At 38.5% G+C, this 144,179-nt stretch overlaps 5 protein-coding genes, 3 long non-coding RNA genes and 3 pseudogenes across 17 annotated transcripts; 7 read left to right on the forward strand and 4 right to left on the reverse strand.

Moving 5' to 3' along the window:
- Positions 1-12,059: 12,059 nt before the first annotated feature.
- Positions 12,060-13,268, forward strand: LOC148932622 (uncharacterized). Its single transcript, XR_016135479.1, has 2 exons — positions 12,060-12,842; positions 12,941-13,268. It is a non-coding gene; the product is annotated as an uncharacterized LOC148932622 (long non-coding RNA).
- An 8,928-nt stretch (positions 13,269-22,196) lies between these two features.
- Positions 22,197-23,213, forward strand: LOC148932623 (uncharacterized). The gene is made up of 2 exons (XR_016136027.1): positions 22,197-22,787; positions 22,886-23,213. It is a non-coding gene; the product is annotated as an uncharacterized LOC148932623 (long non-coding RNA).
- A 16,904-nt stretch (positions 23,214-40,117) lies between these two features.
- Positions 40,118-40,783, reverse strand: LOC148932624 (secreted RxLR effector protein 161 pseudogene; annotated as a pseudogene).
- Positions 40,784-57,678: 16,895 nt separating this feature from the next.
- Positions 57,679-60,881, forward strand: LOC125222746 (alcohol dehydrogenase class-3-like). Its single transcript, XM_048125534.2, has 9 exons — positions 57,679-57,804; positions 57,902-58,038; positions 58,551-58,597; positions 58,710-59,035; positions 59,258-59,340; positions 59,413-59,488; positions 60,083-60,240; positions 60,329-60,490; positions 60,575-60,881. Exons 1-9 carry the CDS (start codon positions 57,771-57,773, stop codon positions 60,689-60,691), a joined length of 1,140 nt encoding a protein of 379 aa, XP_047981491.1. The 5' UTR covers positions 57,679-57,770; the 3' UTR covers positions 60,692-60,881.
- Positions 58,714-64,412, reverse strand: LOC125222735 (uncharacterized). 6 transcript variants are annotated; one of them, XM_048125512.2, is made up of 4 exons: positions 63,618-64,412; positions 62,888-62,974; positions 61,389-62,802; positions 58,714-61,153 (listed from the first exon to the last, which is right to left on the reverse strand). In XM_048125512.2, the coding sequence occupies exons 1-4, from the start codon at positions 63,993-63,995 to the stop codon at positions 61,146-61,148; spliced, it is 1,887 nt and encodes a 628-aa protein (XP_047981469.1). In that variant the 5' UTR covers positions 63,996-64,412; the 3' UTR covers positions 58,714-61,145. The 6 variants fall into 6 exon arrangements, with proteins under 6 accessions (XP_047981469.1, XP_088920619.1, XP_088920621.1 ...); XM_089064493.1 differs by lacking the exon at positions 58,714-61,153 and having other exon boundaries at positions 61,183-62,802; positions 63,623-63,733; positions 63,807-64,412; XM_089064495.1 differs by lacking the exon at positions 58,714-61,153 and having other exon boundaries at positions 61,183-62,802; positions 63,618-63,733; positions 63,807-63,930.
- Positions 64,413-72,150: 7,738 nt separating this feature from the next.
- On the reverse strand, positions 72,151-76,943 carry LOC125219159 (uncharacterized; annotated as a pseudogene). The gene is made up of 10 exons (XR_016135585.1): positions 76,378-76,943; positions 76,081-76,171; positions 75,874-75,979; positions 75,079-75,363; positions 74,797-74,997; positions 73,833-73,940; positions 73,549-73,684; positions 73,153-73,404; positions 72,585-72,905; positions 72,151-72,505 (listed from the first exon to the last, which is right to left on the reverse strand). The product of XR_016135585.1 is annotated as an uncharacterized LOC125219159 (transcript).
- Positions 76,944-106,291: 29,348 nt separating this feature from the next.
- Positions 106,292-114,511, forward strand: LOC125218667 (ABC transporter C family member 5-like). 4 transcript variants are annotated; one of them, XM_048120388.2, is made up of 13 exons: positions 106,300-106,498; positions 106,707-106,763; positions 106,852-109,006; positions 109,124-109,444; positions 109,531-109,617; positions 109,920-110,606; positions 110,687-110,851; positions 111,227-111,521; positions 111,914-112,128; positions 112,587-112,892; positions 113,037-113,100; positions 113,214-113,453; positions 113,930-114,511. In XM_048120388.2, the coding sequence occupies exons 3-13, from the start codon at positions 106,913-106,915 to the stop codon at positions 114,040-114,042; spliced, it is 4,587 nt and encodes a 1,528-aa protein (XP_047976345.1). In that variant the 5' UTR covers positions 106,300-106,498; positions 106,707-106,763; positions 106,852-106,912; the 3' UTR covers positions 114,043-114,511. The 4 variants fall into 4 exon arrangements, with proteins under 4 accessions (XP_088920232.1, XP_088920233.1, XP_047976345.1 ...); XM_048120396.2 differs by lacking the exon at positions 106,300-106,498 and adding an exon at positions 106,548-106,624; XM_089064106.1 differs by lacking the exons at positions 113,037-113,100; positions 113,214-113,453; positions 113,930-114,511 and having other exon boundaries at positions 106,292-106,498; positions 112,587-112,683; positions 112,790-112,892.
- A 6,865-nt stretch (positions 114,512-121,376) lies between these two features.
- On the forward strand, positions 121,377-135,094 carry LOC125197255 (xyloglucan galactosyltransferase MUR3-like; annotated as a pseudogene).
- Positions 128,796-131,394, reverse strand: LOC148932625 (uncharacterized). The gene is made up of 2 exons (XM_089063749.1): positions 131,023-131,394; positions 128,796-130,867 (listed from the first exon to the last, which is right to left on the reverse strand). The coding sequence occupies exons 1-2, from the start codon at positions 131,159-131,161 to the stop codon at positions 128,796-128,798; spliced, it is 2,211 nt and encodes a 736-aa protein (XP_088919875.1). The 5' UTR covers positions 131,162-131,394.
- On the forward strand, positions 131,921-133,498 carry LOC125201209 (uncharacterized). The gene is made up of 2 exons (XR_007172853.2): positions 131,921-132,027; positions 133,281-133,498. It is a non-coding gene; the product is annotated as an uncharacterized LOC125201209 (long non-coding RNA).
- A 6,363-nt stretch (positions 135,095-141,457) lies between the features above and the next one.
- SDD1 (Subtilase family protein) lies at positions 141,458-143,989 on the forward strand. Its single transcript, XM_048099227.2, has one exon. It carries the CDS (start codon positions 141,492-141,494, stop codon positions 143,796-143,798), a length of 2,307 nt encoding a protein of 768 aa, XP_047955184.1. The 5' UTR covers positions 141,458-141,491; the 3' UTR covers positions 143,799-143,989.
- Positions 143,990-144,179: the final 190 nt, after the last annotated feature.

The following is a 144,179-nucleotide window of genomic DNA, read 5'->3' on the forward strand; positions in this document are numbered from 1 at the left end:
GTGTTGTGACCGTGTGTGTGTGTGCACGCCTCGGTAGGCGTGCACATGTGTGGTGTGTGTGTGTGCGTGTGTTGTGTGTGGAAAACACTCATGCGTGACACGATTTGATGTTAAATCTAGAGTTGTTGTGTGGATAAAAACGATATGATAATCGTACTTTGATTTTGAATGGGAATATTGAAAATAATCGATGGGAAAAGGGAAACGTGAGAACATGCATGATTTTGATCCATGATTGAGACTTATTTGAAATACATGAACTAAAGGTGATAGCTCGCATTCCCGGTGCGATAACAAGAAGAAGCACGTATTTGAAATCGAAGGAAATCGAGGTGGGCTTTATTCTTAAACTCTTCTATGTTGCAAATTTATGATATTGGAGAAATAAGGGTGGATTAAACTGTTATGCCATGCCTATAATTATTTTGGATATTGTGTGTGTCTGATGCCTAGATTGTGAGTGCACTCCATTAGGCTAAAGGGCTATAAAAAATGAGCTCGGGTCTGAGTAGGGCCGCAAACCCTATCAGGCTAGTGTACACGGGAGATCGGGAGCCGTCCTTGCTAGTCGGCCGGTCTCGTGGGCGAAAGTGTGGCCACACTTCGTCGCACCATATGAATTGTTGATCGATGAGAAAATGAGAGGTATTATTTGACTGGCCAGTCCATGAAATATTTTGTGATACTCGATGCTATCTTTTCAATTAAATGCTAAACCTCGAGTTCACTATGGTAAGGGTGGCATAACTATTAACACGTTTTGGCCTGAGTCCACTGAGTATGCTTAAAATACTCAGCCCTGCATGTGTTTTCCCTATGTGCAGGTTGAGTGGCGATGGGCGGTCGGTGGTGTTGAGATGGTTAATTCGAATAAAATGGATGGTTGGGATTTTGAGTGTAGTCGTGTCCTCATACATGGCTTCGTTTTCTCTTGGAATGCTTCCGCTGAATATTTTGAAACTTATTATCTTTGGTTGTTTTGAACTTATTTCTTCGAATTAGAATATGGTGAATTATTGCGTTTTGTTGGAGCTACAATAAACCTTTGACTTTTGAGCTTAGCCTATGTTAGCTATTAAATCTTGTTTTTCGTATTTAAAGCCGTTGACTTATTGCCTTGATCTTCATTAAACACTTGGTCAAATCTCTTTAAATGAAACCCTAGTCTACATTTTTGTCGCCTTAAGTTCGCATAGTTAACAGTCGCCGTATTTATTATACCCTAGAAATGCCGGGCTGTTACATTGCGAGTCCACTCCATTAGGCTATAGGGTTTTATAAACGAATTCGGGTCTGAGTAGGGCCGCAAACCCTATCAGGCTAGTGTACACAGTTGGGATCGGGAAGCGTCCTTGCTAGTCGGCCGGTCTCGTGGGCGAATAGTGTGGCCACACTTTCGTCGCACTATGGAATTGTTGATTGATGAGAAAATGGGAGGAATTGTTTGACTGGCCAGTCTATGAAATTATTTTGTGATACTCGATGATATTCTTTTATAAATGCTAACTCGAGTTCACTAAGGTAAGGGTGGCATCACTATTAAAATGTTTTAGCATGAGTCCACTGGGTATGTTTAAAATACTCAGCCCTGCATGTGTTTTCCCTATGTGCAGGTTGAGCGGCGACGAGCGGTTGGCGGTGTTGAGCTCATAAATTGAATGATAATATGATCGTCTTGAAACATGGAGTGGGGTTGTGTCTTCATACATGACTCCACTTTTCTCTTGGTTGCTTCCGCTGAAACATGAAACTAGTACCGTTGTTTTTGAACTTATTCCTTTTGAAATAGAATATTGAGACATAATGCGTTTTTGTTGGATTTATATTAAACCCTTGACTTTTTGAGCATAGCCTATGAAATTTATTCGTCATTGATTTTCTTGATTAAGCCGTTGACTTATTGCTTTAGTAGTTCATTAAACACCTTGGTCAAATCTCTTTAAATGAAACCCTAGTCGGTGTTCTTATTGCTTTTAATTTCGCCTAGGTGGCAGTCGCCGAAATTATTATACCCTAAAAATGCCGGGCTGTTACAGTTGGTATCAGAGCCTCAGTTCTTTCCGCTCTGGACCCAAGAGTCTTTTTGAATTGAAGTCTAAAAATGTGTAAATTGATTAAGTGATAATCATCGAAGGCTAACACCACGACTCGTCCCCGCTCAACCATGAAGAATGAGGTAAAAATATCTTGATGAATATTGATTTGAATTGTGAGATGTTGGAAATTGCGATGGGAATATTAATCTGGTGAAAATGAAAATATTTCAATGGGAATCGAAGTTGATATGACGCCTTTGAAAATATTGCTTGGGAGTGTGAAATGATGTATATGCATGGATATGAAATTGTTAAATGCGACTATGCCAAGAATGATGAATGATGTTGTGCAAGTGAACTTGTATTTTACTCGATAAAGAAAATCGGCAAATATGTGTTAGACTTCTATGTGCTTGGATGAATGAAATCCTATATGACTATGAAACTGTGAAATGCAAAGCATGATAAACGTGTAGTTGAGAGTTGTGATTGTGAACTGCATGATTTATGAAAAGCGATTCCATGGAAGATTGATTGACTGAGTGTTACTATCCACATGTATTAATGTTTGATGCTTGTTATGCAATGGGACACCAAATGATTTATATGAATAAACATGTTGATTGTGCAATATATGGATGGTGTTTTATGTGGTGAAAATTCATGACCTATGAAGTTCAAGGTATCGTGAAGAACCAGTTTGAAAGGGAAATGTGGCCTTTGAACTTTGTTGCTAACGTAGGAGCCATATGAAGCTTGAGTTAGGTATTGATCGAATATATGTTGAAATATGAGACTTCAAGCTATGCTTGAAATTATAGAGTGCCTAAGAAGTAGGCCAGAAAGAACGTGCTAGAACTTAGTGGTAAGTTGACAACTGCAATATCACTTTCCTGAGTGATAGAACCAACGCAAATAGATATATTTCGAACTTTGGTGTATCCTTACAATGGCGAGATCATCCCTAAGATCTAATAAAACTATGCACTCTTGCATACCATGCCAAAGTGGCGATGCGACACAAATGTGACGACGTTATGACACATTAAGACCACGCGTATAATGACAATCGAAAATGACTATGTGACATGGCAAGAAGAAGACTTTGAAGATGCGACCATAAAAAATAGTTATTAATTTCGATGATACGATGAATCTCAACTTGGAATCCACGGTATCATAGAACGATGTTGTCATGTTCAGGCTCGGGAAAAATGTGCGAGGGAGTACGACCTTCGTAGCTAAAATGAACGATTCTTTTTAGTAAACAGTACTTACTTGGATCCTTAGAAAATTTTTCGGAACCTCTCGATTAACAGTGAGCCCTTGTTTATCTAAGACCTTGTTGGACTCACAATTTGCATGTAATACCCATTATTTCTTTTCTTATATCGAGTCATGAGTCACTTGTCTCGAAAGTTGGTGTTTGACTTGGTAACTTTGGATATCTTGATTGAGTAGTCTCCTTTGATTCATCATAAGGACGATATTTTGATTTTATGAGCTTCCGTCATTGAACTTTGATCCTAAAGTTGTTTGCAGTTATGACCTTCAGTATGATCGCATCTCCAGACCTGTTTTCTTCAAATGGTGGAATATTCTTCTTGGAATTTTTGTTCACCTCTTCTTTTCGCCAGTTCTTTCTTGCAGAAGTGAAATTCTTTTTAGCACAGTGATTTTTTCTTTCGGCAACAACAAGTTGAGGCTATGATGTTCTCTTCTTCGTTAACGGGTTTGATCGTGTTAATTTTCTGAAAAGTTCCAATCACTTTGAGTTGCCCTCAACAAACCCGTGAATCCATTGATGTGATTTCATTTTTCAATAAATGATGTCGTTAAACCATTGTTAGTGGTACTCCATGACATTTGTCTATGTTTCTAAATTCTGTCGCGACTGATTGTTTTAAGCTTTGACATGTTTGAACGATATCATTCATTGCTGTCCAAAATTTTTACAAATCTTAAACTGGCAGTCTGCTATGGAATTTGAGATTTATTGCAGTTTCATCCTATTTCCATGACCTACCTCATGTTCTTTCGAACTCTCGTCAGAAGTAAATTCTCAAGCTCTATGGATTTTACTTGATCCCTCCAAAACCATTTAAATTCTCAGAATGGACGAGTTAAGTTCAATGGAACTTAGTCCTTGCTTTGTTACAAACCAATTGTCAATGATGAGATTTGAAAGTGTCGAGCTAGAAATATTATTTTAGTTTCCTTGAGTAAGTTTGGAGCCTTCCGATGAAAGACATTTTGTGGTGCTTTTTCGAGTTGAAATCAGTTTCTATCCAAGTAAGACTGTTTGATCAATTTTTGAATTATTAACACTAGACTCAAAGAAATGTTAGAGCTGTGCTTTCGGATACACACAAGGAATAAGTTCCTATGGCCAAACACGCGTGGAATTTATACACCAACTAAAAGTGTCGACATAACCAATAAACGAGATCTTAGATGTTTTGCAACAACGAACTACCTGCCACAAGCTGCTAGAAGATTGAACTTAAGCAATAAACTCTTGAGAAAGGAAATATGTGTACGAATAGCTGATGATCAATGCATGAATAACGAAGCGGAAAATTTAGATATTGGTTGTAATCGGATGCTTGGAGAGAAGATGATGAAATAGTTTCTTGTTAGCACCAGACTCGAAATCAAAATCGTTATAAGAGGCGATATGGAAATTTCAGGAAAAAGTGTGAGTTTGAAGAAAATGGTTGTTTTGAAAGTAGGTGCGAAATGTTATTTGTTACTTGCTTATTTTGAAGTATGCATGACTATTAATGTGATAATTGTTTATCGATAAGATGATGGTGTCTTCACCAGTGGGTGAGACGATAGAAATCTCTCGAACATGCTCGAACGTAGAAATTGTATTAGGAGAGCTTAAGTTAGTCGTTCACGAACTGCAAGTTATGGCAATGGGAGATATCAATGTAATACTAGGAATGGATTGGTAGTCTGACAATTTTGCAACGATTCGTTGTAAGGAGAGACAAATATCCCTACAATCTCCAGGAAAAGAACCCATCGTGTATCATGGAATCTCGATGAACCGACGAACCGCGATAATCTCTGCACTGCAAGCTACCGCGATGATGAAAAAGGGGCGACCTGCCTATCTCGTATATCTTCACGGCAATGAGAAGGATGAAAGAAAGGTGGAAGACGTCGCTGTTGTGCGAGATTTTCCAGACGTTTTTCCCGAAGTGTTACCTGGACCGCCGCCAGATCGACAATTGGAGTTCACGATCGATCTCGAGCCGGGAGCCGCACCCATATCCAAAGCACCATATCGAATGACGCCTAAAGAGTTGGAGGAACTCAAGATACAACTCCAAGAGCTCATGGACCTAGGTTTCGTTAGGCCTAGTGTCTCGCCGTGGGGTGCACCAGTACTTTTCGTGAAAAAGAAGGATGGGTCGATGAGAATGTCTATCGACTATAGAAAGTTGAACAAATTGACCCTCAAGAACAAGTATCCACTACCAAGGATAGATGACCTGTTTGATCAACTTCAAGGAGCCGGCGTGTTTTCAAAGATGGACTTGAGGTCCGGATATCATCAACTAAGAGTTCGAAGGGAAGACATACCGAAGACTGCGTTTCGTACGAGATATGGACACTACGAGTTCGTTATGATGTCGTTCGGCCTAACAAATGCCCCTGCAGTATTCATGGATTTGATGAACCGAGTTTTTCACCCGTTCTTGGATAAATTCGTTTTAGTCTTCATAGATGACGTACTAGTCTACTCAAAGAATGAGAAGAAGCACGAGGAGCACCTACGAATCACGGTGCAGACGTTGAGGACCGAGAAGTTGTACGCCAAATTCAGCAAGTGTGAATTCTGGCTGAAGGAAGTGAACTTTCTAGGACACATTGTGTCGGCAGAAGGAATCAGATTGGACCCCGCCAAAGTCGAGGCGGTACAACAATGGAAGTCGCCTTCGACACCGAACGAGATTCGGAGTTTCCTGGGATTGGCAGGATACTACCGAAGGTTCATTGAAGGATTCTCCAAGATAGCGAGACCAATGACCCAACAGATCAAGAAAGGAGTCAAAGTAAATTGGACCGCGAAGTGTGAAGCGAGCTTTCAACTCTTGAAGGAGAAATTGTCCCCCGCACCAGTGTTAGTTATGCAGAGCCTGGAGTGAACTACGTAGTCTACACCGACGCTTTGAAGGTTGGACTAGGATACGTGTTGATGCAAAACAACAAAGTGATCGCCTATGCGTCACGACAACTGAAACCACACGAGTTGAACTACCCAACCCACGATTTGGAGTTAGCAGCAGTAGTACATGCCCTAAAGATTTGGAGGCATCATCTCTACGGAGTTCGATGTGAGATTTTTACGGACCACAAGAGCTTGAAATATTTCTTCGAGCAGAAGGATTTGAACATGCGACAACGAAGATGGCCTGAACTAGTGAAGGACTACGATTGTGGTATCAACTACCACCCCGACAAAGAAAATGTAGTGGCAGATGCTTTGAGCCGGCGGGACCATTCGCATCTAGCTACTTTTCTGACATAAAAGGGAAAGCCTTATACGAGAATTTAGTAAATTGCGATTGGAAGTGGTAAGGGCACTTGAAACAATGGAAGGCCGAATCACCACCTTAGTGGTAAGGCCTAATCTAAGGACGAGAATCGTTACAGCACAACGGATGGATGCAAAATTAGAGGAATTTTGATTGAAGTGAGAACCGGTGAATCCGGAAATTTTAGCGAGGAGTCTGATAATGCCCTCACCTTTGAAGGAAGACTGCGCGTACCGAATGACGAGGAACTCATAAAACGAAATCATGAGTGAAGCACATGAGACTCCATACACCGCTCACCCGGGAAGGACAAAGACGTATCAAGACTTGAAGAAGTCCTTTTGGTGGAATGGCATGAAGAGGGATATCGCGTCTTTTGTGGAGCGTTGCTTAGCCTGCCAACAGGTGAAAGCCTTACATCAACGACCGTATGGAAAGTTACAACCACTGAAGATACCCCAGTGGAAATGAGAGCACATGGCCATGGATTTTGTGACGGCCTTGCCAAAGACCTTAAAGGAAAACACCGCCATTTGGGTGATTATAGATCGACTTACCAAGTGTGCGCACTTCATACCGATTCCTATAATCCATGGATCGGACAAGCTAGCTCGGATCTACATAAAATAAATCGTGCGATTGCATGGAGTCCCAGTGACAATTACGTCTGATCGTGACCCGAAGTTCACTTCAAAATTTTGGATCAGTTTGCAACGCGAGCTTGGAACCCGACTTAATTTTAGCAAAGCTTTTCACCCACAAACCGATGGGCAGTCCGAGAGAACGATACAAACTCTCGAGGATATGCTGAGAGCCGTGGTGCTCGACCGAGGCGGAAGTTGGGAGACCGCCCTACCTCTGATCGAATTCGCTTACAACAACAGCTTCCAAGCTACGATCAACATGGCGCCGTACGAAGCACTATATGGAAGAAAGTGTAGATCACCGCTCTACTGGGATGAAGTTGGAGAGCGAAGGGTACTAGGACCCGATGCAGTCGAAGAGATGGTCGAAATTGTTCGACAAATGCGTGTGAGAATAAAGGAAGCCCAGGGACAGAAAAAAGTCATACGTTGACATCCGACGGACCGACTTACAAATTCAAGCCGGTGATAAAGTGTTTCTCAAAGTATCCCCGTCGAAAGGGATAACGCGTTTTGGTGTTAAAGGAAAATTGAAACCGCGTTTTATCGGGCCTTATGAAATTCTTAAAGAAGTAGGACCCATAGCCTATCGATTGGCACTACTGCCAAGTCTTGGGAACATGCATAACGTCTTTCACGTATCACAGTTGCAAAAATATGTGTTCGATCGAAGCACGTGATTCACTACGAAGAAGTCGCGTTTAATTCCGACTTAAGCTGCGAAGAGAGAGACCCCAGATGATCTTGGACCGGAAAGTTCAGAATTTGAGAAATAAATCCATTGCTAGCGTAAAAGTACTATGGAGAAACCACAAAAACGAAGAAGCCACGTGGGAGCTTGAGGACAAGATGATGGAACTGTACCCGGAAATCTTCCCATGAAGGTACCAAATTTCGGGACGAAATTTCTTTTAAGAGTGGTAGAATGTAACACCCCACTTTTTCGAACCCTAAATTTTGAGACGTGAAATTTTTTGCATTAAATGCTTTTAATGCTCTGAAATATGTGGATTAAATTATGAGTAAATTATTGCATGAGTCCTTGTGACCTAATTGCGATTTGGATTTGAGATGGAGTTGAATAGTCAAACTTGTTGATTTTATGACGTGGCTATTGAATAGTCAATATTGTGGAAAATATGACGTGGTCGTGGAATGGTCAAAGTCGTTGAAAAGGTGATGTGGAGGTGAAATTAGAATGGTGGATTTTGTGATGCGATTATGTGAATATTTTGATGCGGGCCGAAATAATATTGTGTTGAATTATTGTTCTAAGGGTTGAGTGAGATTAAATAGGATCACTATTTATTTAAATGGAATTTTCGACCCCTCCTATTTATTGGAAAGAAATTCTATTTTTCGTGGATTTAATTATTCGCTTGGGACATTTATCAAAATTTAATCCAAAGTCCGATTATTCCTATTTCCTTCATTTTCGACCCCTATGCTTATTTTAAGGATATTTTCGAAAATCTCCTATATTTATGAGAGAAGAGATTATTTTATTATAATATTGATCCCTTATTTATTCTCTTCCATGAATAAATTCAAATATCCTAGCATATCTTGTCATATCTAAGGAGATCTTGTCATATCTTATTTTAATTAATATTTAAAAATTGATTCCTTATGGAGAATCAATATTAATGCCTATTTCATATTATTTGGGGAGGATTATTATTTTTATTCTGCTCCGTGATATTTTATTCTACTCCGTGAAATATCTAAATTAAATCATAGGCTAATTAAATAGCCTTGAATTCGAAACCCCCTTATTTCTCACCCATATTAACGCCAATCTCTCCCACCATATCACTCCAAATCTTTATTTATTTAATTGTGGGATTATATTCTTGAACTCTATAAATAAGAGACAAAACTTAAACCTAGAACACCAAAAACCTCCCCCCACTCCCCCAAAATCACGTCTCCCCTCTCTCCCACTCTCTCTCAATTTTTCTTCTACTATTCTCCAATATTTCTTCATCTTTTGAGAAGAATTGAAGTTGAAACTCAAGAATCTTGAAGAATCAAGGCTATTAATTTGTTTTTACCGTTCGTTCTATCAAGAAAAGGTATTTTTATATTAATCTTTCTTCATCTAACCGATTAATCGGTGTTCTTGAACCTTCATGCATATAGATTGAGTGAAAGGGGAAACAATTAATGAATATGGGATGCATATATGTGTGGGTGTGTGAATCGCGTGTGTGTGTGTTCGTTGGTGCGTGTGTGTTCGTGTGTGTGCGTGTGGGTGTGTTTTAAAACACTCATGCGTGACATGTTTCAATTTGGAGTTGTGATGCGAATAAAAAGTGATATGATAATCATACATTGATTTTGAATGGTGATATTAAAACGAATTGATGGGAAAAGGGAAACGTTGGGAACATGCATGATTTTGAATCAATGCTTGAGACTTACTTGTGATACACATAAATTAAAAGTGTTAACTCGCGCTCTCGGAGTGATAGCAAGAGGAGGAAGATACTTGTGATCTAAGGAATCAAGGTGGGCTTTATTCACTAAACTCTCTCTTATTTCCAAAATGTTGATTATGGTGGTATAAGGGTGGATTGAAATATTATGTCATGCCTGTGATTGTTTTGGATATGATGTGTGCCTGATGCTTAGATTGTGAGTCCGCTCCATTAGGCTATAGGGCTATATAAACGAATTTGGGTCTGAGTAGGGCCGCAAACCCTATCAGGCTAGTGTACACAGTTGGGATCGGGAGCCGTCCTTGCTAGTCGGCCGGTCTCGTGGGCGAATAGTGTGGCCACACTTTCGTCGCACTATGGAATTGTTGATTGATGAGAAAATGGGAGGAATTGTTTGACTGGCCAGTCTATGAAATTATTTTGTGATACTCGATGATATTCTTTTATAAATGCAAACTCGAGTTCACTAATGTAAGGGTGGCATCACTATTAAAATTTTTTGGCATGAGTCCACTGGGTATGTTTAAAATACTCAGCCCTGCATGTGTTTTCCCTATGTGCAGGTTGAGCGGCGGCGAGCGGTTGGCGGTGTTGAGCTCATAAATTGAATGATAATATGATCGTCTCGAAACATGGAGTGGGGTTGTGTCACGACCACAACTCCCTAGTGCTAGTAAGCGTAGCTATTTCGCGACTAAACAAATCTCAATAATCAAGGGACAACATGAAAAGGGTGAAACCACTTAAAGCAATTGTCTCAAAGGCTTATGGGTGCATAGTCAAAATGAATTCAGCGTATCAAGACTAAGTTCATAACTTGCTAGAACATAACTCTAGATTGCAGCGGAAGAGTCCAAGACAAAATAGCACGTATGAAGACATGCTACTTTGGGTTACCTAACTACTTATTTAGAAGTCTTGTCCCAACACCTTCGCCTCCTCGTACACGTTCAACCTGCACATTTGAAAATAACATGCAGGGCTGAGTATTTGATATACTCAGTGGGCACATTGCCAAAAACAGTTCTATTTTAAATTGTCAATGCCACAGTTAAGTGATCACGGGGTTTTACTTAAAAGTCCCGAGTCACTAAATACTTTTCCTTTAGTAAAGATTTTGATTGCGCAATCACATAACATAGATATACCATATCTGAAACTGATGTGAACCGGGAATGTGGCCACATTCCACGACGGTCACTGGACCGGCCAACTCCTTTGTTAGCTCATGGTCCCCTCATGTGTACATTAGTCCGAGTAGGGTTTGCGGCCCTACTGGTACCCGAATTCGATTTAACTTAAATTGGCATAGCCAAGCAGATAGGTAATCATAAAACAAAACATGGCATGACAACATACTTGAGCAAAGAATCACATTTTCATACTGAAATCACGTTTTAAAAGAATGCCCACCTCAAAAGCTAAAGCTCCTTCCGTAATTTCCTTAACTTGGCCTTAGATGCCGTGTGAAGACGTCCCTTTAGGAAATAAAATAACCATATACTTAATTAGATTTTTAGCTATCCATTAAGCTTAAACATGAATGCATCCTAAGTGCGTGCTCATTTTATTCTTTTTCTAACTTTTCTAGAAGAGTTCTAGAATTCTTGAATATTAATTAAATCAGTAGATTTAATTAAATTAGAGAAAATTATTCGCTTAACTAGAGGGTGCTACCTCTCATGCCATCTATAAAAATAAATAAATTAGGCTCGAGGTCTATTCGTCATTAGAGTATCATATCTTCTTAAAATTAATTATTTGAGCGCTCGTACTAGATTCCGGAAATTTTGATTTATCCTCGTGGAAATAATTAGCGGGCTATTACCTAATCCATAACATATAAAGGCCCATGATTTAATTAGGTTCCTACTTTAATTTAATTAGTGGCCCAAGACATTAATCAAATTGTCAAGGCCCAGAACATAAAAAAAAGGTGGCCCAATACTCCCCCACACCCATCGGCCTCTCTCTCTCTCTCATCCAACACAAAACAAAAATCCCCAATTTTCAAAACACCAAACCCTAAATCCATTTCTCTCTTCTCTCTCGGCGTATCGCCGCCATCCGCCGCCGCCTCGCCCTCTTCCTCGGCCGTCCGACGAGCAGGACTGCCGCCTGCTGCGTCGCTCGGCGCCGCTGTGAATGCACAGGCACCGGTTACGCTGCCCTGCTCCTGTCCGGAGGTCGCCTTCGCAGCAGCCCGGCCTTCCCATCACCGGACAGCCGGAGAGCCTTCCGCCACTGCACCCTCTCGCCTCGCCGTTATTCCGTTAGGTAAGGTAGGGCAATTTATTTACAGTATTTAATTATTTATCATCTTTCCCTCTTTTTGTTTAAAGGTTGGTGCTTTTAACTTGTAGCTTGTAATTGCTAGGTTGTAGTGGTGGTTCGGAGTGTGGGGCTGTCCAACGGAGAGCCGATGCTCGCTGCCGGAAGTCCGGCAGATTCACCTCCTCAAGATAAGTTTTCCAGTTAGCTTAGTCATTAAAGTGTCTACTTACTTCTGCTGCTTCATGAATTCAGTGATTTTGGAGCATTTGTCTTACTGTTATGGCTGGCTTAGTGGTGGAAAAAGATGTTAAACTTGTTGTGTATTTGTTGATGTTACTTGGGCAGATTCTACTATCAATTATTTGTGCATATGCTTGTAAAAATGAAAGAAAAGGAAGGTTTGGGGGTCTACTGATCTTACTTAAGACTTAACGTGTTGATTGAGACTTCTAAGTTATAGAGCTTCTATATGATGACATGAGAATTGATTGGAAGAAAAAGATGGAGGTGTAATACATCTGGAAAATCGAAAGGATGGCTGCCTTTGCTGCCGTTTACCTTGTTCCACCCTTTACTCTCGGTTTATGCTGAAATTTGAAGTGTGTGTGAAAGGGAGTTGAATGTGGTGTGGAGGGAATTTTATAGGCTGATTGTGGTGTACTCTTGAGCCTTAAATGGTTGCTGTACCATTTGTTGCTATGTGGCAGAAAATCTCACCTTTAGTGATCCTTATGCAGCACTCTTTAACTGAGAATTGGTGGTATTCTAAGGACATAAGGACTATGCATTCATGTTATTTGTTGTCTTTCTTTTCTTTTTGCAGGGGCTTGTTGGGGGATCAATAGCTGCAGCTGCCCTTGCCTCTTTTGGCAAGGTATTTTGGTCTATATTTGAAAGGTTGTTGCTCCCTTTTCTTTACTTAGGAGACAGTTAGCCTCAGCACTTGCAAGGTCATTATCTTTTTTCTTTATTTGTTCTTGGTCTTCATGTTACAGGTGCTCAACAGAGGTGATGGCTCGTACTTGGCTCGTATTAAACCAGAAGGGCCGAGAAAGGGTTTGGGTCTGAGGAGGAAGTCGAAGTCCAAGGGTGGAAACTGCACAAAAAAAAAAGTCCTTCTTCCAAGCTCTAGGCCCATACTTGTATAATTTGTACTTAGCATTCAAATTTCCTTTTCCTTAAACTCACATGTATTTAATTAAGTAAGCTAAAGTGTAACTTGGAAAGTAGTTGCACTTTCTTAGCTAGAAAATGAACTCTTCATATTCTTCCTCGTTAGATATGTATCGTAACAGAAATGGAAAAACTTTGGTTCACTCCAAATCTCACTATTTTTATTTTGCATCTAATCGGCACTTAAGTAACACAAGTTAACGAGTTCTTATTTATTTCATCATAAGAAGAGAGTGACGAAAATTTCCAAGTTGGTGAACCTTTACAACTTAACTCAAAAGAAAACAAGCGGGTATTACATTCCACCCTCCTTAACGAAAATTTCGCCCCGAAATTTGCTTATGTCACTCAAACAGCCCTGGGTACTTCTCCTTCATCTTGTCTTCCAATTCCCACGTAGCTTCCTCGTGAGCATGATGCTTCCATAAAACTTTCACCGTTACAATAGATTTATTTCTTAATTCCTTGACCTTCCTATCCAAGATTGCCTTTGGTTTCTCTTCATAGCTTAAGTCTGGTTCCAAAACCATTTCTTCTTGGTGGACTATGTGTTTCGGGTCGAACACGTATTTCCTCAATTGTGACACGTGAAAAACATTGTGCACGTTCCCGAAACTTGGTGGGAGTGCCAATCTGTACGCCACAGGACCCACTTCTTCTAGAATCTCGTAGGGTCCGATGAAACGTGGTCTCAGCTTGCCTTTGACGCCGAATCTCGTAATCCCTTTAGACGGAGATACTTTTAGAAAATCTTTGTCTCCCGCCTTGAACTGCAGGTCGGTTCGGCGAGCATCAGCGTAAGACTTCTGCCTGTCTTGAGCTTCCTTGATTCTCTCACGGATCTGGCGGACGATCTCTATCATTTCATCTACAGAATCCGGTCCAAGCGTCTTTCTCTCACCGACCTCATCCCAGTAAAGCGGTGATCTACATTCCCTCCATACAGTGCTTCATATGGGGCCATGTTTATGGTTGCCTGGTAACTGTTGTTGTAAGCAAACTCTATAAGTGGTAGTACTGGCTCCCATTTTCCTCCGCGGTCGAGCACTACGGTCCGTAGCATATCTTCCAAGGTCTGAATTGTCCTCTCAGACTGCCCTTCAGTCTGTGGATGGAATGCCGTACTGAAATTCAACCTGGTGCCTAGCTCTTGCTGCAGGCTTGTCCAAAACCTAGAAGTAAATTTCGGATCACGGTCTGATGTGATCGTCACCGGTATTCCATGTAACCGTATGATCTCTTGCACATAGATCTGAGCTAACTTGTCCGATCCGTAAGTGATACGAACTGGTACAAAGTGGGCGCTCTTGGTGAGGCGATCTATAATCACCCAAATAGCAGTATTCCCTCGTTGTGACTTTGGCAATCCTGTCACGAAGTCCATCGCAATGTGCTCCCATTTCCACTCGGGAATTTCTAGGGGTTGCAATTTCCCATAGGGTCGTTGATGTAGAGCCTTCACTTGTTGGCATGCTAAGCACCTTTCTACAAACGACGCTATGCTCCTCTTCATGCCATCCCACCAAAACTGTTTCTTCATATCTTGATACATTTTCGTACTTCCTGGGTGGGCAGTATAGGGTGTTTCGTGAGCTTCGCTCATGATTTCATTTCTGAGAGCCTCGTCATTGGGCACGCATAATCTCCCTTCAAACGTGAGGGCGTTATCCGCTTCTTCGCGGTAACTCACCTCTTTTCCCGTCCTCACTTTAAGTCGAATTTTCTCTAATGCTTCATCACTCCTCTGAGCCTCAACAATTCTGGCTCTTAAGTCTGGCTCAATCACTAGAGTGGCGATTCTACTTTCCACCGTCTCTGGTGCTCTTACTACCTCCAATCGCATCTTAGCGAATTCCCGTATAAGTGTGGCCACTTGGGGTATAGTTTTCCTGCTCAAGGCATCTGCCACTACATTCGCCTTGCCTGGGTGGTAATTTATACCACAGTCATAATCCTTGACTAATTCGAGCCATCTACGTTGTCGCATATTCAAATCCTTCTGCTCGAAAAAGTACTTAAGGCTCTTGTGGTCCGTGAAGATCTCACATCGAACTCCGTAGAGGTGATGTCTCCAAATCTTCAAGGCATGTACCACTGCTGCTAATTCCAGATCATGAGTGGGGTAATTCAGCTCGTGTGGCCTGAGTTGGCGTGACGCGTATGCGATCACCTTGCCATTCTGCATCAATACGCATCCAAGTCCGACTTTTGAAGCATCGGTGTACACTACATAGCCTGCTTCTGGTGCTGGCACGGCTAGGACTGGTGCGGTGGTCAACTTTTCTTTTAATAGTAGGAAGCTTGCTTCGCACTCCGGCGTCCAATTGACCTTAGCCCCTTTCTTGAGCTGTTGAGTTAATGGTCTGGCTATTTTAGAAAATCCTTCAATGAACCTCCGATAATATCCAGCCAAACCTAAGAAACTTCGAATTTCACTAGGTGTTGTCGGTGACTGCCAACGTTGTACTGCTTCCACCTTTGTAGGGTCTACTCGGATCCCTTCTGCCGTTACTATATGTCCAAGGAAATTCACCTCGTTAAGCCAAAACTCACACTTGTTAAACTTAGCATAGAGCTTTTCGGCTCTCAACGTCTCTAAGGTGGTTCTCAGATGTTCCTCGTGTTCTTTCTCGTTCTTCGAATAGATAAGTACATCATCTATAAAGACTAGGACGAATTTGTCCAAGTATGGGTGGAACACGCGGTTCATTAAGTCCATGAACACCGCCGGGGCATTTGTAAGCACGAAAGGCATTACAGTGAATTCGTAATGGCCGTATCTGGTGCGGAACGCCGTCTTGGGTACATCGTCATGTCGGACTTTCAGTTGGTGATAGCCTGATCTCAAGTCCATTTTCGAGAATACACCAGCCCCTCGAAGTTGGTCAAAAAGGTCATCAATCCTTGGTAGAGGATACTTGTTCTTGAGCGTCAGCTTGTTCAACTCTCGGTAGTCGATACACATTCTAAATGTTCCGTCCTTCTTCTTCACGAAGAGCACTGGTGCGCCCCATGGTGATACACTAGGTCGGATGAAACCAAGGTCTAATAATTCCTGTAGCTGTATTTTGAGTTCTTCTAACTCCTTAGGCGCCATTCTGTATGGTGCCTTCGATACTGGGGCCGATCCTGGTTCGAGATCGATTGTGAATTCTAATTGCCTGTCTGGCGGCAATCCAGGTAGTGCGTCTGGGAAGACATCTGGAAATTCTCGTACCACTGCTACACCTTAAATCTTACGGTCCTCTTTCTCTTCCCCATTCAGGTAAACGAGGTATGCAGGGTATCCTTTCCTTATCATAGTGGTTGCTTGTAGTGCAGAAATTATGGACTTTCGTCGCCTCATGGAGATTCCGTGGAAGATTGTGGGTTCCTTCCCTGGGTATTGCAGCGAGATCTGCCTTTCCTTACAAAGAATGGTAGCGTAGTTTTCGGCTAACCAATCCATTCCCAATATGATGTCGACGCTCCACATCAACATCACATGCAAATTATGAGCCACTAACTTAAGGTTTCCCATAGTGAATTCTACGTTTGAGCAAGTTCGTGAGATATCTATAAGGCCTCCTACGGGTGAGGACACCCTCATTTCATGTTCGATTGCATCAGTAGGTAGTTCTAAAGTATCCACGCAAGGTGCTGATATGAACGAGTGTGATGCACCAGTATCAAACAAAATGGCAATAGGTATGTTGAGGAGAGTTCCCATACCTGCCAGATTGCCCTGCTCCTGGTTCCCTTGCTCCATCTTAGGCTGCTTCTGTCTCAGTGCAAAAGCTCTGGCCTGAGTGGGAAGCCTCTGCCGTAACTGCCGCTGGTGTTGTGGAACTTGGGGTAGGGCCGCTTTTCCTTTCGGCTCAGCTTGAAGTGACCGCAGTTGCGGACGCTGCCCCTGATAGTTCTGTCTCCCTCTTACTCCAGCATTCTTATCCGGGCATTCTCTAGAGAAATGTCCACCCTTGCCACAGTATTCTTGTTCAAGCATCCCCTGGAAAAAAATGTGCTTCTGCCATGATTAAAGCACCTATATGTCCTAACTCTGTACTCCCCGTGGTGGTTTATTGACCACTTAGCACAGGGAGCGGCCTTAGGTCGGTACTCAACCCTCTTATTGAGATCGGTTTGTCTACCCCATTCTGCGGTGGTTTTGGGGCAAGCTATTGCTTCTTACTCTCATTTGAAGTTCGTTTTCCATTTTCTCGATCGTTCCTTCCTTTCGTTGATTTTATTTCGCCACACTTCGGACGATTTTCCTCTTGTCGAAGACATCCGTTCACTAAAATGTAATCTATGACAGTGCTCATATTTTGACTAGATTTCGTTTCCTAACGATGATCTTGATCTCCATTTCTTGTGTCTCTCTTAGTTCACTTCGTTATTTGCCCGCCAATCACTGAATTGCTTAGTTAAATAAGTCTTGCGCGACGAAGAGTCATTAGGTCTATACGTATATAAGCTCATTTACAGTTCTCTTTTTGTGTCCTATTACCTGCGTAAATAGCGTAACATTCCATCCCTTAGTAGCTCGTTACAGGTGGCACACAGGTGCGAATAGTCAACTTTTGATGTTGTTATCTATACCGTCGCTTCTGGTTGGCGTATTGCTTCTGCATGTATGTCGGTCATCTGTATCTATATGGAATTAAGGTTATGCCTTCCATGAGAGTTTTGTATTAAGAACTCGACGATTTATCGATCAGTCTTAACTTGGATAGGATCTGAAATTGCGTAGAAGAAGCATGGTTGAAAATTTCTTTAATCAAGTTGCGACAATTTATTTTGAAGGCAAACACTGAGGTCAATTGAACTTATCATTACCAATCAGAGAACTACGTGGTTCGAATGGTCTTAGGTAAACCCATGAGATTGTGAACTCACTTCTGATGGAAGCTTGGAATAACATGAGATGGATCATGAAAATAGGATGAAGTTGAATTATCTCTCAATTTCAATAGTGGGCTACCATATAGGATATTTCAATTGTCGGCTCAAATTGAAAAGATCTGAACATTAAGGATAATGGTTTCAACGTGTCAAAGCCCGAGTTTATCAGTCATGGAAGAGTTTAGAAATACAGGCAATTGCCACGAATCAATGTTTATCATGGTTTAACGACATCATAATGTGATATTGTGGAATCAAGTCAATGGGTTCGCAAGTTTGGTTAGAGGCAACCAAGGTGAAAGAAACTTTTTGGAACGATCAAATAGGTCCAATACATCAAGGGATATGCAATACACTAGCCTTAACTCAGTGTTTCAGAAAGAAATCATGAGCTAGAAACAATGCATGTAGTGGAACTGGGCAAAACAAATTCACCCATATAAGAACGAAATAGTCACAATATGGTTGCCAAATAAGGAGGTAAACAAAAGTTCCACTTTTTGTGCCATTCTCTGAGGAGAAATGTCTGAACAATAAGCAACTTAAGGATGAAGTTATATCGTGAGAGTTAAAGAAACCAAGATATTGATCTTATAAATGATGGGGCGTAGGAGACAACAACCAACAAAGATAATTGAGAACATATGAGTTCTTCTGAATTTAGGATTTGAAAGTGAGTCACCACTTTCGTTGAAGAAAAATGATAGCGACTTATTACTTGTAAAAACATGAGTCAATCAAAAGTCTTAAGTAGACGGCAATACACCCTTGTTAAGGATGTTCAAAATGAGATTATTTTGAAGGGAATGGTCGTAAGCAACTTTGGAATCGAAGGTTTATGACTGGAGCTTAAGAAGTCATTTTCTGAATAATGAGCTCAACTACAATAACCAACAAACTAGAAGAGAGTCACAACTTTCATAGGAGAGGAAAAAGTGAGGCATTACTTGCATAAATGCGAGTCAATCTGGAGTCTAAAGTAGACGAGGGCATTTTCATTAAGGAGGTTCATAGAAAGAAATCGATTGGAATCCAAGTAAGTACTGTTGATCATAATCATCTGTTCCAGTTATGTGACACTCCCTTGTTTGCTCTTTCGGAGCTCGGACATGATCAGGGCGTTATAGGAAACCATACATTCCAAGCTAGGATTCCTGGTGTTACTACTAATAACTGTCGTTGAAGGTCATATTTTCATAATGTTCTCGATAAGTCAGGACGGTCATTCTCGTAAAACATTGCACTCTCCATCGTGCTTCACAGCGTGCTATAAGCATTGCTTCTAGATCGCGTAGCCTCCTTGACTTGCTACGCAAGACTGGATCACTTAATTAGATCGTAGGTACGATATATTTTCGTGTAAGGATACACCTCCTTTACTGGATCGAGGGTACGCTCATTTCGGTTATGATTGAGTTCATGAAGACAAAAGGAACTTCATGTTGTTCTCATCATTTAAAACGTTCAACAGACGCCCATGTGCCGTAGGTAGTTTCTCGTATCTCGTGTGATCGTTACCATCTAAGAATAGATGGGTTATTTATAAATTGTTAAGTTCATTATTGTACATTTGGAATTGTTCCAATTACAACATCATGGATCGTGGTCTCGTCAAGACATAGGGTAGAGGAAAAGGTGTGGGTTCCCCTTTAAGACCCATTCACCTATATTTCCTCATTTTGAAAACAAAACTAGGGTTTTTCCCTAACTTGCATATACTTGTTCGTTTTATTGCTTAGGAAAGCGGAAAGGAAGTCATCAACTTATATCACTGTTCAAGAGCGTTCAGCCTAAAGTACTTCTTAGGCATACTATGTTCGCATGCATTAGTCATTTCGTAACTTTCTAAAAGTTCTTAATCTATCATCATACTTCACATAATCGAGCATGCGTAATTAATAATACTTTAGCATCTGTCTCAAGACATCCTTATGCCTAACATTTTAAACTTGAAATTCCATAGTTCATAGAAAAATTGAAATTTACATGCTTTTCCTTGAAAACCTTGAATGTTTTCACAACATCTTCAGAAAGAAATCATTTTTCCTCTTATCAAGTTCTTTCATGAATAACTGAAAATTTTCTGGTAAGAACTTCTTTCTTACCTCATTGCTGCAGTTGAACGTGACGAGTCGAGGTGTTGGGTCCTTTTAAGCTTTCCATTTTAGTACTATTCTAGTCTAGTATTATCATTCTAGACTAAGGCTTGAAAAGAAGGTTCTTGGGTCCAGAGCGAAAGAACGTTGCTCTGATACCACTCTGTCACGACCACAACTCCCTAGTGCTAGTGAGCGTAGCTATTTCGCGACTAAACAAATCTCAATAATCAAGGGACAACATGAAAAGGGTGAAACCACTTAAAGCAATTGTCTCAAAGGCTTATGGGTGCATAGTCAAAATGAATTCAGCGTATCAAGACTAAGTTCATAACTTGCTAGAACATAACTCTAGATTGCAGCGGAAGAGTCCAAGACAAAATAGCACGTATGAAGACATGCTACTTTGGGTTACCTAACTACTTATTTAGAAGTCTTGTCCCAACACCTTCGCCTCCTCGTACACGTTCAACCTGCACATTTGAAAATAACATGCAGGGCTGAGTATTTGATATACTCAGTGGGCACATTGCCAAAAACAGTTCTATTTTAAATTGTCAATGCCACAGTTAAGTGATCACGGGGTTTTACTTAAAAGTCCCGAGTCACTAAATACTTTTCCTTTAGTAAAGATTTTGATTGTGCAATCACATAACATAGATATACCATATCTGAAACTGATGTGAACCGGGAATGTGGCCACATTCCACGACGGTCACTGGACCGGCCAACTCCTTTGTTAGCTCACGGTCCCCTCATGTGTACACTAGTCCGAGTAGTGTTTGCGGCCCTACTGGTACCCGAATTCGATTTAACTTAAATTGGCATAGCCAAGCAGATAGGTAATCATAAAACAAAACATGGCATGACAACATACTTGAGCAAAGAATCACATTTTCATACTGAAATCACGTTTTAAAAGAATGCCCACCTCAAAAGCTAAAGCTCCTTCCGTAATTTCCTTAACTTGGCCTTAGATGCCGTGTGAAGACGTCCCTTTAGGAAATAAAATAACCATATACTTAATTAGATTTTTAGCTATCCATTAAGCTTAAACATGAATGCATCCTAAGTGCGTGCTCATTTTATTCTTTTTCTAACTTTTCTAGAAGAGTTCTAGAATTCTTGAATATTAATTAAATCAGTAGATTTAATTAAATTAGAGAAAATTATTCGCTTAACTAGAGGGTGCTACCTCTCATGCCATCTATAAAAATAAATAAATTAGGCTCGAGGTCTATTCGTCATTAGAGTATCATATCTTCTTAAAATTAATTATTTGAGCGCTCGTACTAGATTCCGGAAATTTTGATTTATCCTCGTGGAAATAATTAGCGGGCTATTACCTAATCCATAACATATAAAGGCCCATGATTTAATTAGGTTCCTACTTTAATTTAATTAGTGGCCCAAGACATTAATCAAATTGTCAAGGCCCAGAACATAAAAAAATGGTGGCCCAATACTCCCCCACACCCATCGGCCTCTCTCTCTCTCTCATCCAACACAAAACAAAAATCCCCAATTTTCAAAACACCAAACCCTAAATCCATTTCTCTCTTCTCTCTCGGCGTATCGCCGCCATCCGCCGCCGCCTCGCCCTCTTCCTCGGCCGTCCGACGAGCAGGGCTGCCGCCTGCTGCGTCGCTCGGCGCCGCTGTGAATGCACAGGCACCGGTTACGCTGCCCTGCTCCTGCCCGGAGGTCGCCTTCACAGCAGCCCGGCCTTCCCATCACCGGACAGCCGGAGAGCCTTCCGCCACTGCACCCTCTCGCCTCGCCGTTATTCCGTTAGGTAAGGTAGGGCAATTTATTTACAGTATTTAATTATTTATCATCTTTCCCTCTTTTTGTTTAAAGGTTGGTGCTTTTAACTTGTAGCTTGTAATTGCTAGGTTGTAGTGGTGGTTCGGAGTGTGGGGCTGTCCAACGGAGAGCCGATGCTCGCTGCCGGAAGTCCGGCAGATTCACCTCCTCAAGATAAGTTTTCCAGTTAGCTTAGTCATTAAAGTGTCTACTTACTTCTGCTGCTTTATGAATTCAGTGATTTTGGAGCATTTGTCTTACTGTTATGGCTGGCTTAGTGGTGGAAAAAGATGTTAAACTTGTTGTGTATTTGTTGATGTTACTTGGGCAGATTCTACTATCAATTATTTGTGCATATGCTTGTAAAAATGAAAGAAAAGGAAGGTTTGGGGGTCTACTGATCTTACTTAAGACTTAACGTGTTGATTGAGACTTCTAAGTTATAGAGCTTCTATATGATGACATGAGAATTGATTGGAAGAAAAAGATGGAGGTGTAATACATCTGGAAAATCGAAAGGATGGCTGCCTTTGCTGCCGTTTACCTTGTTCCACCCTTTACTCTCGGTTTATGCTGAAATTTGAAGTGTGTGTGAAAGGGAGTTGAATGTGGTGTGGAGGGAATTTTATAGGCTGATTGTGGTGTACTCTTGAGCCTTAAATGGTTGTTGTACCATTTGTTGCTATGTGGCAGAAAATCTCACCTTTAGTGATCCTTATGCAGCACTCTTTAACTGAGAATTGGTGGTATTCTAAGGACATAAGGACTATGCATTCATGTTATTTGTTGTCTTTCTTTTCTTTTTGCAGGGGCTTGTTGGGGGATCAATAGCTGCAGCTGCCCTTGCCTCTTTTGGCAAGGTATTTTGGTCTATATTTGAAAGGTTGTTGCTCCCTTTTCTTTACTTAGGAGACAGTTAGCCTCAGCACTTGCAAGGTCATTATCTTTTTTCTTTATTTGTTCTTGGTCTTCATGTTACAGGTGCTCAACAGAGGTGATGGCTCGTACTTGGCTCGTATTAAACCAGAAGGGCCGAGAAAGGGTTTGGGTCTGAGGAGGAAGTCGAAGTCCAAGGGTGGAAACTGCACAAAAAAAAAAGTCCTTCTTCCAAGCTCTAGGCCCATACTTGTATAATTTGTACTTAGCATTCAAATTTCCTTTTCCTTAAACTCACATGTATTTAATTAAGTAAGCTAAAGTGTAACTTGGAAAGTAGTTGCACTTTCTTAGCTAGAAAATGAACTCTTCATATTCTTCCTCGTTAGATATGTATCGTAACAGAAATGGAAAAACTTTGGTTCACTCCAAATCTCACTATTTTTATTTTGCATCTAATCGGCACTTAAGTAACACAAGTTAACGAGTTCTTATTTATTTCATCATAAGAAGAGAGTGACGAAAATTTCCAAGTTGGTGAACCTTTACAACTTAACTCAAAAGAAAACGAGCGGGTATTACAGGTTGTGTCTTCATACATGACTCCACTTTTCTCTTGGTTGCTTCCGCTGAAACATGAAACTAGTATCGTTGTTTTTGAACTTATTCCTTTGAATTAGAATATTGAGACATAATGCGTTTTTGTTGGATTTATATTAAACCCTTGACTTTTTGAGTATAGCCTATGAAATTTATTCGTCATTGATTTTCTTGATTAAGCCGTTGACTTATTGCTTTAGTAGTTCATTAAACATCTTGGTCAAATCTCTTTAAATGAAACCCTAGTCGGTGTTCTTATTGCTTTTAAATTCGCCAGGTGGCAGTCGCCGAAATTATTATGCCCTAAAAATGTCGGGCTGTTACAAGAATGGTATAGTTTAGTAAGAGAGGGGAAGAGAATGGTAGTTAACGTAGTATTAGTGGATAGTGAGACCTACCTACATTATTAAATTGATATAACTTTCTAAAAATGGAATGCACATATTTTTGTGGGACGGATGAAAATGGAAAGTGCACATACTTTTATAGAACGGAAGGAGTATTAGTTTTATAATAAAATGTAAATGGAATAATTAGTGGAAAGTGAGATGTACCTACCATATATAGTAAAAGTGAATTGAGACTTCTAGTAGTGGATGGAGGCAGTAATAGTTTTCACCAGCTGAGTTTGTACAATGATAATCCCTGATCATATAACTATTATATCTATTTAAGGAAACTTATGCTGAGGATTTAGGAGTGACCTCGTCTTTTTTTTTCATGCAATAACATATAGTCTATTTAGAGCATTTTCGAGGGGGTAAGGTATATTATTTATTTATCTATTTAAAAAGGAAAATATATCTTTCCAAAAAGTAACATATTTTCTAAAATAGAAGAATAGTATAAGATGCATTCCAAAACATAAAGGTATATTTTTCATTTAAGAATTTATCTTTTCATTTACTAAAACAGAAAGGTATATTTCTCATTTACCTTCTTATAAAAAGTAATTTTACTTTCTTAAAAAGTAATGGACTCTAAAGAAAGAAGGTAACATAAAAAGACAAACAAAAATAATTAACTTTTGACCTTTTGTACCAAGAAGAAGTAAAGATATCTTCTCAATACCTCCTCAAATATCCTTTCTATTGGAATATAAAATTTTATGAAGAAGAGGTAATATGATAGTTATTTTCTCTTTATCTTCTCATTTACCCTTTTCTTTGAAGATGCTCTTAGATCACCATCAATGCAGTTCTAATATTTAGTCACAAACCTATGTTTTCATCTGCCATGTCTGTTTTTTTCATTTTACTCACACTACTAGTCTCATTTTCATCCATAACTCAAATTTTAGTATTTGAAAAATTTATAAATGCATAGCTATTGAAAAATGAGGAATTGCTTCTTATTAGTTAGAAATAAAGACTTACAAACTATAAGTATAAGTAAAAGAAACATAAAACTTTATTTAAAGAACACCACAAATTACAACAAAAAAAATTCACTAGATATAGTGAAGTGTGAGAAAAACGAAGATAGAAAGTGAGTATTTATAAAGAAGATATTTAAATTAATAAAAATAAATAAATAAAGGAAAATATGGTGTTGGCGTAGAGGGGTGTCTCGCGGGCGTCCGAGTTCAGCCGCTAGAGGAGCGTAATGGACAACGACCACATAGTGAAGAGGCCTGCAATGCAGCCGCATTCGGGGTGGCTACATTGCTAAGATTCTTACAAAAAAATCAAAATCAATCCTATCCTCTTAATGCTCCTACTAACATAAGATGACAATCAACAACAGAGAATAAATAGTAATTCCTCCGTCACAGTTTAAGTTGGATGTTTTATTTTTAGGCCTGTTTTAGAAAAATGATATAAATGGATTGTAATATAGGCATAACTAAATTTTTAATGCCGAACCGTCAAACTAAAAAATACTTACTTCATTATAGACGACACGGAGTAGTTTATTTTAAGATCAATTTAGTTCAGTCGTTCTACAATGAAGTAAAACGATCAAATAATGAAGTTCGTATAAAATCTAAAAATGAAGTACATATACCATTTGCTTGTTTTATTTTATCCACGAGATTAGAAAAATGAATGCCTGATATTTGATCTCTAGTTCGGTCTTTAAAATTAGTTCGACATTTAATACAATCCCACCTTATTATTATTCAAATTTATAAATGTAGCCAATACAAGTCACAACTATATAATCTTGATTTGTAAATTATTTATGAGACTACAATGCATGATCTTTCAACTTTAGAGTTGCATACTATGATCTGGAGTTTGGACCGTTAGAAAATGTTAATACTTGGCAAAATAACAGTAACAAAAATATGTCAACATAGTGCCAACACGGCATCAACAGTTGACATTGTGTTGACATTATTTATTATTGTTATTTTGTCATCTATTGATATTTTTTAGGGAAATTGGTCTCTAAAATCATGAACTTTGCCCAAAATTTGGTATTTCCCATGAACTTTGAAATTGGTATATAATATCACGAACTTTGCATTTTGTTTGGTATTTCCCAAACTCACTCAAATAAGATATTTTCATCAAAATCTTATTTAACATAGGCAACCGTGATATGTTTTATAATATTTGAAACCACTTTTTAAGTTTATAACATGTAGCATAAAAAGTCACGTTGAAAACCACGTTGATTTAATTGTGTCAAGTATGATAAAAGTCTCGTAAGTTAGTCAAATATAGTAATAAACATGCCGTGGGAAAGACCAAACAAAATGCAAAGTTCGTGATATTATATACCAATTTCAAAGTTCATGGGAAATACCAAATTTTGGGCAAAGTTCATGATTTTAGAGACCAATTTCCCTATTTTTTAATAGTTCAAATCATAGTTTTGAGTTTGCACAATATTTATAGTTCATATTTCATTATATCCCTATATACTATTTTAATGTTATTTTGTTATTTTTTCCAAATTCTTGTTACTAGCAATAAAATATGCAAAATGATCCATGTTTAGGTTTAGAATGTTACCCTCCCTCCCTTAAATATATACACTTTGGATAACACGAATATTAGTATAAAACTAATAAATTATGATAGATAAAAGAAATAATTGAATAGTGTTAATTGGCAGTGAGACTTGTTGTGCAACATGTGATGAAAATTCAAAACTAAAAAAAATTAATTGGTGGATGGGCTAAAATAAAAAATAATAATAATTTATTTTTAAGGACAACACAATATAAATAATCAATCATTGGCTTTATTCGTATAAAATTAAATAAATATCTGGGCACCAAGTCACTAATGTGATTACGTAATTTATTATACCAATTTCCAACATTTTTAAGCTTCAAAATATTTCGCAGTAATACTAAATCGTTATTCATAAGTCATATGGTAGTTATCGTCTACATTAATTGAAATATATTTAGTCGCCACTTGATTGCGTGATTAAGTAAAATAAATGCTATTCTTTAGGTAGTATACTTAATTACATGTATATAATTAATCATCATTCAAAATTTCAAATTAATACGGAGTATTAAGGTATTAAGCATGGGGTAAAGATAAATTAACAACAATTGTATATACAAAATACATAATTCTATTTTGAGGATAATATTTTATGACTAATTTACCCTTAGTAATTAATATTGGATATTTCTAACTGTACTAGTTTAGGAAAATATCATTGATTTAGGTTTTAAACTATTTATGTTAATATTGATTAACACACTACATAATTAAATTACTATATTTAATTATAAAATAAATACTACTCCGTAGTATATAATTTAATAAAGTACGATACTATTTACTTTTTAAAAGAAATTTATATTTGTTCATTTTATAGTTTGGTATCTAGTGTTTTTTTGTCATTCATATTATTTTTTCATAACTTTTTTGGGTTTTTTTGTTAATATTTCATTTAAATTGTCATGCGATGTAAATCATCAATATTGTTACAATGAAATAATTCAATATATGAAAATAATAAATTCAAATAATAAAATAATTTTTTAAATAACTGAAATGTCAACTACATGTGAACATACTTATAGTCATAATGATTTAATATATTTTGTGTTTTCTTTTTATTTTTGCGCTATTTTTCTTTCATATTTTCCTTAGCTTGTTCGTTTGTTATTAAATATCCAAAAGCATATACATAATTTTTTTTAATTTTAATTACTTTTAGCGATAAGTATTTTAATATTAATAAAATATTAATCATTATTTCTTAACTAATCATTCAGTTATACAATAATATAATTGAATGCGAATGATCATTATCATTCTAATCTATTTTTTACAATTATACACTGTATTATGTTTGTTTTGTAATTTTTGAGTCAAGATGTAGATTTAAAAAAAAACCGACTAATGATCATCAATTAGTTGGACGAGAGTACTAAGAAATTAAGTATATATATAGTATATATATGGTCATTTTTATAATTCTCATTTAAAATTGTTGAATAATAAAATAGTTGGATGTGAATAATAATTAATGCTCCTACTATTGTTTTAATTTATTTTTATTAATTATATATCAAATTTATTTTTATTCATGATTTTGCATCAAGATATTGAATTAATGATTATCAGTTAGTTTAATGTTAGTATTATAAAATTAAGTGTACATATATGTGGTTGTTCATAATTTATAATTTTAAAAATTATTTAATACTATTAAAATAGTTTGATCGAATGATTGTTTGTTTTAATTTATTTTTTATTGTTATATTCATTTCATAATTTTTTGAGTCAAACGTATAGTGAAATCGACGTGATGATATTTAATTAGTTGGATGACAATACTAATTAATTAAGTATATTTACAAGAAGTTATATTTATAATTTATAATTTCGCTACTATTCCATTTAACAAAGAAATAGTTAGTTTTTTGAATAACTATTATTGCTTTAGTTTATTTTTATTATAAATAAATCAAAATAATAATCTTTAATTAGTAAGAATACTGAAAATTGAAATAATAAATTATAATTAGTTGAATGATAATCCTAAATATTTAAATACATTATGTGACGTTCTTTTAGTGACTAAAATTTTATATGTCAATTTATTCAATTAAATTTTATTGTATAATACTGTAGCATTTAAAAGTTGAGTCTAATTACTCACCCCAGATTTTATTAAATGTATGATGAAAAATGTGATGAATCCATCTTTTTAGTTTTGATCTATCTATAATTATGTAGCTTTAAGATAGAACTACTTAATACTTTCCTAAATCTGTAGTTATTTAGTTAACAAACTTAATTTTTCCCTAAATAGTTACGAAAGAGTAAATATGTGATATATAAACTAATTAATCATCATTAATGTAATTATAGATGTAAAATACCTAAAATATCCAATTTTGTATATACAAATTTTGTTAATTTATCACTGCCCGCAAGCATGCAAGCATATAATTTAGGGAATATATTATTAGTTACACTAACACTAACACGGACATGTTATACAAGGTCCAACAGCATGCAAGCACGATAACACGGACATGTTATACAAGGTCCAACAGCATGCAAGCACGTAATATAATGAATATAAAATCGCAATAATTTCATTAATTTTTTTACAAATAAGTTTTGATACAATTGCTTCTCATTATAATTATGATCAGGTACGTATAATTAATAAAATTAATATCCTCGATAAATAGAAGATTGAGTTGTTCGGAAATCTTCATTTATCCTGAAAGCAAATTATGTCAGTTTATAAAAGGAATGTCGAGTAATTCCATTACAATATCAATAATTCAATCTTCTCCTTTATTGTTTTTCCAAGATGATGAAATTCACAATGTTTTTTTTCTTCTATGCTATTTTATCAGGTATGTTTAAATTGATCTTAATTAATTCTATTAAATAAAATCATTTGAAATGGAAGAATTTTCCATATATTTTGACAAACAGGTCTAGGTTCATCATAGTTAATAGGTGCACATAATTAAAGGATATTTATTAATAATTGAAATTTAAATTATGTAATTGAACATTTGGAACAGTATTAATGCATAATTGGTAAAAATAAGAGAGATGGGGAGAAAGGCAGTTAAAATAATGTTAGTGGATATTGAGACTAATATTATTAATGTTTAATGGTGGACCCTAGTGATATAAGTTGTAAATAAATTGATATATATGGGTAATGAGTTTAAGAGAACTTTCAATTAATAGAAATGAAATAATTTTATGAAGCAGATGAAAAAGAAAAGTACCCTTATTTTATGGGACGGATGGAGTATAAAACACTTCCGTCATTCTTATCATAACAACAATACAAAATTTTGTTTATATATGACTCAATTGGTTTAAAAATTAAATTTTGTTTATATATCACTCTATTGGTTAAAAAAACAATCGTCTATTATTTTTATATTTGCAATAATTGTATAAGTTAGCCACTAGTATATAACAAGGTTGTAATATTTTGCAATCACAAGTATTAAAATCAAAGCATATTTATAGAAGACAAGTACACTATTTTTAACAAACTAATTAAGTTAGTCATTTTATTACAATAACCTTGGATCGTATATAGATAGCGACGCGTCATGTCGGACACGTAAATTGGATCTTTTAAAAAAAATGAAAGTTATATTATTGCCTTAGTTACGAGTAAAAATTTAGCGGACTTGGCATATCAAGTTGGCATGATGATGTGATATGATGATGTGATATGTCATTATAATAATTGATATATGGAAGATTCACACCATATTACCTAAGGGAAATTCTATTTTTCATAAAAAAAATTAAATACTTTTAAAAAAATGATATGTTTTAGACTTCCTAACTACTAATATACAACCATATAAGGACTTTTATTTATATTACGCATAGCAGATACTTTATTTTTCAGTATAACATTATTATACTTTATTATATGTTACTAACATATAATAATTCATGTAACTAATGATGAGCAATAATAAATAAAAGCTAAACTATAAAATTATTCATATAATTAATTAATGTACAATAAAAAATGCTAACAAATTTAAGTTAAGATTATGTTTGAGGATTTTCATATTCATAAAATATATACAATAAAAATAAAGGTTACAAATTTAAGTTAAGATCATATTTATTACTTATATCTCATTTTCAAATGTAAGCACTGCCATTAAATTGAAAAGATGATTACATGTGTATAGGAGATCTAATTTTTTGGATACTTTCCGTATTTAAGGATATAATATTTTTCATAAAATAGTGAATTTGTTTAATTTGCATATCTAGTTGGAAATAAGATTCTTTATATTATAGTGTCATTCGTGAATTAATTATTAGTACGACATACTACATCATCATGCCAACTTGGTATGCCTAGTCCATTAAATTTTTACTCATTAGTTACATATAAACTTTGCATGTGATAAAATTCACGCTCTCTCCGTCCATGAAAAATAGCCTTATTTTGCCATTTTGGTATGTCCACGTCTCATTTCTAAAAATGGAAAATTTCTCTCATATTTTACCAATTTTTTCTCCTCTCTTCAATACTTTACCCACATTTTATCTGTATCTCTATTAGTTTACCTATTTCTTTCTCATTCTCTCTTACTTTACCAATTTCTCATTAAAACTCGTATTATCTACAAATGGGACTGTTTTTTGTGGACGGAGGGAGTAATATATCTCAGTTCAAACAAATAATATGTGTTTTAAAATGTTTTGTTTAGCTAACGGTTGGAGTGTTGATGAGAAGATGTGCACTGTTATACCATTTCCGGAGGTGTCGTGCAGTAGAGATACATCGGCTAAGTTTCAACCATGCTTAAGTTTTTGTCATCAAAAATTCGGATCTGCAGCCGTTGCAGAGTGTGTTCATCAGACTATAGAGGCAAATCTTTTCTGTTTGTGTGTTGATTGCAAAGATTCATGAGAAATCTTGTCTTATGATATCTCAAATCATCACATTTTGATTTAGAAATATATGATGCATGCTTTACTTCCTTTTGATTAAATTTTAATTGTATGTGACGAGAATGATTAGTCTATATATGGTCTATGTCAATCTATGAATTTCTCAAGTTTGTTAAGACCAAGGGACCTCTATTAGGACATTTTAAATTTTGAATGTCGTTAGACCAGTACTTGAAAGTTAATTCTAGTAGTTTATGTGTGACACTTTTATGATCGTTCAAAAACATTTTCACCTTATGTGATCTTCTTATAAGTTCCAAATTTCATGAAATTAGTGTTAGTGGATTATAAGGTACATTTTCTAAAATGGTAAGTTTTACTTTTAGAAAGTAACCCAAAAAATGAAAGATTTTTAATTTTAGAAAATAGAGAGAGTACAAAATAAAAAACTGAAAATCTTTCTATGCATATTTTCAATGAGATCTATAGCACTTGCTGCTTGTACAATAGTTCATTGAACCGTCTCAACTCTCAACTCTCTCAAACATGCACCTTGAAGCTGTTATTTCCGTCCCTAGTTCTAGGGATGTCAATGCAACATAGAATTCGTAGATTGCCTCAATAACATGCTAAATTTATAAGATTAGGATTATAAATTCATAACTAAAAAAGAAAACCTCAATTAGTTTATCCCCATTCATTCCGCAATTCGAGCAACGCTAACCCAACTCCATGGATTTGGCTCAATTGGTACACTCCAAATATAACTATTGCATAGTATTTCGTAGGCGTGCTTATTCGGCAGGTTATGGTTCTAACCAGACCGGTTGGCCGGTTAATCGGTTTCAAATTTTTATAATCTTGGAATAGGCTGATTAAAAATCGGTTGATTTCAGTTCCGAACCTGAATCGATGTATAATTTTAGTCCAATTAGATTTATAATTTTAAATAATCCAATACTAAAAAAATAATAAGCGAACATCTAGAAATATAACAAATAAATATACAAAAAATACAAACCAACAATACAATAACATTCATGTATGGGTAAGAGAGATGCCAAGTGTATTTTGTAAAAAATCATCAAACAAGTTAACAAATAGTAGATCGAAGTTAGCAATTCTTTTATAAAAAAAAAACGAGTTATAAAATTTAGCATTTTTTTTATAAAAAAATGAGTTTAAAAATTTAATTTCATTTTCCCATTTTTGGCTAAACAAATATTCAATGAAATTTTCAATACTAATTGATCTTGTTGTGACTTTTTGGTTTATAATGGAATAATTAATAAATTATTCACAAACAAGTTAACATCTTATATTAAATAAATTATTACATCCAATTTGTTATAAAGTTAAATTTTTATCATATGGGATAATATTTTATTTGTATAAACTCTTTTAGATATGAAAAACAAACTTAGATGTCCTACTCATAATAGTTAGTTCATCAAATTGGATAAGGAAAATAATTTTATATTAAAAGCATCACGGTTTAAACATTTTAAATACTTCAGAAAACAAAGCTCGCAAATTTAACACTGTTTCATTTTAAAAATCACTCCATGTTTCAAATTATTTTATTTCAGTTTAGTATTAATTCAGTCAAGTTAGATTTACTAGTATACTCCCTCCGTCCAATAAAAATATGTGAACCTTCATTTTCGTCGTCCTACAAAATATGTGTATTTCATTTTTTGGAAAGTTATATAGATTTAATAATGTAGGTCCCACTATCCACTAACACTATTTTAACTACCATTCTCCTCCTCTCTTACTATACTTTTCTCCTCCTATCTCTTACTTTACCAATTTTGTTTTAATTCTCGTGCCATACTCATTGCTAATAATGTCATGGGGCGGAGGGAGTATTAAATTACAAAAAAAATAAAATTGAATTGTTATCCAATTCCCAGTTAGGAATCTGTCGGTTCCGATTCTAACCGGAACCGGTCTTTTTAAAAAATTCGCACAAGTTTGGCCCTTAGAATGTCACTTCATTCAACCCTTTACTAATTCTTATTTAATCTAATTTTTAATACATAAATGGTATATTTAAATTAATTTGACATTTTTTACCTCCCTCTCCTTAAACATTTGTCGGAAATACACGACATTCTTTCGTGTCATCCACACCTAAATATGAGTAATTTTTCTCATTAATTTATGGAATAGATGATGCCTGGCATTTTTTTAGAGTGAACTGCATGAAATACCCCCTAACTGCGGATGTTGCACCAGTGACCCCTAATAAAAAAAAATACCATCATACGGGTCTAACATTTAATACAATCACAAACAAGGTAATTTTAGCCACTTTTCAGACCAAAATGCCCTAATGGATGAAAGGGCAAATTAGTCTCATAACCCTCCCAAACTTGTCCCCTACTCTGTCAGTTCTACACTACATGCAAGTGACTTGTCAAATCATGCAGATTCTGTTTCCACTTTCGAATGATTAGTAGGCCAAGATATATTATTGTTTCCATTCTACTCTCTATTTTGATTTATTTAATCTCACTTCTTCTCTTCCATTTCTTTTTCTTCTTCTTTCGTCGTTCGTCGTCTTCTCAGCCCCACGCATCCCCATCCCCAACTGGAGTAAGTGTGATGTGCTTCTTTTGAGTTTTTGTATCATGTAACGTATGAGATTCCCCTTTATGCGGTTCAGCTGGCAATGCGAATTAGGGGTTTAGGGTTAATCAATTTTTGGTTTTAGGATTACCGTGTTATTAGAATTTTTAGGGATTTGATTTGAGAGATAAATATGAATTTTTTATTGTTTTTTCTAGCATATAATTTATATTAATTTTGGTAAATCTGGATTGAATTTTGCCAAGTTGGGCAACTCGATTTATTATGGTTCTAGGGTTACTGCCGTATGCAAAATTTTGGGGATTTGAGTTGAGAGAGAAATACGAATTTGATATATTTTTTAAGCTTATGATTTATATGAATTTTGCACTGCGGTTCTAAATTGTGATATTATGGTTCTAGGGTTACCGTCGTATGCAATGTGTTCTTCTTCTTCTCAATCTTTCGGTTCAAGCTTCAATTGGAATTGGCTTCGTCCCGAAATTGTTAACTGTAATCATGACCTTGAGGTCAAGCTTGTGATATCTAGGAAGACTACTAACCCGGGTAGACGTTACTATCGATGTCCAATATGGAATGTTAAAAACATGTATTATGTTATGTTTTTATGTGATTTTTTTTTTGTTGGAATTAGTAATGACAAAGTATTCTGCGGGAAGATGATTGCAAGTTTTTTTGATGGGTTGATGCGGGTCTTTCCCCTAGCCAAGACAGCTACTTTCAAAAAGTGAAACTTGAACGAGACCAATTCGAATCTCAGCTTAGAGCCAAATCGTTGATTGAAGGTGTTCTGAAAGAAAAATTGCGCATGAGAACTGAGGAGTGTGAAGCGTTGAAGTTACAATTGTCCATGAAAACTGATGAGTGTGAAGTGTTGTCGCTCAAGATTGCAAAACTATTTCATTGTCCCGAAATTTTAAATTCGCAATCTTGTTGTTATGCATTGTCATTTTTAAACTATTGCAACAAATGAAAATGTTGATTACATTTTATTAGATTTTCAATTTTTTCAAATTTCAGGTTTCATATGAAAATCAATCGAAGTTATCAGACTATCAATTAACTAAACATTAGTCACAAATGAGTCCCTAAACCCAGAACCAAGCGTAGTTCTAAGATTATACCTTTCCAAACTGTATACATAAATCACGAATGAAGTATTACTTATTGTATCAAATAACACACAATGCACCCACACATAAATTAATCACATTGTGAAAAAACGCACTATGTAAAACGTACTATGTAAACAACTGAAACTTACTCCAAGACATGAAATCTTCATTACACATGGGAGTAAATGACAATCATACATACCACTGCCAATCAAAATATAACATTCATGGTATATACTACTATTGCCACCAAAATAGTACTGTCAAAAGCATACTGTCAAAATATAAGATTGTTTGCGAAACCACCATGCAACAATCCTAAACATACTTACAGCCACCAAATCATAACCCATCATTCAACAAATATTTTGACAAAAACCATTTCACAAACTTCCAAACTACACTTCAGTAAGTAGGTAGTCAATCATGATCACCGCGACGGCCACAACGCTGAGGCTGAGTCCTAGCCCTGGCCCTGCTCCGAGTGCTAGGCCCCGGAGCCGAAACATTAGGCTGCAACTGTGATGGAACCGGCAGCGGAAGCGGTGTTGAACTTGATTATCATAATTTTACAATTATTAATCACACCAATAAATCACATAATAATCAGATCTATTTAGCAGATTATTTAGACAAAATCTATTCGCGTAATTATCACATGTATCATGCTCATAACTTGAATTAATCATGCTTTAAGAATATTGAAACCTAAAACATGCTTTTCTACGGAGCAGAAAAATACCTAATTAATTCTCCAAAGAATTGAAGATGGCTAGCTCCTTCTCCACGTGATGCTTTGAATACTAGACCACAAATCTTCTCTCTGGTTCCCGAACTGTATTCCAATATCAGTGTGGGCTGATCTTACTAGAATACTAGGACTTAAATAAAGAAGACAGAAGAAATCCTTTCGGGAATAGGAGTGGAATTCGAAATCTCCTTCAGCTAGGGGGCCGAAAATTTTTGAAAATTTTATTAAATAAAATTGTGTTATTTTTGTCTCCTTTATTCTCCTATTTATATTAAGTTCCTTTTTGGCCCAGACATGGATCTATGGAAGGTTTTGGATATGGGCTCATCCAATTTACTTTTTACTAATTAAATTGAACCCACAATTTAATATAAGTTATAATTGGAATATTACGAGCAGCCACTGCAGAAGTAATATTGAACTCTCCCCATCCAAATCCGAAATTACAAGTAATTCGGGTTTCCGTTTAACTTTCATTTCCCGCGCTTAAGATAAAAATGTCCATTAATTAATTAATGTCTGTTATTGACTTAATTAATTAACTTCTTATTAATTCCAAGAGTGGACTTAGCATGAAACGCTTATTTATTATTCATAGAGTAATCAAACTCCAACTAGCTAGGTTCCGAATAATAAAACTTTGTTTCGCGCTCCTCTTGAGGACATTATCAAACGAGACTCAGCTCGCGCACGATTTAATATAATAGCAATCCTAGCACCGCTAGATATTGATACCACTGCCCAATATATCAGGATAATTGGGTTACAAAAAACCTGCACCATTTGATAAGTCAAAGTAATGCATAATCAATACCGCATGCTCAATGCTAACCTACATTGATTAAGAAACAAATATTTATCAAGACCTCGCCTTTCAGTAGATAGCCTAAGGACAAGTCTTGCTGTTAGATTCGTTCAGTGCTATACCACACCAATGTCATCTTATTTCAGTAAGGCTTAGAAATATGAGGACTGGCATTGCAACCTTTCTCGATGGATATTCAAATTCCATCTAGGTTGAGAAATTCATCTTTTTCTTTGTTTAGAACTGACCGTGTTACCTTAAAGTGGATGACGCCCACAACCGGTCTACTAAAATAAAGACTTAGACTTTGTTAAGTTAACTTATACATTTAAACATGCATTAGCATCCATTAAATGTAAAACATAACAACATTATGACAAAAATAATCTGTTTTATTCATTGGAAAATAAAATAAGAGTTTTACAGTATTCAATCACTCGAAACGTGATTTCTAGTATACAAACTCTAACAATCTCCCACTTATACTCAAAACACTTTCGAGTATACAAAATGTGCTAACGTCAAATTCTCCCACTTATACTGAAAGCGGATTGAGGTCTTGAATTAGTCGAACTCTCATTCCTTCAACATGGCTTTCAAACGGCTTCACCGCTAATGCCTTCGTGAAAGGATCTGCCAGGTTGTTTTCTGACTCAATCTTGACCACTTTTATGTCTCCTCTCTGCACTATATCTCGAATGATATGATACTTCCTCTCTATGTGCTTGCTCGCCTTATGAGCCCGTGGTTCCCTCGAATTTGCCACAGCACCAGAATTATCACAATAAATGGTGATGCTCTTGGGCATATTCGCAACCACACCTAAGTCCAGAAGGAAGTTCTTAAGCCACACAGCCTCTTTTGCAGCCTCCGAAGCGGCCACATACTCGGCTTACATGGTAGAGTCTGCAATGCATTTCTGTTTTACACTCTTCCAAATTACAGCTCCACCTCCTAAGGTAAACACATATCCGGAAGTTGATTTTCTCGAATCTACATCAGCTTGAAAATCTGAATCTGTATATCCTAAAGGACAGAGCTCGGTTGCATTGTAAACTAGAACATAGTCCTTAGTCCGATTAAGGTACTTGAGTATGTTCTTTACGGCAGTCCAATGTCCTTGGCCGGGACTTGATTGATATCTTGCTACCATGCCAACAACAAAGCAAATATCAGGTCTAGTACAAAGCATAGCATACATGAGACTACCAACTGCCGAGGCATATGGTATTCTTCTCATCTCTGCTATCTCAGATGTTGTCTTAGGACACATCTCTTGAGATAAATGGATGCCATGTCTAAAAGGTAGGAAACCTTTCTTGGCATCTTGCATGCTAAAGAGTCTAAGTACTGTGTCGATGTAAGATTCTTGGGATAAGCACAACATTCTCTTAGCACGGTTCCTAAGAACCTTGATACCGAGAATGTGTCCCGCATCACTCATATCTTTCATCTCGAACTGGCTGGACAACCAAGTTCGCACTGATGACAACATCTTTTTATTGTTTCCAATTAGAAGAATGTCATCTACATATAAAACTAAGAACACAACATTTCCCTTTTCAACCTTCTTATACACACAGCTTTCATTACGTCATTTTTCGAATCCAAACTTTTGAACAGTTTGATCGAAACACTGGTTTCATGATCTAGATGCTTGCTTGAGGCCATAAATGGCCTTCTTAAGCTTCCAAACCATGTGTTCCTTGCCCTTTACCACATAGCCTTCGGGTTGTTCCATGTAGATGGTCTTCTCAAGACTCCCGTTTAAAAACGCAGTCTTAACGTCCATCTGCCATACTTTCCAATCCATGTAGGCTGTTATAGACAAAAGTATACGGATCGATTTGAGCATGGCCACTGGGGAGAAGGTCTCATCGTAATCGATGCCTTCTTTTTGGGTATACCCCTTAGCCACTAGTCTTGCCTTAAAGACTTTAACTCGTCCATCGGGTCCACGTTTACGTTTGTATATCCACTTGCTCCCAATGGCAGTACAACCTTCGGGTAGGACAGACAAATCATAGACGTCTTTGTCTACCATTGATTGTAGTTCCAAATCCATTGCTTTCACCCATTCGCAATGATCGACATCTGCCTGTGCCTCTGCAAAATTCCAGGGATCAAGTACATGTTGGGGATAATCGCAGCGGAAAAAGCAAATTAAATAAATCCACAAAAGAATCTATTTAGGTGATTATGTGGGTCGATTCAATTTCATGCTTGAACATGTAGAAACATATAATTGCGCAATTAATCACATAATTTAAATTAAATTATGTTGTTGAATACTTACAACAATGATTCTCCAAAGAATCGAAGTGGCTTGCTACTTCTCCACGTGTAGATCTTGAAGCTTGATTGTGAATGCAAGACCAAAGATCTTCTAACCTATGACCCTTAACTCTATAGATCTAAATTCCTTGTGGGAGGAATCTCTTAGAAATTATAAGAATCTTGAAGGAGAAGACAAGAAAGCCAAGTGTGGAGGCTAGGGTTTGTGATAACATGTGTGTCTCCTCCTTACATTCTTATTTATAGAGTTTATGATGGGCTAGGTTAGGGATCTATGGGGCTTGGATTGGGCCTCCCCAATTGGACCTTCTTTACTAATTAAATTATAACCCATAATTTAATATAAGGCCAATGGAATATTTCTTGTGCCACTTTAGAAGAAATATTGACCGCCCAACCAATCCGTGATTACAAGCAATCCGGGTTAACCTCTTTAATATATTATTTCCCGTGTCTAAGACTTTCTATATCCATTAATTAATTTGTAGTCTGCTATAGACTTTAAATTAATTAATATCTTTATTTCCAAGAGTTTGTCTAGTACGAGATGTATATTAAAATATACTTTTCCTTTTCTATTTATTCTTGGATTAAATCCAAACCGGCCGGGTTTCCGAATAATAGAACTTCTCTCGAACACCTCTTGGGGATATAGTCAAACCGCGCAGGCACACGATTCAATGTAATAATAAAACTGACACCATTCTAGTTATTAATTACTACTACCTAAGATATCAGGAATATTGGGTTACGAAAAACCCGCACCTATTGATAAGTCAAAGCAGCGTATGATTAAATAACGTGTGTCATATATTATTACAAAGATTAGGAAATATTAAATCTCCAAGACATCGTCTTACAGTAGATAGCAACAAAGACGTGTCTATACTTTAGATCCATTCAATGCTATACCACACCAGTGTCACTAGTCATTCTCAAGGTAAAGACGACTTTCGGATGGACACTGCAACCTTTCACGATAGGTAGCCAAAGCCTATCTAGGTTGTGAAAAAAGTTTTACTTCTACAAGGTACCGGTTGGGCCACCTACTGTGATGACCTGTTCCACGACTCAACCTTCAATGTAGAAGACTTAGACTGATTTTACTTTCCGGCGTTTTAATTATATAATTAAATACGGTCAATAGCCATTAAAGTAAAATACACAGTGTGAAGAAAACATTTATTATTCTCATTAAATGAAGAGTGTTTACAATATACAAGCAATTTATCAAATTCAAAAACTCGAAAAATGCTTTTTAGTATATATGTTCCAACAATCTCCCACTTATACTCAAAACATGCTTTCGAGTATACTACTGTCAATTTCTTCAATTTCTCCCACTTATAGAGAAAGCAGGTCTGAGTCTTTAATGCATCTAACACCTAACCCTTCCATATGACGATCAAACGTCCCACCCGAGAGGGCTTTCGTGAAAGGATCAGCAAGGTTGTTTTCTGTTGCAATCTTGACTACTTGTATGTCACCTCTCTGTACAATCTCCCGAATGATATGGTACTTCCTCTCAATGTGTTTGCTTGCCTTATGGGATCGTGGTTCCTTTGAGTTTGCAACAGCTCCAGAGTTATCACAATATACCGTGATGCTCTTGGGCAAACTCTGAATCACACCCAACACCTTTAGGAAGTTCTTGAGCCATACAGCCTCTTTTGCAGCTTCAGAAGCAGCTACATACTCGGCTTCCATGGTCGAGTCCGCAATGCATTTCTGCTTTGCACTCTTCCATATAACGGCTCCACCTCCCAAGGTGAACACATAACCAGAAGTAGACTTCCTCGAATCACGATCAGATTGAAAATCTGAATCCGTGTACCCCATCGGACATAGATCAGATGCCTTGTAAACTAGAACATACTCTTTAGTCCTCTTCAGGTACTTGAGTATATTCTTTACTGCAGTCCAATGTCCTTGGCCAGGGTTCGACTGATACCTAGCCACCATGCCTACGGCAAAGCATATATCAGGTCGTGTACACAACATAGTATACATGAGACTTCCAACTGCCGAGGCATATGGAACCTTTTTCATGTCTTCTATCTCTATATGTGTCGTAGGACACATCTCCTTTGATAGATGAATTCCATGTCTGAAAGGGACGAAACCTTTCTTGGAATTTTCCATGCTAAAACGTTGTAGTACAGTATCAATGTAGGATTCTTGAGACAAGCACAACATTCTTTTCTTGCGATCTCTGATCACTTTGATTCCTAGAGTGTGTCCCGCATCTCCCAAGTCCTTCATCTCAAACTGGGTAGACAACCAGTTTCTTACGGACGACAACATCTTATTATTGTTTCCAATTAGTAAGATGTCATCCACGTAAAGTACCAAGAACACCACATTTGCACCTTCAACTTTCTTGTACACGCAACTCTCTTCTGGGCACTGATCAAAACCAAATGATTTAACAGTTTTATCGAAGCACATGTTCCATGCTCTGGATGCTTGCTTGAGTCCATAAATGGATCTTTTAAGCTTCCACACCATGTGCTCCTTGCCCTTAATTTCATAGCCCTCGGGTTGTTTCATGTAAATGGTTTCCTCAAGACTACCATGCAAGAAGGCGGTCTTGACATCCATTTGCCAAACTTCCCAGTCCATGTAGGCTGCGATGGATAGGAGAATCCTAATTGATTTAACCATAGCGACGGGTGAGAAGGTCTCATCATAATCGATGCCTTCTCTTTGGGTATAACCCTTTGCCACTAATCTAGCTTTGAACAATTTAACTTTCCCATCCGGACCTCGTTTACGCTTGAATACCCACTTACTCCCAATGGCAATGCAGCCTTCGGGTAGGTTTTCAAGGTCGTAAACGTCCTTATCCTCCATCGATTGTAATTCGGAATCCATTGCCTCAATCCAGTTGAGACTATCCAAATCATTTATTGCTTCTTTGTAGTTCCAGGGGTCAGGTTCTAGATGTCCGGAAGCTGAGTCTGAAGACTCTCCCAGACCAATCCACCTTTCTGGTTCTTTTGAAACCCTCCCACTACGACGAGGCTCTACAATCGTAGGAGTAGAAGAAGTTGTATTACGTGGTGCAATATTTTCTTGTGGAGTTTTCTCTTGTGTAATTGGAACGTCATCATCTCTCATTTCTTCAAGAGTGATTACACTTCTGGGTTTTTGATTCTTAATATACTCCTCTTCCAAGAACTTTGCATTTGTGCTTACAAATACTTTGTTGTCTTGAGGACTATAGAATTCATAGCCTTTTGTTCCTTTGGCATATCCCACAAACAAACATACCTCTGTGCGAGAGTCCAATTTACTTAGATCTTTAACTAGCACATGCGCCGGACAACCCCATATCTTGAGATGTTCTAGGTTGGGCTTACGCCCAGTCCACAACTCATGAGGTGTTTTGGGCGCTGACTTTGTAGGTAAGTTATTGTGGGTGTAACACGTTGTTTCTAGCGCAAACCCCCAAAGGAATTTTGGCAACTGAGCATAACACATCATTGATCGAACCATTTCAAGAAATGTTCGATTTCTCCTTTCCGCAACTCCATTTTGTTGAGGAGTGCCAGGTGCAGTCAGTTGGGATTCAATCCCAGCTTCCGCTAAGTAGCCCAAAAATTCATCACTAAGATACTCGCCTCCTCGATCAGATCGTAAGGCTTTCATAGTCTTACTATGACGCGTTTCTGCAAATGCCTTGAATAGTTTGAATTTTTAAAAAGATTCTGATTTGCGTTGCATCAAATAGACTTGGGCTAGTCTTGAATAATCATCAATAAAGGTGATGAAATATACATAGCCTCCCCTAGTTTGAATTTGGAATGGACCACACACATCCGAGTGAATGAGATCTAGTACTTTCTTGGCTCTATTTCCTTTGATCTTAAAGGATCTTTTGGTCATCTTGTCTTCCAAGCAGGATTCGCAAGTTGGAAAGGGGTCTAAACTTAGTCCCTCAATTGAGCCAAGGCTCGCCAACTTTTGGATCCTTCTCGGATTGGCATGCCCAAGCCTTAGATTCCATAAGTACATATCATTCATATCATGTGGTGAAATCTTTCTCTTGCGAGAAACAGATATGTTATTCGACTCAACAACTTGATGCGTAGAGCGTATAGTATACAAGTTATTATCCATGATACCTTGACAGATAAAATAATCATCTCTCCTTATAATGCAAGCATCATTGAAAGAAATAGAATATCCGTCAAAAACCAGTTTAGAAACAGAAATCAAGTTCCTTCTAAACGAAGGTATCAATAAAACATTGTTTAATACCAAAACTCTACTACTAGAAAAGCGAATTAAACAGCTCCCACTGCAATCGCTCCCACTCTAGTAGCATCCCCCAGATGGACAATGATCTCCCCTTCACTTAGTTTCCTTGAATCCTACAACAAAGCGGGATCGAAACATACATGATCAGTTGCTCCCGTATCTACTACCCATTGATGGGTAGAAACAGTTGCTAAGTAAGTTTCAAGAACATGAGCTTGGTGTTTACCTTGACCATTTGGACCTTTACCCTTCTTGGGGCAATCAGGCTTCCAATGTCCCTTTTCACCACACTTGAAACACTTTCCAGTTTTTCTTGCTTTAACCTTCTTCTTGCCCTTCTTCGCCTTCAATCCCTTGGCAGCCTGCTCCGCCTTGCCATCCTTCCTAGGTCTAGTGACTTTGGAACTGGAGGCGCGGTCAACCAACATTGCTTGCTTGGCTTGGGCATAAATGCCTTCAGCGTTTTGAAGCTCAGTTAGTAGCTCAGCCAAGTTAAGGTCTTGCTTAGTCATCTCATAGTTGACTTTAAACTGTTGAAAGCTTGCCGGAAGACTTTGGAGTATTATGTCCACCTGGGAATCTGGATCAATCGATCCTCCCAAGACCTCAATTTGATTGAGATGGCGCATCATTTCAAGGACATGGTCCCTGACTGGCATGCCCTCCTTCATCGTCTTATTCATGAGACTCCTAATCGCTAGAGATCTAGCAGATCGACTCTGAGTCCCAAAAAGAGATCTAAGGTTCTCCATGATCTCATAAGCGGATTCGTAGGAATGATGCTGATGTTGAAGCACATTTGACATAGAAGCCAAAATATAGCGCTTCGCCATCTCATTTGCCTTAATCCACTTATTGTACACGGCCTTATCTTCCGCAGAAGCATTATCAGCAGGTTTTGCAGGGCAATCGGTTTCAAGCACAAACTTATAATCATCAGCGATAAGGACAATGTCCAAATTACGTTTCCAGTCTACATAGTTAGGCCCCTCGAGTTTGTTTTCTTTCAAGATCACAGATAATGGATTGAGCGACATAATTGATATTGACTGAGAAAAATAAAAGGTATCCATCACACAACCATACATGATAAAGGAATGTAAAAACCATAAAACATTCGAAAATCACATATGCTATTAAAACGCTAAATAAACAAGCACCAAAAGGATGTCATGGATTATTTAGATTTTTAAAAAAAATTCTTGGTCACAATACCGACAGATAGTCCAGAGACCATAAGAATGGCATGGCTGCCTAATATTGCCTAAGCTAGTACCATAATTCTAGTCCTCAAGAATCTTATCTTGCTTTGAATACTCCTCTAAAGAAAGGTCGCACGCCACTCAACAAGATTCTAAGACCATGGTTAACATCTTTTAAATAATGCTCATTTCGTGATAATATCGCTCCCACTGGAATCAATATTCCTTCAGAAACATGCCTTTTATTTAAAAGAACCATTTTAGTTATTCAAATCTTATGAAATCTGTAAATATTACTAATAACATAACTCCTCTAAAGAAAGGTCGAAATGTTATATAATTTACTTCACATTTGAATACCATTTATGGAGACCATATACAACATGACTGTTCGTAATTATCGCTTAGTCATTTTTTAGTTAAAATGGTTTTCATTTGATTATCATGCAAGCAAATAATTATTTAACTCACATAAGATGTAAATCACATAGGCAAATAAATGTGCACACTTTGTCACATCACACATAACCAAATAAATCATTTGATTTTAAACCACTAAGTGTCTAAACCCAAATAATTAAAATAAATCACAATTTATCCTTTCCATGAACCATGGTACTCCGGATAAAAAGGATTAAATAAAATATATACCCCATTTGAATAAAACAAATATCTAGGGTATAAAAATTAGGTCAAGACCACACATTGGGCCTTGCCTATTAATCGGGCCATCTAAAACCCTAATTAGGGTTTTGCCCTAAAATAAAAACATCTAGCCGCCGCCGCCTTCTAGGGATCCGCGCCGCCGTCGTCTTCATCGTCGGGACTGCCCTGCCGCCGCCAAGCTCCGGGAACCGCAGCCGCCGCTGCTGCCGCCAGCCGTCAGCCACCGCGCCGCCGCCTCGATCTGCGCGCGGCTGAAAACCCTAGGGGTTCCAGCCGCCGCCGAAGCTGCCTGCACAGCCGCCGCCCGCCTAGCTACTGCCCGCCGACGCCCGCTCCTGCCCGGCTACCGCCGACGCCGTGCACCGGCGACCGCCACCGCCAGCCGCCCTGCCGCCTCGATCTACGCGCGGCTGAGCTCGCTAGGGTTTCAGCCGCCGCCAAGGCTGCCAGCCGCTGTTCTGCCGCATGCCCAGCCGCCAGCCGCCGCCGCCGCCTAGATCTGCGTGCGGCCGAGCCCGCTAGGGTTTCGGCCGCCGCCTGGGCCTTCTCCTCGTCGGCTTCGTCTTCATCTTGTTTTTCTCCATCGTATTACATTTCTTTGTATTCTAACTATTACATTTGTTTACAAAGGAAATATACAAGGGAAAAACAAAACATAATCTACCACGGTCAACCCCCGTGGGTTTACAATAAAACGAAGAACAACAAGATTCAACAATCACGCAATATTGCAAGCATGAAAACAATCATCCATCACATTTTTCAAACATGTAGATCTACACAAGTAGAATACAATAAACATAGATCAAGAATAAACTATCATAGATCTACAATATTCTTAAGAATATTCTTATAGATCTAGAATATTCCATTTAACAACTATATAAAATAGATCTAGAATATATTCTATAGATCTTGGAGTACTCTTTTGTAGATCAAGACATTCTTCATCAATCTTGAATAAAATTCATAGATCTAGAATGTTCTTTAGCCGATCTAGAGTATTCACTTATAGATCTAAAATATTCTTCATTGATCCATGTAATTTTGAAAAAACAAGATTAAACCCACATAATCAGAGCCTAAAAGCATGGCTCTGATACCAATTGTTGGGGATAATCGCAGCGGAAAAAGCAAATTAAATAAATCCACAAAAGAATCTATTTAGGTGATTATGTGGGTCGATTCAATTTCATGTTTGAACATGTAGAAACATATAATTGCGCAATTAATCACATAATTTAAATTAAATTATGTTGTTGAATACTTACAACAATGATTCTCCAAAGAATCGAAGTGGCTTGCTACTTCTCCACGTGTAGATCTTGAAGCTTGATTGTGAATGCAAGACCAAAGATCTTCTAACCTATGACCCTTAACTCTATAGATCTAAATTCCTTGTGGGAGGAATCTCTTAGAAATTATAAGAATCTTGAAGGAGAAGACAAGAAAGCCAAGTGTGGAGGCTAGGGTTTGTGATAACATGTGTGTCTCCTCCTTACATTCTTATTTATAGAGTTTATGATGGGCTAGGTTAGGGATCTATGGGGCTTGGATTGGGCCTCCCCAATTGGACCTTCTTTACTAATTAAATTATAACCCATAATTTAATATAAGGCCAATGGAATATTTCTTGTGCCACTATAGAAGAAATATTGACCGCCCATCCAATCCGTGATTACAAGCAACCCGGGTTAACCTCTTTAATATATTATTTCCCGTGTCTAAGACTTTCTATATCCATTAATTAATTTGTAGTCTGCTATAGACTTTAAATTAATTAATATCTTTATTTCCAAGAGTTTGTCTAGTACGAGATGTATATTAAAATATACTTTTCCTTTTCTATTTATTCTTGGATTAAATCTAAACCGGCCGGGTTTCCGAATAATAGAACTTCTCTCGAACACCTCTTGGGAATATAGTCAAACCGCGCAGGCACACGATTCAATGTAATAATAAAACTGACATCATTCTAGTTATTAATTACTACTACCCAAGATATCAGGAATATTGGGTTACGAAAAACCCGCACCTATTGATAAGTCAAAGCAGCGTATGATTAAATAACGTGTGTCCTATATTATTACAAAGATTAGGAAATATTAAATCTCCAAGACATCGTCTTACAGTAGATAGCAACAAAGACGTGTCTATACTTTAGATCCATTCAATGCTATACCACACCAGTGTCACTAGTCATTCTCAAGGTAAAGACGACTTTCGGATGAACACTGCAACCTTTCACGATAGGTAGCCAAAGCCTATCTAGGTTGTGAAAAAAGTTTTACTTCTACAAGGTACCGGTTGGGCCACCTACTGTGATGACCTGTTCCACGACCCAACCTTCAATGTAGAAGACTTAGACTGATTTTACTTTCCGGCGTTTTAATTATATAATTTAATATATAATTAAATACGGTCAATACCCATTAAAGTAAAATACACTGTGTGAAGAAAACATTTATTATTCTCATTAAATGAAGAGTGTTTACAATATACAAGCAATTTATCAAATTCAAAAACTCGAAAAATGCTTTTTAGTATATATGTTCCAACAGTACATTGTTGTCCGAGGAGTGATCCATGCACTCACCCAAACCAATGTATCTATCGGGCTCATGAGAGACCCTCCCACTGCGGCACGGCACTACAACATCTGGTGTATTAGTTGAAGTTTCTGGATTTGTTGTTACACTAGGTAATTGTTCTTGGTTAATAGAAGTTGTGACTTGAGTTAGCTCTTCAAGAGCTATCTCACTGCTGGGCTTATGATTCATTATATAGTCTTCCTCTAAGAATGTGGCATGAGTGCTCACAATCACTTTCTGATCTCTGAGACTATAGAATTCATAAGTTTTCGTTCCTCTAGGGTATCCTATAAACACACATACCTCCGTCCTAGATTCCAGCTTAGTTGGATCATTTTCCAATACATGGGCCGGACACCCCCACACTCTGAGATGTTCCAGATTGGGCTTCCGCCCATTCCACAACTCATATGGGGTAGTAGGAACTGATTTGGAAGGTAAGTGGTCTAAGAGATAGGTTGCCGAAAGCAATGCATGCCCCCAAAACGAAATAGGTAACCGTGCATAACTCATCCTCGAGCGGACCATATTTAATAAGGTCATATTCCTTCTTTCAGCTACGCCATTCTGCTGGGGTGTGCCCGGCGCAGTCGTTTGGAATTGAATTCCCGCTACTGATAAGTAGTCCAAAAAGTCGGCGCAAGCGCCGACGAATCGCACATCTCATGCGTTCGAATAATTCAAGTTCTATGATTCGAATGTTCTTGAGTTGATCATGCATAAAATAATAACAAAAACACAAGAACATGCTTCGTAATCAAATAAAACATGCATACATGAATTTCGCGAAATTTAAATCCAAATAATCAGAGCCAAAGAGTGTCTCTGATACCAATTGATGGAACCGGCAGCGGAAGCGGTGTTGAACTTGATTATCATAATTTTACAATTATTAATCACACCAATAAATCACATAATAATCAGATCTATTTAGCAGATTATTTAGACAAAATCTATTCGCGTAATTATCACATGTATCATGCTCATAACTTGAATTAATCATGCTATAAGAATATTGAAACCTAAAACATGCTTTTCTACGGAGCAGAAAAATACCTAATTAATTCTCCAAAGAATTGAAGATGGCTAGCTCCTTCTCCACGTGATGCTTTGAATACTAGACCACAAATCTTCTCTCTGGTTCCCGAACTGTATTCCAATATCAGTGTGGGCTGATCTTACTAGAATACTAGGACTTAAATAAAGAAGACAGAAGAAATCCTTTTGGGAATAGGAGTGGAATTCGAAATCTCCTTCAGCTAGGGGGCCGAAAATTTTCAAAAATTTTATGAAATAAAATTGTGTTATTTCGGTCTCCTTTATTCTCCTATTTATATTAAGTTCCTTTTGGACCCAGACATGGATCTATGGAAGGTTTTGGATATGGGCTCATCCAATTTACTTTTTACTAATTAAATTGAACCCATAATTTAATATAAGTTATAATTGGAATATTACGAGCAGCCACTACAGAAGTAATATTGAACTCTCCCCATCCAAATCCGAAATTATCCGGGTTTCCGTTTAACTTTCATTTCCCGCGCTTAAGATAAAATGTCCATTAATTAATTAATGTCTGCTATTGATTTAATTAATTAACTTCTTATTAATTCCAAGAGTGGACTTAGCATGAAACGCTTATTTATTATTCATAGAGTAATCAAACTCCAACTAGCTAGGTTCCGAATAATAAAACCTTGTTTCGTGCTCCTCTTGAGGACATTATCAAACGAGACTCAGCTCGCGCACGATTCAATATAATAGCAATCCTAGCACCGCTAGATATTGATCAACTACCCAATATATCAGGATAATTGGGTTACGAAAAACCCGCACCATTTGATAAGTGAAAGTAATGCATAATCAATACCGTATGCTCAATGCTAACCTACATTGATTAAGAAACAAATATTTATCAAGACCTCGCCTTTCAGTAGATAGCCTAAGGACAAGTCTTGCTGTTAGATCCGTTCAATGCTATACCACACCAATGTCATCTTATTGCAGTAACGCTTAGAAATATGCGGACTGACATTGCAACCTTTCTCGATGGATAGTCAAATTCCATCTAGGTTGTGAAATTCATCTTTTTCTTTGTTTAGAACTGACCGTGTTACCTTAAAGTGGACGACGCCCACAACCGGTCTACTAAAACAAAGACTTAGACTTTGTTAAGTTAACTTATACATTTAAACATGCATTAACATCCATTAAATGTAAAACATAACAACATTATGACAAAAATAATCTGTTTTATTCATTGGAAAATAAAATAAGAGTTTTACAGTATTCAATCACTCGAAACGTGATTTCTAGTATACAAACTCTAACAAGTTGGGGTTTGGTGCCCCTTACACAGCGGAAGACTTGTACAATACAAATAAATCAGACACAGATCTATTTGACCGATTATGCGATTAATCAATACACATGTTAAACATATAATTGCATGCTAGAACGCAAATAATTCATGCTCATAGAAAGTATAAATCCTAAAACATGAATTCTACGGTTTAGGGTTACCGATTTGATTCTCCAAAGAATCGTCGATTGCTCGCGCCTTCTCCACGTGATGATCTTCGATACTAGACCACGGATCTTCTCTCTGGTTCCCGAACTGTATCTCGATATCAGGGTGGGGTGATCTTATCAAAATACTAGGAATCGAATAAAGAAGACAGAAAATTCCTCACGGAGGAGGAGCTGAAAATTCCGTTCTCCTTCCTAGAGAGAAGGGACGAAAATTTCATGTGAATGAAATAATGATTATTTTGCCTCCTTTATTCTCCTATTTATATTAAGTTCCTTTTGGGCCCAGACAGGGATCTATGGAAGGTTTTGGATATGGGCTCCCCCAATTAGCCTTTTTACTAATTAAGTTGAACCCACAATTTAATACAAGCTTATATTGGAATATTACGAGCAGCCACTACAGAAGTAATATTGAACTCTCCCCATCCAAATCCAAAATTACAAGTAATTCGGGTTTCCGTTATTTATATTATTTATTTCCCGCACTTAAGATATAAATGTCCATTAATTAATTAATGTTTTCTATGGACTTAATTAATATCTTATTAATTCCAAGAGTGGACTTAGCAAGAAACACTTATTTATTATTCATAGAGTAATACAACTCCAACTGGCCAGTTTGCTGAATAATAAAACCTTGTTCAAGCTCCTCTTGAGGACATTATCAAACGAGACTCACCTCGCGCACGATTCAACATAATAGCAATCCTAGCACCGCTAGAAATTAATCACCACTACCCAATATATCAGGATTATTGGGTTGCGAAAAACCCGCACCATTTGATAAGTCAAAGTAGTGCATAATCAATACCGTATGCTCAATACTAACATATGTAGATTAAGAAATAATATTTTATCAAGACCTAGTCTTTCAGTGGATAGCATAAAGACACGTCTTGCTGTTAGATCCGTTTAGTGCTATACCACACCAATGTCATCTTATTTCAGTAAGGCTTAGAAATATGCGGACTGACATTGCAACCTTCCACGATAGGTAGTCTAAGCCTATCTAGGTTGTGAATTTCTTCTTTTTCTTTTGCAAAGCATTGCATAGATCTGACCGTGTTACCTTAAAGTAGACGCCGCCCACAACCGGTCTACTAAGCAAAAGACTTAGACTTTGTTTGCTTCTTATACATTTAAATGTTTATAAAACATCTTATAAATGCACAAGCAAACACAATGTAATAATAATAGTGATTCTATTCGTGCGGAACTGCTCGAATAATACTGAATCGGGTTAAAAGTGGATTGTAGAGTTTTACGTATACAAGCAAGATTCTATTCGCGCGAAACTACTCGAAACATGCTTTTCAGCATATCAAACCTAACAATCTCCCACTTATACTCAAAACATGCTTTCGAGTATACCCACTGCCAAAAACTCTCCCACTTATACTCAAAGTAGGTCTTTGTACTAGATATATCGAACTACCATTCATTTCACTAAGTGAAAGAAAAATCTGCTTGGTTGTTCTCTGATAAAATCTTTTTCACCATAATGTCTATGCTGCGTACTTGATCTTTAATTAATTTCATCCCCATATGTGATTGCTTAGCTTAATAAACTCGTGCGTCCCTTGAGTTAGCCTTCACTAGAGTAATAAAAAATAATACTCATAGGCATACTCAAACTTACGCTTAGTCCTTGGGGGCGCCAGTTCGAATCCAACCTCAGAACTCTTTGGCCAATTGTCCACCCCATTGATCGGGTATAGCACATTCTCGTACAGGATCATCATCGTGGACTTCAAATAATATCGGGAGACGTAACGCGTGACATCCTCGCCATTCTTGTTAATTACAGCGATAGCATGAGTGCACGGGATTCCGGTTAGCTGCCGCTGTCTGCACGAGCATGCAAAATCCCGCATGTTCACAACATATTGGCCAGAGGGCCTGATACTTGGTAAGAAGCTTCTCCGTTCCATGTAGCTCTCCACGAAGAAGCCCCCGCGTACAACTTATCCATAATCTCCTTGATAACAGGAGGGACTACGTGGTCGTAGTTCTTGATCCACTGGCCTCTGATCTGAATCCTTTCCATCTGACTCGCCCGAATGTCCTCCAACATACTGATAATAGCTTTCTCTCGAGCCAATGCAACCTTTGAATTGAATGTCTCGCAAATATTGTTGAGGAGCACATCACAACAAGTATGCGGGGAGAAATAGGCCTTCACCCATTGTTCTTTGTGAGCAACCCCAGTAGGCCAGTGATGTGCTTGGGGATACTCAACCCGCAAAGCATCCATCAATCTCCCACAACCGGTCCTTGAAATTCTCCCCGACGAATCTCTTCTTGAAATTGTTGTAGATTTGCTGCACACAAAAGCGATGTTCGCTCTGTGCGAAATCCTCAGCAATCACTTTTGCAAGACCCTGCCACCAAGTGCAAAATAAATCACAGTTAGAGTTAAAGTATTAAACTTTAATTACAATCGAAGTATATAAGTACTGATGAAATCACATAACACAAACCTTTTGTTGGTCAGACATAAACACATATCTTGGGCCATTCGCATGCAAGTCTAGGTCTTCAGACAAGTATTCTAGAAACCATTTCCACTAGACGTAGCCCTCTGCCTCAGTCACTGCCCAAGAAATCGGCCACCAGCCATTGTTAGGATCAATTCCCATTGCTGTCATGAGTTGTCCTCTATACATTCTTCGCAAGAAACAAAGATAATGGGACGACAAAAATGCATCCACCCCTTCTTCAATGGTCCCAGACAACAATAGAACCTCATGAATCTCGGGGCTAAGGCGCCAGGATCCCTCATATTCTCGTAGTGTACATGCACGCTGGAATTAGGGTGTGTCCGTTCCAATTCAGCCTTATAGTAGAACAAGTTCCTGTATTGGGGTGTCGCAGAGCCGAATATGCCTTCCAGTGCGTGCTCTCTGGCTCGATATGCTTTCATCCTACCGATCATCAAGCCAAAATCTTCGTCGACACACTGCCGTATAGCTGCGAGTGGAATGTGTGGGTTGTCTTTGATCTTCTCCATGTAACGCTCACCTAGCCACTTTGCTGTGAGCCATCTCTGATCCAGAACTTGAGATCATGTGTGAGCGTGATCCCGTTGCATGTTCATCACCACATAATCATGTCTGTTGTGTGTTTCGAGCTTCCTCAAGTACACATACCACTCACAGCCTTGCCCCTTACACACGACACGAAGTTTGTCGCCGTCATTTTTTTTCACATGAACTCGGCGTCTGGTCATGATAGCGTACTGTCGCAACACTTCATAAAAGAAATCTATGTCCTTCAACACATTACCGGGCCTCCACAATGGAAGCTCATTTCGCTAGAGCTTGAACGGGGTATACTTAATACCTTTCCTCTTTAAACCCTCCAAATCCTCAAGATCGTCAAGATCTTCAAGATCTTGTAGCTCCTCTGCATTTTCATCATCGCAAAGTGGGTTATCTGCCTTGTTCATCTTCTCCACGACCGGCGAATACTTCCTCCGCCGTTTCGACCCTGCCTCCGGCCGGTCTTCACCTTCCGCCGGCTCTTCACCTTCAACCGGCACTTGTTCCTACTCTTCATTTACAGCATGCTATTGTTGGAAAATTTATTCATAATAACATGTAAATAACTGCTCATCTCGGCACATGTTTGCCAACAATATAAAATGGTCGATCTCGTCATCTTCATCATCAGTCGGAGGTCCCTCGTTATGGAGATGGCAGCTGTCCGGAACATAGTCAAATGATGGAATGTATATATCATCAGAAGGTACTACTTCGGGCTCCTCAATGACTTCCGGTACCGGTACAGCAGGTGTGCTACTTCAGACGCATCATCAGACACTTATGCCGTTGGAGCTCCATGTTGCACATCACGTTCAACTTCTGACATTAACATTTCATCCGTCATGTCCTCTATGATGGGAACTTCCAACTGCAGTTCCTCTGAAAACTCGATGGTCGGTTGGTACACATCCTCTTCTACACTGGGCTTTTCCACTGAGTCTGTAACTTTGTCACTTGAATTCACGGTTGAAGGAATTGGAACCACGTGTTCATCTGATACTGGCAGCCTTGGAATAACAACCTACAATCAACAAAAGTCCAGAAAACATATATCACAAACCAAGACCAAACATATTTCAAAATCACAAACGAAGACCAAACAACCAAACATTCTATATAATCACAAACGTAGTTGCAAGTAATGTTTTTACTACCTCTGCCATGGAAGCGTGGGCTTCTGTATCCATTGAGTCTATAACTTGGTCATCCACTGCAATAACTTCATCACGTGGATCATCGTTTGGAGGACTTCGCATTGGATGTTCATCTGTCACTGGCGGCCTTTGAATAAAAACCTACAGTGCACAACACATAAATCAGAACCGAATACCAAACATTGAATTTAATATATACATAACAAGCGTAGTTGCAAATTGTGTTGCACCTACGTTGCAAGTTGTGTTGCAACCTCTGATATGCAACCGTCACCATCTCCTTCAACTACACTAACTTCGTCCATGGCTTCAACATCATGTTGTACATCCCTTGGTTCTGATTGATCTCTTGGTATTGGGACATCCTACATTACAATCCACAAAACATAAAAGAATGAATCACAACAACCCTCAATATTTAAGTATGTAATCACAGACATTATTATACCTCTGGCACGCATGCATGGACATCTCCTTGTACAACAACCCCAACTGATACATCATTGTCTTCAACATCAATCATAGCAGATTCGGGTTGGGCTCCTTTTTCACTACTACATGAATCAAAAGCGTGCATCAAATTCTTAGCAGTAGCCTCCTCTTCCATCAATTTCTTAGCAGCAGCAGCCTCATCGTCCTTTTTCCATTGCCGACGGGCGTCTTTTAAACTCTCGGTAAGATATTGTTCGAACTCAATATCCCTTGGGTACCACTCAATCATCAATGGCTTCCCCTTTCCCTGATGCTGCTGCTTCCCCTTTCCCTGATCCTGCTGCTCCCTATTCCTTTTCCGTTTAAGAGGCCTTGGCACAACTAGATCAGGTTCCTCAATCTCTTCAATGACCACTCCGGATTTTTTGCAAACTTTACGATATTTGAGATACTCCTCCGCTTTTTCCTTACGCTGCTTCAGTAAGGCGGCTGCCCGCGTAATCTCGACGACGTAAAGGTGAACTAGCTTTGTGCTAGTAGCCGCCACTTGGAGAAAACCAGTTAGATGTGGTTCCTCAATAAGGGGCATCAACGAGCCTCCTATGTCAATGCCCATACACTTATCACTGTACTTCGGATGGCAGTAATAAAACTCACAAACAGTTTTCATATCGTACTTCAACTTTAGCACCATACTTGAGTGATCCAAGAAGTCAAAGCAGGTTATGTTGCAAAAGTCAAAGAATGTCAAAAGACCCCCACAATACTTCTTCTGTTTATTGATTTCGCAGATCGCACCCCAGTGGTGTAAAGCAACCGAGAACCTCTCGGGATAGTCCTCTGTAAGGGTTTAGGGAGTTTACAACAAAAAAAATTCAAAATTAAACCATGAACCTCTGTTATGGTTTAGGGTTAGGGAGTTAAGATATAAAAAAAATCAAAATTAAACCAATTCACCAAATGCCACGACATCAAAACAAATTCCCAAAATTTTCTATTTCGGAACCCTAAATCACAGCTTGAATCTAGTGAACGAGTTGTGAAATTTTATTGAACGATTTGTGAAATTTTAGAAGAAAACTTACTGTATTCTGTTTCTGGGACAAAGAAATCCAATTCAGGATCGCGGATGTCCCATGTCTCTGGGTCTACGTCGTTCCGGTGCCGGTGCGCGGCTAGATTGCGTTTTCCGCCGTGAGCGACCCCGGGAGGACGACGCTCCAGAGGAACCACCTCGCTTCCGAGAGGACGACGCTCCAGAGGAACCACCTCGGTTCCGTTTCAGCGGCATGATGAAATAGGTTAGATGAAAACGGCGACTCAAATGGAACAAAAATGGGTTGAAAGAAATGGAGAAAATAGAGTGAAATGGAGTGGAGAGAGAAGAGAGCGCAAAAGAAATAGGAAAAGTGATTTGGAGGGAAGATTAATTTTAGAAACATTTCAATGCAAGTCTTGGTATAGGTGGCGTGTAGGAGGCGAAGAGGCGAAACAACTCTGGCATTTTCGAGGGAGAGAGGATGGAAGATATGACATTTTGTGTCATATCATGCCTAGTTTGTCAGCAACTACAGTGCATGTTGCAGTGCCATGCAGAGGCGGCGTCAGAGCAGTGTGTGTAAGTGACGAGAATGCCCTTTAAGGGCCTGAGGGCGTTTTGGTCCGAAAAAACTTGGTATGTGATTGTATTAAATGTTAGACCCGTATAATGGTATTTTTTTTGTTAGGGGGCACTGGTGCAATAACCGCAAATATTAGGGGCATTTCATGCAGTTCACTCTTTTTTATAAATATTTTGTACATTCAAACTTAGGATGTTATATGATTTATATGGTAATAGGTACGAAGAGGAAAAAATACGGAAGTAAAAGAAAGATAGAAAGTGGATAATAAATTGATTTTAGTATTAAGACTAATTTTATTGGTTACACTAAAAAAAATATGAAATTATTTTTTGTTGTGTACTCTCTCTGTCTCATGCAATCTATCTGTCTCATGCAAGTACTTGCACATTTTGTTTTTGAACTGTCTCAAATTATTTGTATTATTTTTATTTTAGGAAAAATTATGATATTTAGTTAAAACATTCACTTAATTAAGTGTCTGTCTTATACTCTTATTGCACTAACAATTCTACACTAATTAATCATGTTAAATTTATACTATTAAAATGAAAAATGCGTGTAGTATTGACTGTTTGAACACACACTCTACGAACCAAAATTAAAAGTAGTATTGACAGATAATTATACTTAGGGATTTCAGTGTAGCCTGCAATCGGTGGGCTGGCCCAAATAGTCCGCCAAATTTATAGGGTTAGGGTCGAAAATTTATCGTCCGATAAAATTAAAACCTGATTAGCCCACACCCGATCAACCCGCAACCCGTTAGGGTCAGACCCAAAAACCCGATAAAATTTCTATTATTCTATTTTTTACTCCTAATTTGACACTTTATTGATTAATTTTATAATATAAATAACTAAAAAAAATAACTTTCAATTTTATATTAAATATACAAATTATATATTTAATTTTTATTAATATAATAATTGATAAATAAATTAAAAACTTCAAATTTACAAAAAAAAAATTATTTAAATTTCTAAAACATTCATTAAAATTTATCGAAATATCTCAAATATTAGTATTTGATCATGTTTATGATTGAGTTTAAACATATATCTCAAATTTATCATAGTTAAATATTTTACATTTTATGAATATAACTATTTTTCATCATTATTCATTGGATTGATCGCATATTAATATTATCGGTACCAACCCGATTAACCCGTTGGGCTAGCCCGAAACCCGACCTTTTAGGGTTAGGGTTGAACTTTTATAACCCGAAAGAAATCACAACCCAACTAGCCCGCACCCGATTGACCCGCAACCCGAATAGGGTCGGCCCGAAACTCGGTGGGCCGACCCGATTGACATCCCTAATTATACTATGCATACAAAATATTTTAAATAAACAGATAATTATACTATACATACAAAATAATTTAAAATAGTGGAGTATAAAATGTTTTGAATTTATAAAAAAAATATACAGCATAATTTCATTGCTATCTGCGCCTGTGAATTTGTCAATCTCATTCTCCTCCAATGGCTACTCTAGGTCAAGTCATTACTTGCAAAGGTATCCATCTCTTCGATTTCCTTGTGTTTCTCTGCTTATCAATTGAGTGTTTTGTTGATTGATTACTTTTCCCCTTTTCTTTTACTAATATTTGTAGCGGCGGTGGCCTGGGAACCCAATAAACCTCTGGTGATCGAAGAGGTGCAGGTGGCGCCGCCGCAAGCCGGAGAAGTCAGGATCAAAATCCTCTTTACCGCTCTCTGTCACACAGATGCCTACACCTGGAGCGGCAAGGTAATCCCTACTGTTCACGCCGATCTGGAGGAAAATGCTACTCAATTACACATTCATTTTACAAGGATTCATAAGGAGTTTATTCAATTTGATCCTAAATGTGAAATTTATGAGTATATTCTGTTCATATGTGTGAATATGTGTTTTCTGTGAAGTAAAGAGGAAGTTGAACTTTTTCAATAGGTATATACTCTAGTGAAGTATCATTTGTGTTCTCTCAATTTGGGTGTATCTAGTCTGATAAGCACGAGACTTAAGAAAATGATATTTAAATAAGTAACAGAGATGATAAAGTAGTAGAGATAAAAGTGAATAAAGAATGAGAAAATAAAGTAAGAGAGACTAGATGTTTTGTTTTTAGCTAAAAAGTGAAATCAATCACTTGCGGTGAGACGGAGGGAGTGCTATTTAAAGGTGATTTGGATCGTTATCAGTGTTGTGTTTGAATACAATAAATTACCAGCACAATCATACCGACAGCAAACCTGATCTTTTTATTATCTTCGTTGCAGGATCCTGAAGGTCTCTTCCCGTGCATCCTTGGTCATGAAGCTGCTGGGTATGTTGTTAAATGCTAGAAGTACTTTTTTAAAGAACTATTAGCTTTTCTGACTTTGCTTATGTCAGCAATATGACATAGCATTGGATACATTTTGCTTTTGGGATCTCAGGATAGTTGAGAGTGTTGGTGAAGGCGTGACTGAAGTTCAAGTGGGCGATCATGTCATTCCCTGTTATCAGGCTGAGTGCAAGGAATGCAAGTTTTGCAAATCTGGTAAGACAAATCTCTGTGGGAAAGTCAGGGTAGCTACTGGAGTTGGTGTTATGCTGAATGACCGCAAGAGCCGCTTTTCAATCAATGGAAAACCTATCTATCATTTCATGGGCACATCAACGTTTAGTCAGTACACTGTTGTTCATGATGTTAGCGTTGCCAAGATTGACCCTGTAGCACCATTGGAGAAAGTGTGTCTGCTTGGTTGTGGTGTTCCAACAGGCAAGCATCTTTCACATAATCTGGTGGTTGAATATCAATAAGTTATCGATGTAAAGGGTCAGACAATCAGTTTGATTGCGTGCGTTACACTCTTGACCCTACCTGATTAATGTAGTATTCACGATTCATGAAGTCTTTCTTCTGGCGAACTTAACAAACTCCTATGTGTAACATACCTCAGCCATCAATATTTAATCTCTGTGCATGATTAATTTCTTATAGGTCTTGGAGCTGTTTGGAATACTGCAAAAGTCGAACAAGGTTCCATAGTTGCTGTATTTGGTCTTGGCACTGTTGGACTTGCTGTGAGTTTTCTTTAGTATGATTGACTTCTTGGCTTGATCATACAAAGAATATGATGAATACTTCTGATTCAGGTAGCAGAGGGTGCAAAAGCTGCTGGAGCTTCCCGTATCATAGGGATCGATATTGACACGAAAAAGTTTGATAGAGGTACTCCACCTTCTTCACCATCCCAATAAATACATATAGTACCATACCACTAATTTCTTATGCAATCAATTAGATTTCCACGGCATGATATTTATTGATGCTAAGAGTGTTTTGCTCTTGTTGTAGACATGTGCTTGGTATGTAAAAAAGTTCATGTAAAACTGAGAATTCAGGTCTTTATTTCTTCTGGCAAAGATAAAGTAAATGTTACTTCAGATTTTTCTCATGCTATAAGCGAAGTTGCATATCAAGAGACATACGGGACAAGAAACTGACCTGTTTTTACTAATCAAAATTTAAAAAATCTTGTGTGCCTTTGTAGCTTTAATATGTTAAGTCATCGTGTGCTTAATGGTGTCCTACAGACTTCTTCTAATGCAAAACTATCTTCCATTAAAAAAAAGATGCAAATATAAATCCTTGTCGTTTGGTCTAGAGTCTCATAACGCTAGCTCTAGTTCTAGAATACAAAAAAAATATTGAGGGGAAATGTTTGTGTCTCAATACTAATATAATTACTAGGAAAAGTAAACCAGTGCTAACAAAAGTTCTAACTTTTTTATTCCTGATCTTGCTGTAAATTGTGATGCACAGCAAAGGACTTTGGTGTGACCGAGTTCCTCAACCCAAAGGATCACGAGAAACCAATCCAGCAGGTCATTGTGGATCTAACAGATGGTGGTGTTGACTATAGTTTTGAATGCATTGGCAATGTTGATGTAATGAGGGCTGCTTTAGAATGCTGCCATAAGGTAGGTAACTAGGTATTATAACGCCACAAAATTATATGTTATCATATAAAGATGCACGAATTACTGATCGTTTGTACAAAACTTTTAGGGTTGGGGAACATCAGTTATTGTGGGCGTTGCAGCTTCTGGTCAAGAGATCTCCACACGTCCTTTTCAGCTGGTGACTGGCCGTGTCTGGAAGGGCACAGCATTTGGTGGTTTCAAGAGTCGCTCACAAGTACCTTTGCTTGTCGACAAGTATCTAAAGAAAGTGAGTGCATTCTCCGCTCTCCTTAATCTGTCAGATAATTTAATCTAGTCAGCCCTTCCCACATTCTGCTTGCTCTTCTTTCAGGAAATCAAGGTTGATGAGTACATCACCCACAATTCTACACTGCCTGAGATCAACAAAGCCTTCGATATGATGCACGAAGGAATGTGCCTTCGTGTTGTGCTTGACATGTTTGTATAATGGTTCCACGTGCTGTAGTTAAAAAATGGCGCCTGCCTTCAGTACGAGCTGTCGTTTATTTGAGTGTCTCCTTTTATTACTGTGGTTGATGCTTTCTGTTTATTACCACCCTACGCTTTCTAAGACACTGTTTTCACCATCAACAACTGAATGCTGGCAATTATGCAATAAAGCTTTGAATTTTCATGCACACATTGTCTATGGCTCTGTAAGATAGAGCATTAAGTAAATTTTCCAACATAAATTTGACAAGCTATAAACCTAGTGGGATAACAAAGAAAAATGCCCAAATATGCTGATAGATAAAGCTCTGATATGTACAAATTATGATCTCAAATGCGATACTATTTCTTTGCAAAAATAAACTTGTAAGGGGCCACAGCAGAACATATATAGCAAGCTCTTGATATCGATGAATTTCCAAGAAACTGCCCAAGTGAATACCCAGTAATCCTTAGCCAACTTCATTTCAAGATTATGCTCTCATCAGAGATAAAAACAGTTGACTACAATTCTATATTAAAATAAAACTAAAGTGGGATGGACAAAATTCCTACTATACAGAAAACCTGGTGCTTAATTTACATGAAGAGAATGCAAAGAATCGAGCAGACTATACTACCATCATCAGAAAAAAATATGGTTCCCATTTTGGTCAGCGATGGATCATGAAAACTTCAAAAATCAAATAGCGTACCGGTATCTGCAAAAGCAGTTTCTGATGAGTATACATTAGGTGAAGCAGCAGCTTCCACAGCCCCTATAACTGATTGATTTCCGAACATCGAATTGCCAAGAAATTGAAGTTGGAACGAGTCAGGTTCTCTACTTTCAGGAAACTGGTAGTCAGCAACATCTATTGTGGAGGAATAAGCAGCTACTTCAGCATTCTGTTGAGGGGGATTGTCCACACCCAAAGGCGTTGTCATGCTTGGCCAATCATGTTGTATAGTTTGTGCTTGTGATGTCCCAGCCAGTGCCCCATTCGCCGCATGACTCTGCATATTGCCATGGCCGACAAAGGAATCACGAAAGAGGACAATATCTGCTGGATTTGAACCAATACCACTTTGAGTATGATACTGATGCTGGACATCATTTTGGACACATGTGAACATGGAAGTAGGATTGTTTTGCTTTTGCAGTTGAGCGGATATTGTGGATCTTGAATGCAATTGATCCGGCAAAGTATTGCCAGCATCCAACTGCCAGTGACCAACAGTCTGATAAGGTGCATGGTTGTCGGGTGCATATGCAATATAGGGTTGAGGGACAGTGGACTTCGTGACATATCCCACACTTGGTTCGGTACATTGGTAGGGTTGCAATGGTGGTGACCCCAAAGAGCTTCCACTCACAGATGGTTGAGAAGGCATTTGAGATTGGTGTGGTATGTAAGTACGATTCCGACGGCTGAGAATTGGCTGGGAGGTTATCTGAGCTTCAGAAGGCAGGTAGCGAGAAGGTAATCCAGCAGCCGGACTTCCATACATAAGCTGATTTGCGTCATGGCGGCCATTTGTGACAGGAGCCTGGAACGCAGGGTGCCTGTTCAGAGGTGGGTCTCTAGATAATTGAGACCCATGCGCGTGATTATTATTTGTGAAAGGCCCACTTAACCCGTTCCGCTTGAAGACTGGATGATAGGAGGACAGAGGATTTTGTACTCCTACATGGTGGTGTTTGTTCATAAGAGTATTCATAAGAGTAACCTTTGGAGAAACAGTGTTAGTACTTCTAGGGTGTGACCGCACTGGGGCTAACATTGATTGAGGGTTATATTCAGGAGCATGATACCGAGGTACTTGGCTTCTTTCTCGATTCATGGCATTTGGCAAACCAAATGCTGAAGAAAGAACACAAGGGCGGATCGCGACACGCTTAACACCCTGATGCTGAGGCAACGAGTTTGGTTGTGATGGATGACACCCCGGCCTAGTACTAGTAGTAGTCGTACTTTGCACAGCCGAAGGCTTATAACTTTTCTTTGCACGCTTCCGCTCTGCTCTCCAATATTCGTCTTTATCACTAGCATGGCAATGTTCAGTGCTGCTAGCGCCAGTGCCCCAATGGAGACACGGAGCCAGTGTGTCACACACATAACAGTGACACTGAAATTAAGGAAATCATAAATCAAAGATGGAAGCTATATAATCCGCAGTAGACAGATCAAAATTTTAAACTAAAAGAAATTACCAGGCCACAATGGACTTCATGCGCCGTAGAAGCAAAGAGATACTTAGCACAAAGATGCCGGGAGTGAGGAAAATCCCTGCACGCCACCTGTAGATGCAACGATAAGAAAACCATTTATTATCTGTACAAATGAACAACATAGTATCTTCTAAGAGTCTAAGACAAGATAAGATTAGTAAACAATATGCCAGAGACCTTGTAATGTACCAAACAAATAGCCATTAATTCATACGTTTATGGTTCCCAAAGCTTTAACTGAGTTTAATGTACACGTTAAGCAGCAGTAGTTACAAAATTTTCAGAATCGTCGCCTGTAGTCGAGGGTATTTCGTGATATACTCAAGAAGTCGATAAATTTGCAATTACTGTGGTTTGCTAGAAACTAAACATGATGTTCAATTATACATAATTCTCCAATAATAAACACCAAATATTCACTAGCATCGGACACAAAGCCCTTTTTTTAATCACCAATTAATATGAACAACAATATCTCAACAAAAAATTCTGCAAATTAAATATGATATCACAAATTTGAAGCAGAGATAAGTTTCATAAGACACAAATAATCCAAAATCACACCACAAAAGAAAATAAATAAATGATATGTGAATTTTAAGAGTAACAATTATCTCACTTACTTTCAGAATTGGAGTAATTATCAGTAGACAGTCAGCAAAAATAAGTAAATTATGCAAAAAAAAAAAAAAAAGAGAGAGAGAAGGCACACCTCACCCTTCTCACCAACAATCTCGAGTTCATCGGAATCACCACCGTCAGCCTTATCATTGACGGCGACCACCGGATTGTCAGGGTCACCATCCAAAACCATACAATCATCATCACCTTCGTCATCAACAACAGCCTTAGCCAGCGCCTTCACAGAATCAGATCGGATTTTGGGGAACAGCTCACTTACAAAAACGACGTCGCCGGAATCATCATCTGTATTTCCGCCGGCCTCAACCAGTAGCCTCGACAACCAATCACCGTCTTCCTTATCGCCGAAAGCCGCCTCCTCGTCGGAGCATGAATCCAGTACCGACGGAGCCTGGTTTCCCATGGAGAAAAGTCTCGGATTCTCAGACTGAAATTCGAAAATGCTCATATCTTTCACTCAACAAGCAACCGTAAAGCACCAATACAGTGGTTTAAACAAAAATTGGGCGATTCAAATCTGCTGTAGTTTATGAAAACAGAGAATATCAGTGACAATTTTTAATCGAGAGTGACTGATTTGGGAAATATATAGAATAATTATGCAGGAGAAGAGAGAGAAATGCAGTTATTTGCATGAATGTGGAGGGAAAATTGGAGGGGAGAAACCCTAACTAACTCCCCGACCAAGACTCGTTTACTTATTCGCGAAGAACCAAGTCTAATTAATTATTTTCCAATTATACACAATTTAAGTGGAGTAAAGTTGAAATATGTGCAATCATAATTAATACTATACCATTAATAAGTGGAGAGAAAATACAGGGAAATTTCACAAGGAAAACAAATCATGCCATTCAAAAAAAAAAAATCAGCATGAAAATATGTCCACACCAATTAATAGGTGGAGAGAAAAATACAGGGAAATTTCATAAGGAAAACAAAATCATTCCATTCAAAAGAAATATCAACATGAAAATATGTCTCACAACTTTTTATGGAAGACAGCTAGGGGTGTCAATGTCGCCCGTAACCCATGGGCTGGCCTGAATAGCCCAACAAATCTATAGGATTAGGGTTGAAAATTTCTAACCCAATAAAATTACAGCCCGATTAGCCCGCACCTGATTAACCCACAACCCATTAGGGCTAGACCCAAAAACTCAATGGGCTGGCCCGAAAACTCGGTAAAATTTCTATCGTTCTATTTATTTGACTCCTAATTAGACACTTCATTGATTATTTTATAATATAGATAACTAAAAATATATCTTTTACTTTTATACATTAAATATATATTATTTTTTTATTAACATAATAATAGATAAATAAACTAGAAACTTCAAATTCACTAGAAAATTATTTAAATTTCTAAAACATGCTTTAAAATTTCTTGATGTTTATGTTTTATTTTGCACAAATCTCAAATATTAGTATTTGATCATGTTTATGTTTGAGTTTAAGCATATATCTCAAATATATCATAATAAAATATTTTACATTTTATAAATATAACTAATTTTCATCATTATATATTGGATTGATCGCATATTAATTGTATCGGTAGCAATCCGATTAACCCGTTGGGCTAGCTCGAAACCCGAGCTTTTAGGGTTAGGATTGAATTTTTATAACCCGAAAAATCACAACCCGATTAACCCGCAACCCGAATAGGGTTGGTCCGATTAACATCCCTAAAGACAGCATATCAAGGGTAAATTTCTATTTCAGAAATAATTAAACAATAGTTTTTGTATTACAAATCTCTCAAATCGCCACTAAAATTTCATCTATATCTATAGATATATAGGAGTGGGAGAGTTTTAAAAGTATAATATAAATGTCTAGAATTGTTATAAAATCATGCGATAACTTTTATTACAATTTTTAATGTATAAATATAAAAGTTTTTTACATTTATTTTAAATATAGGGAGTTAAAAAAAATTAATCTTATTTTAGGTGGGGTAAGTGAAAGGTTTAAATGTTTATCTCTTTAATACGCTGCTTTAGTAATTAAAGTTTAAAGAAATTATAAATAAATGTAATTATGTATTATAATAAGTAAATAGAAAGACTAATTATAATTAACTCTTAGCAAATATACGATAACTCAGAATGCATATAATTATTTCAATTTAAATTATTTTTTCATAAAAAATATATCAGAATTAAAGTAATTTTATAAGGATTCCAATGACATCTCAATTGTATATGTTACGATGACAAAATTTAATACTAAAATTTATAAAAATTTCAATATTTCAATAATCAGGTTGATATCAACTGAATATATCATAAATGTCAACTGATACTAGCAACAATGTCAACAAGCCCCTATTATTGTAGTCAATAATTTGTGACCTATTTTTTAAGTGTTAAAACAAGCTTAACGAGCGTACTCTCTGTAAAAAAAAAGTCTATCAAGTTAATAATTTGTGACTTATTTTTCTAGTGTCTAAACAAGCATCACAATCATACTCTTGTATCTATAGAATATCAATCGTACACTAACAAATACAATGTCAACTTCGTTGTATATAAATGTCAACTTTTTCAGTCATAATGTCAACAGACGCTAGAACAATGTCAACCGGTAATTGTAAATATATTTCAATCAACAAAATTGACATTGTTGACATAGTTGACATTATTAGTACATAGTTGACATTTTTATAAAATATAGGCTGACATCATTACTAGTGTCAAAACAAGCCTCAAGGGCATACTCTTTGTAAAACAAGACTATTAACATAGTCAATGATTTGTGAACTATTTTTCGAGTGTGAAAACAAGCTTAACGAGCGTACTCTTGATTTGTAACCTATTTTTCATGTGTCAAAACAAGCATCAAGAGCATAATCTTGTATCTATAAAAACAATATCAATGCACTAATAAATACAATGTCAATATTTTTAGTATTAATGTCAACATACACTAACAACAATGTCAATAGACGCTAGCAACAACGTCAACTTATATCTATAAAAATATTAACTATGCGCTAACAAACATAATGTCAACTTCACTATATATAAATGTCACCTTCTTTAGTAATAATGTCAACAGATAGACAATATCAACTGATAGTAGCTTTTCACCGCCCCTCACATCAACATATTCTTTAATATGGGTTCGCAATATTTGACAACGGCAATATTCGAAGAAACACAATTATTGAATCATAATTAGTACTCCCTCCGTTCCAATTTTATAGTCAAATTTTATCATAAAAGTTCGTTTCACATTTATAGTCACATTTAGAATTTTTCATATTTGGACATAAAATTTTACCCCATTATTTACTAAAATTACACCCAAATGTCATTATCAACACAAAAATAAACCAAAACAAAAATAAAAAATCACAAAGTTAAAAAGTAAAAAAGGGACCCACCTTCAACCAACTCACTCCATTTATTACACACTTTATCATCTCACTTCATTTATTACACACTTCACCATCTCACTTCATTAATTACACACTCCACCAATTCCTTAAAATCCGTGTCATAATTAAATGTGACTATAAATCTGGGACGAAGGGAGTACATTATAAAATTACTATAATATAAAATTGAGAATTAAAATTAAAAAACATTATTTCCATATATGTGACTGTGAGGAACCTAGACCAAGCTCATTTCTTTGATACTATAAATTAGTACAGGCAGTGGCGGATCAAGGGGACAGACGACCCTAACGGCCGAGAAGGTTGAATTGTACTAAGATATTGGAAGCGTTTGCAGCAGCGATCGAGCTTGCTCTGACTGCGAAGGATTGCATGTCTTCAGCACTCAACAAAGCTCATGAAATTATTTATGTACCATTCTTATTATAAACAAATTATAAATAAGTGTAATAAGTTTATATGTACTATACTAAGTTTATAAAATCATATTTGTAATATTCACTCATATGCACACTTATCTAGAATGTGACATACGTATGTGTACATTATTGACAAAGCAACAATATTGTATTTGTACAGTATTATTGTCTTATTAGTAGAAACGGATAAAATTCAAGAGGCAGAGTGGCAGACTTATTTTTGGTTTTTACACTAGAGAAATACTGTCGTGATATCAATATTGCATGCAGATTACTCTTCTTTTTATTTTATTGGAAGCCGAAGTTGCTCTTAAAAATGCACTAATAGTTCCTGATCTTGTCTAAAAATGCACCAATAGTCCTTAAAAAAATTTTATATCATTTTTTGTATGATAAGACAAAACTAACCCTAGATACCATTAGTATGAATATTTAAAGTTCTGGGGCATTTTGGACCTTTCTATCCTTTTATTTTTTTTTCATTTTTTCTTCCATCACCATTTTCTTTTATACACTCGATTATACTTTCATTTAAATAATATTTGATGCTTTATTATTTCAAAACTTTAAATAAGAAACCATATGTTTTAATTATGTTTTATTTATTTTTAAAATTAAATATTATTTTTATACAAATTAATCTATATATTTGCAAAGAAAATATTATATTTAATAGTACTACCTCCGTCCCGGCTAATATGACACATTGCTTATCCGGCACGGGATTTTAGGAGTTATTGGTTAAAGTGTTTAATTGGAGAGAGAGAAGGTGGGTGTGAGTGTTAAAGTAGAGAGATAAATAAAGATGAATATTTTAATAGGGGTGAGAAAAAGTGGTTGAGTGTATAATCGGAGAGAGAAAATTACCATAAAAGGAAATGTGTCATCTTAGTTGGGACAAACTAAAAGGAAAAACGTGTCATCTTGAGCGGGACGGAGGGAGTAATATTTTTAAATATAAATATTAAAGCGAATTATAGAAAATTCTTTGCGGGATTTATTTTTACTTAAAAATTTTACTAAAATTTTTTAAATTTGAGAAGAAAATATATTATAGCAAATTATAGTAATTTTTTATTTAAAAAATATTACTTAAATATTTAAATGTTACTATACTTAAGTGAAAAATAAATATTTTAATTACGTTAATTAAAAAATACAGTATAGTGAAGAATATTTGTTAAATATAATAATTGAAATTTACTAAAAAAATATAATAAAATGAACTATATAATAAATATTTTATTTACGTTAGTTAAAATATAGTATAGCGAACTCTTGCAAGTAACATTTTTTTACTAAAAAATAAAATGAACTATAGTAACTTTTTCATTATAAAGCTTAATCTATACATTATTCAAGTTATTATTTAAAAAATTTAAGTGAATTAATTTAAAAGAAAATATTTTTGTTGTAAAAGGTGTTTTTATGTATGTCTAAAATAATTACATAATTGAAGAGGTACCAAAATTGCCCTCCATGGCATTTAGTAGATTTTTCAAATGTAGAGGGGTATAATAGACCGACATGTACCAAAAATGCTACGTATAAAATTTTTGTTGGGACCATTGGTGTATTTTATGACAAGATCAAGGATTAATTGTGTAGTTCACTCTTATTTTATTGGAAGCCGAAGTTGCTCTTAAAAATGGATATTTGTTGGCCTTTAAGTGATGCAACTGGCAGCGGAAGCGGTGTTGCATGAATTAACATAATTTAACAATTATTAATCACACCAATAAATCACATAATAATCAGATCTATTTAGCAGATTATTTAGACAAAATCTATTCGCGTAATTCTTACATGTATCATGCTCATAACTTGAATTAATCATGCTTTAAGAATATTGAAACCTAAAACATGCTTTTCTACGGAGCAGAAAAAATACCTAATTAATTTTCCAAAGAATCGAAGATGGCTAGCTGCTTCTCCACGTAACGCTTTGAATACTAGACCACAAATCTTCTGTCTGGTTCCCGAACTGTACTCCGATATCAGTGTGGGCTGATCTCACCAGAATACTAGGACTTAAATAAAGAAGACAGAAGAAATCCTTTTGGGAATAGGAGTGAATTTCGAAATCTCCTTCAGCTGGGGGGTGGGGGGGACGAAAATTTTGAATTTTTTTTTGTATAAAAATTGTTATCATTCTGTCTCATTTATTCTCCTATTTATATTAAGTTCCTTTTGGGCCCAGACAGGGATCTATGGAAGGTTTTGGATATGGGCTCATCCAATTTACTTTTTACTAATTAAATTGAACCCACAATTTAATATAAGTCATAATTGGAATATTACGAGCAGCCGCTATAGAAGTAATATTGAACTCTCCCCATCCAAATTCGAAATTACAAGTAATCCGGGTTTCCGATTAACTTTCATTTCCCGCGCTTAAGATAAAAATGTCCATTAATTAATTAATATCAGCTATGGACTTAATTAATTAACTTCTTATTAATTCCAAGAATGGACTTAGCATGAAACGCTTATTTATTATTCATAGAGTAATCAAACTCCAACTAGCTAGGTTCCGAATAATAAAACCTTGTTTCGCGCTCCTCTTGAGGACATTGTCAAACGAGACTCAGCTCGCGCACAATTCAATATAATAGCAATCCTAGCACCGCTAGATATTGATCACCACTACCCAATATATCAGGATCATTGGGTTACGAAAAACCCGCACCATTTGATAAGTCAAAGTAATGCATAATCAATACCGTATGCTCAATGCTAACCTACATTGATTAAGAAACAAATATTTATCAAGACCTCACCTTTCAGTAGATAGCATAAGGACAAGTCTTGCTGTTAGATCCGTTCAGTGCTATACCACACCAATGTCATCTTATTTCAGTAAGGCTTAGAAATATGCGGACTGACATTGCAACCTTTTTCGATGGATAGTCAAATTCCAACTAGGTTGTGAAATTCATCTTTTTCTTTGTTTAGAACTGACCGTGTTACCTTAAAGTGGACGACGCCCACAACCGGTCTACTAAAACAAAGACTTAGACTTTGTTAAGTTAACTTATACATTTAAACATGCATTAACATCCATTAAATGTAAAACATAACAACATTATGACAAAATTAATCTGTTTTATTCATTGGAAAACAAAATAAGAGTTTTACAGTATTCAATCACTCGAAACGTGATTTCTAGTATACAAACTCTAACATTAAGAGCATCCGTGCGTGCTCTTCGCCGTCTCGGTTTCATCTCACTGTTGCAGGTGTCTCTTCCCGTCGAGCATCGCGCGGTGAGAGGTGTTTACCGATTCCGCACGCCACCCCCTAATAATTTTTTAGTAAAATGCCATTTTTAAAATTTTAATATAATGTTTAATGTAAATTAATTAAATAATTTGAAAAAATAAAATAAAAAAGAAATAAATTAGTGGAACTCATATATAGTTAAAAAAAGAGTTGTTTAAGATACGTTGTCTCTTAAATAAGTATTTCCTCCGTCCCATTGAAGATGTCTCATTTTCCTTTTTAGTTTGTCTCAACAAAGATGACTCATTACTTAATATGGAAACACCTTTATCTCTACTTTATTCTCTCTTACTTTACTCTCTCCTCTCAACACACAAAATAAAGTTGCATAAAATCCCGTGCCGCCCAAGAAAGCTTCTTGGGACGGAGGGAGTATGAGACTGTGTTGAGAAAAGATGGTTAAGAGATACGGTGCAAGATGGCCTAAACATAATGGCAGTAGCCAAGTAGGCATGGAATTACCAGTAAAGTTGATTGGGAACGATAAATTCACTAAAATGGAATAAAGAACACTATGATTAGTTTATCCAATTCGTCTCTATGAAACTAACTCTAGAAACGACTATGTCTGACTGAAAGCACGTTTGCTACAAAACTACGTTGAAACAATCTGAGTTCCATAACGAACCATTTTTGATAACTCTATTTAATTTAGACAAGAAGCTTATCTTTGTACTAATTTTTCGTTTTTTAATTGATTTTAGAATGTAAAAATTATACTCCCTCCGTCCCATAAAAGTTGAGTCGTATTCCTTTTTAGTCCGTCCTTTTTAGTCCATTTCCCTTTTGAAGAAAAGACAAAACATCTAGTCATTCTTTTTTAATTCCATCGTTTACTTTACTCTCTCTTATCTTTCCTACTTTTTTCATCTCTCCTATTTATTTAATATAAATTCTTAACCTCCGTGCCCAAAAGTTTTGTCTCAACTTTTATGGGACGGAGGGAGTATGTAATTTTAGAACATTATACTACGTAGTACTCCCTCCGTCCTATAAAATTTGTCCCATTTTACCATTTTCGTCCGTCCAACAAAGTTTGTCCCAATTGAAATCTTTCCAAAAATAGACATTAAAACACACCCATCAATCTCCTTGATGTGGGATCCTTATTCCACCACATACTTCCATTTAATACAAAGTCAAATAATTTCTTAAAGTCCACACCAGGTCAAACTGAGACAAACTTTGTGGGATGGAGGGAGTATATTTTATGAACACAACAAAATGTAATAATTGTCTGTAATACTACAACTACTGTAAGAATACCATTCTAATTATGGCACTAAACATACTCTTTAGAATGTAGGATCATCGAATCATGGCTAGTTGGACATTATGAAGAGAAATGTGAGTAAAGGGGAAAATGGGAAAGAAGACCAAGACTTGTTCACTTCTTCCAGAAGAAGACCCATCTCTTTAGATCTCTTTACTTTTCCAATCACAAATATAGTCTAAACCCTCTAAAAGGAAAGAAAATTTGAGGGATGTCATGAGAGAATGATTATTCATTTGCTTTATAATTTTTTCGCTTTTTGTTTTGAACCTACACCTTATTGTTAATACAGAATGTATTCATCATTTGGATATCCCTAAATGAACCATTTTCTTGATGCTACAAATCAGATACATGGGTGATAACATCTACAATAGAACATCACCAGTAATAGCCATCATTACAAGTTATTTCTCGTCATCCTCTGAATCCGACTTGGCAAAGACTGTTGCAGGCTGCGTCTGCGCGTATGCCGGGGCGATATATTTAGGATCTTTGACAGCAACGTCGGCATATTTGAGGATTGCTTCTCTGGGATCTTCATCCATCCATGTTTCCTTAATCATACCCCCTTGCTGCAACAGAATGTGAAACATGTGACCACTTGTCTCTCAGAGCCGATTTCGTTTGAGTATGAGAGTAAAGCAACATTACCTTAAGAAGGTACTGCGTTAGCAGACTTCCCGTTGTTGAACCAACTCTTCCGCCATGGCCTGGCCCCGTCATGGGTAGCTCCGGTTTGTGGGCCTTGAGTGGGTCCTTCAGTGTCTTCTCGCGCTGACGTTGTCGGCTCGGCTGATCTCTGAATAGTGGCAGAGCATGCGGATTGTGAATTACAGGCTGTGCCTGAAAATCATCCAGAGACTTCTTCCGTGGTGCACGTGCAACGCATACAAGTGCACCCCTCTCGCTGATGGTTGGATCATATAGTATATGAGTTCCTCCTTCGTGCCTGTCCCCTACTGTTGCAAAGATCTGCAGAGTTTGAGATCCAAGGTTTAATATGGATGGATTAGTGCATACAGACTAAAAGTGCAGGATGAGAAGAAAAATAACAGTAAGGCACGAATCCAGCAATTGGATTTTCTGTAACTGATGCGATGTCTGAAGTTTTTGGATTCTCAAATCTTAGTATCGAATTATCGATACGATAAGGCATGGTGACATAGTTGCTGCAGACTGCAGTGAAGCAGTCAAGCACTATAAAGTATAATTGGATTACCTGGTTTATCCTTGGATGCCATGCACACTGAACGACACTATATGTTGGAGATATTCCGACTCTTGAAACCAGTTCCATTTTTGCTCTGTCGTAAAAACATAGCAGACCCCCAGTTGTGTTATTCTTTTCAACCGATGTTCCTGTCAGGAAGAGTTCTTCGTCGGGGCTGAATGTAACATTCGTCTGAGCATAATTGTTCGGAAGATCATCAAATACATGAAGAGCCTTCTTCATTTGTCGTAAATCCCATACCTAGAACAGGCATGGATATTAGTATATTTGGTTAACCTTCAAAATAACAGGCTTCATCAGATATACTTCTTCATCAACTCCTACGAAGATTAAAAACGAAAACTAAAGAAAAAAGTAGGTTTCCTCATAACATCTCTGGAATACCTTGAGTGTACCATCAAAGCTTCTTGACAAGAGTATTAATCCATCTTGAAAACTTGAGGGATGTAATATCATCTGTGTGGCAATCTCCAACATGTATGTCTGGCCTGCTTACCCATCCAGATTTTATGTTCCATATCTGTAAGAGGATGCAACAAAATTAATTATTGTTTCAAAGTAATTATGAAAAGCCAGAGGCTTTCTCATAGCATAATTACAGCTGCATGAAGACAAACAAGATGATCAATAATCTTAATATCTGCCTCAGCTCATCAATCAAGACCAACCTGCAAGGAACCATCACCAATACCACCTGCAATTCTTTTGCCTTCACGATCCCAGGCACATGTTGTTACAGGAATACGTCCAGGCCTAGAAAGCTTGGGCTTGTTAACCTGATAATTAAGAGGCAATAAAGACCAAAGAGAATTAAATAAAGTACATCTATAGAAATTGTGGATGGTGGTTTTCTACCAAGCCACCAAACATTGTTCACATTAGGAAAAGAGTAACATCTAAACAAAGACTTAGTGACTGAATGAAGAAACCATGAACCATGTAACAGCACATTAAAGTACAAGTATTAAGAACTACTATATTCTTTTGAAACTACTGAGTATCATCAAATTTGAGATAATTACAGTATCAAGAAACCGCTACTGTCTTTCTATGAGTAAGTGCGCTTCCAGTAACTTTAAAAAGTATAGCACATCTATCTTAACTTATAACTCAATGGTGGTCCTTTTTCCTGCCTCTCTCTACCCACTGTAGAAGTGGGGAAATCGTAAAATAAGAAGCCCATCAAATAACATTAATGTAGTAATTCCTGAAAAACCAGAAAACAATTTTCAGATGGTGTGCTTACATATACTATAAGCCTATGAATGTCTTCTTTTGTCTAGTACTTCACTAGTAATCAAAACAAACCATGATGAGAGTGAAATTTTCCTGGGAATAGATGGTGGAATGATGCGGCTGCATAATGTATAAGGTTTACCACATACATGGGCATATCTTTGTGTTATTTGTATGCACACAATATATACATGGTCAGTTTTTTGATGTGTGTGTCTTTAATCCATTCATGTCTTGATTTTCTAAAGGTTTGAAGAATTGTGATGTCTGAAAGTATCTAGCATGATTTTATATCCTTTTTATGTATATTGCACTCAATTCTTCTAATCAACCCCTCAGGTGCTAGTCAAAGTTCTACAGCAAATGAGTGAGCAACTAAAAACTTAAAACACTTACCTGCTTTTGACTTTTGAAGTCATTTACATCCCATATTCGCAGTGAACCATCCTCAGATGATGTTAGGATAGTCTGCTTGTCCTTAGGGTGCCATTCTCCACATGTCAACCCAGATATGTGGCCTTTAGTATTCTTAAGATCACGAATATACATGTCTCCCTTGACAAACTCACCCAATGTAACTCCATCACGGTCATAGATCTGCATCAGAGCAGGAAGAACATCAGTTCGATCAGGACATGAAATAACCTAAACAAAGTGTTAATGGTCATTGAGAATCACCTTAGCCTGGGCCGATCCAGTGACACACATAAATCGATCTGCTGTAGGACTCCAGCTCAACCCACGAATTTGATGACCTTCAAATGGTTCAAGCTGTCTAAATGACTGAAGATGGGAATTCATGCCTTGAAAATCATACATGCGAACAGTATAGTCGTAGCTGCCAGACAGAACTCGAGATCCCGTGTGATCCACTGCGAGTGCTAACATGAGATTCAACAGTACAGAAAGGCATCCCAATGTCCAAAAATTGTTGAATAAGAAAGGAATGTACTCTACCAAATTCTATCTTTTTTCTCAATTCAGTGTGCGTGTGAAAACTTTGAAAGGAAGATAATGCAATTTAATCAAGGATACAAGTGCCGTATGGTTAATTATGAAGAATATCTGCAGTATATTTCAAGGAAGGTGACTTGGAAATGCTTGATAGGACTGCTTATTCAACTTTGATGTTTATCCTAATGACCTAATCCACTACTGCAAACATTAGAATACCATAACTCCAGTCTCCACGTTCTGATGAAAATCGATCTGTTAGGACTTCATGACAACATATACAATCCCAAAATAAGATGACATTGTGACCAATACACAAGCACTCTAGGGATATAAAAGATGGTTGGGGATCGAGAAACTTCATAGTAAGACCTATTATGGTACCATGAGAACTTATCCTAGTGAAGATACTCTACTGCAAGGAGAACAGCAGGCACAGAAAGGAAGCGCCTTTTTCCAGCACTACACTCTAGTCAACTATAAGATAGATCAAACTCAAACAGAAAAGGTCAAGAATACCATGCTTCTCCTAGAAAAAAGTTCAAATATTTCCCTTATTGAAGACACTAGGATTTGTATCCTCGCATCATTGGAGCACCCAAATGTCATAGGAATTTCACTCAGCCTGCACAGACAAAGTTTGAACAAGACGAGTTTGACAAAGAAATTAAATCAACCAGAGGGAGTCTTGTGGATTTCACTTCAACAATAGACTTATAAGCTTACTTTCCTGAGCTAAGGCACCTTATACGCATGTAGTATATCACATTAATCCCTTTTTCAAAATCTGAGAACCAATAACCAAACCTTGCTCTCCCTTAAACCTCAAAAACCAGAGCTTATACAAGAGACACAATTCATGCATTTGTATCTCACTTTGATGAATTCAAGACATAGCAAGATCATGAGGGAAGCTTTCAACATAACTGTGGTAAAAGAAATCCAAAAACGCCAGCTGCTATTGCACATTAAAAATAAAACTGAAAATGTAAAGCATATGAAAAATAGTAAGTAGTAAAACCTAAGAGAACAGATCAGCTAAATGTTTCACCTTTGTATGCCCCTTCAAGACAATTTCATTGCTCAATGGAACTCGATAACCAGGATCTTCATCTTCTTCATCAGCATCTTCATCTTCATCTTCGTCAGAATCTGTAGCGCCTGGAGGCGGCCTAGGTGGCCCAATTCGAGAGTCCTCGTCCTCATCTTCCTCATCCAAAACCGCAGGAGGCTTTGGAGGTCCAATCAATGCAGCCAACCCCTATTTGAATTTCTAGGGTTTGAGTTTCTGAAAGAGTTTATCCAGTCCTGAGAGGAGGTGGACAGCGAGGGGAAGGCATCAATTTTGTTGGAAGCAGACGGTGTATCATTGGCGGAGGTGGATGAGGCCCGACGCGTGGTGTTGTGGATGAGTTCGAGAGGGGTTTGAGATTTGGATTGCTTACCGAAACTCAAAGGGAATTGAGCTCTCACTCCTTCGTATATATCAGCTTCATCTTCCATATTGTCAGAGTATGGTGAATTCAATTTGGAATTTCGCCGGTAAATTTGAGTTCGAAGAAATTTATAGGCAAAAGCTCCACCGCCCGCGCTGCCTTGGTCGAGGTGGGCCCGGCTTCTAATTCTTTTGGATTGGACAATTATTAATTTTATTTAAGCTATTATATAAATTAATTTTTATTTATATTTTTATTTTAGATATTCCGGGTCATGTAAAATTAGGGATGTCAATGTAGCCCGCAATCCGTGGGCTGACCCGAATAGCCGCTAAATTTATAGGGTTAGGGTGGGAAATTTCTAGCCCGATAAAAATAAAACCCGATAAGCCCGCACCCGATTAACCCGCAACCCGTTAGGGCCAGACCCGAAAACCCGATGGGCTGGCCCGATAACCCGGTAAAATTTATATTTTTCAATTTTTTACTCCTAATTCGACACTTCGTTGACTAATTTTATGACATAGATAACTAAAAAAGAGAACTTTCAATTTTATGGTAAATATATAAATTATATGTTGAATTTTTATTAATATAATAATTATTAAATAGATTAATCTCACTAAAAGAATATTTGAATTTTTAACATGCATTAAAATTTCACGAAATATCACAATATTAGTATTTTATGATTGAGTTTAAGCATATATATCAAATTTATCATAATTAAATATTTTATATTTTATAAATATAACTAATTTTCATCATGATTTATTGGATTGTTCGAGCCTTAACCTTATCGGTAGCAACCCGATTAACCCGTCGGGCTAGCCCGAAATCCGAGCTTTTAGGGTTAGGGCCGAACTTTTACAACCCGAAAGAAATCACAACCCGGCAAGCCCGCACCCGATTGACCTGCAACCCGTAAGGTTGGCCCGAAACCTGATGGGCTGGCCCGATTGACATCCCTATGTAAAATGATGATTCTTTAGCCAGAAAAAAGAAAAAGTGAGGTATAATAGGCCCATTTATTCTGGCCCAAAATAAAATAAATTTAGGCAATTAAGATTTTTTAATAAAGTATGGTGTTTTTTATTTAAAGTGTTTACCGGATTTTGACTTATTTTAAAATGAATAGTTATATTATTTATATTAAAATTTAATTTAATTAATTATAGTAATTTTAAAGATTTCAGAAAAAGGGTCTCAATTCGCAATCAAGGCTCTTGCCGAATCTGCCCAGTCGTCGCCAGCCTACTGCTGTGCGTGCTTCTCGCCGCTAGTTCCTCCCACAACAGTCCCATCAATTTCTCTCGAGTTGTTGCCATCGCCGCTTCTTCTCCTTTGTTGGTTGAATGTGGAATGTGATGAAAGATTGTGTGAACGTGGGGTTATACTGAATCTCTAATTGGATTTGTGATTTGCCTAGTTCAGTTCCTATTTTTCAAGATGTTATGAATGGCCTGATTTTGCTAAAACATAATTGGAGTTGCTGAGTTCTGCAATCTGATGCAAAATGGAGAAATGGAGGTGTAGTGGTGTACAGAAATCCAAAATAAAATTGGAGTAAAATATTAGGAGTAATTTAGTCTATTTATAAATATTAATAATAAGAAAAAAGAAGAAAAATAGATAAAAGAAAATCAAAAATTCCTTATTTCAAAAAATTTGCATGTCACAATCTCATATTTCGAAAGGTTAGCGAATTTAATCCTAAATTTCGAAAGGCTTGCGAATTAAGATCCTTTTTCCGAAATCTCTCATACTACATCCGTCCCAAGTTACTTAAGTCGTATTTTATTTTGGAATGTCTCAAGTTACTTGAGTCGTTTCTCTTTTTGGCTAAAAACAAAACATCTAATCACATCTACTTTATTCTTCCTTTTACTTTGCAATTATTGTGTTCATCCATCCATAACTGTAGTTTGTTCCAGTTTCGTCGATTATTCCTTAATTTATCACCCTAAATATGAATCTGGAATAGTTTTAACCACAATATTCAGCTGGAATATGCAGCACAATGCTATAAATAGTCAATTATGAGAGCTGAATAGACGACACACAGATTATCGTTACAAATCTAAAACTGTTGAATCGAAAACCGCAAGAAAAGTTTTGGGCTTCACGCACGAAATTAGGATTCAAATTCGCAGGTGGAAGCTTACCTTGGTCATCATGGGTATTTAATGCGGAGAGAAAACGAGAGCAGACAGCAACGTGAAATTGGAAAAATTGGACGTGAAATTTAAGTGAATGAAGAAGATGGGGACATTTTGGTTATTTCAGATTTTCAATAAAGTGAACACTCCGAGCCAGAAAATGTATCTTTCAAAAGTGGGGAAATACCTTAACTAATGAAATGGGCACAAATGAGGCGGGCCTTTAGCATTTTTGCAGGCCCTCTTGAAAGGGCATTTGACAAACCAAACATGAGAAAAGGTTTTGTTTTTGGGCATTTAATACTCCTATTTTCCAAACCAAACACCTCCTTACTCTCTCTGTTACTTTATTCTATCATCTACGTTATAACATTATTCAACTCATTAAACACAACTTTCTCAAATCTCGTGCCGAAAAGAAAAGCCGCAAGTAACATGGGACGGTGGGAGTATAACATTTTCTATATAAAGTTAATTTAATAAATTATTTTTTCATTCTTGCTTTATTTCGTATAGATTTTTCTATTAAATAAAGATATTGATAATTTGTCTCGTACATCTCTCAAAGACTACAAAACTAGGCACAGAACAAAGACAATGGAGTCGGCCAAGTCAATGCCTGTAGATCCTAGTCGATATATTCAACACTTAGAAATTAGAATTGTAGCACGTAAATGGCAAAGAGATTTACGTGGTTCATTATAGAAACCTATATCCACAAAGAAGGCCATCCAACTATATTCACTCACGTTACAATGTACCATAAAAATCAAGAACAAGATAAACACTCAAGCCTCTTCACTCTTCTCTATCGGTCAAAATTACATTAGCTTAGAATGGGAAATAAGCCTCACGTTGATAGTGTGTATGTCTAACTAACTTACAATTTGATCACTTGAAATATATCCATACACAACTCTCAGTCTATGGGTGTACGTCTTCATCCGAGCTCACCTCATTCCAAGTTGGTCCTTCTTGTTAAGGTAATTGCAAGTTGGTCCTTCTTCTTTATTACTTGTTTATTTGTATCCATAATCCCTACAAATATCCACCTTGGATCTAATGAATAAGTCTTGATCATCCTTCCAACCACCATTTCTCAATGCTGCTTCAAGTTCAATAGCTCCAAACAATGATTTAGCTTGGATCTGGGAACAACTTTAGTTAACATATTTGATGTATTATCATCAGCTGAGATTATGGTGATCTTAACAATCCCTTTACTGCTTTCATCTCTTAATGAAATGTAGTATAACACCTACATGCATGCTCCACTCATGAATGTCTGATACTTACTCAAGCATATGGCACTACTGCTGTCACACCAGACTCCACAACCTCTTGCACCAATCCAAAAGCAGCCAATATCCCCTTGAGCCAGAAACTCCCCTTAAAATTCTTCTGCTAGAGTAATATACTCAATCTCTGTGGGTACGTGAGAGAGCAACTACTGACTGTAGGCAAGACATCCAACAGACCGACGAATCATAGAGGCTATAGACATAGTCAGATTGTGACTTTCTTATGCCACAACTTACTGCATAGTCAGAATCTTATTCATCTTCTGAGTTCTGGCGTCAATTCTTGGTCCTTATTCAATTTGAATTGCTGAGCTAGTGGCATGGTCACTAGCCTAGATGAATCCATCTGATATTTCCTTAGCACCTTTACTATGTAGTTATTTTGAGTGAGTCACATTCTCTTATTCTTTCTATTCCTCTAAATTCCCAAAATTCGTTCAACAACTCCAAGATCATTTACTTCTTATTGCAACTATCTTTTATTTTCTAGACTTCTTTTTTGCTTGATGCTACTACAAACATTTCATCTACATATAATATAGGTAACCTAAGACTTTTCTGTTGTTATCTCTCTTGATGTACACGCAATTGCCATAGCTTGACTTATCAAAACCAATAGTTTGCATGTATTCATCAAATCTGGGATATCATGAGCTTTGCTATAGGCTCTTTTTCAACAAGCATACTTTCCTCTCATCTTCTGCATTTATAAAGCCCTCGGGTTGTTCTATGTATATGGTTTCTTCAAGGTTTCCATGGCGAAAGCAATCTTAACATCCAGTTGGTGCAACTCCCAATCTCTTTGGACCACAATTGCCAAAAGGATTCTTATTGAGCTATGCTTGACCACTAGGGGAAAGAGCTCATTGTAGTCAATTCTTTCCTTTTCAGTGTACCCTTTTGAAACTAGTCTTGCTTTGAATCTGACTCTATCATTCTGGAAATTTTCTAATTTCATCTTAAAAATCCACTTACACCCACAACCCTTTGACTCGATGGTCTCAGAACCAACACTCAAGTCTTATTCTTATACAGTGAGTCAGTCTCCTCGTGCATAGCATTCATCTACTTGTCCTTTTTTGGACTCCTAATTGCTTCCTTATAAGATGATGGTTCATGATACTCTATTTCTTCAGCAATGCTTAGAGAATAATATAGCATATCATAGTCACTGAACCTAGAGGGCAATCTGGTTTGTCTTCTGAGCCTGTTCCTAGCCACATTTGGTCAGCAACCCCAATCTAAGTTCCTTTTTGGCCATCTTTTTGCTCAATTTGTTGAGTTTCAGCTGATTCTGCTCGAACATGGCTATCACTTACATTATCAATCAGCTCCACCTCAATATGTGTATCAACAGATTTCTAAGTGAGATATGACATTTATTCTCTTTGAAAATTACATCTCTGCTTATCAATATTTTGTTGTTGCCATTTTTTAGTGCACCAGAACTTATATCCTTTTACTCCTTTCTCATAACATGTTTGATATGAATGTACATTAAAGTCACAAATGCCACGATTTTCTCTAACAGTGACCAAGAGGTAGAAGAAATTAAAGAATGTGTAGAGATGCTCCTTGTAGTCTCTGTTTCTTTTATTGAACTGATCGGAACCGGCCAAAGAGAAGGGCAATCCAATAATATTTGTCTTGATTTGATATTGGACTTGTCATGGTGTGCAACCAAAGTAAATCTTTTAAAATCCTGTCAATGAAAGATCAATCAATAGGTGTGAAGGTCTCTATTCAGGTATATCCCTCGGGTTTTTGTATGTAATTTGGAGTGTATCCAACTGATCAGGAAGAGATTCCCGACCCAGCTGAGTCGTTGGTACGACAACCGGGACCTGGCTTCAAACAAGTTTCCTCAACCCACTTCTACTGATTAGTATAATGGAGGTAAGGGTCAAATCCCACGAGGATGGACACGTTTTGATAACTGCGGTGACTTTCCTGGGTGTTTTGGTTAGCTACCACGCTTGGGTTGAGATTTTACCTAGGCGAGAAATAAAGGTGGTACTCTACTGACTAGTAGGCGTGAAAATAACAGGCATGTGGTGGTGTTCGTGAAAATAGGGGACAAGGTGTCTCAGAGGCATATGGAAAGTAGACAGTTACTAAAAAGGGAAAATTAGACAACAAGGTATATCTGGTGGCTGGGTGGCTCTCTGACAGGTCTGGACAGTACAACTGAAAAGTAGGGAACAAAAGCAAAAGTAACTTAAAAGTAAAGTGGTCCAAACTAAAGTTGATTTTGACGTTTTCTTCTTCAGCAAGCATTAACAAAATTCAGATAAACACAAACACCATAACTGAACTTCAGATTCATAACCTCAAACTCAAGATCCATGGATTAAAATGCTCAAACTTGAAACAAACGATGAAACAGAAATTTACTTCTACTGACTGACATGCAAGGTGGTGATCACGGCAAAGAACAGAAACTCATGCACGTAAATTTGACTAAACATAGCTGCAACTTCAAATCGACAACTCCAGACAAGAAAACACTTAGAAATTAAAAGCAACAACTAGATCTAATTTTCCTAGGCAGAATGAAGCAAACTCGAACCAAAGCGAAATACGAAATAGAAACTTCATAATTTAAGCGTTGGAACTTCACAAAGTACTTCAAAAGGCAACAACGATGAGTGTTTGCAACAAAACCAACGATGAAAGCAAGTAAAGATTAAACTAGAAAGCAAAGTAACGATTGTTTGGCCACTTAGGGCGATGATACTGCTATACTACTACGATAACTGGCTGGAACGGTGGATCGATGACTTCTCTGGCAGACTCTTGGACGTCAAGTGACCATAGCTGTGGCGAGGAACGAGAGGTTGGACAATGCTGAAAGAACTGATCTTCTAGAGAGAATTCTAACTAAGTGTGGTGGTGGATTTTCTCGAACTCCTTCTCTCTCTCCAAGTGGCTTCTTTTATAGGGAGGCTTACCCTTGCTTTTAGGGTAGACTTCCTTCATGTTTTGACTTTTCTGCCCTTGGTAATGATCATCCCAGCTATCCTTCTTCTCCATCTCGAGCCTTTTCTCTGGCATGCGTTCTGGTCAGTATTGCACCCTTCTGGCGCCCTTTTCACTTGCGTCACCAGAATCGTCTCCTACTGACTTGGAATCTTTAATCCTGCACACTTGAGCAACTGTTTTGCAGATAATACATGCATTTCACGACATACTGACCAGTAACCAAGGCTTAGAATACGACTTATCAAACTGCTCATACTTACCACATGCTTGTCCTCAAGCGTGAAGACAAACAAAAAGAAATAAGTCGAATTCGAGCCTGGTTACTCCCCCTGACCGATTCTACCTAACTAGACTCAAGACTCTGACGCAAAAGAAAAGAAAACAAACAACGACACAAACACATATAGTTAACTTAAACACATAGAACAGACTATATTTTCAACCACCCTTCCCCTCGAGATCAGGTGCAATCCGGCCTTAGGCAGCCTTGAACTTCCGCCGCACCCCTTTTCTTCCCCAGTCAGTATATCTGCTTGTCAGGATCACCCAATCCTAGGCCAAACACTGGGTTCACTCAGTCACTCATTCCTCACAGGGGATGTTAGGACTGTCTTCTCTCAATGCTAAACCACAGACGTTTCGGACTCAGATCCCACATGCAGCTCCTGAAGGTCTTTAAGGCTTGTAATGGGGCTAGTGGTTTGTAATGTTTGGGGTAGTTGTCCCTAAGGCTCTAGGGTTCAAAAACTAACTACTTATTTGATGAGGGAGAACTGTGTGCATTCGGGCTTCTGGCTAGGGCTTCTTCTTCGGCTGGATAATTTCTGACATTGGCTTCCAACTGGTCAGTAGCTTCTTTGTGGTTTCGCCACCCTTATTCCTTCTTCCTCCTTTCTCTTTTTGTGGTCAAGTGTCTGCGACCATTTCCTTTAATTTTCTTTTCTGTGGCTTTGCCACCCTTATTCCTTCTTCTATTTTTAGGATCTGGAATTTTTTTTTAGATCGCTTTTCTCCTTCTTTCTTTGTCTTTCTTTTCTTTAGCTGGATTCTTTTGTATGTCCTCCTGGGCAGTTGCCTCCTTGCCTTATGCCTTGCACGCACACAGTTCCAGCGGCTGATGGGTTATTTCTAGGTATAGATCAGGCTAGAAAATGGGGTTCCAAGGGTAGGGTTTTTTTTTTTTGTTTTTTTTTTTTGGGGGGGGGGTTTCCTACTGCCTTCAGGGTTTGCTATACGCGGTCACTTTGCCCTAGACATCATGTGGTAGCCTCTCTTCTTTTTTCAGTGTTTAGTGGAAAGCAGTTCCACTTTGGGGCTTCTAACTCACCTTTTTAGAGGGCTTTCGTGTCTGACCTAAGGGATGGGTTTTTCCTTCATACTTGCATCATCTATACTGACTAGGGGTTACTGGGGGGGGGGGTAGTTTCTGTTTTCCGGCATGCCTTATCTCCCTCAATTCCCCTCATCGTCAGTTCGAGGCAGTTGAGTTTTAAGCCCATTTGTAAAACATAACACATAATTCCTAGACCTAAACAAACCCTAAAAAAAACTAACATGCACTGACTCAAATAACACATACATACATGTCGTACTGGCCATTTGCTCCCCCCTCTCACTTCACAAGTGTTTACCCCAGATACGGGCTGTGAAGTGAAAATTGGGAATGGCTAGTATGACAGACACACACTTATAACAAACACATATTATATCTAAAAACTTCTCACACTTAGACTATGCAATAGGCTAAGTGGGAGAGTTGCAGATATATTCCTAGATATATAAACAAAGCAGTATAATTTACAAACATGTTATATAAATATATAAACTCCTCACACTTAGACTACGCAGTAGGCTAAGTGTGAGGTAACATGCTTATGACACAATACCAAAAACATAAAAAGAACACATGCACCGAAGTAGCAAACCCTTTACTTCTCACACTTAGACTATTAAATAGGCTAAGTGTTATGAATGGGGTTTGCTAACAATTAATACACGTAATTCTACCTATTTAATAAAATTAAGAAAACATAAACAAAAGAAAAACTTAAAAATTAAAAAGAAAACTAACTGGTCAGTTGGGGGTGGTTCGATCAGATGTTCCTCCTGCTCCTTCTTGGTGCAGGGGTCTGTGCAGGTGGGTCCGTTGGTTCGTCTTCAGTAGTTCCGGGTTGGTTGTCATCGTTCTCCTATTGTCCATCACCTTCTTCTTCCTCAGGTCCGGTGGGTTCTTCTTCCTGTCCTCCCTGTCCGCTTGTTCCAGCTCCAGTGCTTGCCTTTCCTCTTGCCAATTCCTTTAGGATGCTCTCCATTAGGGTTGTCAGCTTCGCCATCTCTGCCCGTGATTGTCTATTCTCCTCAGCCAGCTCAGTCACTGCCTTCTCCAGATTTTCTTGCCTTAGCCTTTGCGCTTGGTCGATCTGCCCAGCTTGCACCTCCTGGCCTTGTTGTGTCCTTCCCCCAGGGGCTTCTCCCATTGGGTAGAACTGGGGTACTCCTTCTCTGTAGTATACCAAGTTGGTGCGAACGAAGAAGGGTATATCAAACAAGCCAGGAGCGTCGACCATGTACATTGGAGATAGGTCTTCTGCCTCTGTTATGTTGATGTTGTTGCGCACGAAGGCTCCTAGTATGTGGCAGAGGGACAAGTTTCTGGCTGGGTAGGTGGCTATCAGGTGGCATTGGTAGGCCGTCCAGAATCCCAAGTGCAGTTTTCTTCCACGCTTTGCGCATCATACCAAGTACAATTCGGTCATGGACGTTCTTGCAGCTGAGTTGCTCTGCCCCAGTAGGTTATAGCCTAAGTAGAGTTGCACCAATCTCAGCATGGAATTGTTGAAGTGGGTGGATCTGGATTTAGTGGAGGCGAACTGGCCAGCATCGGGGTGGGTTAGCTCCTCCCAGGCTTCCTGGGGCTCAAATTCTATATGTCGCCTCGGTACCCCCTTCTCACGGCTTCTCTAGTCTGGTCCTATAGCCTCCTCCAGGCTACACATACCCAGTCGCACAGTCCATTCTATCAGACTCATGGACAGTTCTCCACCGAATATCCTAAAGGAAATTGACACCCCGTCTAGGTCCGTAGTGAGTTGGAACCTAAACGTGGTGAAGAACTCCTTTGTTAATCTCACAGATATCTCCGGGTCCCTATTCTCTAACAGCCATTCAAAACCCAATGCTTCCATATTGGCCAAGAAGGAATCACGAACAGATAACTCATCCAAAGAGGGTATGTGGAGTACCTTTCCGCATTTGACTTGCTTGCTACTGTCGTCCTTGTCGTCAAATGCGTCTTGAAGCTTTTTGGTGTTGTAGTGCTTCATGTCCTCCATAAGCTCATCAGTGAGCGTTACCCTTCACCGCCGGTACACGATCCTCTCTACCGAAGGATGGACTAGTTCAAGGTGGTTGTTGGGGAGCTGCTGCTCATGGTATTCTTCTCCTTCTAGAGAGATATCACTCTCTGAGTCAGACTCCTCGCTGGAAGTGTAGTCGCTGTCGCTTGATCTCTCTCTCTCTTCCGGCTCTCTGATCACTATGCTGGCATTGGCAGTGCGCTGTTTCTTCATGACTTATTTCTTCTTGACAGGGGCTTTCCCCTTTCTCTTCCTTTCTTGGATGTACTTAGTTTCTTCGATGTCCATTGCCTCTGCTTCTTCGTCGGCTTTTGTTGAAATGTCCTCCTGGGCGGTAGGCTCGGTCACCACGCGGGTACTAGTATCACTTCTTGCTGCCTCCTCCCGACCTACTGACTCTGATGCGAGGTCCAGACCCTCAGCCACCTTGTCAGTAATCTCCTTCTGGTCAGTCGGCGTTGATGATACTGTCCCTGTTGCCATTTGGGTGTCCTCCTGGCTAGCATTCGAGGGCTCCTCCCCAGATTTTGTAGTAGTCTTCTCGTCTTCACTCGAAACCTCCACTGCATCTGCTCCTGTGTTTGCTCCTGTCTTGTTGGACTTCCACTTTCCTAAACATCTCTGTGACACTCGTTGGGGTTTCTGCCTCTCTGCCATGGGGTCGTTTTTCAACACTAGCTTCCTCTTTACTGGCTTGGGTTTAGTTACCACTGAGGCTTCCTCTTGATGTGTTTCTGGCTCTTGCCTCTCCTCCTCAAGTTGGTCGGCCTTTTCCGGTTCTGTTGTTGCTTCCCCCCTCCCTACTGCCTGGGATGCGAGGTCCAGTACCTCAGCCACCCCTTCAGGGTTTACCACGATCCTATCCCCCTTGCCCAAAACCGCTTGGAATTTATCACCGTCATTAACCCTTGCTTTCTGGCCGTTTCGTTCAGATCTATCTCCTCCCTCTCTGCTTCATCGATTTTGGCCTCAGTGGCCATTATCTCCCCTGCTTCACCTTTCTCGCTCTCGCTTGCTCTCCCTCCACTCTCCTTTTCCTCTGTTTCTCCCCAGTTGGGATCTTGATAGGCTGAAAGAGGGCTGACGTCTAGCGACTCTGTTTGTTGGTGTATGAGAGAAGGGTGGGAGGGTTCTGATTGTGCAGTTATTGTTGGGGAAATCTTTTCGGATGTCGGAATTGAGATTTTTGGGGTGGTGGTGGGTGGGTTTTCTGTGGTTGCAGTTGGGGTAGGGTTTGATGTCGCCGGCATTCCTCCGGTCAGGCTAAATCCGGCCAGGGTCGCTGTCCAGTCTTTGTTGGGGTCTTGTTGCCTTAGATACGCTGCCAGTGCGTCTAAAGGAACCATCGCCGGAATTTGTGTCGTCGGCGGTGGTTGTGATCGTTGTGGGCTTGGCGGCTGCGACTCGGCTGTTGGCTGGACTTCTGACGGGGCTTCACCGGTGGTAGATGCTGGGTTGTTGGTTGCCTTTCTCTTTGCCATGGCTGTGTTGGTGGTGGTTCACGGTGGTTTCTGTAGTGGGTGGTAGTTTTCGGAGTGGGGTGGTGGTTGTGGGTGAGAGAATGCAGGTAAGGGTTTGTAAAGTAAAGGGGAGTAGGCGGTGGGGTGTTTTATAGAGGGGTGGGTAGTTGAGGGTTTTGACCGGTGGTAGGCAGTTGCCAGGTTGCGACGCTTCGTGTGGAAGGCGGTTGCGAGTTCTCGCAGCTGATTGGACGTTGCCTGTCACGTCCCTGCTCCACGCGCCCTCCCAGTCTCTGCACTCGCCTGCAAAGCTGCAACTCGCACCAAAATTCAAATTTTACTCATCTCCCTCTTCTCAATTAGCTAGAAATAGAAATAAAGCAAATAAATGGCTCTTTAATACAATTCAGAGTTTCACCCAAGTGGTATCCTCGTGGTCAGTACGAACTCCGAATTAATATTTAAGATCCGAAAAATCTTTTTGTTGTTTTTCCTTCTTAACTTAAGTTAAATTACTAAATATCTACAATATTTACATCATTACTAAGGGTATTTGAAGTTTTACCCGGTCAGTAAGTACAAATCATATGACATCGACCAGGTGGAACTCCAAATCCCTTTCCTACTGGTCATTTAGACGCTATTAAAGTGTAGTGGAATTTCTTCCACTACACACACCTCTTCATTTTCCCTATATATTTTCAATCTATGTCCATTAACGACAAAAGGTTCAGAGTTAGGGATACTCCCTGAAATCTCGACCGCTCCATTAGCACGTAGTGCAGTGATACTGTAAGGTCCTGCCCATTTAGACTTAAGCTTCCCAGGCATTAGCTTCGATCTTGACTGGAAGAGTAGTACTTTCTGACCAACTTGGAGATCATTGGTTCTCAGATTTTTGTCGTGCCACATCTTTGTTTTCTCCTTGTACCACATGGCTGAGTCGAACGACTCCAATCTGAGCTCTTCCAGCTCTTGTAGTTGTAGCTTCCTTTCCTCTTTACAAGCCTTAGCATCTACATTAACCTGCTGAACTGCCCAGTATGCTCGGTGTTCAATTCCCACTGGTAGGTGACACATCTTCCCAAAGACGATGTGATAGGGGGACATCCCGATAGGAGTTTTGTAGGCTGTGCGATATGCCCACAGAGCATCTTCCAACCTTGTGCTCCAATCTTTTCTGGAGGGGTTGACTGTCTTCTCTAAAATGCTCTTTATTTCCCTGTTTGAGATCTCTGCTTGCCCGTTGGCTTGAGGGTGGTAAGGACTGGATAGGCGGTGATGAACTCCGTACTTCTTCATCAATGCTTCGACCGTTCGGTTGCAGAAGTGAGTGCCTTGATCGGAGATGATTGCCCTTGGTATCCCAAATCGGCTGAATATATGACTCTTGAGGAACTTGGTGACTTCTTTAGATTCACAAGTGCTTGTGGCTTTGGCTTCTATCCACTTTGATACGTAGTCAACTTGCACCAGTATGTAGGAGTTCCCATAAGATGAGGGAAAAGGACCCATGAAGTCCATACCCCAGATGTCGAACACTTCACAAACTATTACTGGAACTTGCGGCATTTCATCCCTCACGGAGATCCCACCGGTCAGTTGGCAACGATCACAGCCCTTGCAGAACTCGTATGCATCTCTATTCAGGGTTGGCCAGTAGAATCCGCTATCTAGCACCTTTCTGGCAGTCTTCCTTGGCCCGAAATGTCCCCCACATGCCAAGGAGTGGCAGTGTGTTAGTACATCCCGTTGCTCCCAGTCAGGAACACATCTCCTAATGACCTGGTCTGTTCCTGCCTTCCACAAGTATGGGTCGTCCCAGAAATAGTACTTTGCTTCGCTCTTGATCTTCATCCTCTAAGCCTTTGTCACGTTTGGCACCATTGGTAGCTCCCCAGTCACTAGGTAGTTTGCTAAGTCCGCATACCAGGGTTCCTGTCCTACTTTCTCCTTGCCCTTGGTTGTTGCGTCCTGACCAGTAAGTCTCATCACTTCTTCCCAATCGATCTTCCTTGCGGAGAAAATCACTTCACATAATGCTCTTCCAGGAATCGATCTCTCACATCCTCATTGTTCTCTTCTTGTATTATTCTGCTCAAGTGGTCCGCTACCTTTTTTTCAACTCCCTTTTTGTCTTCTACCTCCCAGCCGAATTCTTGTAAAAGCAGCACCCATCTGATCAGTCGGGGCTTTGACTCTTTCTTCGCAATGAGATACTTAATCGCCACATGATCAGTATAGACGATGACTCTGGATACCAGTAGGTACTGCCTGAACTTTTCGAATGAATAGACAACCGCCAACATCTCCTTCTCGGTGGTGTCATAATTCCGTTGGGCTTGATTCAAGGTCTTAGATGCATAGAATATCACGTATCTTTTCCCATCGATCTTCTGACCCAGTACGGCCCCCACTGCATAGTCACTAGCATCGCACATCACCTCGAAGGGGTGATCCCAGTTAGGAGCCTGAATAATCGGTGCAGAAATCAACTTTTCCTTAAGGAGGTTGAAAGCAACCTTGCAGTGCTCGTCGAAAACGAACTCCACCTCGTTCTGGAGAAGTCTGGTAAGGGGTTGGGCAATCTTGGCGAAATCCTTAATAAATCTCCGATAAAATCCAGCATGGCCAAGAAAACCTCTTATTCCTTTCTGATCAGTAGGGAAGGGTAGTTTGGATATGACATCCACTTTAGCTTGATCCACCTGGATCCCCTTTTCTGACACCACATGTCCTAAAACAATTCCTTCTGTAACCATAAAGTGGCATTTCTCAAAATTTAAAACCAGACTCTTTGCTTGGCACCTTTCTAGTACCACATCCAAATGTTGCAAGCACGAGTCAAAAGAGTCTCCATAGACAGTGAAATCATCCATAAAGATCTCTATACAATCTTCAATCAAATCCGAGAATATGCTCATCATGTACCGTTGGAAGGTACCGGGGGCGTTGCATAGGCCAAATGGCATACGCCTATACGCATAGGTTCCAAACGGGCGGGTGAACGTGGTCTTATCCTGGTCCTCCGGGTCCACGTAGATTTGAAAGTAACCACTGTACCCATCCAAAAAGCAAAAGTACTTCCTCCTAGCCAGTCGCTCCAGCATTTGATCGATGAATGGCAGGGGAAAATGGTCCTTCCTGGTTGCAGTGTTCAGCTTTCGGTAATCTATACACATTCGCCATCCAGTGACTAGTCTGGTGGGCACTAGCTCATTCCTCTCATTCTTGACCACCTGGATCCCTGATTTCTTGGGGACCATATGGATTGGGCTGACCCATTCACTATCTGGTACCGAGTATATAATGCCCAGTGAGAGTAACTTCAAGATCTCCTTCAGTATCTCTTCTCGCATGTTTGGGTTCACCTTTCTTTGAGAATCTCTATGTGCCTTGGCTCCATCCTCCAGTCTAATGTGGTGCATGCAGACGTCCGGGCTTATACCCACCAGGTCCGTAAGGCTCCATCCAATAGCCTTCTTGTTTTTGCTCAGCACAGTTAGTAGTCTTGCCTCTTGCTCTTCAGTCAGCCCGCTATTGTTGATTACAGGGAATGAGTCTTCCTCCCCTAGGTAGGCATACTTAATGTTCGCTGGCAACTTTTTCAACTCCACTTGCGGGGGTAGTGCGTCTGTAGGTAGAGTGTTCTTCTTTGAATCCTCCTCTTGCTCCTGTTCAGCTTCTGATTTTTCCTCCATACTGGCCGGTACCACGGCCCCTACGGATCCCGCTAGTTCCGACTGCTGACAAAATTTCGTAATTGCTTCTTCGATCTCCTCGTCAGTCAATCCTCGGCTACTGATCAGATCACACCATGCAGCTGCTTCCACATCAGCCTGGGCATACACATCCAAGGCTTGGAGCTTTTCCTGCAATAATTCGGTCTCAAGAAATTCTTGGACTAAGGGGTCAATTACATCAACATAACATAGATTTTCAGAATCTATTGGTTTTTTCATGGCTTCATTGATGTCAAAGACAAATTTCTCACCATTGAAGTCAATGCAGATTGTCCCCTCAGCCATGTCCACAATTGTCTTAGCCGTTCTTAAAAACGGTCTTCCTAACAATATCCCGCTAGACTCCCTAGCTTTTGGTTCACTCATTTTTATGACATAAAAATCTGCGGGATAAGTAAAGTTTTGTATCCTGACCAACACATTTTCTAAAACACCCTCAGGATTTATACATGACCTATCAGCCAGTTGGATCAACACCCTACTATTTGACAACTTTACCCCCTTTAACCGATTATAAATGGATAACGGCATAACATTGATAGATGCTCCCAAATCACACATTGCATGCTCGATTTTCACATCTCCAATTGTTATGGGTAAAGTAAACATACCTGGGTCGGCTCTCTTGGGTGGTAGTTTCTCCTGTACAATGGCTGACGCTATTCCTTCCACCATGATTTTTCCATCCTCCTGGGCCTTTCCGGCTATAAACTCCTTTATAAACTTCCCCAGAGGGGGTAGTCTCACGGCTTGGAGGAATGGTATGGTGACATCCAGCTTTCCAAAGATCGACATGAAATCCACAGGGTTTTCCTTCTTCCTCTTCGTCACAAACCGATATGGAAACGGTTTTTCTCCCTTAGCCTCTTCAGTTAGTCCTTGTGGACTTTCCCTGGGTTCCTCCTGGGTTTGAGGTTCTGATGCGCGGGCATTGCTCCTTCCGGTTGCTCATTTCCAGGTCGTGTTTCTCCCTCCTTTCCTTCCACAGTAGCCTTCCGCTGAGATGGTGTCGCTCAGCACCCTTTCTCTACTAGACTCCCCAACAGGGTTCTTGAGTTGAGGTCCATTATAGGCTGTTCCGGACCGCAGTGTAATCTTACTCACATTTGTCTTTTCAGGTACATGGACTGTAGACGGGAGTTTCCCTGTGTTCCCTTTCATTTCGCCCACCGAGTTAGCGAGCTGGGCCAACTGCATGTTCATCATATCCATTTTGCCCTATGCTCCTTCTGGGTACTTTGCATTCCTTACATCGTTTCATTACTGGACTGCAAGTCGTTTTTAATGCTTTGCTGCGAGGCAAGCATCTCTCCCATCATGTCCTCCATAGACCTCCTTGACCTGTTTGGGTGATGGAACTGGTTTGAGCCCTGGTGCTGGTTATACTGGGGTGGTGGGTTTGACTGGTAGCCCGAGAAATTTTGTTGGTTTTGGTTCTGTGGGTACTGATTATACTGGGCAGGAGGGTTGTACTGGTTGTGGTTGTGCTGGTACTGATTTTGGTTTTGGTTGTGGGTGTTATGTTGAGGCCCTGGGTTAAATTGGTTCTGGTTTTGGTTCTGGTTGTTTCGCTGATGGGGTGGCACATAGGCAGGGTTCGAGTTCTGGTTTTGAGGGTTTTGGTTCTGAGGATGCTGATTTCTTCCTGCCTAGTTGGACTGGTAGTCAGGGTTTGTTGGGTCACGGTTGGAATTTTGGTTCGGGTGGGGGTTGGGTTGATTTGGAGCCTGATTTTGGTTCTGATTCTGATTTCCATCTCCCCATCGGAAATTTTGGTGGTCCCTCCATGGTGCATCCCTCTGCCTTCCCGGAATCCAATTGCCATTGGAATTGTAGTATCCTGTGGCATTTGCTTGCTCCACATCCAGCGAGTTGTCCGGCTGATCATATGGTAGTTCCGGGGCCTCTTTGCCTCCAGTCGGAGAAGGTGGTGGAGTGTTCTGCTTGATTGCAGTCAGCAATTCCTTCTTTAATTCCTCCATCTTCAAATCCACCCGCTTCTCCTGGTCAGTAGCCGAAACACTTGCTACCCTTTCTCTGCTGTACCCATCCATCGCGTTGTCGTACGTCTTCTTCGCATTCAAAAGCTTGCGTAACACCTTTTTGGCTTCACTTACTCTCAACTGGGTAAAATCGCCCCCAGATGATGAATTCGCCAGATCCTTGGTTTCTTTGTTCATCCCCTTATAGAAGGTGTGGTGCACCTCTATCTCCTTCATGCGATGGTTGGGGCATGACTCCAGAAGACTCATGTACTTTTCCCAGTACTCGCTCAGGGTTTCATCATATTCTTGCCTTATGCACGATATTTTCCTCTTCAATGCGCTTGTCTTTGAAGACGGGAAGAACTCGGCTAGGAACACTGACTTGAAATCGGCCCATGTATTGATAGAGTTGGCTGGCAGACGCATGAACCAAGTGTTGGCCTCTCCCTTTAGGACAAAAGGTAGGGCCTTCAGTCTGTAATCGTCCTCGCTTGCTCCTGCTGGCCGCCTCTGCGCCTTACAGATTTTGCAGAACTCATTTAAGAATTCGTATGGTCCCTCGTAGCTCTTCCCACAGTACGTCGGTAAGATTGCGATAACGTGGGGTTTCACATCACAAGCGGTCTGGCCTGGGGTAACCACTATGGCTTGTGAGGGATCTCCGTCGGCGTGTGCGGTAAGTGTTGCGAGCTCGGGATCGTCCTCACCTTGGTCAGCCATCCTCACTAGTGTTCTTACTGGTTGGGGTGGAAGCTCCGGGAGTTGGTACTCTAGCTCCTCTTTCTCCTCGTCGCTACTCGTGCCTAGGTCGGACAGTGCTGTCGACAGGCCAGAACGAGTGGTAACGAGTATTGTTCCTCGGGAAAGTATCCTTGGTCTCCACTGGCCAGGAGTCGAGCCACTTCTCATAAACTGAAAATAAAAAGAAAAGGAAAATTATAAACAGTATGTACACCAAAAAGATCACACACAATAACAGGTATGAACGCCATCCATCCCCGGCAACGGCGCCATTTTGAAGGTCTCTATTCAGGTATATTCCTCGGGTTTTCGTATGTAATTTGGAGTGTATCCAACTGATCAGGAAGAGATTCCCGACCCAGCTGAGTCGTTGGTACGACAACCGGGACCTGGCTTCAAACAAGTTTCATCAACCCACTTCTACTGATTAGTATAATGGAGGTAAGGGTCGAATCCCACGAGGATGGACACGTTTTGATAACTGCGGTGACTTTCCTGGGTGTTTTGGTTAGCTACCACGCTTGGGTTGAGATTTTACCTAGGCGAGAAATAAAGGTGGTACTCTACTGACTAGTAGGCGTGAAAATAACAGGCATGTGGTGGTGTTCGTGAAAATAGGGGACAAGGTGTCTCAGAGGCATATGGAAAGTAGATAGTTACTAAAAAGGGAAAATTAGACAACAAGGTATATCTGGTGGCTGGGTGGCTCTCTGACAGGTCTGGACAGTACAACTGAAAAGTAGGGAACAAAAGCAAAAGTAACTTAAAAGTAAAAAGTGGTCCAAACTAAAGTTGATTTTGACGTTTTCTTCTTCAGCAAGCATTAACAAAATTCAGATAAACACAAACACCATAACTGAACTTCAGATTCATAACCTCAAACTCAAGATCCATGGATTAAAATGCTCAAACTTGAAACAAACGATGAAACTGAAATTTACTTCTACTGACTGACATGCAAGGTGGTGATCACGGCACAGAACAGAAACTCATGCACGTAAATTTGACTAAACATAGCTGCAACTTCAAATCGACAACTCCAGACAAGAAAACACTTAGAAATTAAAAGCAACAACTAGATCTAATTTTCCTAGGCAGAATGAAGCAAACTCGAACCAAAGCGAAATACGAAATAGAAACTTCATAATTTAAGCGTTGGAACTTCACAAAGTACTTCAAAAGGCAACAACGATGAGTGTTTGCAACAAAACCAACGATGAAAGCAAGTAAAGATTAAACTAGAAAGCAAAGTAACGATGAAAGCAAGTAAAGATTAAACTAGAAAGCAAGTAAAGATTAAACTAGAACGGTGGATCGATGACTTCTCTGGCAGACTCTTGGACGTCAAGTGACCATAGCTGTGGCGAGGAACGAGAGGTTGGACAATGCTGAAAGAACTGATCTTCTAGAGAGAATTCTAACTAAGTGTGGTGGTGGATTTTCTCGAACTCCTTCTCTCTCTCCAAGTGGCTTCTTTTATAGGGAGGCTTACCCTTGCTTTTAGGGTAGACTTCCTTCATGTTTTGACTTTTCTGCCCTTGGTAATGATCATCCCAGCTATCCTTCTTCTCCATCTCGAGCCTTTTCTCTGGCATGCATCCTGGTCAGTATTGCACCCTTCTAGCGCCCTTTTCACTTGCGTCACTAGAATCGTCTCCTACGGACTTGGATCCTTTAATCCTGCACACTTGAGCAACTGTTTTGCAAATAATACATGCATTTCACGACATACTGACCAGTAACCAAGGCTTAGAATACGACTTATCAAGGTGCAAAAATGATAATTAATGAAACCTAAAGAATGGGGTTTCTTAGTACAAGATAAATGGTGGTGAAGATGGCTATAGTTCAGTATCTCCGGACATAGGGGCATCGGCGAGGAAACCACTGAGCACCAACAACCTGCAGATACTCTGAAGCTGAAAAAAGACAATGTTGATCTGAGCCTATGGAGGCTCACCACAATCACACAAGTTGAGGAGATCAGGATCTGAAATTATTCTCAGGTCCACCATGCACAAGTTGGACATCAACTCTATTGTGTTTGTGGCCTATTATAGACTATGAGAGATACTGTGATTGTTGATCAATGAATTGAGGATCAAGTGAAGTAGAAGCTGTTGAGTTTGAAGTTACTTGGTAGTCTTAGCTGATGTTGTACAACAACCATTGATTTATTTTAGTTAGATATATTGATTCTCAGCCGTTGGATCATGTATCTGTTTGAGAGCCTTTTAAAGGCTGATTTGTATCTTTGTCAATTTTAATTCCAGTTTTTCTTTCCCAAATAAACTCTTTCTCTCTCTCTCGATTCAGCTCACTGCTCACACACACATAAACATACATCAAAATCGCATCACTCCAAATTCGATCTATTTGCTTGTTCTTCGATTTGCTCACGGTGAAGAATCTCCAACAAGTGGCGCCGTCCGTGGGAACAGGAGGATTCATGAGTGTAGAAAAGTAGATATGAGATCGATGGCTTCAAGATTCGAAGCTGAAAAATTCACGGGCAAGAACGATTTTTCTCTATGGAGGATGAAGATACGTGCTATGCTTACGCAGTAGGGTTTATCATCAGCTCTGATGAAGGAGGTGAAGGATTGAAAGGAGGCAGAGGCCTCTAATGCGAAGACTACTCAAAAGAATGAGGAAATTGAGGCGAAAGCATTTAGCACGATCGTTCTATGCCTCGGTGATAAAGTTCTGTGGAAAATATTGAGAGAAACTACATCGGCAGGTATTATGTTAAAACTCGAAGATTTATAGTATCTCACAAAATCTTATAGCGAATAGGCTGCTTATGAAGCATCGTCTATACTCGTATAAATTTGAGAAAGGAAAGGGGATCTTGGAGCAATTGGAGGATTTCAATAAAACCATGGATGATCTTGAAAATATTGATGTCTCCATCGATGATGAAGATAAAGCCATCTTGTTATTGAATGCGCTTCCACACAGTTATGATCAATTACGCGATGCAATCTTGTATGGCCGAGAAAAGACCATCACACTTCAAGAAGTGCAGTCAGCCTTGAGATCAAAGGAGCTGCAAAAAGGAGAGGTGAGGGTTTCTGAATCCGTCTCAGAGATTTTGAATGTGAAGAAATTTAAAGGGAAGAAGCCATTCAAGAAATTCAATAAAACCTCCAAGAACACACCAAATGATCAGAAAGAGACGTGTTCCTGTCATTGGTCCAAGAAACCCGACCATTTGAAAAAGGATTGTTTCGCTTGGAAGAGGAAGCAATTGTCTGAGGCTGGCCAAGCAAAAAATGTGTCTTATTGTGTTCAAGAGGTTGATACTCCGGAAATCATGAATGTGATGGAAAAGGGAGATGGGGGCTCTTGGATTTTGGACCCAGGGTATTGTTATCACATGTGCCCTGATGTTCATTGGTTTGAAACAATACAAGAAGCCTCAGGGTCAGTAGTTCTGGGGAATAATCAGACTTGTGAAATTCAAGGGATAGGAAGTGTGAGGCTAAAGATGCGTGATAACTCTGTAAAGATCTTGACAAATGTCAGACTGATACCTGATGTCAAGAGGAATCTCATATCTCTGGGTCTTCTGGAGAAGAAGCGATGCTCTTTTGAATCTTTTGGTGGGAAGATGTTGATAAAGAAGGCCAATGTTGTGATGATGCAAGGTGAGAGAAGAGGAAGTCTTTATTATCTCCGTGGGACAACCATTAGAAGGAATATTGGTGAAAGCAACAGTGTTGGTCAAGAATCAGTAAGGCTTTGGCACCTCAGATTTGGGCATCTGGCCACTGGGAGCATAAAGGAGTTGATAAGGAAGGATGTAATTAGAGGAGTTGATGATGGTGAATATCAGGCTTGTGAAGACTGCATTTTTGGGAAACCCAAGAAACTTCCCTACCCAAGAGGTAATCACACTTCTAAGTCTCCTCTTGACTATGTGCATAGTGACCTATGAGGTCCTGCTCCAGTGACTTCGGTAGGTGGGGGCAGATAATAGATGATTTCTCAAGAAAATTGTGGTTGTATGTTCTAAAAGAGAAATCTGAGGCCCTAAGTAAATTCAAAGATTGGTGCAGCATAGTAGAAAAGGAGAAAGGGTGTGTTCTGAAATGTTTAAGGACCGACAATGGTTTGGAGTTTTGTTCACATGAATTTGATAAGTTTTGCTCAGATAAAGGGATCCAAAGGCATAAGAGCGTGCCATTGTATCCCCAACAAAATGGGGTGGCTGAGCGTGTAAATAGAACCATTTTGGAGAGGGTGCGTTGTATGCTTTTCACTTCAGGGATAGATAAAAAGTTCTGGGCAGAGGCTGCTTCAACAGCTGCAAAAATGATGAACAAATGTCCCTCTTCAGCTATAAACGGAGATACTCCAGACCTACGGTGGTATGGCAGGCATAGTGGTTATTCAAATCTGAGGATTTTTAGATGTCAAGCTTTTGCTCATATGAAGCAAAGCAAGTTGGATGCCCGAGCAATGAGGTGTGTGATGCTCGGCTACCAACAAGGTGTGAAAGGTTACAGATTATGGTGCATAGAACCTGGAACAGAAGATTGTTGTGAGTAGAGATGTAATATTCACAGAATCAGTGATGCCCTACAAGGTAGCAACACAAGATAAGGTTGAAGCAAGAAATGCTCAGGAGCTGGTTTCTGGGATTGAGGTGGAGCATAGGGAGGTGAGTCGGAATGAGTTGGATGCTGAATCTGATGGTGAAATCAGAAGCAATGATACTCATGGTGATGATGATAATGATGGGATCAGAGTTGACAATGAGCAAGAGGATCTCAGGGATTATCAACTGGCTAGAGATAGAGTCAGAAGAAAAGATGTAAGGCCACCAAGGTATGCTGACTCAAAAATGTTATATTTTGCATTATGTGTTGCTGAGGCTATAGAATTTGCTGAGCCAGAAAATTATAAAGCTGCAATGGAGTGTAGGGATAAGGATAAATGTCTTAAAGCCATGATTGAAGAAATTGATTCACTATTGAAAAATGGCACTTGGGTGTTGGTTGACAAGGTTGATGACAGAAATATAGTGAGTTGCAAGTGGATTTTTAAACAAAAATTAGAGTCTGCTGATGGTGAAAAAATCAGATATAAGGCAAGGTTAGTGGCTCGTGGTTTCACTCAAGATCAAGGGGTGGATTACAACGAGGTATTCTCACCAGTTGTCAAACATACTTCAATCAGAGTTTTGATGGCAGTTGTAGCAAAGATGGACTTGGAATTAGAGCAACTGGATGTCAAGACTACATTCTTACATGGGAATCTAGATGAGACAATTTATATGCACCAGCCTGAAGGCTTTGTTAAACCAGGAGAGGAGCATAAAGTTTGTTTGTTGAAGAGAAGTATCTACGGTTTGAAGCAGGCCAGCAGGCAGTGGCACAAGAAATTTGATGAGTATGTTTGGAAGAAGGGCTTCATCAGAAGTAAATATGATGAGTGTGTCTACATCAAGAAAAGGAATGGTCTACCTGTGGCATACTTGTTGCTCTATGTAGATGATATGTTGCTGGTTGGGGCCTGCAAGAAAGAAATCCAGAAAGTAAAGGATGATTTGAGCTCTGCATTTGATATGAAGGGGCTTCCAAAAGGATACTTGGAATGAATATCATCAGAAATAGAGAGAAAAGGGAGTTATGGCTCAGTTAGGGTGACTATATTTCCAGACTGATCAGAAGGTTTAAAATGCAAGACACTAGGCCTACAACAACTCCAATGGCTATGCATTTCAAGTTATCATCTGAGCAGAATCCTAAGGATGAGAAGGAGAGACAGGAGATGCAGAAAATTCCTTATGCTAACATTGTAGGAAGCATCATGTATGCTATGATCAGCACAAGACCTGATGTGGCCCAAGCAATCAGCACCACAAGCAAGTTCAAGGCTGACCATGGAAAGGTACATTGGCTGGCACTTAAATGGATCCTTAGATATCTAAATGGAGCAGGAAATTTTGGGATATTGTTTAAAGGTGATCAGGAGTAAGTTGGGGAAGCCTTGGTTGGTTATTGCGACAGTGACTTTGCTGGGAACATTGATAACCGAAGGTCAGGCTATGTGTTCACCATGTATGGAGCTGCTGTGAGTTGGAAGTCGAGTCTGCAAAGTGTTGTGGCTCTATCTACAATCGAGGCTGGATACATAGCTTTGGCTGCTGCTGTAAAGGAAAGTTATTGGCTCATGGGGATAGCTGCAAATCATGGGGTGGAGCAGAAAACTATAGGAATTGGTTGAGATAATAACCGTGCGATCAGCTTAGCCAAGAATCAGGTCTTCCATGAACGAAGTAAACATATTGATGTGAGACATCACTTTATAAGGGAGAACATAGAGGAAGGAGCTGTGAAAGTATTCAAAGTAGACACCTCAGAGAACCTGCCGACATGCTTACCAAAGCTCTTGGTAAGGAGAAGTTTCAGCTTTGTCTGAAATTAATTGGCTCATGTGAAAGGGAGCCTTGATGGATTCATTGTTCAAGGTGGAGTATTGTGATTGTTGATCAATGAATTGAGGATCAAGTGAAGTAGAAGTTGCTGAGTTTGAAGTTACTTGGTAGTCTTAGCTGATGTTGTACAACAACCGTTGATTTGTTTTAGTTAGATAGATTGATTCTCAGCCGTTGGATCATGTATCTGTTTGAGAACCTTTTAAAGACTGATTTGTATCTTTGTCAATTTTAATTCCAGTTTTACTTTCCCAAATAAACTCTCACTCTCTCGATTCAGCTCACTGCTCACACACACATAAACACACATCAAAATCGCATCACTCCAAATTCAATCTATCTGCTTGTTCTTCGATTTTCTCACGGTGAAGAATCTTCAACCGATACAAAAGACAAATAATCAATATATCTGATTAACACAACCATCAATATTAAATAATGAAACATTGTGTAAGTAATTTATTAAACTAGCTTCAATATAAATAATTTATTAAACTAGCTTTAGTAGAAAAAGTCATGTGGCATTTTAATTGTTATGTAATATAAAATAATTAAATTATAAATAATATATAAAATATCAAATTTAGTATTTATTTTGAAACAAATCAAACTTTAATAAGAATCATTAGATACAAAATTAGCATGATCTTATAACATGTAAGTGATGGATCTCCTAATCCACTTTTCCTACTCCATTCCTAATCCACCTCTCACAACTTAATAAAATAATCTTATAACATGTAAGTGATGTTAAGTGATGGTGGGATTATTTTGTTAAGTTATGAGTGTGGATTAGGAATGAAGTAGGAAAAGTAGATTAGGAGATCCATTCCGATCGCCTGACTAGCGTGTTTAAGTATAACTAGTGTCACCCGTGCACGGGCCAAATATAGAAATGAGAAATGATATTATTATATGTAGTATTAGAAAGTTGGTGTATATAATACTCCCCGCGTTCCACGATAAGAGTCTTATTTTGATATTTTCGTTCATCCTCTATTAATAGTCTAATTTCATTTTTACCATAAATGGTAAGTAGATCCCACATTCCATCAACTTATTCCACTCACATTTAATTATAAAATTAATTATATATTGGACACATATTCCACTAATTTATTCAATCCATTTTTCTTTTTTCTTAAACCTTGTACGGAAATCAAATAGGACTCTTATTAGGGGACGGAGGAAATAAAACTAACACTGTAAATATAAATAAGTACTATATTTACTAGTAAGAAATAAACATTTATGTGGAACGAAGGAATACCACTTTAGAAAAAAATATTACTCCATCCACCCCAATTAAGTTGAGCACAAAAATTAAGAAATTTTATTTAAAAGTAGGAGACACTGGCGGATCCAATTCATAAAAAAGGGGGACGACAGTACCTGCAAAATTTGTAAATAGCCTAGTGGTAATCTGCTCAACTTTCGCAGCATCCACCTGGGATCAAATTCTTGCAGGCGTAGTTTTTGCTATTTTATCTTCATTAATTGCACTATATCCTATCTTCATGCGCTATATTATATTCTATCTTCATTATTTGTTTATAGTTTCTAATTACAATCTAATGTTAAATGTTTGAATACAAATATATTAATTTATTATTTACTCTCTCATTTGTTTTATTCACAATAAAACTATGGTTAGATATAATTTTAGTATTATTTATAGTTTATAATGCTCATATTTGATACAATTATTTTAAAAATATGATCGTTTTCTATTTGTTTAAATATTTAAGCTAAAATAAATTCTTAGTTGTATATATATCTAAGGGCCTGTATTTCAATTAATGAACTTTTTTAAGTAAAATAAAACAACAATATATTTTTATGCACAACAAAACGAGTCACTAGAAAATAAATGATGGAAATAATAGAAGAGAATAAATTGAATTTTAAATCTTTATGTCGGTGATATTATTTATCGCACCCCCAATATGAAATTTCTGGATCCGCCACTAGTAGGAGAGAGGAATAAAGTAGAAAAGATAAAAAAGTAAAATAGATAGTGAAATAAAGTAAGAGTGATTGGATGTTTTGTTTTTTATTAAAAAAGGAAATGACTCAATTTAATTGGAATATCCCTAAGAGGAATACGACTCAACTTAATTGGAATGGAGGGATTATTAAAATATGGCAAACTATAGATTCAAATTTTTTAGACCACCAAAATTAGTGTTTTGGGGTGGGGGACTGAATACCAAGATTGAAGAGAAAATCGAGAAGACATATTTATAAGTCTACTTTATGTTAGGTGTATAACAAACCCCACTAATTTAATTCTAACATTGGCGAAGCCACTTTCATGGGCCAAAGATTTAGAAATCATGTGCTGAATAAATAGGTGCCATGGTTTTGTGAGGATGGTCGGTGTCGGCAAATATTAGTTTGATATTGTTCATTTTAGGTTTAGTCTGCACGGATTTATTTTTGGGTCACTCTCAAAAGGCCTCAAACTACTTGGGGTTGGACAGGAATTATATTCACCTTCCAACTTCTCTCAGATTTCCGATGTGGGATAGGTTTGTACTAACAGTTTTGTTACAATCAATGCTATCTAAAAAATAGATATTGTCGTCTATATCATGAATTTTTAAAAAATAATTTTTTTACAAACTTTAAATTTGGCATATTATATCACGAATTTAAATAGTTATTGATTTTTTTTTTCACAAACGATAAAATCCGGCTATATTTCATTTGTTATTACATCACATAAGATATTATTACCACTGGAGAATGATAGTGATGTGATTACAAATTCCTTAAAAGCTAAATATGGTTATTCATTTCATTATAACATAGTACGATTTTGTTACCGGTAAGAAAAAATTCAACAACTATATGTCAAGTTCAAAGTTCGTAGGGAAAAATGTTTTTTTTTTTTTGAAAAGCTTCGTGATATTAGACATCAATAACTAAAAAAATAGCATCATTATAAAAATAGATTTAGATGTGGGAGGAGGGATTGATAATAGTTTGAATAACGATCGTTTACCGCATGTTTTTTTGCTTACATGGTCAATAAAGTCTTTAACATAGATTTTTTTGTTGTGTCATTATATAATTTTTATCTTAAACTATCTAGGAGTATAATTTTATTCGTGATTTATAAAGTCGGTATAATTTTAGTTATCATTTCATTAATTCAATTTACATTTTTTTATTTTGTGTGAATAAAATTTAATAGAATTATTTGTCGATAAATACACAAACTTTTAACATTTTACCTGGACTTTCTTGTTTTTCCCAAAATGAAAATCAAAACTGATATACAATTAATATTAAAACATTAAAAAAATAAAACTCCACACCAACTTTTTGATTAATTAAATACCATATGCATGCAAATTTTTTTTAATACAATCAACTCCCATAATAAACAAAATTGTAGGGTGCCGTACATAACTCTAATTTTATTTTATCAAAAACAAAAAGTATGTCAGTGGAACGGAGAAACTATATGTTAAAAAGTACATATATATATATAATAGTATATTATTTTAATTTAATTTTTAATATTAAAAATATTTGCTATTACTATTTTAGTCCTTAAAAATAGACATACTTATAAATGACTGAGTTTTAATATACAATTGATAAAGTAAGAGGGATGAAAAAAAGTTGAGAAAGAGAAAGTAAAAATGTAATGAAAGGAGTATTAGTGGATCATATACTTCATATTATAAATGACTTGTAGGATTATTATTTGTTGAAAGTTATTATATTTAAACTTGATTTAATTTTAAAAATTGACCAAAAATAGTTAAATTACTCATTTTTTTTTTCAGGACTAATGAAGTAACTTTCTAAAGTGTGTTCGTCCAAACATCAAACGACAAACTAGTTTTGTCAGTTTTAGAATTTTATTGTTTTTATAACTTGGGTTTGGGAATGCAGAGTTGGAATTTAATTATGAGTTCTCTTTAATTATTTAATTTATGAATATGGCAATAGAATAGTGAAGTAGCGGATATACCAATATCGTAGTAGTCAGAATAAATCACGTGATGTGGTATCAACAACAATTAATAAATACATATGACATACTACTATAATAATAATCTAACACATTGCATCGCTATAATTGAATAGCTTTTCTGTAATATTGGCCGAATCCAGCCACCTTCGACTATATATTAATATTTGTGCGAAATTAAGATTCTCCCCTACAAATTTCATCATCTAAATTCTAAAGTCCCACTGTCACACGGCACTACCACCGTCACCCCACAATACTACATCGTCATTACTTTTATATTGTAACGCATTTAATATTTAAAGCGACCTTTGTCATTTCACTAAAATTATAGTACTACTCTCTTTGCATTCCACACCATAAGCTATTCATATTTTTTGAAATGCACCACCTAAATTTGAGTAGTATTTTCTTATCTAACAAAATATAAGTATAATTTTTTTCTAGTTTATTATATCTTTTTTATTCTTTCTATTAGTCCATTTAATTTTTTTAATTTCATTTTAAAAATTTTTGTGTCCAAAACAAGTACTCCCTCCGTCCGTCATTAGGAGTCCCATTTGAGTTCGAGATGAAAGTGGGTGAGAAAAAATTATGAAATATGGAGTCTATTTTTTTTATATTAATTTTATAATAAAATGTGGGTGGGATGAGTTAGTGAAAAGTAATGTGTATCTATCATTTATAATAAAAGTAAACCGGAACTCATAATGACGAACGAACGAAAATGATAAACCGGGACTCCTAATGGCGGACGGAGATACAACTCTACTACATTTGACTATTCTAAAAGAGAAAACACATAAGATTGTTACATTTAAGACTTGGTGTTTTCATTTAAGACTTGGTTGGTGAGGTGGGTGAAGTGAGAAATTTTACAAACGTGGTTCGTGTGCTTTTTAGTTTTGTTGCTGATGTGTTCAATAATAAAGGAGAGGGATATGCATCATATGATCATTTAAATCCAAATATCAACTTTTTTAATAATCCACCTTCTATAAACTAAAGTTAACGGATGATCAAATAATTTGAGGAAAGTACGGATTTGATCAAAACACATTATAGTAGCATGAATTTATATCATGTTCAATTGATAAAGAAAATGATCAGTTGGAGATTATTGCGGTTCAAAATATTTTCATTTAACTGAAATTGAAGCCCTAACTACTATACTACTACAATCTACCTAAATCACAGATTTAAACGTAAATCCAGTTGAGAATCACAATGTTATCTTAACGGAATCATTTTTTATGGTAACAGACGACATAAATTCGGATTATAATTAAATAGCATTGTCAGCCTAGCTGCTAATCTTTTATTAATGATTAAAAAATATGATCATTTCATTATAGTATTATTATAAATACACAGTGAGCTCAGAGAAACGCACGCTTAGATCTCTCACTGATTCACCGATTCTGATACTCATACTGATTCACCACCATCTCCATTGCAAACTTCTAGCTGTGAGCTAGTGGTGCCACACTCCTCCTCTCTCATCACTCTGTTTTTTCAGAAATCTAGCAGCCGATCACCGCAGCGCAGGTCAGTTTTTTGGTGATTCTAATTGTTTCTAATTTCTAATTTCTAATTCAATTTGTGTGCAATATGTAGAAAAAGGTAGTAGTGAATTGAGGGGGAAGAGAGAGAAGGTTTTGGAAGAGTTTGAATGTGATTGTTATTGTTTTCTTCTGCTTCAGAATCTGCTGCTGTTTGCTGTATTTGGTTTTGATGACTTTGTTTTCGTGTGCAGATTGTTTTTGTCTTCGTCTGTGACTTGTCAATACTTTGCGCATTCAATTGCCAGATGGTAAAATGCCCTTACCTCTATTTGATCTCTTAGCATTACATTACCATTGCCACTGGACTTCGTTCCTAACGTTTCTCTTCTTCTCCAGCTCCTAGGCATCGATTTCTATCGGTTTTCTTCTTTGGATATTGGCATCGCTAAGGATTATCATGGTTAATGATCTTTTGTTGGTTGCTGGGGCTTCAAACGGGGTGTTGCTCGCCTTTAGGGAGCTGTCCGTGTTGGAATTAGCGTCAGTTTGCATCAACCTGACGCTGCTTCTTGTGTTGCTGTTCATTGAATCTGCGAGGTGTGTTGCCGTGTGTTGTGGCGGGACTCGGCTGTGGAAGGACAACTTGGATGGGAGTGCTGTGGATATTAGCCAGAATGGAGTTGCGGATGGCGAGGAAGTTCGTGACGTTGTGATTGGTAAAAGATACAAAGCTTCCGCGTCGTGCTGCTTTTATGTTTTGTTAGTTTATGTTTTCGTATTGGTGTATGATGGAATTGGTCTGATACGAGAGGGTGCACAAGGCGAGAGTGGAAATTCTGCTTGGACTGTCCTATTGCTGCCTGCAGCTCTAAGTTTAGCTTGGTTCGTGCTGAGCTTTTCGGTTCTTTATTGTAAATACAAGGCTGCTGAGAAATGTCCATTGTTGTTGAGAGTTTGGTGGATTGCATCTTTTATTATATGCCTGTGTATGTTGTGTGCTGATGGTAAAGGATTTCTTGAAGAAGGATCAGACCAATTGGATTCTCATGTTTTAGCAAACATTATTGTTACTCCAGCTTTTGCTTTTCTGTGTTTTGTTGCTGCTGGGGGTGCTACTGGTATCCAAATCAGTAGTAACTCTGGTCTTCAAGAGCCATTGCTGCTCGAAGAAGAAGCAGGGTGTCTTAAGGTTACTCCTTACAGTGAAGCTGGGCTTTTCAGTTTGATCTCACTTTCATGGCTGGACCCACTTCTTTCAATTGGTGCAAAGAGGCCACTGGAGCTGAAGGATATCCCGTTGCTTGCACCAAAAGACCGTTCCAAGGCCAATTACAAGATATTGAACTCAAGTTGGGAGAAACTGAAAGCAGAGAATCCCCGGAAACCGCCTTCTCTAGCTTGGGCTATTCTCAAGTCTTTCTGGAAAGAAGCTTGGCGCAATGGAATATTTGCTGGGCTGAACACTTTGGTGTCTTATGTCGGACCATATATGATTAGTTACTTTGTGGACTACCTATGTGGAAAGCAGAGTTACCCAAATGAGGGTTATGTTCTTGCTGGAATTTTATTTGCTGCAAAGTTGGTGGAGACTATTACAACCCGACAGTGGTATCTTGGGGTTGATATTATGGGTATGCATGTTAGATCAGCCCTCACAGCAATGGTATACCGGAAAGGCCTAAGACTTTCTAGCTCAGCTAGGCAAAATCACACCAGTGGAGAGATCGTCAATTACATGGCTGTGGATGTTCAGAGAGTAGGGGATTTTGCTTGGTATCTGCATGACATATGGATGCTTCCTCTCCAGATTATCCTTGCTCTTGCAATTCTGTACAAGAATGTTGGAATTGCTTCACTTGCCACTCTCATTGCCACTGTTGTATCCATTATTGCAACTGTTCCAGTGGCAAGGATTCAGGAAAGCTATCAAGACAAGTTGATGGCAGCCAAGGACGATAGGATGAGAAAGACTTCAGAATGCCTCAGGAACATGAGGATTTTGAAATCGCAGGCTTGGGAGGATAGGTACCGTTTGATTCTAGAAGAAATGCGGACAGTGGAATTCAAGTATCTGCAGAAAGCCCTTTACTCTCAGGCTTTCATCACTTTTATATTCTGGAGCTCCCCTATATTTGTGTCAGCTATTACATTTGGGACGTGCATTTTGTTAGGAGGTCAGCTCACAGCTGGCAGTGTTCTTTCTGCTCTGGCTACTTTCCGGATCCTGCAAGAACCACTTAGAAATTTTCCTGACTTGGTATCTATGTTGGCACAGACTAAAGTCTCCCTAGATCGGATCTCTGGATTCTTGCAGGAGGAAGAGCTTCCTGAAGATGCAATCACTACTTTGCCAAGAGGCATTTCAAATGTGGCCATCGAAATAAAAAATGGGGACTTTTGTTGGGATCAGTCTTCGCCTACCTCTACCCTTTCCAATATACATATCAAGGTAGAGAAGGGAATGCGTGTTGCTGTTTGTGGTGTGGTTGGTTCAGGGAAGTCGAGCTTCCTTTCTTGCATCCTTGGTGAGATTCCAAAAATCTCTGGTGAAGTAAGTCTGATATTTTGGCTGCTACCTTCCTTTCCCTTGTGCCTATCCTTCATTCTTATTGTTCTAGTCAAGAAACTTGGTTAAATCTGACATCTCATCTCTGGCTTTATATGTTAGGTTCGAATTTGCGGATCTGCAGCCTATGTCTCTCAGTCTGCTTGGATTCAATCAGGCAACATAGAAGAAAATATCCTCTTCGGAAGTCCCATGGACAAGGCAAAGTACAAGAGTGTTATTCATGCATGTTCGTTGAAGAAAGACCTGGAGTTATTTTCGCATGGTGATCAAACCATTATTGGTGATAGAGGGATAAATCTTAGTGGTGGTCAGAAGCAACGTGTGCAACTTGCTAGGGCACTGTATCAAGATGCTGATATTTATTTGCTTGATGATCCCTTCAGTGCTGTTGATGCACATACAGGCTCAGAATTATTTAAGGTTTGGAAACCATTTCCTTATTTTATTTGCATTTTGCAGACCTAGAAATTTTTTATCTGGCTGACAATACTTTTCTGGAACTGCAGGAATATATACTCACGGCCCTAGCTGCAAAAACTGTTGTTTTTGTCACCCATCAAGTCGAGTTTTTGCCTGCCGCTGACTTGATTTTGGTATCGCCTTCATTGCATTTGATTTCGTTGTCATTTGCAGTAGAGTTAATTTGTGAAAATTATTAAGTTATGCACTAGCTGGACTCCAGATTTTGTGGTTGATTTTGTTATTGCTTTCCACATAGATCATACTCTGAATTTGAGAGATTTCTGCAAACAAATTTTAGAGCTAGTGCACATGCTGCAATCCCATTTTCATAAACTAGGAGTACAAGATAAATGATTCAGAGGAATTAAAGATAGTTGTTATCCTTTCATATTACCTTTTTCTGTTTTTTCAGCTCTTCTACCATAATGTGCAGGTTATGAAAGAAGGTCAGATTATTCAAGCTGGAATTTATGATGAACTCTTGCAAGCAGGGACGGATTTTAATACATTGGTAGAGGCTCATCATGAAGCAATTGAGGCGATGGATTTTTGCAACCTTGTTTCTGAAGAATCTGATGAAAATGATAATCTTAAGTCTCTTGTCACAGTTGAAATGCCCAATTCAGCTAGTATTACTGGCTTGGCAAAGGAAGTCCAAGAAGGTGTATCCTCATCAGAACAGAAAGCAATTAAAGAGAAAAAGAAAGCTAAACGTTCAAGGAAAAAGCAGCTCGTCCAGGATGAGGAGCGGGAGCGGGGAAGAGTCAGCATGAAAGTGTATTTGTCATATATGACAGCTGCATATAAGGGTTTATTGATTCCATTGATTATTCTTGCCCAAACAATGTTTCAGGTCCTTCAAATAGCTAGTAGTTGGTGGATGGCTTGGGCAAATCCACAGACTGTAGGGGATGAGCCCAAAACCGGTAGCATGATGCTTATTGGTGTTTATATGGCACTTGCCTTTGGAAGCTCATGGTTCATATTTATCAGGGCTGTTCTTGTTGCTACATTTGGTCTTGCAGCTGCACAAAAATTATTTCTGAAAATGCTCAGAACAGTATTTCGGGCACCAATGTCTTTCTTTGACTCTACTCCTTCTGGACGAATACTGAATCGTGTAAGCCAATGCCTTTCTGTTTTTACATTCAAAATCCTTAACATTAATTCACCTCTTATGGTGCTGCCTGTGATTACCAGGTGTCGATTGATCAAAGTGTTGTTGATCTCGATATTCCATTCAGACTTGGTGGCTTTGCTGCGACAACCATTCAACTTCTTGGTATTATTGGTGTAATGACACAAGTAACCTGGGTAGTTTTGCTTCTTGTTATCCCAATGGCAATTGCTTGCGTGTGGATGCAGGTATGTAATTATTCCAATAAATTCTTCCCTCTATGCAAGTTGGTGGTTCAGTTAATCTAAACCTAAGCAAATGCATCTACATGATAATTGGATGATTTTTATGTAAGGAGGTCCATAAATGTACCCAAAATGTATTAGCCTAAACAGCCATATAAGGCATGATCGGCATGTTTGTAATTTATTGTTTCTTATTTATTGAACCCATCCCGATTAACTAAATGTATAAGATTTATCTTTTGTCTCGTGTTGCTGTTTTTTTCCGAATAACTTCAATGACAAGCATTTTGAATCTCATTGTAGCATGCATTTGTTCAATTCTGTTATAGTGTTAATGTGTTAAACTTAATATGAAGTCTGTTTCTTTCACAAATGCAGAAGTACTACATGGCTTCATCCAGAGAACTTGTCCGCATAGTTAGTATCCAGAAGTCTCCAATAATTCATCTTTTTGCTGAATCTATTGCTGGAGCTGCTACAATCAGAGGGTTTGGGCAAGAAAAGAGATTCATGAAGAGGAATCTATATCTTCTTGATTGCTTTGCTCGTCCATTCTTTTGCAGTGTTGCAGCTATTGAATGGCTTTGTTTGCGCATGGAATTGTTGTCCACATTTGTGTTTGCCTTTTGTGTAGTCTTGCTTGTTAGCTTACCAGCTGGAAGTATAGATCCAAGTAAGTAAATGATGTAAATCACTCTTCTTTGTGTTGATTATTTCTGGTCTGTAGCTTATAGTTTAACTTTTAACTTTTACCTCAACTTGGATAAGTGTACCCTTTTTGTCATTTGTACACATTGGACAAAAGGGACGATGGCTTCTGTCTAAGTATATGTTAAACTATGCTAATTGCACAACACTTCAGATATGATTGAAGTTATATCATTTGTAAGCATTACACGAAAGGATTGGTGGTTTCTATCTACATAACAGATATATTAATCTATTTGTGAAACACTTACTCATTCATATATGAGCTGCTAATTGCATTCTTTGAGAAAAGAATGGATAAGATGGTGGACAATATGTCACTTTGTTATATTCTAATTTTAAAATCTTCCTCCTCAGGTATGGCCGGCCTTGCAGTGACATATGGCCTCAATATGAATAATCGCTTATCCCGATGGATACTCAGCTTTTGCAAGCTTGAAAACAAAATTATATCAATAGAAAGGATTCATCAATACTGTCATATACCTAACGAAGCACCTTCAGTTATTGAAGACTCACGACCCCCATCTTCATGGCCTGAAAATGGCACAATTCAACTAATTGATTTAAGGGTATTCCATTTTTTTTATTTGTTTACTTTCCAATTTATTTATTTTTACATGTCAAGTTCAAAGTTTAAACATACATATAACTGTATCCTTCTTATTGTATAGTACATTAAATTTTTAATTGAAATTTCTTATTGACGACTGGTACACCAAAATTTATCGGAAAGTATTTCAATCAAAGTGGGTCAAACAGCAATATGAGGTTAATCTGTTGTTCAAACAGCCTAATCACTTTGCACATAATGTTGCATTCTAGATGGCCAGCTTGGACGTCAATGATCGCATGCTATCCATCTCATAATATCATCTATGACAAGCATGTAGATCATTTATCCCTTGTACATGGTAGACAGAAAACTTGATGAATTATAAACAATAAAGAGAATTATTATCTCTAGTGTGAGAGAGAGTTGGGGGAGATGGATTTGAAGATTACTTACTGACTATCATGTTTTCTACAGATTCGTTACAAGGAGAGTCTTCCTGTCGTGCTCCATGGTGTCTCCTGCATATTTCCAGGTGGAAAGAAAATTGGAATTGTTGGGCGTACTGGAAGTGGTAAATCTACCATGATCCAGGCTCTGTTTAGGTTGATAGAGCCAGAAGGGGGTAGAATAATTATAGATAATATTGACATTTCAACAATCGGTCTTCATGACCTCAGGAACAGGCTGAGCATCATTCCCCAGGACCCAACATTATTTGAAGGAACTATCAGAGACAATCTAGACCCACTTGCGGAGCATCCAGATCAAGATATTTGGCAGGTAGATACTTTTTCGCCTTTCTCCATGCCGTCAATATACAGTCTGACCATTTGGACTCAAATGCAGAATGTTAAAGAGCTACGGATTTCTTAAGATAATACAAAACCATTCATGATTTTCATTCAATGCATCAAATTGCTGCAGGCACTTGATAAATCACAGCTAGGGGATGTTGTTCGTCAAAAAGAGCAAAAGCTTGACACGCCTGGTAAGCAACTATCCTAGTATTTAACTTGAATCAGGCTTCTTAAGTGGAAAATGAGCCCAATCGATGGAATTTTGAGCAACAAAGAAGTGATCTGTTGTATGTGATGTTCACAGTTCTAGAAAATGGAGACAACTGGAGTGTGGGCCAGCGACAGCTGGTATCACTCGGTAGAGCTTTACTCAAACAGGCGAGAATTCTGGTGCTTGATGAGGCAACAGCCTCAGTTGACTCTGCAACAGATAACCTAATCCAAAAGATAATAAGATCAGAATTTAAAGACTGCACTGTTTGTACAATTGCTCATCGTATCCCAACTGTAATTGACAGCGACATGGTTTTGGTCCTCAGTGATGGTGCGCTTCTATACCCTTGCAGTTCTTCACTTATACTAAAGTTGTCTATAAAAATGGTTGGAAAATTGAAAAGTAAAAGAAACTTTAGCTAAAGTATATTAATGTGTTGGTGTAAACCCCATCTTTCTGCACTTGCGATGATTGTGGAGTGCAATTCACATTTTTACTAGCTTCACATTTCCCTTTCATGCAGTTTCTCCAAGTTCTCTTCCTAGGTTATTCCCTTTCATCTCGTCTGTTACTCATGACACTAGGCACATGCATCTGCCAAGTTTCATTCTTGTTTTCACCTTCAAGACCATTTTATCTTCTTGTGCATTGTGATCTAGACCAACAGTTTGATGTTCTGTGTGTGATCTCATATTTGGCCTACTAACCTTGCAATTCGCCATAGTTAATCCTATACCTACAATAGAGTTGCAAGCACTAATGGAGCTACACTAATCCCTGTGGATATTTATACATATGTTTTGCAGGTCGGGTTGCAGAGTATGACACTCCAGCACGACTGTTAGAGGACAAATCGTCCATGTTCCTTAAGCTGGTGTCAGAATACTCATCACGGTCCAGTGGTGTTCCAGATTTCTGATACTAGTCATCCGCTCGATGTCCTGTCTATGAACATGCATTCTCCACTCCACGTGCTTTCTTTCACTCTCAGCTGCTACTGATGATCCAGCAGGCTGAAGAGCCGGTGGCAGGTGGCCTACCATCTGGCGAGTTTAGAAACGAATTGTAGTCGGACTCCAACGAGAACCGCAGCATTGTTGTTTCGGGACGCAGAAGGGGGTGGGTGGGGGTAAGTACCGCATTCGGAGGTTTTGGTAGGCTAAGGTGAATAGTGATGACCAAGTAAAAGAAGAGAGCATGATGACCAAGTAAAAGAAGAGAGCAGCTGCATATTTGTACTTAGCTAGAGCTAGTTTTTTTTTTTCTCCTTGTTGTTGAAGTGAAGGAACATTTGTGTAGGTGTAAGGAAGAAAATTGTGGTCATCTTATTTCATTATTGTGTCCTTGTTGATTGAATTAAGGTTACCCCACGAATGTGTATTTATGAATTTGATTGTGTGGTAGGAATAGGATCACGTGGATAGTTTATTTTATTTCCTTTTTTTTTATGATCCATTTTTATTTCCAATGTGGAACACTTTTTAAATCCAAACACTAAAAAACACTAAAAAGTTTAATTAAATTGACACACTGGAATAGTAGCTACTTTCGTCCTTTAATAACAGAAATTATTTCTGTTTTGGTTCATTCCTTAAAAGTAGAAATTTCTAATATTTTTATTCTAGGAAGTGAACTTCAACACCATCTACTAACATTATTGATTTATTTTCACTAATGTTTCTCTTCATCTCTCACTTTATTAATTCTTCTCTCTTTTTATCAATTGTGTATTAAAATTCGTGTCGTTTCAAAAAGTTCTATTTTTTTAGGAACGGAGGTAGTGTTAATTATCAGTAGTATGATATCAAATAGCACATGTATGTCGTCTTTTTGTTACAATAAATAATTTTGTTTTAAATTATTTTTTGTTTAGTTTTTCTTAAACACTTTTTATGCTTTATATACTCAAAGCTAATTATTTCATTTTAAGAATAATCTTTGATAGTATTGTACTTTCTTAATCTTTGATAGTATTGTACTTAGAAGTTAGAATACATAAATATTTCATTGAAAGGTTATTTTTTAGTGTTTATAGATAAAATATAAAAAGAGTTGTAAAAAAGAAAAGAAAGAGAGATAGTAAATCTGCAAGAATTAGTAGTATAAGTTTTCGTAGTGTTGTGACAGCCTCCTACAATAGTTAAATATATATGTATATAGTTAATAAAGTAGAGAGAGAAAATAAAATTAATACTCCATTCATTTCATAAAAGATGTTATACTTATAAGATGATACGAGATTTTAGAAGATTTTATTTTGTGTATTAGGTGAAAAGTGAAAATATAATATTTATATTAAATGGCGAGTTCTGAGGTGTTTTGAATAATCATTTGAATATAAGGGATATAAATATTTTGGTTTTTATCATTAGGCGAGTTTTGGGAGGTTAATTATATTATGTGGACATTAAATATTTCAAATTTTTAGGTATAAACTAATTAATTGAGTCGTTTAGCAAACTGATATTAATCACTTGCTATTAGTTGCCTCTAATAATAAGATTGTGTAGCTCCATTTTCATTTTATATATTGATCTCCTTGGATTAACTTTCAAACGTTAATATGTACCTTAAATTTTTTAATAACTGATCTATATCTAGGGGAATGTTATATTATAACTCAATACTTAATTGCTAACTATAAATAAATAATATTTAGATATTTAAATCAAGGGTCTAGATCATAAGCCCCGAAATATAAATACGGTAAACAAAAAATGTCAATATGAGTATTAATGTCAATTTAGAACAAATTAGTTGTAATTAACTTTTGAAAATATCTCATAACTTTAAAACGCATATAACTTTCTCGATTTAAATTCTTTTTTCGCACAACATATATCAAATTAAAGATAATTTCATAAGAATTCTAACGAGATCATGCTTGCATATATTCCGATATCAAAATTTGAAAAAAATTCAGAAATTTTCATAAATTTCGTTAACAACTTTATATCAATACACTGCACATAATATGTCAACAAAAATATATTCCAAAGTAAGTGGATGTAGAATATTTTTTGTCTATAATTTTATAAAATTATTTCACAAAATCAAATAAGTATTTAAAAAATAAAATGGGTCATGCATCTCACGGCGGGTGTGATACTAGTTATATCTAAAATGTAAGATATGAAAGAAAATGGTTGTAAGCGTTTTTTAAACGCTATTCTCACTAAATAATGGCGTTTTTAAATAATCAATGACACAATCATATTGAATATTTATTTCCGTAGATGAAAGTTATAAAAGGGGAAGTATCAATAGTATATTTCAAACTACCTTTTTCTGCCGTGAGTTTGTAGCTTTTTCATCAATTGTTGTTGCACAAAAAAAATGATGTAATCAACACATTATTTTGTTAAAGAACATCCATGGTATATCAGTCCTACTCTTTCTATGTTTAATTATCTTATAAGGGTTAGTTTATTAGGATTTCTTCTTTGCATGCACCATAGAGATGTTGTGTAAATGTTGTAAATACTAAAAACATGATACACAGTGAGAGAATGTCGTCAATTTTATAAAGTTTTGATGTATTGTGTTGGAGGATGTAGGGCAGTCAACCGTAGAGATTTATTTTGATGTTTCCTGTTTAAATTATTTATGTAGAAGATACGTAGAAATCTGAAGGGAAGATAAGGTGTTGGTGGCATCATTGTTGTCGGCAAATCTTTCTGGCAATTATCGTGCAGGTGTTGGGTTCTTCTATATTGACTTTCACTATAGGTTTGTTATTTTATGGTGATCCATTATGTATTTATAATTTTTTTTTTTGTATTAATGTATTAATGATAAGTCTAATAGTTCATTTTTATGCTCTACCTAATTTTGTATAGTTTGTATCGGAGTAAGTCAAAATATGATATGAAATTTTTGTCTGATAGTATTTTAATTTTAATTATTTTTTTTACTCATATTTATTTTATTTCTATAACATAATTTATTAATTACTCCCTCCGTCCACGAATAGGAGTCTCATTTCTATCCGGCACGAGTTTTAAGAAATGTAAAGAAAAGTGGGTGGAAGAAAGTTAGTAGAATAAGGGTCTCACTTTTATATATTAGTTATAAATGATATTGTGAGTGGAATGAGTTGATGGAATGTGGGGTCTCTTTATCATTTATGGTAATTATGAACCGGGACTCCTATTCATGGAAGGACCAAAATAGAAAAACGGGACTCCAATTCAGGGCCGGAGGGAGTATTCATTAACAATTTTGCGTTGCTTTTGTTGATTTCCTAATATATAACTTTTTACACATATATCCTATATTTTGTTCAGAAAAAAAATAAATTGTTGAAAATAGTTATGTTATTTAAGTATAAGAAAATATAAGACATCATAATTATAAAAGTAATATTTAAAAAAGTATATAATGGTGTAATCATGATAATTGTAGTGACTAAGATTTAAGTATAACTTTAGAAAATTTGTACTACTATTTATAAATTCATTATAGTGATAAAAGATTTATAAGTGTACTACTACGACATTTGTAGAATATTTTGAATTTGAGTAAAATTAATATTTAACTGCAAATTAATATTTTTAGTATATAATGTTTTATGCTTTTAGATTTCGCATGATTATATATGTATCATTTCGAAATTTATTTCACAGTGTAAATTAAGTATGAAAAAAATTGAATAGATCGTGCAACACACGGTTATAATACTAGTTATTTGATAAAGCTAATTTCATGCATCGGTCATATGGTGAAAAGCGTTATAATTTACTTGGTCTAACACGTTTCCTAAGCCAGGTGTGTGGAAAAAAATCGCTAGATCGAGGAAATGCTGAAGGAGATGGTCTAGCAAAGGAATAAAGTGAAGTGAACAGAATTCAAAAGAAAAGAAGGCGTGACGGAGGGAGTCAGTAGCTGAGGGCAACAAAGTTTGTTTATACCTCGCTGGGCCCCACTCCAACGCCTATATATAGAAGAGCTTGCAACGCACATCATATCACTTTTTCACTCCCTTTTAGCTCACACACATAGCACACACTTGGGAATGGGAGATCTGGGGTAGTTCGGGGTTACGAAGGGTTCATTTCTTTAGAAGTTCTCAGTTGCAACACCGTCCGCGTGTGGACGAAGATACAATCTCTTTTAATTTCAGTTGTTTTGCACTTTTGCGGTCGAACTTCATTTTCGGGAGTCGACTTGGCTATTGATGATACTCGTTATCTTTTCGCTTTTGTTGATTTGCGTTTAGTTGTGATATTTTGAGTTGATTTACGTAGATCTCGCTGCTGAGAGTTTATTTTAACAAGTATTATGTCGATCTCTGTTTTATTTTGATGTTGTGGTACTCGATCTGGGAATTCGGTGATAGATCTGTGGTTTATTGACTGATTGGAGGTTGTTGTTCAAATCTGAAGTGATGAAGTGTTTCTGTTGGTTGGAGTTTGTGTCGGACGCTTGGATCCGGAGTGGATTTAGCGTCTGAGGTTGGATCCGAAGTGAGAAAAGGAAGTTGTTAGATGGATTTGAGTTTTCTGCTTGTTTCCTGTTTTACTTATTCTAGCATCTATAGATCCGTTTAGTTCTTCGTTGTTATGCATCAATTTGATTTAGATTTAGTTTGCTCTGCTCTGATTTCGTTCATGTTGATTTTCTTATGAGTTTTTACGCAATTTGGTTGAAGAAGATGATGTCGCTGTTAGTTAGTACTCGAGTTAGTTATTCTGCCAGCTTTTCGTCCGTACTCTGCTTTTTCAGTCATGGTCCCCACAGTCAGTTTATTTCCTAGGTCTAGGTAATTAGAGTAGTTTTCTTAGATTTGGTGATTGAGCAGTTAATTTTCTTGCAACGTTCTCTTGTTATTTCGCCTAGGTCTAGCTATTAGCGTAGGAGTTTTAAGATTCCCAAGTCAAGTTTAATTTGTTTTCCTCAACCCAAGAAAAATGCGTGGCAGCAGCCAACACCAAAAACAAGTCCAAATCCTTGAACATGATTATTACGCATCCTTCTCTGTGGGATCGATCCCTACTTCCCTATACTAGGTTTAGTAAAGTGGTTGAGGGTTTTTTGAAAGAAGTGCTTTGTGTGTCCGACGACCAGGATTTCCTACGACCAACGAGTTCCTAGACCGCGTGATCTAGTGGATTTGCTGGACCGAGGGAACCTGTTTATTTCCTTCTGTGCGCACCGTGAACACACCTAACACAAAAAGTTACTTTCATTATTATAAGAGAGAACTTTTTCTGAAAATAAAAATGTGACATCTTTAATTAGATAAACTAAAAAGGAAAGCGAGTCCATAGCCTTTGTCCTAGTGATAAGGAACTTAGACATTATTGTATGAGGTGCCGAGTTCAAGCCCTCTTGATATCAGTTATAATTTCTCCTTCATATGGGAGTTTATTTGTAATTTTACCTATTTATAGGAATTTAGTTTTAAAAAAAAAAAACTCCCACGTGTTTTTATATGACGATAAAGAAAATAATAAAATGATAAATTTTATTTCCATTTCATTAATTGTTTGATATGTTGTCTCTTTCTTAGAAATCACCTAGGACTTAGATTTCGAGATCTGGGTCATTGTACATTGATTATGATTTTGAAATTGAGAGATCACAACAATTTAATGCTTACAACAATTGTTGGCCTAATAAGGAAAATAATGTAAATTTATGGATATTACTAAAATTTATTACAGTTTGCTAAAAGTATAATAGCAGGTCAGCAGCTTTGACTTTGAATTATAGTTTTAAAATGCCATGTTTTTTTGAAAGATTAGTATATTTTCATAGGAATAGGATATCAAATATAAATGATTTTAGAACTATATATCAACATGAAAACCGCACGTAATTGTAATTAAAGTAGTATAATGCTCCCTTCATTCCATAGTAATAGAGTCATTTTGTCATTTTGGTACGTTCCATAGTAATAGAGTCATTTCCCTTTTTAATAAAAGTCAACACATTTTTCCACACCTACTTAATTCTCTCTTACTGTTTTCTCTCTTCATCTCTCTACCTTTTTCATTTTCCACTTTAGAGCATCTCCAATAGCGGCTAGCCCACCGGCTAGCCGATTCGCGTCGCTAGCCGGTCGGCTAGCCGAACTATTGGAATCGGCCAGCGCAAAATCGGCGAGAGAATAGGCAAGCGCACGCCGATTTGCGAGCGCTGGCCGATGCGATCGCCGATGCGCTGGCCGCCATTGTGGCGTGCCGATCGGCGAGCGATCGGCCAGCGCTATTTTTTAATATTTTTTTTTATAATTTTTGAAAAACTATATAAACGCGATTCTAGACGACGGGCTAGGCCCAGTACAAAATTAAGACCTAAAACAAAAACATGTCATAGCGTCCGGCCCCCGGCCTCACCGCACCCCCGGACCGCCATGGCAAGGGGGCGTCGCCCCCCTTGACCCCCTGACTCGCTGACCGGGCAGCGAGACCCCCGTTCGGCTAGCGGCAAACTATAACGAATTCAAGGCATACTAACATTTTTTAATGTGTTTTTTTAATAAATTAGTGAGGAGTAGAGTGGGGCGGTGGCTCGTGTGTGGAAGCCCGGATTTTTTTTATTATGTAATTTTTTTGATTCTTAGTTAATGTACTTTTTTTTATTTAAATAAAATTAACGAATTTTTCTTGTATATGTGTCGTAAATTTAATTCTGTATTTTGTGTTTAATTCCGTAAATGTAGATGTTTTTTGAATTATTTTTATTGCGGCTAGCCTGTGGCTGGCCTTAGGCTAGCCTATTTGAGTAAAATGATGATGTGGCGGGTAGAATTTTAGTGCTGATGACGTGGCAGGGAGAGAGAGTGGCTAGCCTGTGGCTAGCCTAAAGCCATTGGAGATGCTCTTATTCTCCATACTTAATTCAACTAACACAATTTTTCTTAATCTCCATACCGAAAAAAATGCATCCATTTCTATGGAACGGAGGAATTATGGAGTATAACTTATAACTGCTTTTTTCCTTTCTGATACTCAATCTTTTCTCTAACTTTTTGTGCTTACGTTCTTATTAAAAGTCATAGACTGTGATCAAATAGATTTTTTCCTTTCATCTTTTTTCCTTTTGGCTTCGTGATATTTCGCAGCTGATTCAGTTTTACTCGTCGATTGCTCAATTGTTTCACATCTTTTTATTCATTCTGGTTAGTTTGATTAATTTCTTCTGACTTCTTTTTTTTTCGATTATTGTTGGTGTACAAGTTTGCATCATCAATCTCAATTATTGCATTATTTCTATAGCTGCTTGCAAGTAAAGTTGCGCGTTGATCCGATGGAGAAGAAGCACGAAAAAATTCATCATTCGCGGCTTTGTTTGTTAGTCGCGTTGTCAGCATTCTTTTGGTTATGCCTGTTGTACTTTGATTTTATGGCGACTGGTAATGGTCGTGCTGAATCATTTTACACGCTGCCTGTTGATTCAAGTCCTTCTCCCGTTATCACAAATAACGCGATTATTCACACGCCTCAACAGGAGAAGCCGATGTATTCCTTTGTGAGGACATTGAGGACTGTTGAGAATAAGAGCGATCCGTGTGGGGGGAGGTATATTTACATCCATGACCTTCCTCCGAGGTTCAACGAGGATATGCTCAAGGAATATCGTAGCCTTAGCCTGTGGACCGACATGTGCAAGTTCACCACAAATGCCGGTCTAGGTCCTCCACTGGGGAACGTTGGGGGAGTTTTCTCGAGAACAGGCTGGTACGCGACTAATCAGTTTGCGTTAGACGTGATATTCAACAATCGGATGAAGCAATACGAATGCTTGACCAGTGACTCTTCTCTTGCTGCTGCTATTTTCGTGCCCTTCTACCCTGGATTTGACATTGCACAGTATCTTTGGGGGCACAATATATCAACGAGAGATGCTGTGTCTCTTGCTTTGGTCGATTGGCTCACGAAGACGCCAGAATGGCGCGTTATGGGAGGGAAGGACCACTTTCTCGCGGCGGGCAGGATAACTTGGGATTTCAGGCGACTAACTGACCGAGAATCGGATTGGGGTAGCAAGCTTCTTTTCTTGCCGGCTGCCAAGAACATGTCAATGCTTGTTGTCGAATCAAGTCCATGGAATGCGAACGATTACGGAATTCCATATCCAACGTATTTTCATCCTTCTACGGACGATGATGTGATTGTTTGGCAGGATAGGATGAGGATGATAGAGTTAAGATTAAAGAAGAGAAAATAAATATGCAACGTGGCGACGTTGCATAGCCTCTGTGAAGAGATCCTAACAGAATTGGGAATCTCTTGTGGTCCTTCATGGACGATTAGCATTGTTGTCACTTTCTAGATACTTCTTTCATCTTGTATAAATTCATAATGTATTGTTGAACAAAGTAGCAATGAAATATCTCTTCTGATAATATTTGTCTCTCTCTCTGCTTCCATTTATGGAGTCTATCTCTAAAGCTTTCATGGTATCAGAGCAGGTTTCCTAACCTGGCTCTATACCTATTTTTTTTTTCGACCAAAATTTCACCACACCTCAACAATCCCAGCCTCCAAGACACTATCATCAACCTATTGCTCACTCTAATTTCAACTCCAACCCAGCAGCTCATCTTGCTCAAGTTCGTGGCCCTCCCACCTATTCTCCTCCATCTTTTACCCCTCCATCTGATTTCAGTCTGGATTCTGAATCAGTCTCTTCATGGTACCCGGACTCAGGGGCAACCAATCATGTTTCTCATGATCTCTCTAACTTGCACTCAAGCTCAGAATACCATGGTGGTAAGCAGCTTCATCTTTGTAATGGCTCCAAAGTTAATATTACTCATATTGGTCATACTGTTCTTAATTCCTCTCAGTCTACCTCTCTGTCTAGACCTCTCATTCTTAAAGATCTATTACATGTTCCTTCCATCACTAAAAATCTTATTTTCGTATCTCGTTTTGCTAAGGATAATGGGGTATCTTTTGAATTTCACCCATCGTCTTGTTTTGTGAAGGATCTGTCCACCAACCAAGTCATCCTCAAGGGTTCCCTTGACCAAGGACTCTACCGCTTCTGTCTTCACAAACCACCCAAGCATCTCAACTCCATCTCAAAGCCTGCAGTCTCTCCTGCTTTCAATAATCACTCTAGTGGCTTACCCACTGTGTGTTCTGCTACAGTTTCCTTTGTTTCCAAGTCTGTTACTAGTTTAGAGTTATGGCATAGAAGGCTAGGCCATTGTGCTTATAATGTTGTGAAAAAGGCACTCAAAAACTGTAACATCTCTTTTCAAGTAATGAATTCAAGTCTTCTTTGTCATCCTTGTTGCATTGCTAAATCACATAGACTTCCTTACACTCCATCCTCCTCCACATGCACTGCACCCCTTTCTATTGTTCACAGGACCTCTGGGGTCCTCCCACCAAATCAAGAAATGGTTTTTCCTACTATGTGACTTTTATTGATGAGTACATCAGATTCACTTGGTTATATTTACTGAAGTCAAAAGCTGAGCTAAAGCACATTTCCCCTCAATTTTAAGCTATGGTTGAAAAACAATTATCACAGCCAATTAAGGTTCTGCAATCAGATTGGGGTGGGGAGTTTCAGTCCCTTACTGGTTTTCTTAAGGAGCATGGTATTCATCATCGAGTATCATGTCCCTACACACCTCAATAGAACAGTCTCGCTGAGAGGAAGCATAGGCACATTATTGAAATGGGACTTGCTATGCTCGGTCAAGCAGCTCTTCCTTCACGCTTTTGGGACGATGCTTTTGTCACTGTTGTGTTTCTTATCAATAGGATCTCCTCTAAGGTACTGCAATTTGTTTCTCCCTATCAGAAATTTTTAAATGTGAAACTTATCACATTCTAAAAGTCTTTGGATGTCTTTGTTGTTAGAGTTTGTATACTAGAAATCACGTTTCGAGTGATTGAATACTGTAAAACTCTTATTTTATTTTTCAAGGAATAAAACAGATTATTTTTGTCATAATGTTGTTATATTTTATTTTATGCATGTTTAAATGTATAAGTTAACTTAACAAAGTCTAAGTCTTTATTTTAGTAGACCGGTTGTGGGCGGCGTCCACTTTAAGGTAACACGGTCAGTCCTAAACAAAGAAAAAGAAGAATTTCACAACCTAGTTGGAATTAGACTATCCATCGAGAAAGGTTGCAATGTCAGTCCGCATATTTCTAAGCCTTACTGAAATAAGATGACATTGGTGTGGTATAGCACTAGACGGATCTAATAGCAAGACTTGTCCTTAGGCTATCTACTGAAAGGCAAGGTCTTGATAAATATTTGTTTCTTAATCAATGTAGGTTAGCATTGAACATACGGTATTGATTATGCATTACTTTGACTTATCAAATGGTGCGGGTTTTTCGTAACCCAATGATCCTGATATATTGGGTAGTGGTGATTAATATCTAGCGGTGCTAGGATTGCTATTATATTGAATCGTGCACGAGGTGAGTCTCGTTTGATAATGTCCGTAAGAGGAGCGCGAAACAAGGTTTTATTATTCGGAACCTAGCTAGTTGGAGTTTGATTACTCTATGAATAATAAATAAGCGTTTCATGCTAAGTCCACTCTTGGAATTAATAAGAAGTTAATTAATTAAGTTCATAACAGACATTAATTAATTAATGGACATTTTTATCTTAAACGCGGGAAATGAAAGTTAAAATGGAAACACGGATTACTTATAATTTCGGATTTGGATGGGGAGAGTTCAATATTACTTCTGTAGTGGCTGCTCGTAATATTCCAATTATATCTTATATTAAATTGTGGGTTCATTTTAATTAGTAAAAAGTAACTTGGATGAGCCCATATCCAAAACCTTCCACAGATCCTTGTCTGGGCCCAAAAGGAACTTAATATAAATAGGAGAATAAAGGAGACAGAAATCATAATTTTATATACTATAATTTTCGTCCCCCTCTGTCTAAGAGGAGCTCGAAATTTCTCCTATTCCAAAAGGGATTTCTTCTGTCTTCTTTATTTAAGTCCTAGTATTCTGGTGAGATCAGCCCACACTGATATCGGAGTATAGTTCGGGAACCAGAGAGAAGATTTGTGGTCTAGTATTCAAAGTGTCACGTGGAGAAGCTGCTAGCCATCTTCAATTCTTTGGAGAATTAATTAGGTATTATTTCTGCTCCTTAGAAAAGCATGTTTTAGGTTTCAATATTCTTAAAGCATGATTAATTCAAGTTATGAGCATGAAACATGTGAGAATTACGCGAATAGATTTTGTCTAAATAATCTGCTAAATAGATCTGATTATTATGTGATTTATTTGTGCGATTAATAATTGTTAAATTATGTTAATCCATCGCACCGCTTCCGCTGCCAGTTCCTTCATTTGTTACCCATTCCTTAGACCTTACAATAAGTACAAGCTGGAATATAGATGAGCTGCAAATTCCCTCTGAGAACTCATTCATCTCCTCCCATCATTGATACACACTCTTTTTTTCACTATCCTCTTTCCCCTTTAGTCACTCTTTCTCCACACTCTACCTCTCCAGCTGCTAGCTTTCCACATCAAAATCCTCTCACACCTCAAACTTCAGCTCAAAATTCATCTAACGATCATACACTCTCGGCTCAGAACTCACCTACTGATAATCCTCCCACTCAAATCCTACAACCTGATCTCATTCCTCCACAAACTGTTGTCATCCCTGATCCTCCAATTGAGCATCATGATCACCATTCTGATCCACCCTCCACTGCCAGTGATTCCCCGTCAGCTCAAGGCACATCTTCTATTCATCCCATGATTACCAGGGCAAAGGCCGGTGTCTTCAAGCCCAAGCTGTTGATTACTATCCTACCATCATCTCTACTTCCAAAATCTGCCTATATTGCTTTACTCATACCCGTTTGGAAGCGAGCAATGCTAGATGAATTTCTAGATTTGCTTAAAAATCATACATGGACTTTGACTGAGCTGCCACCTGGCAAAAATCTCAATGGATGTACATGGATTTTCAGAATCAAAAGGTTTTCTGATGGTACTATAGCTCGGCACAAGGCTCGATTGGTTGCTCAAGGGTTCTCCCAACAGCCGGGTTTTTACTACTTCGAGACATTCAGCCCCGTCGTCAAGCCAAACACCATCAGATTTATCTTAAGCTTGGCCACTTCTGCCAATTGGAGCATCACACACCTTGATGTAAATAATGCTTTTCTTCATGGTGATCTTGAGCAAGAAATTTACATGAAGCAGCCTCCGGGTTTCGAACAAGGCTCTCCCAACCTTGTTTGCAAATTAAACAAGTCACTCTATGGTTTGAAACAAGCTTCAAGAGCTTGGTTTTTCACAGTACACTCAGTTCTGATCTCTCTTGGCTTCTCACAATCTAAGGCAGATGCCTCCTTCTTTCACAGGTGTTCAAATGGCAAAGTGATCTACCTTTTAATATATGTTGATGATATATTAATCACTGGGAATTTTCCTTCATGCATACAAGATGTCATTGACAAAATGAGCTCTCATTTTTCTTTGAAGAATCTAGGCGAGGTGCAGACTTTCTTGGGAATTTAAGTGAGCAAAACTGATCAGGGGAACATATATAAAAGAGCTCTTGTCCAAAATCAAAATGCAAGATGCCAAAGGAATATCCACTCCCATGATTTCCTCTCCTCATCTCAGCAAGTCAATTGGCAATCCCATTCCCGACAGGAAACTCTACAGAAGCACAGTAGGCGCCCTGCAATATGTCACAATTTCTCGTCCTGAAATAAGTTATTATGTCAACAAAGTGAGCCTGTAATGCCCCGAAACCCACCTTAGACGGAAGAGTAAATTTCGTTGCTATAAATCGCTAGAATTAGGATTTTCAGCGAATAATTCGAATTAATTAACAACATAAATTTTGACAATTTGATAAATTATGGAATAATGAAATATAGTCTTAAATAAGTGTAAGAAAAGATATGCGAGCAAAGAATTGAGTTTTAAAGAGTTTTAGTACGTTCTTGAGAAAAGTCCTCGATTAGAGGTTTTCGATGATATAACGGTCTGAAAATTCGTAAATTTAAAATTAGTTAAATGCTATAGAAGTCTAGAATTAAATTAGAAGTACCAGTGAGTGAATTTTAGTGTGTCGGGTTGTTTGTAAAATAAAAAGATCTTAAATGTGTGTTTATATGAAATTTTAGACTTCAATACTTAAGTTGTAGGTATAGGATTTGTTTTTGAAATAGGATAAAAGAAAAATGAAATAAAGAATAAGAAAGATTATTTTTTTTTATAAAATGAGTTGAGGGAAGTGAATGGGATTTTTATTCCTATTCTCCCTTCTAGAACTTACGGGAGTCAACCCCCCCTCCCCCCTCACATTTCTACACCTTTACTGACACCCATGGAGAAACCTCCATTTTTCATACACACACACAATCAGCGACGCTGTCATCTCCCTCCGGCACTGCCCCGACGACTCTTCTTTCTTCTTTCTTCTTCTCTCTCTGGCTCAAGTCCGCTTCGCTGCTCAAACACACGACGGTTTCCCACCCTCTCTGAATCGCTGTTGCCCGGCAGATTCCGGCGTGTCATCGTCGTTTTTCTAACAGCTCTAGGCTAGACTTATCTCTCCTATATGTAAGCAAGTCTCTTACACCTCTTACTTGTATATCTTCTTCTTGAATTTAAAGCTAGGGTTCATAATTAAGTTTTCCCCCAATTTGAAGTTTGACCAAATCTGGCGAAACTCGGGATATTTCTTTTTTTATTCTAGAGGAAAACTTAAGTTCCATATTTATACTGAACTTTTACTAAAATCCGACTTTGGGAGAGACGCATCAAGGTCATGCGTCTCCGTTTAATGAAACGCACTAGCGTCATGCGTTTTAGGGTAAGACGCATAGAGATCATGCGTCTTTGAATTTTTTTGAATTTTTTTAATTTATTAGAAGACGCATAAGCGTCACGCGTCTTAGGGTAAGACGCATAAGCGTCATGCGTCTCTTCGTCGAATTAAAACAGACGCGAGCAGAGGCAGAAGCTTCTTTCTGCGCAAGAGAGGGAAAGGGCAGGCGATTTTCCGGCGATTCTCGGCGATTTCCAACATATTACAGTAAGTTTTCTTCAATCTTTCAATATTTATCCCTTAATTCGGTGTTTACTGCATATTTTGTGTAGATTTCTCCCAATTTTGTTAAATTAGGGTTATTACAAATTGTTCAATTTTGACTGATGTTTTGTTGTTTTGTTAATTATAACGGATTTTATTGGTGAAATTCATTCTATAGTATAGTTTTTGATATGTTTGAGATGCTTGGTGTTGTGATTTTGGTTGTGATATTGTGTAAACCATTTTGGTTATGATTATGTGACTTTGTTTTGCTTGTTTGGATCAAGTAGGATAATAGGCAATTCCTTATTTATAGATAAGAATCATGAGATACATTATTAATTAATTAATTTGAGTTCGCCGTAGCTTGTAGTTTAATTATGATGAAATAGAATATTTGCGCAAAAAGCTTGATCTACACATGATTTTTGGGAGATGATTTAAGTGTACGAGATTCTTATTGTTCTATATTCATGTCTCCCTCTTTTTAAATGTGAGCTTGTAACTTTTGTTTTGTTAATATGTCATTAGATTAGATGGCAACTTCAAGTTCTAGCGGACCGTTATTATATGGACCCGAAGATCCGTCAGTGCTATTTCTTCAGAGAAAACACATTTCAAATAAACTACTGAATGATGGCACAACACATGTTTTCAAAGTTCGACGAACGGGGTTAACCGACCTTCGGTGTGTTGTATTTCTGTTTTTCTATCTGCCCACCATTGCACTGCTCTCCAAAATGTCAGATCAACTAAAGCTCTAATCGGCAACTCTCTAACACCTTTCAACACTCTGTTGTAGCTCTCTGACATGTTTGTTGAGGTCACCCCCCATCTCAGTTCATCATCGTAACAAAGAGACCAATTTTCTTTTTTGGCTTTATTGAGCTCTTGTGTCGCAACAATACTTTCCTCCCGTAGTGCACGTCGCCTTCGGATGTATTTACGTACTTGAGTTGTGATACCCAATCCCCATATCTTGCCTTTCACATTAATGCCCTTACATTTCGCCATGATATTTTTCCTCAAATGAACCAAACACCATTTGTGGTGACATATCAGCGGCTTTTTCCATTCATCAGAACGCATAGCCTTAACGATTCCTTTATGCCTATCCGATATGATGCACACCTCCCTTTGGTATTTCACCACATGAATTCTTATATGATCCAAAAACCACTGCCAACTATCGCCAGTTTCTTCATCAACAACAGCATATGCAATCGGCAGAGTCTTCTTGTTAGCATCAACACCACAAGCAACAAGCAACTTACCTTTAAATCTTCCTCGAAGGTGAGTCCCGCCTATTGTTAAAACTGGCTGACACTCTTGGAAAGCATGTATAGCAGGCCCAAGAGCCCAGAAAACATAATAGAAGACTTTATTACGTCCCTGGCTCAACAACTCATTGTGCTTCCACTCAACAATTGTGCCTGGATTCCTTGACTGCAGTTCAAGAATGTAGCTTGGCAACTGTATAAATGACTCCTCCCACCCACCAAATACAATCTCTATAGCCCTTCTCCGCGCATACCATGCCTTCTTATAACTGATTACCACATGAAATTTGTCATGAACAAAATTTCTTACGGCTGCGGCTTTGTACTCAGCATTTTTTAGCAATTGATGCCGAATACACAAAGCAATCATTGATGATGAAAAGTTAGCATGTCCTCTTTCATTACGATGGCCTTCACAACTATGGCGTTCCACCCACTTCCTAATTTCCCACATATCATCATGGGCCCGTTGTGTCACAGAAACTTCCCAAGAACATTCATTCGCTTTTTCAGCATCGGTCTCGCTGATAATAGCTACCCCATCTTCAGTCCTCCCCGCTGGATATTTGCATTTAGCATGCCACCTTCTTAATTTGCTCTCCACCACCCTAAATTGTCGATGTTGCCTCAAACTCCACATAGTGATAGCAGTCTTCACATGCAACTTGCTATCAAATTTTGTTCCAGCATTAATCCGATACGGATGTTCCTCATCCCAGTACATAGTGTTGTGTTCGTTACCAACATCAGGTACTCCAAAAGGACCACTCGGTAATTTGCGAAAATATTTCAACCCACTGTGAACGTATTCTGGAAGTGGTTGCTCACCTTGCACGACGGGTTTATATATTACCTCCTCATCATTGGAAATATCAGCTTGAGAATCATCACTTAAAATAGTGTCAGATGATGACGACGACAATGGTGGATCACGGTCTCTTCGTACAACATCAACATCAACATTATCCTGAACATTCACTTGATTATTCATTCCAACATCAGTAGCATCAGCAACATCTGCTTGCTCATTCATACCACAATCAAAGCTCATATATTCAACCCTCGTAGATGATCCAACACCGTAATCAACAATTGGTGGGATTTCTACATTTCTTAAAGGCGAATACTCAAGAAATAATTCAATATGACGAGTAGAATTTTGAGCCTCATTGAACATAAACATCACACTGTTATCACTGTCAACCCCAGTACATATGTAACTCATACCGGTACCATAGAGACAATGCCTCCATGATATTTCAATGGAATGTTGATTCATATCTATTCTTATCTTAGCACATATCATTGCAACTAATTCAGAGAATGAGACACATGAATTCAATACGATAGAGCCTCTCGCACGAGGTGGATCATAACCAATACCCACTTCAGGAAGTTGAACTATTCTACCACCCCAATACAAACTCACAAATACTGGCATCATTTCTGCATAAAAAATATACAACATAATAACAATTAGAGACAATTTTTTTCTATAAACCCTAATTTAGTAAATTTGACAAGTTTGGCATTAGAAACCCTAATGTTATGCAATAAACAACGAATAAGTGAGAAATGTTGAAAGATTGAACAAAACTTACTGAAAGATAAGAGGAAATGGCCGAAAATTGGCGAGAATCGCCGGAAATCGACCAACAAATCGCCTGCCCCTTTCTCTCTTGCGCAGAATGAAGCTTCTGCCTCTGCTCGCGTCTGTTTTAATTCGACGAAGAGACGCATGACGCTTATGCATCTTCTAATAAAATAAAATAAAATTCAAAAAAATTCAAAGATGCATGATCTCTATGCGTCTTACCCTAAAACGCATGACGCTCGTGCGTTTCATTAAAAGGAGACGCATGACCTTAATGCGTCTCTCCCAAAGTCGGATTTTAAAAAAAGTGCAGTACAAATATGGAACCTAAGTTTTACTCTAGAAGTAAAAAAGAAATACCCCGGCAAAACTCTAAGCTTTTTATAGCTAATTTCTGCCTAAAATAGTTAGAGAGATGAAAATGGAAGTTTATCTTAATGTGTGAATGTAGGGGAAGCTTAGGATTATTCTTTTTAGCTTGTAATATTTGTTATGCTACTTGGATTAATTTTAGAATTTATCTTATAACTATGATTTACACCTTAGTGAAGGGAAATTATTATTCTTTGCATGATGAAGTTTGGGACAGTGTATAGCTAAGTGTGAAACTTGATAATGCCGGTATATTTTCGGTTAAAGATGTTCATGATAAGTGAGATATGCAAATTTAGAAATATTTATTATAAGCTTAATTCTAAGTTGGTGAAAAATAGTGAATCTGTGTGCTATCTTATGTAAATTAGTCTCTAAGAACTCAAGTTTCTAATGTTTTAGCTATAATTTGGTCACAAGATATAGGTTTGGAATTTTGAGCGTGGATAATATTTTGAATAAGCTAGGCATGTAAATGGTTAAAAGAAACTAAAAAGAGAATATGATTCATATTTAAAGTATTTTGTAATGATGATTGATACATGAAATTTATGTGCACATATGTGTGAAAAGGTAAGGTAACACGAGCAAGGAGGAGCAGGAATCTAGGATTTCGATGTCAAGACTCTTTGTGCTCGAGGTAGTATACTCTTCATTGGATTTTAATTCCTGAATTAAGTCTACGTAATTGCATATATAATAGTGTATTCTACATTAGGTCTTTAATTCCTGAATTAAGTTTACCTGATTGCATATAGAATATTGTGTGCTAATCGGTGATGCATTATGTGATTTGTATATGTTGCTTATGACTGGAAATATGTGATATGATATGATAGGGTATGCAAATAGTTGTTGAGGTGTTCTGTTAGAGATACTTTTTAATATAAGTATTGAGATGAAATTGAGTATACTTGACTCTGTGTACGTGTACGCCCTGTGCTTGAGTGCTTTCTGTGGGTACAATTGGCTTTATCTGTGATCACTCGTCTTCTGGATCACCGAAGCGAGGATCGTGATTATCTGAATATTTGTCTGCACCTTAAGTGGTGGTCTCTGATCTGGCTCTGGCTCTGATATCTCTGTCTCTGATCTGCACCCTCATGGGTGGTCTAAATTATCTGTCTGCACCCTAAATGGGTGGTCGGAGCGGAGTCCTCTCGAGGACTAAATCCGCATCTGCATCTGACTCTCTGTTTCTGATCTAGCTCGCGTACCCCAGTCTGTCACGAAGCACTTAAGGGGCTATATTTGTTCGTATATGTGAAAATGTCAGTGATATGTTATCCGTATATGCGCTGATATTTGAATAAGATTGTAACGTATTCTTTGAGTTTAATTGAATGACTGGTGTAATTATCTGGAATTAGCTAGCTTATTTTTATTTTGAACTTTGTCTTATATATTTTATGAATGGATATGTGATTACTAATTATGTGGTATATTTTGAGATCAATGGCGAATATATGACTGTGGAATTTAAATGGTTGTTGGTTTTGGTAAAGAATAAATATGTATAGATTTGGTAAGTGTACTTGTGTTAAAACTATATGAGTGATGACATGTATATTATCACTGTATAGTTCTGGATATATCAGTGAAGTATTATATGATTATGACTTCTGTAAGTCCCAGAAAATCAAGAAAGGAGGATATAAAGGTCAATCAAGAAAGGAAGATATAAATGTCAGATGTATTGTTGTTTACCTTTAAAAAAAAAGTAAGCATATGTATACCGATATAAGGATATTGATTCTAGATAGAAGAATTCATGGTAATAAATTTTATAAATATATAGATTGCCTAACGTTTACTTAACTCCGGAAATTAAGCTCTAATGTGGGTATACTACTGGGCTTGTTGAAGCTCACTCTTTTCTTTTCCCCCCTGCAGATTAGGTGATCGAATTAGCTCTTTTTCTTCACAGTTGCTCAAGTCAGGTCTCCAGTCAACGCTTTTCCATTGGTAATTCTTTTGAATATGTTAGACGTGGCATGTCTAGAAAGTGAAATGTTTATTTTACTTCCAAAAATTTTGTTAGACATTCATATTTGTAAATAGTTACGAGTTAGCAAGGTTGTTTAGTGTATATATATACTTTTTTCTGTTGAGTCAGGATTTGTACCAAAATGTGACATCATTTATTCGATTATTAAAATTATCGGGTAAGGGGTGTTACAGAGCCAATACATGGCCTCTCCTCTTGACACTCATTGGAAGGCTGTGAAATGCATTCTCTGCTATCTGGCTGGCACAACTGACTTCGGCCTTCACATTCGTCGCTCAAATAACATGGTTAGTGCCTTTTGTGACTCAGATTGGGCGGATCTTGATGACAGGAAGTCAGTCACTGGATATTGCACTTTTCTTGGGTCTAATCTTATTTCTTGGTGCTCAAAGAAACAATCTATCATATCTCGCTCGAGCACTGAAGCTGAATATCGCAGCCTCACTCTCACTGCATCTGAGGTCACTTGGATCATGTCTCTACTTTCTGAAATTAACATGCTGCCACCCAAGCCACCCACCATTTGGGTCGACAATTTGAGTACTATTTCCTTCGCATCCAATCCCGTCCTTCATGCACGCACCAAACACATCGAATTGGATGTGCATTTCATCCGAGACAGGGTCCTAGCTAAGCAACTTGACCTACGTCATGTCCCTTCAGTCGACCAAGTGGCGGACATACTCACAAAGCCTCTTAGTCTCCAATTCTTCGCTAGATTACGAAACAAACTCGGCATTTGTTCGCTATCTACGCTCGAATTGCGGGGGCGTGATAGAGTTAAGATTAAAGAAGAGAAAACAAATATGCAACGTGGCGACGTTGCATAGCCTCTGTGAAGAGATCCTAACAGGATTGGGAATCTCTTGTGGTCCTTCATGGACGATTAGCATTGTTGTCACTTTCTAGATACTTCTTTCATCTTGTATAAATTCCTAATGTATTGTTGAACAAAGTAGCAATGAGATATCTCTTCTGATAATATTTGTCTCTTTCTCTGCTTCCATTTATGGAGTCTATCTCTAAAGCTTTCAGAGGAGACTAGCGCGGAAGTATCTGTTCTGTTTTGCTGGAGCCCCACGTCCAGCCAGGCAATGCCAAGTCGATCCGGGGGCAGATCATTGAGCAATGCAAGGATTCGTCGTTGTGCAAGTTGTTGGAGTGCGGAGTTGGGGAGAGCAAGTGCAATTCTCCGAGTAGTGTAATGCGGATGTTTCAGAGCTCGGTTTTCTGCATGCAGCCTCAAGGCGATTCGTACACGAGAAGATCAGCGTTTGACTCCATGCTCGCTGGCTGCATACCCGTGTTCACCCATCCAGCGTCCGCCTACACGCAGTACACATGGCATTTACCGAAGAACTATTCAGTGTACTCTGTGTTCCTTTCCGAGGATGACATTCGCGGGAACGTTAACATAGAGGAAAGGCTGAGAGAAATCCCCGCGGAGAGGGTGAAGGAGATGAGGGAGGCGGTTATATATGCTGACCCTCGCGCGAAGATGAAGACGTTTAGAGACGCCTTTGATGTGGCGGTTAGCGCGGTCGTTGACAAGGTGACGAAGCTGAGGAAGGACATGATTGAGGGGCGTAGAGATGATGGTTTTGTTGAGGAGCTAAGCTGGAAATATGATTTGTTGGATGAAGGTGAAGTGGTAGGGCCTCATGAATGGGATCCATATTTTTCAAAACCTAAAGGCTGATCCATCCCAACACTACATCAGCAGAAGCAGCTATATATTAGCAAAGACAACAATGATGAGTTATATGATATGATACAAATACATAAATCTAGCTAGAATTATTGTCATGGCCGCATTTTCTAAGGATAGAAAACACGGTTGATCGTGACTAGGGGATGGTTAAAGAAGCGGAGAAGAAAAGGGGAACAACGAGATATACTCTACCAAAGCTTGATGTAATAAGAAATAGCTCGAATAAAAAAATTCAGAGTATCACTTCAATAATCAACAACTCGGAATGAATATTATTTCAACAATACTTGAACTCAAAGAAATACTGTTTAGCGGAAACATTCGAGTAGAATAATATCATGTATGAAGACACAACATATTCTGAACATTTGATAAACATCTTCATGCTCAACACCCACCGCGCTCGTCACAGCTCAACTTGCACATAGGAAAACACATGCAGGGCTGAGTACTTGATGCACTCAGTGAACTCATGCCAAAATATTTTCATAAAATAAAGTCATGCCATGCCATCTTTAAGTGCACTCGGGTTTTACTTTAAAATCTGCTGAGAAACACTAAAATTCTTTCAACTTTAGAAAATGGTGATCGACCGATCTACTATCATCATCATCAACTGTCACATACCAAATCTGAACCATCATGTGAAATGAGAATGTGGCCACAAACTCGATCACTGGACCGGCCGACCCGAAAGACGGCTCACGATCCCTATCCGTGAACACTAGCCTGAGTAAGGGCTCACCCCCTAGTCAGACCCGAATTCGTTAACTATCAAAGTCTAGGGAATCAACCCAGTAGACAATCAGATTGGCAGCTCCATCAAAACTAAAATATGGCAAGACATAATGCATTTTGCAAAGTAGATACATCATTCATCATTTGGCAAAATAATTCAAAATATTTCAAAAGAAAGCCCACCTCATTTGTTAAAGCCTTAACTTGTTCCTCAAAAAGCGTGTGTGATGTCACCCATTGATTTAATGTACTCCGGCCGAACTTCTATTTTATTAATTTGGCCAAACCAAATTAACTCCAATTCATCTCCTTAATTAAAACAAAGGCCCAAAACTTTAAAATAAAATTCGCACAGCACAAAACATTTAAATGTAACAAGGCCTAAAACATCTTCAACTTTTCTCACCTTATGTGATAGTGAACTTCCAAAATGGGCTTTGAAGTCCTATACTTCTCATTGAAACACTTCTGTCATCTTTCTCTCTCACCCATATCTCTCTCTCCAGCCGTCTCTCTTCGCATCTCCTAAAATCAGTCGCCTCCGATGACCCGCCATCGTGCTACTGCTCGATCGTGGTGTAAGACTGAAGTCCCCGCCGTCTAAAATCCGGATTAATGAGACCACCGAAGATTCCTGTCAGCCAATGCTGTCTCTCCCTCGGTCCAAGCCCACTGTCATCCTCTCTCAGTCTCGTTCTCTCTTTCTACCGTCATACATCACCATCTCCCTTCCTCAGTTCGCAACTCCTCCGTCGGTCAGAGCGCAGTGTCGTTGCTGTCACGGTGCAGTTCAAGCCTCCGGCCTCGCCGTTCCGCTTTTCTCTCTCGCACTGTAGTACCGTCGTGAGTCGCGGCTGCTATTGCAGACAGCCCGTCGACACTGCTGGGGTCGTCGCCGCTGCACTCTCGGAGTTTCATCAGCCCGCTGCTGCTGTCCGTCATGAGCAGCCGCGACTGCTGCTGCTGAGAACAGCCGCTGCTGCAATCCGTCACAATTCGGCCAGTCGCTATCGCTCCATTCAATTCACCATCGCGCTGATGCTGTCCGTTGCGCAGGTGCGTGTCGCTGCCGAGCAGCCGCTGTTCGGAGGAAACTGTCGATGTTGTTCGCTGAGGCAGCCTTCACAGCGTAGCTGCTGTCGCCCAGATATCGCCTTCCGTCGCTGCTGCCGTGCGTCTCCAGCTCTCACCGTTTCTATCTTCAGCAGTTGACGGCTGATGCCGCTGCTGTTCTCTCGGTTCAGCCGCTGCTGCTGCACCAATGTTACCGCGCGCCCAGCCCTCGATTCTACCTCTCCCTCACCGTCGTTGTAGTTCGAACAGCGACTTCTTCTCGGTCAGGCAGCGCCCAACCTCTTATGCAAAGAATCAAGGTATGGGCTGGAAATTATGAGGCCCCTTTTTTTATATCTCCTGTCCCTTCTACTTTCTCACTTGAAAGTTGGATGCTTTCTCTTCTTCTTAGTTCGTGTTCCCTTTGATGCTTGAGAGGAAGAAAATAAAAATGGTGTACAGAGAAAGTATGATTGGGAAGAATAGAGAAAGTAAAGAGTTTGGTGTATTAAACTCATGTGACCTTTGATTGCTGAGAAGAGTCATACCTGGAGAAGAAAAGGCGCCACTTCTTGGGGAGAAAGAAGTTTGGGCTCAACAAGTTTATTTGAATAATTGGGTTCAAAATTATTCTTGGGTTCACATAAAATATAAAATATAAGTAAGTTGTTGTAGTTCAATTGGGCTCAAATAAATGGCTTCCTCAATAAAAGAATTTCTAGAGAAAATAAAATAATTTTGATCATTTGATTTGGACAAGCCCAAGCACGAAAGAACTTCCTCTTGCTCGTCAATAAACATTTTAGTTGTCGAAAAGAATCAAGGATTTAACAAGAATAAAAAAAACCAGCTTCAAAACTGACATCATTTTTAGAACAACTAAAAGATAGCAAAAAATCGGGGTGTTACAATTATTGAGCTTATATTTTTTGAGCATGTATACTAAGTTTTTTTTATTTCATCAGTTACATCATATGATTAGTTTGACATCTTATCTGAGACGATCACATAAATATACTTACGAGGTGGTGTGTTGTATTGCTAACTTTATAAAGTTGTTAGCTCATTAACACAGTATATTAAAAATGTAAACACAATGACATTAAATGTCAACACATAATGTCAACACGGTACATTGAAATGTCAACAAAATTATGTGTTGGCATGTTTACATTTTTAATAGACCGCATTGATGAGTTAGCAGAGTTAGAAACTTAACAAAGTTAGCAACTGATCACACCTCATAATATTATATGGGAACACAATGTTTTGTCGGAACCATAATATAATGTGTGTTAATCTAAGTGAATTCTCCAAAGATGACTCGATCAGATAACGGTATCATCTTCAGTCGTCCACTATTAAGACTATTTTTTATAAATAGAAATAGATGCATTGATTTGCTAATTATTTTAGTACGTCGTAGAATTGAAAATTTATGATATCAAAAGTGCGTAAAGAGACAAAATTCCAACAGTCGGTGGTAATAGTGATTATTACTGCATGAACGCTAAAATGAGTAAACAAAGATTCGCTTAGAGCGTCTCCAATGGCGGACGTCGCGGTAGGACGTCGCCGACGTCCGACCGGACGTTCGCCATAGTGAAGGGCAAGGGCGCCCACGCCCGTCCCATATGCCCGTCGGATGGCCTCGCCCGTCACCCCCACGTCCCACTCGGACGTCCGTCACTGTGGCGACGGTCGGACGTCCAAATATGGCGGGGATGGGTAGGATGATGCCATGGGCAGCGGGGATGGACGGTATGCCGCCAAATATGGCGGGGGTGGGTGGGATGATGCCCGGGGCAGTGGGGATGGGCGGTACGCCGCCAAATATGGCGGTGGGTAGGTCGATGCAGCACAGGAGCCCGAGGACGCCTAGGGAATCTGTCTATCGCCCATATATAGATTTGTTGGCCGATGATTCCCCTAGTACTGTTTCGGAGACTCAGTACGCCGGCATCGAGACTTTCTCTTTTGAGGAGCTGGGAGCGGAGTTAGGGCTATCGCTGATCCGTGAGACTCCCGAAGAGGCGGAGCCTGCTGCAAGGGGCAGGAGCAAAGGCAAGGGCAAGGCCAGGGGCGGGGGTAGGGGCAAGGCTAAAGTCCCGAGCTCTTCTTCGCACACGGGGGCAGAGGAGGAGGAGGGTGAGGATGAGCCGGAGAGGAGGGCGATCTGGACCGTGTGGGAAAATGTCGCACTTGCGAAGGCCCGGTTCAGTGTAGTAGAGGATCCCTATGTCGGGCCGAACCAGTATGTTGACCGATTGTGGCTTCGCATTAGTGAGGCCTACCTCATATGCAAACCGTCTGGGGCGAAGCCTCACACTTCCGAGCAATGCCGGAAACAGTGGCTTCGGTTGAGGCCTAAGCTCAGTCGTTTTGCCGACCTCTACCAAAACAACATGCGCATGGCAACCAGCGGCATGTCTGAGGATGATGTGAAGAAACGAGCCTTGGCCCAGTACCCCGACAAAGAATTGAAGTTCAAAGATTTTGACCAATGGGAGGCCTTTCTCGTGGTCAGGGATTCGCAAAAGTTTGTTGTGGGTGTCCACTCGGGCTGGAAGCGGACAAAGATCAACTCTTCCGGTGAGTACAGCAGCAGTGCTGGTTCGCACGAGCTCCCCGAAGCTGAGGAAGTGGCCCTGCTACCACGATCAGACTCTCGCCGTCGTCGTCGCCCGATGGGGCAAAAGGCTGCGCAGCGGATGGCGAGGGGAAGCGGCAGCGGCAGCAGGTCCTACGAGGTCGAATCGTAGGCCCCAGAAGGCCCAGGTAACGACCGTCTCGCCCGCGCGCAGCTAACGAAGACCCTGATACAGAGCACGAGTAGGTGGTTTAGCACGCACGATCATGTGTACAAAAGGTTGTGCAAGGATGTGGTCGATGCATGTTGGCGCGATTTAGGAATGCCACCCATTGATGATTATAGCGTCGAGATTGGGGGCGAGGACGTCGGAGGCGGCAGCGGCACGGGCGACGGGGACGAGGACGAGGAGGAGTGAGAGCCGAGGGTTGTATTTCTCGACTTTTTATGATTATGTAATTTTAGGTATTATGTAATTTTATTTTTAAATTATGTAAATTTTTTTAAAATTATGTAATTTTTTTTTAATTATGTAATTTATTTTTTTAAGTATGATGTAATTTTTTTAATGAAGTATTCGAATTTTCTCGTATTCCGTGTCGATATTTTAATTCCGTAAATTTTAAGTCCGTAAATTGAATAATTGCGGGAAGTTCTAGTGCATGGGAAGTCCTAGTGATGTGGCAGTAAAATGGGAAGGGCTAGTGATAACGTGGCAAGAAATTTTTGTGAGAAGTCCTAGTGGAAGTCCTAGTGAGAAGGGCGCCACCGGAGACGCTCTTAATTTAACAAAAGTAAAATTCAAACTATTGAAAGGACAATTATAAGCATTCAAAAGGTAAAAATCAGAATAGAGCGCAGGTGCACAAGCAGCACGTGCCTAAGAGCCAGCGCCATCCCAATAAATGCGCCATTCTACACACTAATATTTGGACTCTTTCTTTCAATGCGTGAATTTCAATTTTGTATTTGGAATATTTCTCTTCTAATTCTTTACATAACTTAGACATGATTTTGTACATTTCAACCTAAATTAGCATGAACACGTCAAGCTTTGTATTCGTGAGTACTCACTACTCAAATAAAGAGCCATACAATTTGTGGTTAGGATGTTTCCTCAAAAACAACATTGTTACGAACTTCTTCCAAATAAGTGTTCTATTTTGAAAAAATTAAGTCGGCGAAATAGACAACCTATCTCATAATCCTATGTAAAAATAGTTGTCAAACTTACCCTCTTCCTTCCAAAAAAAAAAATAGTCTACTAATCATCATTTCATCATTTTCAAAAATTTATCCACATTCATTTTTAAATAAATTTTCAACTCAAGAGATATGGTCAAGTGACATGTGACTTGTCCATCTATTTAACTAAACGATACAGGATCGATCCCCAAAAAGGTTTTTCATTCTAATAATGGACCAAAATCTCCACTTATAATACTTAAGTTAAATTTATTTAGATTCTCATACTTTACTAATTTCGTATTAAAATTTATGTTGTTCTTAAATTTTTTATTTTTATGAGACTAATGGAGTATCAATTAATTTTATGGTTAAACTGTATAATGAAATGGAAAATAAAAGAGAAAAATGAAATGTATGATTGATTGGCAAGAGGTGAATGCTATTTGTTGCTATGTTTCATTGGGACAAGGGCCAAATTCCTTGAGAACTAGGCAACTCCAATGGACAAACGTTGTCCAACTACAAAGATTTCAAGAATCCCACATCATAAATAACATGCAACATAGATACGTTGACATAAAATATACTTTGTGGAGTAAAAGAAAAGAAATTCAAATAAAAAGTGCAATAAATTGAAGCAACAGTTACTCGTGAAAAATCCTCAAATAAAACCAAAGGCTCTCTCTCTACTCCCTCACTCTCCAAACTCGTGAGCCAAAGAGCTCCTTCAATTGCACGAGCCTCTCAGACCTCCTTCCCCCCTTCAAATACCCCTTCCCTTCCCTTCAACATGACCCATCACTTTACACATCCACCATGGAACTCAAATCTCCACTCTTCTTCGTCTTCGTCTTTCTTCTGTCTCTGTCTCATGCACACGACGATATCCAGACCTACATCGTGCAGCTCCACCCCGACGGCCCTTCCCGTTCATACTTCCCCTCTAAGCTCCATTGGCACCTCTCCTTCCTCGATAAATCCGTTTCGACGGATGAGGATTCGTCGTCGCGCCTCTTGTATTCCTATGGCCTCGCCATGGAAGGCTTTGCTGCTCGCCTCTCGCCTTCCGAGGTCGAGATGCTGAAGAGATCGCATGAGGTTGTGGCAGTGCGGCCGGACAGAAAGCTCGAGATTCACACTACTTATTCGTACACCTTCTTGGGGCTGAGCCCTGCGAGAGAAGGTGGCGTGTGGGCTGAGTCCCGCTTCGGCCGGGGCTCGATCATAGGCGTGCTCGACACCGGAGTCTGGCCGGAGAGCCCGAGCTTCGATGACCGGGGTATGCCGCCAGTTCCTCCGAGGTGGAAAGGAATATGCCAACAAGGGCAGGAATTCAATGCTTCAAACTGTAATAGAAAGATCATCGGCGCGAGATACTTCAGCAAAGGCCACCGTGTCGCCTCGCTGACGTCCTCACCCGACGTTGTAGCAGAATATGTGTCGCCCCGCGACTCCCATGGCCACGGCACCCACACGGCCTCCACCGCCGGCGGAACTACTGTCTCGATGGCGAGCGTGCTCGGAGGTGGAGGCGGTACGGCTCGAGGAATGGCCCCAGCTGCGCACATTGCGGTGTATAAAGTGTGCTGGTTCAGTGGCTGCTACAGCTCAGACATTCTTGCAGCCATGGATGAAGCCATCAGAGATGGAGTGGACGTGCTTTCCCTCTCGTTGGGAGGCTTCCCGGTGCCCCTCTACGAGGACACTATAGCCATCGGTAGCTTCCGAGCTATGGAACATGGCATATCAGTGATATGTGCTGCAGGAAACAATGGTCCAATTCAGAATTCTGTTGCAAATGAGGCTCCTTGGATTGCAACCATCGGGGCAAGCACCCTCGACAGAAGGTTCCCGGCCGTGGTTCGACTAGGTAACCGGAAGCTTCTATACGGAGAATCCATGTACCCGGGGAAAGGAATCGCAGCGGCTCAGAAAGAGCTCGAGCTGGTATACATCACAGGCGACAATAAAGGCAGTAACTTCTGCTTGAGAGGGTCTCTTCCGAGGGCAAAGGTACGAGGCAAGATGGTCGTCTGCGACCGCGGTGTTAACGGGAGGGCCGAGAAGGGTCAGATTGTAAAGGAAGCCGGTGGTGCTGCCATGATCCTAACCAACACCGAGATAAACTTGGAAGAAGATTCAGTGGATGTCCATGTCCTCCCAGCAACACAGATCGGTTCTGACGAAGCATTTCACCTCAGAAGCTACATAAACTCGACGAAACTGCCTAAAGCAAGAATCATCTTTGGAGGAACGGTCGTAGGGAAGTCCAGAGCACCTGCAGTTGCGCAGTTTTCATCGAGAGGGCCAAGTTACACTGACCCTTCAGTTCTGAAGCCAGACATAATCGCCCCGGGGGTCAACATCATTGCTGCGTGGCCTCAAAACCTCGGCCCCAGCGCCCTTCCAGAAGATTCTAGAAGAGTGAACTTCACTGTCATGTCAGGAACATCCATGGCATGCCCCCATGTCAGTGGTATCGCAGCTCTGCTTCATTCGGCTCATCCAAAATGGACGCCTGCCGCCATCAAATCTGCACTCATGACGACCGCAGATAGGCACGATCATCAAGGAAAACCAATAATGGACGGAGATAAGCCTGCTGACCTCTTTGCAACTGGAGCAGGGCAAGTGAATCCCGGAAGAGCAATCAATCCGGGATTGATATACGACATCCGACCAGACGACCACATTACTCATCTATGCACACTCGGATACAGAAGATCAGAGATATTCAGCATCACTCAGAGGAACGTGAGCTGCCACGACCTCTTGCGGAAGAACAAGGGTTTCAGCCTCAATTACCCCACGTTTTCCGTCATCTTCAAAAACGGAGATACAACAAAGACGATAAAAAGACAAGTAACAAACGTGGGCAGCCCCAATTCCATCTACTCGCTGGAACTGAAGGCACCCAAGGGAGTCACAGTGAGAGTTAGACCACGTCGCCTGACATTCAGACATGCGAACCAAACTCTGAGTTACCGAGTTCGGTTTATATCAAAGAAAAGAATCAAGACAAAGGATACGAGGTTCGCAGAAGGGCACCTGACATGGGTGAATACGAGAAGCTATAACCGGGTTCGCAGCCCAGTTTCAGTGACATGGTCATCAACAAAGTGACATAACATCATTCTAATAAAGAATGCATTTTACAGTATCATACCTAGTTTCATTTCCAACTTCGAGAGTTAGGATCGAATATGAGATATCCATCCACCCATGTATTCAAAAGGTAGACTATTTCTCTGTTAGGACAGAAGATAGTTCACAATACACAATTTGAGAATGCAAGCTTTCCCATTGCTACACAACTTTGCTCAAGCAGTTCAGTCTATCAAGTCCTACTTAATCAACTGAGTTAAAACAAACAAACTGATATGCAAGACAAAGGAACCAAGTAGCAAAGCCCTTCATACCTTGAGGGGTATCTTATCAAATGACATTTACCTTCTCAGTATGTCCCAAATGTAGTAGATTTCCAACCTAATTACACCATTTGAA

Source organism: Salvia hispanica, chromosome 2, assembly GCF_029641045.1.
Source record: "Salvia hispanica isolate PSC_SH4W2 chromosome 2, Shi_PSC_v1, whole genome shotgun sequence".
Lineage (NCBI taxonomy): Eukaryota > Viridiplantae > Streptophyta > Magnoliopsida > Lamiales > Lamiaceae > Salvia > Salvia hispanica.

Bases quoted from the DNA above. Each gene is read 5' to 3' on its own strand.
- LOC125222746 (XM_048125534.2), top strand. From the start codon at position 57,771: ATGGCTACTCTAGGTCAAGTCATTACTTGCAAAG. The intron at 58,598-58,709 runs GTATGTTGTTAA...TTGGGATCTCAG, and splicing joins CTTGGTCATGAAGCTGCTGG to GATAGTTGAGAGTGTTGGTG. The intron at 59,341-59,412 runs GTGAGTTTTCTT...CTTCTGATTCAG, and splicing joins TTGGCACTGTTGGACTTGCT to GTAGCAGAGGGTGCAAAAGC.
- LOC125222735 (XM_048125521.2), bottom strand. From the start codon at position 63,995: ATGAGCATTTTCGAATTTCAGTCTGAGAATCCGAGACTTTTCTCCATG. The intron at 62,975-63,617 runs GTGTGCCTTCTC...TTGCATCTACAG, and splicing joins TTGTTGGTGAGAAGGGTGAG to GTGGCGTGCAGGGATTTTCC. The intron at 62,803-62,887 runs GTAATTTCTTTT...CCTTAATTTCAG, and splicing joins ATGAAGTCCATTGTGGCCTG to TGTCACTGTTATGTGTGTGA.
- LOC125218667 (XM_048120388.2), top strand. From the start codon at position 106,913: ATGGTTAATGATCTTTTGTTGGTTGCTGGGGCTTCAAACGGGGTGTTG. The intron at 112,129-112,586 runs GTATTCCATTTT...TGTTTTCTACAG, and splicing joins TTCAACTAATTGATTTAAGG to ATTCGTTACAAGGAGAGTCT. The intron at 113,454-113,929 runs GTGCGCTTCTAT...TATGTTTTGCAG, and splicing joins GGTTTTGGTCCTCAGTGATG to GTCGGGTTGCAGAGTATGAC.
- LOC148932625 (XM_089063749.1), bottom strand. From the start codon at position 131,161: ATGCGTCTCTTCGTCGAATTAAAACAGACGCGAGCAGAGGCAGAAGCT. The intron at 130,868-131,022 runs GTAAGTTTTGTT...TTTTTTATGCAG, and splicing joins CCATTTCCTCTTATCTTTCA to AAATGATGCCAGTATTTGTG.
- SDD1 (XM_048099227.2), top strand. From the start codon at position 141,492: ATGGAACTCAAATCTCCACTCTTCTTCGTCTTCGTCTTTCTTCTGTCT.